The sequence below is a fragment of the Molothrus aeneus genome, chromosome 7 (genome assembly GCF_037042795.1).
Source record: "Molothrus aeneus isolate 106 chromosome 7, BPBGC_Maene_1.0, whole genome shotgun sequence".
Taxonomy (NCBI): Eukaryota; Metazoa; Chordata; class Aves; order Passeriformes; family Icteridae; genus Molothrus; species Molothrus aeneus.
Genome location: NC_089652.1, coordinates 20,924,608 through 21,068,786, shown reverse-complemented (window position 1 = coordinate 21,068,786; position 144,179 = coordinate 20,924,608). Strand labels below are relative to the sequence as shown.

Below are 144,179 nucleotides of genomic sequence, written 5' to 3'. Positions count from 1 at the left end.
CCTTCTGTAGGGAACAGTATGGCAATGCCCAGAGCACCTGCAGACAGAGAAAGAGGACATTTCCTGCTGAAGATGGTGATTCAGTCACCTTTGCTACTTCATGTAATTCTAGTTAAACACTCCTTATTCTCAGTGCTTTCAGCACGACTGTCAACCAGTCACTAATACAACCCGCACATTCTGTGTTACTTGTCCCTGGATTTTCAGTCCAGGAAAGGAAATCAGATTTCAAATGAAGTTTAAAGTATGATGTGGAAAAAATAGAGTCCCCAGCATGAGCCTTATGGTGCATAACAACAGACCCCTTAATTCCTCACAGCTCTTAACCTTTTGATACCCTACTTTGAACTTCTGTAAAACTAGGATGCTGACCTGCTTCGTGGGTGGGTGATTATAACACTGAATTAATATTTGTAAACTACTGTGATACATTTGAATGAAAAATTTAGAACTGTAAAGAATTATGATTATGATGAACCTCCAATTCTTTTTTAAGTTGTCCATCTGTCATTATAAACCAACTTGAAGTAGGCTATTATTCAAAAAGCTTAAATATAGTTGAATACTAGTTATCAAGACAGACCACTGTTTTAGTTTAGCAAGTAGTGAAATGGAAAGAAAGCCTCACTTGTATTTTAAGGACCTTTTCTATTTATATGGCTTTTATACCATGATAAATGGTACAGCTGTTCTGTAAGATACCCCCGTATTGTTATAGAGAAGAACTTCAGATTTAACCTGACCTACTCAGAATGGATATCTACACTACAGTATGTCATGAGACCTTTGTGATACTTCTTTGATAATTTTTCGCAGACCTCCATTAGAAACATGGAAAAGCTACTTCAAGAGTGCACACTTACAGCTTACTGTTTACCTATACACTCATAAGATCAAAACCCCTGGTCTTACTGTTTTTGTTAACAAGGAGCACTAAAAGTCTTCCCACATACTGAGTTTTGGTTTCCATTTTACAATCTGAGATGACAGACGGCACAAAAATGATGAGAAAACTGTGGGGAGGCTTCCAGAAGATTGATTCTCTCATCAGCTGATTCTTTTCTAGTTAGTCTTTTATTGACTACAAAGGTATAGCCAATACAGAAAAGGAAAACCAGACTGCCCTGTTTAATCCTGAGGGCATTGGCAAAAGGTGATCACTTTTTGAGAAAACAGAGGCCTACAAGGAAATCAGCACGCTGTATGAGCCGTTAAGCTGATTTAAACACACAGGGGATGCCTGGGGTTGAGCTCAAGATCTCTGAGGTGTGAGATGAGAGTGAAGCCATTGCACAGACTAATATTACTGAGCTTTAGTAGCAGGTGGCATAGTTGATCAGTCAGGAACCTGTCATTTGGAGAATAGACCAATAGATCTGAGAGGTATGAAAAGTCCTCCCTTCCTCCCCCCTCTTCCTTACCACGAATAAAAATATCACGATTATGAAGTTTAAAAATTACCATCTAAAACTGACGACAATTTATGAAGTTATAAGCGATAGGAAAAAAACAAAATATAGTTACAGAGTACACACCAGCAAAACATATAAAACAATTTTTAATGCAATTGTACCCGTGATTGCAATAACACTATCTGCAATTCTGACACATAGGAGTCCATTAAAAACCATGATCAGATGGCAAAAAGGAAATACACAATGCTCCAGCACAGCAATATTTACTTTGCATTAAAATCTGTACTTTATCATGAGAAACATGTTCTGCAGCTTATACACTGTGTGCATGCTTATAGCAACTATAGGGAACTTGTAATGGTTTCTGCTATGTGCTTCTCCAGCAAACAGCCACCATTGAACCGCTAAAATTGAAAGCAAAAATTTCACTGCGCTTTCTGCCTATATCACATTTTTCAAAACTCAATTTTCCTGCCCTTTTCCCCATTTTATCTTAACTGTCCTCCAAAATTTCAGATAAAAACCTATTACTGCTATTTGGCAAGCAATAAGGTACCTAGGCAAGGTAGGCAAAAAAAAATTTGTTCCCATTCCATAGACACAAAATTCAGGTGTCTTTTGCACAAACAAACCTGTAGACACACTTCTGATAAACAAACGACACATTCATGGATTAGTTTGTTTTAAAATTTCAGCATAAAAGCCTGTACAATGGTGTATCTTAACAAGTGGCTAATGTTAATAACCAAAATAATTGCAAATACTTTCTAGCTCATATTTCAAAGACCAGCATTTATGTATACTGGGAGATCTTGTATAATTTGTGACTACCTTCACATTTAAAAGCACAAGGTAACAAATCAAATGGACAATAAATGCATGAAATTTAAGGTTAAATATTTTGAATACATATTTCTTTTTCTGGGGACATATAATTTCAAGTCTCTGAAATAGAACAAATGTGGATAATGTACACATCTCTGGTATACCAAGTAGAAATGCACAATAATTGCAGACTCATTTTTAACTTACTAAGTTCGCATGAGTGAAATAAAATTGCATGCAAGACAGATTATGCCACGAAAGTTGTCCTCTAGACAGGATTTAAGAGAGTACATAAAGGAATATCTCCTAAAACTGTCAATTTTTTTTTTTAAAGTGGACGATGTTGTGGAATATTGTAATTCTACCTGATAGAGGTGTCCATACAGCAGCTACCACTAACCCACTGCTGACATGACATGGCTGCAAGACCAAAAATTTTGTAAATGGTGAGATTTTTTTGTCCCTACTCTTGAATGTCAAGTTAGCCAATTCTACAATCAAACATGACAGCAAACTCATTTACTGTACCTTTAGTTAGCTTAATAAATTAAGCACTGCTTTTACAACTAAAAATACACACATTTTATTCTGAACTAAATTTTGATTGCTTGCATAAAGTGTATTATCTCAAAGTCTTCAAAAAGTCTACAGAAAGAATCAACCTTCAATCTTGTAAGTAAAGTGCCAAGCACACTTCCAGGCTGGGAGAACACATTTATTTCAAATTACTATTAGCACAAAAATAAATAACATTATCCTTGAGTCTACTAAACCTTTGACTTGATAAGAAATACCTTCATTCTTATGAAACTAGAATAAAACTTCGGAATTGAGAATGTAAGAACTACCAGAGAGAATACCCATGGTTTTGAGTCCATCTCGAAAGCTGTTGCCTTTTTAGGTCCTAGATTCAGCAGTAAAACATTTTTTAGAAGCTGCTTATGGAACCACTAATTTCTGAAAGGATGTTAGTGTGGAGCCCTTACTAGATACAGTTTTGCACATATTGTACCAGTGCATCATACTACTAAATGCTTCAGATAAACCGAAAACCAGAACACATGGCACACAAGATGTCATTGCCAGCTTGCTAAAAGAAGGATTCATATGAAACTACATGCCATCAATATGTTGCTTCCCAAAAATAGTAGTTTGTGGATACGTAGTTAAGACCATGACTGAAGATTTTTCTTTTCGTACATTTAAATCTGAATCAAGCAAACAGCAAAAATTTTGTTGACAAAGGGATGGGAGTGGCTGACTTGGTTTTTTTCATCTCACTTCTTCAAAATTAACTCAAATGACCATATGTTTGGACTCTCTATTACACTATGACTCGCTTGGTGCCAATGTAGCTTTTTAGATGCAGACAGAGAAACATTTTCTGAAAACAACATTAGAAACAGACTCTTCAAAAGGGATATAAAACTTAATTTTTTTCTAGCTATTATCTTCCTTACAAGACACAATCTTTTTTTTATGCCATCCAGGCTAAACCATGCCTGAAACCTTCCAAAAGAATGAAGGTTTCATGAAATCTGCAAAGTTGAGAGATAAACTGAAGCATATCAGAGGCATAACCAAAATACCTTGGCAAATTCCTGCACTATTTCACACAAAATAATTTCATTTTGAGAGTGGAAAACTGTGATATGACAGCCAATGCAACCCTCATTGCTATTCTCCTTAACTTTCCCCCAGCTGAAAGTTTTCTTCAAACTGATTTCTGTAGTTGGTACTAAGTTAGCATGTTTACAATGAGCCTCATATTGTGATCAGCAACCTAGGTGAACTTTGCAAAGAAAAAGGACACTATTATTCTTAAGACTGTAGTGTGTAAGTGCTACTTCATGGAGGAACAGGTTACTGATCCAGTCTGGTACACCGTGTGCTATGCACACATCTTCCTCTATGGTGCATGTCATTTGCATTTGTTACAGACAGTTACTGGAGAACTTGGGGTTTTGTCTCAGATCTTCACCACTAGATTCCCTTTCAGTCACTGACATGCAGCTCAGGATAGCACACCTCTTATTGACACTGTGGAATAAACAGTACATAAAGCACATAGATGACTAAAATTCACATTTCTGAAGTGGAACATAGTCCTTCAGTATCAGACCAGGAGTAAGCTATCCTCTTCCTTTGAGGTTTTCCTTAACCTCAATTTTCTTCTAACTCCTTCCACACAAAGAATTTACAGAAACTCTGTGTTTGGAGATTCTGCCATTAGAGATCACAGATTACTTGAGCATATACATATATATAATGGCAAATCTATATCTGTACATACTCTGGTTATTAAAGTGAAGTTGGAGGGTTACTTGCATTTCCACTGCTGCATTTTGGGCTTCGTACTCACCCATTCTCTGGCGCATAATGCCCTTTTTAGAAGATTAAGAAAAACCCTTCCTGATCATTGCTCATTTCTCAGAACAGAGGTGTTAGAACAAAATTCTCCACCCTCTAGCCTTGATCTTAGTGTATGTTTTATCCTACCCCTTCATGGCAATGACACCAACATTAAAAGAGAACAAAAAAAGGAGCAGTAGCAGCAAAAATGTTGAAGAACCTAATGATATAAAGATTGTTAAAAGTGACAAAACAGACCACCTTTCCTTCCCCCCAGGAAATAAGACAATTATTTCAGCAGACTCAAGATGTTAACTTCATTTTATAACATTGAAGGTGATGTCAAAATACACATCTTCAACAGTGATAGCAATATAGACACACGCACACATATATAGACAAACTACTTATATTTTTGTAAAGCAAGATTTACCCCTAACTCAGTAAAATCCATGTTAACTTTGCTCCTCCTCCCAACACAAACGTTTAAAAACAGATGAATGCCACATCTTTTTCTTGCCTTTATAAAAGAACAATACATCAATTTTGAGGGCTAAAATAACTTGTAATATTTTTTTAATGCTTTTTTAATTCCGTGTTTGACTGGTCACTGATGACCCCTCCTTGCCACAGCTCAAGTTGCTGAGGCTGTGAAAGCACACAGGAGTAACCAACCAATGACATTATAGAACAATGAGAAGGTCAAAGTTGCATTGCATATTGCTGTCCTTCTTCCAGCAATGCACACCTCATCCAAACAGGAAAAATTAACCCTTTACTCATATTTCTTATTACTCAAGTACAACAGCACTGAATGTCCTGCTAAGCCAGAGCAAGAAAAGTAGGGTAAAATTCTTGGGGAAAAGCAGTTATAATTAGCGTATTGCTTGCCCCCTCATTCTGCCTTTTGTGTCAAAAAAAAAAAAGTTGCTAGTGAGGAGGACATGGAAGTGTCTTTTGTTATCTAAAGAAACGAACTATAGTTTTCATCTCACTAGGGGTTTCCACAGTAAATGGAGCTTTTCTTTCTTTCAGTCTTATTTTAACAGTTCTCAGACTGACAAGCTGTTATAAGCATCAAGTTATCTTCTGTTGGAACTGCACTAAGGAAAAGGTCCTATCTTTATCCCTCAAGACAAAAAGAATTAATTTTAACATAAAAGCAAAAAGAGACGCAAGTGTGGAAAAACATCAAATAGTGATTTTCAATATAGGCATAGCAAGAGCTTCTAAAAATGCAATGCTTAAAATACTTTCATATTCAGACATGAGAATGCACATAGAGATATACATAAATAAATTGTATATCATATATGCATGTGTTTGTGTATATTTCATAGGTTCAAATAAAGTGATTGCTGTGCTTTTCTACTTAAATTCCAGGCATCTGATATTAGTTTCTTAAGTTAATGAGCCTTCACCTTATCTTGCTGCCCATATTGTATATGTTTTGCAAGCTGCCAGCTGTGCATCGGAGCTGCCTCAAAAATTTCATGTTTGCTTATAAGCAAAAAAAAATTGAACAAGAACTTCTTAAGATCCCTGAAATTTACAAAGTAATGAAAGAAATGCCCCTTTATTTGTTCATACTTATTCTAGTCTCATTTTACTTTTTTTTAAATAAAAGAAAAATTCTCAGAATTACCTATGCTTTTACTGGAAGGGGAAAAATAAATTTTAGTCTCACAGATTCACAGGTCTGATGGAAAGATTTCCTCCTCCATGATATAAGCAACAGTGATTCAAGCCATGCGGATGCTGGCTGGCTGGTAGGGCACTAGAGCTGAGGAAGTAATTCCATCTGAGAGCTCCCCAGCTGAATGAAGAAGCCAACCAAGGACAGTGGGACCCAGAAAAAGAGAAATGGAGAAACAGAAACACACCAGAGAAATGTCTTTTGTCAATTCTCCTTAGACTTAGGCTCTTTCATATTTTTCTGAGTACTAAGACCAGCATCATTTTCTTTTTTTTTCCCCCAGATACAGCAGTGTTGAGAAGAACAACTATTTGCATAGATTTAAAATGACAGCACTCTTCCTACTGGTAACAGGATATACAAATTCAGACGGTTCCCCACAAAGCTAAATGGAAACTTTTAGTTCAATTCACATTTGAGTCAACAGGAGCTCTTAATTTCCTCCAGATTTCTGTTTGAGACAGGAAATCCAGTAATTATTGCTACTTCTCAAAATTTTACTTGCCTGGTAATATATTTCATTTTTGATAGAACGAGAAAATATCACAAGTATTCCCTCATTATAAATTCTTATGGCACAGAATGACAGAGTGGGTTTTATGCACAATCTATATTTTTTTAGCAATAATTTCATGTGAATTGCTTAGTCAAACATGGATAGGTTAAACAGAGAATTGAAAGAAATCAGCAAGCACTTGAGAAAGATATTAACAGTATGCTCAAATGCTCTAAGACTGAACAATAAACTTGTGAGTCTTCTTTCCAAATTTAAAAAAAGGCAAAAAAACCACCACAAACAAACCACATAGAGCAATGTCCTCTCTCCCCCACACACAAAAAGTTCTACAAGTCAAAAAAAAAAATCAAACAGAGCAAACCAAACACCTTAACAAAAACAGAGCTTGTTTATTATTTATAACAAATAAAATCACTCCTATATGTCACTCACCCATTGGGAAAAATGCTACCACTGTTCCAGCTGCAGAAAAGGCCATATGCAAGGTATTTTGCTTTAGTTGTATGGGATGGGGGAATCACCAGAAATAAAGGCAGAAGGATAATTAGGTAAAGAAAAAATGCACTTGCCCTTTGTGCCCTCACTTTATTTCCTACTCAGATATCTGTCATTGATTTCCAGCAAGAAGGAAACTGAGAACTCTGGTCCTTTGTTTTCATTGCTCCAGAGATACTAGGGAGCAGAAGACCCACCAGACTTTAGTTTGGATTCGGCCATAAGTGCAGAATTTAGTTTCTCATGGCTTTAGCTGTGATATGCTGAATGAGAAAGAGATAATGGGATACATTTGCTTTTGCATTAAGCCCTCCTTGGTGACTGCAATTACAGGAGTAAACCTGACTGTCCCTTATATATTGCATCTCTTCAAGAAAAGCACAAAATATTTTTAATTATGCTGGTGCCTACTGGACAAACTACTCTGAATGAGACTGTGCCTGCTGAAGGATGAGACAGATGAGAAAGAGGCAGAAGCCTGTGTAGGTTGGTCCAGTGCCAAAGCTGGATGACATGGCTAAAACAATACGACAAAACCAAGATTAACGTCACAGTAATTTTAGCAATATTAGAGAGCCTTCAAGCAGAGGTGCAGCAATGCCAAGTGGAGGTGATCGCATTTTAATTTCTTTCTTTAATCAAATATATCCAAATTCATCTTCCCTAAATAGCAAAACATATCAACAGCCAAATAGAAGATCATGCACAAAAGACAAAAGATCACATTCCTCCAAGTCTGAGAGGTTTATGCATACTCGTGCCACATTCTTCAATCTTCAAAGGAGGTCATTCATATAAATTCAGTAAAGACAGTAATGTGTGAATCTGATGCTACCCTGACCCCTCTTCCACCTTCGAAAGCGACTCTAAAAGCTTAAACAGTAAAATTCAAGCAAAAAGGCACCTCCACTGCTGCCAAAGAGATAGATAGCCTATGCCTGAACTCAATTTACAAAACAGAGACATCACTGTATGTTAGCCACTTTAATAGATTCAAGTTTATTTTCAGAATATACATCTACCCCTTCAACAAACTGCAAAGCACAAACAGAATAAAAATGCTGACAGAGACAGCAACCTATAAGTAAAACAGGCAATGGAAAGAAAAAAATTAAAAAGTAAAAATTATTATTTTCATAGCAAATGAGGAGTTTTACCTTCAGAACTTGCCACAGCAGGAACAAAAATAATGCTTGTAAATCTACTAATCCAGAAGGAAAAAAAAAATATATTATATATATTGCACCTGTTCATGCTCAATATACTGCAGAAACCTGTCAGGAGCTCTGATACAGTCACCCTCATGTCTAATTCCATTATATCAGATGAAACACGACAAGCATTCATACAAGACCAACCCTACCCAAGAAATATCAAGAAAAACCTACAGCAGTGTAGGTGTCTGTAGGTCTGAAGCATTGCAAGAACACTAACAAGCTGCAAGCTACCAATGAATGTGGAAATGGCAGTGAACAGGATTGCTCTCAGTTTATGAGTGTTTTTCATAGAGGTGCTCCCAGTGACTGAAAGTTAGAACATTGGCTTATCCAGCAGTGCTTGTGCTACACAGCAAGAGGCAGGGGGCCATGAAGGCTGAGGAAACTAAAACACACCAAAAGAATAGTGACAAACGTTCGTCATATGTAGTCACCTTTCCAGCAGATGAGCAAGAGTTGGGAAATAGTTCTAAGCCATAGACATTGCTAGAAGGGAGCAGAACAAATGCAAGGAAAACCTTTCTGGCTGGTTACCAACACTGTGGAAAAAGTAGCAACAAATTGTTCTTGATACTAAACAATCCACTCATCCTACAAGCTATTTCAAAAGTCTCAGGCTGTTGGTTTTCTGCCTGGAATTAGGTTTTCTTCCTTTACCTTGAAATTAATTGTAAATTAAAATGCAAGGTAGAGAATATTTTCAAAGAAAATCTTTTTGATGCTTCTTTGTACTGTAAAAGAATCTGTTCAACATATTCTAATCTGTTTAATTTTGAAGGTAGTCCCTTAATATTCTTAGAGATCATTTCACAAAGACAAAAAAAGAATAACAAATATAGAATTAAGAAAGATCATTTTTATTCTCCCTACTGACAGAAATAAGCAAAAGGATAGAATGGTGAGTCACATTTCCTTCCATTCACTCAATAAATCAAGTGCAGAGATGAAAACACACAAAAAATATTAAGACTAAACTTGAAAGAGTATTGATTAAAATATCTCCAGAAAACAGAGAGGAAGCAAGTGCTTTATATTATAATAAATGGATGCTACTACCAAACCTGGCTAGAAATATTTTATCAGTGTTGTATATAAATAATAATAGAACAAGATAGAATAAAAATGCGATATTAAAAGAACAAAAATATCTACATATGACTTCATGTTTTAATTCCTGTTATACTCTGTTTGCTAACGAAACTTAAAAAAGAATTAACTGAGTTTATATTTTCTCGAAGTCAGTTACCAGTTTGGTATTGGTACATCATTACTTTAACTTGACTTCACACAAAAAAAAAAAAAAATTTAAAAGTACAATATCCCCAAGCAGCCTGCATATTCTTTGAGAAAGATTTAACCCCTACACTAAAGTCTAGTAAAAGCTTTCTCTCCCATTTTGGACCACTAAGTCAGGCATATATATAGAAGAAATTAAATGTAGACTTGCTGCACAAATATAAATTTCTCCTATATAAATTATGTTTATCTAGCACTTAACAAAAGATCATATCTTTTTAATTCTTCTTACTTTCCCAAATTAGAATAAATTTCTTAGAAATAACTAGGAGGAGGCAAAAATATATACCAGTCAGAGAAAATTCCAGTCTAATGTGCTGAAATTCTAGAAATCAAATTCAACTAAATCAGAATGAGTTCTAAGGCATAGGAGGTGAAACAGTTTATTCCACTGAATTCAGGATGACAGGAAAAAATCATGAGAGTAGACAAGACGAGTAGAATAATTTTTCTGTTGGAACACAGCACAAAAGGACTCTTCAAAGAACTTTTTTAACATCATAAGTTTCTTCTTGGAAGTACTGTTTTTGCTTGGAAATGTATCCTTTTTTCTAGATTATTCGAGCTTCTCTAAATCACGCCTTGAGTGTACTAATATACTGGGGGGTGAGGTGGGAAGAAAAAATTTTGATGTTTTTCATCAGCAACAAAACAAGGAAAGCCACTAGATCTCCTGCATGTAGTGAGCCATTTCCTGCTTCTTTCATTTGCCAAGCAGTTTTCCAGACTTACGAGCATCCAACTCCTTGAAACCAAATACCTCAACTAGGCAGGATACATTTTCTGTGGCATTCAATTGGGAATGTGTATTCAGAGAAGAATAAAACCATCACTATCTTACAAGGTTCCCTCACAGTCCTACAGGCAGGTGTGGTTTGTTTAGATCAAGTCCTTTGTTGTACAGCATCATAGAAGTTTAGAAGGTGGAAAAAAGCAGTCCCTTTTGTTCTCAGATTCTACTGAGGTGCAGAGTTTTTAGGGAAAATTTAAGAATCTCCAAAATTATATTTCACTACTTCTCTAAGAACATACACTACACAATTTAGCTGCCTCGTGTAAAATGCTGTTTGGGATAATAGTTATCTAAATTACTGCAAATTAGGTACATTTTAACCCCAAGGTTGTGATGTACAAAGGCAACAGCATCACACTGCATTCAAGATTCTAAAAAGCCTGAAGAAAAAAGTCTAACAACTAATAGAATGCTTTTTTTCAATTTTAACTAACAGGAAAGCCAGCTACATGCAGCTCAGATGCAGTACTTGCAATGGAATTCTGTAAAAGCGGAAAAATTATTCATCTCTCAAAAAATGGAAAAGCTCATTTCCATCTCTATTACTCATCATGCAGTTAATATAGTACTCCCTCAAGGATTAGCAACATGTATGGATACCAAAATCAGGTATTTACAGAAATGCTAAATTTTTAAAATAGAGACTTAGCAGACATAAACAACAACAAATATTTTCCGCAAGCCAACAATGCAAAAGCTTCATTTGGTTTGACTGAATTTCATCCCAATACCTGCAGACAGGTGCATTCATACCCAGGTATTCTATAAACAGGGAATTACTAATTTCTAGGGTTACATAATTCAAAATGTATTTCATATGTTGTGTTACAAATATAATTGTGTGTTTTGTTGCACATTATTTAAAATAATTCTCTTGGATTTCACTAACATTTCAATACTCTTTCACTGATTATTCAAAGGGGAAATTACTGCTTACAGGAGTTGCTTAATACTTCCAAAAAGGAAGGGAGAAAAAAGGGAAGATTTTTATTTTCCATGAAAATTTCTCATTTTTCTCATATCCTAATATTTCTAGTAATGGATCACGTCAGCAGTCCAGTATTCTGCTGTAAGAGAGAGAGCAAGCATCATTTTCTGCTCTTGACAAGCTCCCCCCTAAATGTGCCTCTTAGATGTAATGCCCTATGTCACTGCCTAGCTCTGTGCAGCTTCTGTTTCCATGGCTGCTTTTAAAGGTTTTAAAGGCTCCTTTTCACCTGGAAATGTAAATTTGGAAACTCTACCAGGAGGATTGCCTAGTAAGTATTTTTAATCAAAAACTAAATTTTAGGGGATATATTTATAGCGAGCTTGCCTTAATACAACTCACAAAATTGCAAACACATCAGTTTTGCACACATAAAACCTAAATTTGTGCAAATAAACAGGGCAGTTTGCAAATGTTAATTTGACCAATCATCTGGTTTGTACAAATTCAGATCTGCCATGTGTGCAGTGCCTAAGTGGGCAAATTTCCAGCCAGAAGTACAGAAATATCAGTAGTTCTGTAGTCAGACTGTTGAGTAAAAGCAAAAACATTTCAAAACCACTCTAATATTAAAGAACAAAAAATATTTCACCCAAAAAAATTACATAAGGTTCAACTGGACTTACCAGTTCAACAGTAGCCAATTGTGAATCCATATCTTCCAGAACGTTCAGAAATTAGGATCTCAAGCAGGATTTGAACCAAACACATTCAAGAGTAAAAATAAATAATTCTGCACAATACTGCCTATCATGTTGGCTGAACAACACCTTTGAGCTCTAACACATTTAATGGATAATTGGTTTGTAGTACAAAGCATAACGAAATTTTACAGACTATGCTACGAAACCAGCCCTGAAATTCTTAAGCCTATGGAATACCAAAGTTGGAGAAAACCTGAATTGGTTTCTGGCTGAGCTGAAATAAAGATGACTTATGATCCACAAATGGCATTTTGTGACTGGCTTTCTAGATAGCTTTTAGAGGACTGGTAAAACACGTGAGGCCCTGTATGGCTTATGACAAAGTTACATCTTAAGAATACCAAGTTTAAGCAACCACAAAAATTATACCGGTGTAAACAGAGTCCAGAGGCAGGCTCCTCACATGCTGGCTTCCACAGTGCTTTTAAGGACCTGCTCTCCAACCTGAGCTCCTCTGAACACCTAAATCAAACTGACAGGGCTAGATCACTACTATGACACTTGTCTTTTAGTAGTCATATGTGCATCACACACATACCCAGCACTCACAGGCTAATGCATGAAGAGACACACAAAAAAATAATATAAAAGGAAAAAAAAAGGTTAACAAAATATGAAAACCAACAACATTGCACAATAGCAAGGTCCAGTCTTATGTAAGACTTCTTTAAGTCTCTAAAGAATCTTTGAACTCACACCAGTCTTCTGACCCTAATGGCCACAATGATGCTGCTTGAGTAGCAGCAGCAGTTTGAGTTAGACATGAGTGATGCAGCATCTATCAGAGGCATTGGTTCCTGCAGCTTAGAAAGCTGATGGAACTTTTCTTGCAGTCACTGCACATCAACTGTTCAAATTCCCTCAAAGGATGTGCTCCTAAGTCTCATGGCATTTGGCCAAAATCAGCAGGGTTCTAAATCAGTAGCAATAAGAGAGAATAAACTTTTCTCCAACATGGGCACTGATGTCAAAAAACAGCCAGTCCTCTAGGATAAAACAGATAATTTCAGTGGCATATGTCTCACCTAATTCTGATCTTTCAAGCATTGGCTAAAGTTATGGGGCAATATCTGTGGAAATCTAACCTTTCAAGGACACATGCATAGGGAAACAGATGGCTTGCAACAGACTGTTTAATCCCAAATCAAATAACAGAATCAGCATTTCAGAATGACTGCTTATACAGACACTTCTGCTAGAGAGTGTGGCCTACAGACAGGCAGCTTATGCAACAAGATGCCCAGAGAAGCTTATGTGTATATTAATAAAACATAGAAATTCAATATTTTTAAAAAAATATTTTTCATAAATGTGCTATGGTTATAAACAAAACACCTGATCCCTTCTAGGACAAATACCTTCATTTTATACAACTTTTATTAGTATAAATAATACTTAAAAATATGTAAGCTATAAGCATTTTACTGCTACATACCTCTTCCATAAAAAGCCATTAGGCCTCAAAACTAGTCTTTTTTATCATGTTTGGAAGCCAATAAAAAAAATCAGTTGATAGAAAGTGATCAAAGAACAAAGTGAAAAAATGGGTTTGCTCAACATTTAAGAGAATTTCATGTCACAACATGGCACACTAGGAAGTGTGAGCATAAGAATAGCTCAAGCAGCAATATACTCGAGAAAAACAACAGCTTCATTATCACGTGAAACTCCATCTCTTACATTACTGAATGTAGTCTGAGAATCACACCAGAGAATTAGCTGCTTGCTCACATGAATATCACGAGGAGAAAAGTGTTCTTTTAACATCCATATGTTTGATATTAATATTGAAATGTTTAGAAATATTTTCTTTATTTGACTACTAAAATGACGAAATTGTCAAAGACCCCTGGGTCACCTGCTTGCTGCATAACAGCTCACCAGAAGCCAACTCACCCTGGGAGATGTAAGCACCTCACCAGCTGCAGGGTCTGTACCTGCCTTTACTCAATACACCTTCAGCTCTAAATATTCACCATGATGAGAAGCATCTCATGTGTTAAATATTACCATTTAATATGTGCATTACCACAACTCATATCTTCAACATGACACCAGCCTGTTGCCTAGCAGAAATTTCAGGAAGCTCAGAATCATTATAAAAGCTGGCAAATAGAACCTCCAACTGTCTTATGCTGCTGTTTAATTTCAACTTGCTTGTTGTTGAGCACAATAAAGGAATGGATCTTATCCCCCAAAACCTTATGCCTTCAATTTAAGGTGCAGGAAACTGCTTTATCTAGAGATCAAATCCATAACTTACTGTGTTAGAATTCAATCAAGGCACAAAGAGGGGTGCGTGATAAATGCTTGGCATGACCTCTTTAGTCAGCTGAAAGACATAATCTAAATATCTTTAAAATAGCTTAGTGCATAAGGAATCCACTGTCTGGCAGCCACCAAGTGACAGAATTCCCATCCTTCTTAAGAAGCACTGAACCAGTTTGTCCAGTTGCAGTGATTCCATAATGCCAACAAAATATTTAGCATATCATGTATAAAACAAATATCCATTCTTAATTTTTGGAGATTGTATGATTAGTGGCAAGGAGAAGGTCTAATTCTTGAATTGTGGAAACATTTTATCGATCTAAACCTCCCCTTTTAAGGGTCACATTTTCTTCTCCCAGTTCCTTCCTGAAAACTATTGCATGGTCTTACTGAGTCATCTCAAAAGCAGGAACACATCTGCAGAGAACAAGTCATATATAAATAATGTAGATCAATAGTTTTCAACATGTGGTCTGCAGACTCTTTGGGTTCACACAACCTTGCTGTGAAAAGGAAGCCTACTGCAGTAAGTTAACTTTTGCTGCACAGAGATACATGCCTCTGCTGAAAAGTACTTGGGGATCAACAAATCAAAAAGGTTATAAGGCAATGGTGTAAGTAATCCGTTAGCAGTTTTAATGCTTTGTAGATTTTAAATGCCATTTCCGTTTACTATTTAAACAATATGTAGTGATTTAGGGCCTGGCTAATTTCTACAACAGAGATATTGAAAAATCAGAGTGAGATTGTACCGAACTCCCAATGGAGGAAATATCAATTGATTTATCTAAATAATGTTTTGATGAAGAAAACCCTAAAATTTTGTACCAGTCTGAGTTTTGCGCAGCCCTTCGCATAGCTTAGCTCTCTTGGTATGTTGGCTTCTCATTCTTGTTTACTGACAAAAAAAAGAAGCAGAGCAAAAAAAAAATAGTTTACCATAGCTACAAGTACAATATTATCTTTGAACAAATCAGTAGAATTAATCTCTAACAAAAAGCATACAGAATCAATGAGGGTGTTAAATATAGACAACACTGAAAAATAAGCAGGCTATATTTATTTGAAGAGCTTATGAGTCCCCCCCCCACATCCCCGCTTCTGCCTACAACTATTGAAAAGATGTCCTTATCTCAAGTACTTTTCATATATCAGAGAAGTGGTAAATTTCACAAAGCCTGCACTAATGTTTTGCATTTCCATTCCAAGTGAAATGCACTTCAGTAAGTAAACATGAGTATTCAGATAAAACTGTTGCTGGAGACAATGAAAAAAAAATAAAACAACCAAAAAAAACATGCCATTTCAAAATAGATTGATAAGTAAATCATTCTAAAAGCATTGGATAATGCTGTGGAACATTGAAGAGCCAAGGCATGCAATGCTGAGAACAGGGTTAGTCCCATTTTAGTGCTGATTTGGGTTTTGCTTTTGTGGGTTGCCTGCCCTACCACATCCTCATGGTGCTTGACAAACGTAAAACAGGATATTTGTATTTTAATATTTTGTGATTCTATAGATAATTAGGTGAATCAGTGGAGAATAACCACATCCCTCTTGCAGTCTGAGAGCACACTAAACAGCTTGCACATATTCCTTTTCAAATGTTTCACACAGCTGAGGGATGGGGGTGGTGGGGGGTGACTTGCTTAAAAAATGTTTTGCCTTATTTTGCAAGCCCTGAAATTCATAGTGTGTTGGATTTGAGCACCTCAGGATTTCTATTCTCAGAACTTATTAGAAATTCATAAACAAAGTAACTTCTTTTACTGGAGTACAGCACAGGGGGTCACCAAGAACCACAGCCTCTGTATTCTAGTCACTAATTTAAAAATATGCCTTGACTTCGCAAATGATGTATGCACATGCCTAACTTCACATGCTGCCAGAGAGTCTCACTAGATTCAGCAGGGCCATCTACAGCAAGTTAAAAGCTAGCAAGATTTTAAGGCTTGGTGGTGTAAAGACCTTCATATTCTCTAACATGATGCAAATGAAAAAAGCAAAACAAAACAAAAACACCACACAATTACTGTTAATTCATTCATTAGAGTATTAATTTGACTCCTAACCTGTATTTACCCTTTCTCCACCAGGACTTATCTGCTGTCAAAAAACTTAGACAATGAGTATTTTAAAATGAAATTATTTTAAAATCTCTGCATAATCTTTACATAGAGTGGGGAATAAGCTTCTGATGGCTGTGTCTTACCAGAGACCAAGAACAGTCATTCAGTTATTGCACCCTGATTTCTTGTACAAGCACTGTACATACTGGATTTCACTTCTGATCCATCCCTCTGAATGGGACTCTTATTACTGACCTTTTCACTGTAAAGCTCCTGATGAATTATATGCGGTCAGTAGGCAGGAAAGAACAGCCTTTAGAGTAAGATTAATTTTAAACATATTTGAAAAAAAAAAAAGTGTACCAAAGGAGATGACAAATGCAGTTTTCTGAGCACCAGCCTGTGCTGTTCTCTCATGTAGTCATGTCCTGTGTGCTGCCTCAGCTACTGCTTCTGAGACCCCACCATATTCAGCCCATGGCAAAACAAGGCATTGCAGTTGTCTGTATTAGTACCTCAGCAAGGTCCTTGACTGTAAAATTACTGGTTAATCAAAGATGATAAAAACAAGATGTAATGTGTGTCCTAGGGTAGAGAGAAGTCAGGCAGAACATTATCTTAAAATCCAGTGGTCAGAAACCCTGAATCAAGGCAGAGGACAGTTTTTCAGAAATTTTGAATTTTTTTCATCTTTTCTCTCAAGTTTTTTTATTTCTTCTGTCTTCCTGATTCCATGTTCGAGCCTGTTTTTCATCCTTACACTTATTTCTTCCAGACAATCTATATTTTAAGAGACTATTGTAAGTATAATCACTCGTATGTCTACCAAGAAAAGCTTCTCAATACACCAGCCAGTCATCTACACTGTGGTCTGTCAGTCAGATTCAGATTCTCAAAAATCACTTAAATCAGATTTTTCCATTTCTTTTCACTCTTTCATCAAACGATACTTGAATGGGCTCTGCAGATCATATGCATTAAGTTGAGCTATATGCAAGAAATTAGAAAAAGACAGGTAATTTTTCTAATGTCACTCTTTCTGCTAAAGTAGGAGTTCACTTAAGAAAAGTCCAGCAATCTACAACTGCTGAGAATGTCCTTATTCTATAAAAAAACTTGCAAATATTTGCAAATAACAACAAAATGCTAACACTACTCTTGTTTCACCAAATCAGTGAGACTCTCAGCAATGTATGTTGATTATAAATGCTTCCAAATAACTTGTCCCCTTGTTTCTTAGGTCTGAGAAGCCAGGGGAAATGACTTAAAGAACACATAAAACAAAAGCTATGGACTGAGAAAATTAATACTCACGAGGAAATCTCATGAGGATTTCTCATCCACAACATACTTGTGTAATATTTAATTTTTTTAAAAAAATACACTTTCCATAAAAGTTCTTTTCAAATCTTAACTTACATATAGCTGAGCTTCAGTTCTATGAAAAGTTGGTTAACAAAATTCTCTATGGCCATACTTCTTCTGCCTGCAGCATAGTTTCTATAATTCAGCCTATTCCAGATTTTTTCAACAAATTTACTTTCAGCATTGACAAATCCAACTGTATACTATTCTCAACTGCCTGAAATTATCAGTATCATTGACTTCCAGCTTTCTCAGAAAACATCTTCCTCAGCTCCTGACATAGTAACATTTTCTTGGTTTTAAAACAGTAATTAAAATTTATTAAAGGAATTTTTGGGTCTCTCTATCCTTTTAAATAGCAATGTGTTTTGGGGGACAGAAATATAATAGGAATAACACAAGAATGCTTGGCATTCAGGTTGCTTATTTTTCTTAAATTGTTTATTTAATGTTTCTCCCTCACCCCCTGGGTATTGTTCTTGCCAAGACATATCCATTTCTATTCATTCTATTTTCCATTGGAACTTTTACAAAGCTAACACATACAGTATGCCCTAAGAGCCACTTCTAAGCTGCAGGCAGAATAAAACATATCCAAAAAGTAAATGTACCTTTGCAGAAAATTGTTGAGTAGATTTAACTTACAACAATAAACAATAAATAATAAAGTCTTTCAGAAAAAGCTAGAGAAGCACATGTGTCCTCTTCATTGATTTTATCACTTCATCACACACAACAAATCTGTGTCAACATGAGTGGCAAGTCTCTGAGGTAAAAGATGCACAAGTCAAGGCCATAAAAGCAGACCACATGCTTAAGAATTTGTCTATTGTAACCATAATGAGGTGGCCTGCTGTCTCTAAGGAGACAATTCATGATACAGCATATACCCAGAGAGAAGTGAAAGACTATTTTATGAACCCAATACAGTCAGCTGTAAGTCAATGAAGATTCAGTTCCTTAAAGAGACAGAGGAAGAAAGAATTCATGTGAAAAGTAGTGTCTCAAAAGACCTGATCATATGCGGCTGTATACTGCCATGCACCAATACTATAACCTACTGGTTTTATATAACCTATAACCTACTATTGCCATACACCAAAACTATAACCTATCAGCACAGCTACTCATCTAAGTAAAGATTAATCACATGCTCCTTCAAGAAGAGGCCTTTGATGCAAAACATGATCTACCTTATATACATAAATAGCACTTTTCAGCACTCTATTAATCCTGACAGTACTTCAGAGAGGTTGCCAGTATTAAAACAGGATATCTGGGGCATTCTGAGGAAAAAAAAAAAGGCAAAGCAATTTTATTCATATTTATACTGTGCCTTACCCCACAATACAAAACTCACTGTAGAAAGCATAAAACATTAAACTGTAAAAGGAAGTTGCTGCCTAAAAACAAATGAAAATTAGGCTAACTGCTTGCTGTCTGAAGTTTTATTTACAGAATTCTGCTCAGAGAGGCATAAACTCTCCATTTTATTGCAATGATTGCTAATAATGAAGAAAAAAAAATATTTATGGAGAATCTCCAATAATCTGAAATTACATATTGTGTGTTTAATGGAGCAGGAGAGGGACAGAGAACTGAAACTAGTGTTCTAACAAACCTTGAACTTTGGACACAAGAAAACAAGAAAGGAAGATGAGTTGTTCATCAAAGAACTGCAAAATAAAGAATAGGTAAGTGTAAGGTGTTTGACTATTCAGTGGGAAGGGAGGGAATCCATAGAAAATAAGATTGTTTCTTGCTTTCGACCACAGACAAAAGGACTCTTTCTTAAAAGAAAGACTGAAAAGGGTTTTTTAAATCATTCTTTTTCTTACAAAATTATGCAGGAATAAAAGAGTTTTGTCCACACATTTGGAAATTTTGTTTCAAACCCTGTAAATAGAGTGCATGGGCATGAGACTCACTGAAGCTTTCACTAAATATCCAAAAACTTTAGTTAGCCTCCTATTTTGTTTTTTCTGCACATTGGTGGAGTGTTACACGAAACAACATTTCAGACTCTTTAGTAGTAATTCTTGTAAGCACATTTAGTCAAAAAGGTTATTTCCAAATGCTTTCTTTCACATATGCAGCTGAGAGAAGTAATGCCAATATCGACAGAGTTGTTGATTATGGATTTATAGCCTATAAATGTGAGGGCATATGGTGAGACTCTAAAATGAATATCAAATGTTCACAGAGCCTCACACAGATCATGAAGTGTAAAATAGGACACAAGTGACTTAGATACAGTCATTTAGCATCTGCTCCAGCTGCATTAATTCAGGTTGAACATTATACAGTAGCATGATACAGACACAGACAAGCAACTGCATACATAAGACAGCTTGATTATGTCCTAGCCAAAAATGAACTGTCATGCAGCAGAGCTGGGTTACCAGACAGGCATTCCCTCTCCATTATTAGGTGAAACAAAAATGGGTCTTTTAGTAACATCACTCCTGAATGTAATCTATAGTCCTCTCTTTCCTTCCTCAGAAGTAGGAGGAAAGTTATTTTCTAGGCATCACACCCAGCATAATGTATGCATCAAGAGTAACTCAACATACTTTCTCTTAAGAGATACGGTTGACCATAAAATGAAAATCAAAGCAGCTAAGAGAAGGCACCCTAAGCCCCTGGAATTTCATCCATTTCACCTAGACACTAAAACTGTGTCTTTGACAAGCACAATCACTTTCTGGGAAAAGGACACATTGACAGCAAATCCAATTTGAAGATCTAGAGCCTTCACATCAGAAACAATCATCACTCAAAATACACAAAGGAAGGAGAGGGAGAGGCTGCTTTCTGGTGTGGTTTCACCTTAAGGCTCCTTACAAAGAGACCAGAAGCAAAGGAAGAATTGATTTCATGATGCAAAGGTAACACTATCAGTACTAGTCTTGACAGAAAGTGGACAGCAATCATTAAAGTAATTTACATGAACTGTAAATTTACATGAACTGTAAATTACTGATGTCTGTCTTTCCATAGCTTACAAAACTGGATGGCACACAATAATGCTAAACAGAAGTGCTGGTTCTTGAGGTGACCATTTAGTATGCTGCATGTTTGTTCACACTAGTCTCTGTAGTCCAAGCAGATGGATGTCAGTCTGTCTCTCTCTTACACACACTCCACCACATTAGCAAGGCAGAAAAAAAGAATAATTTAATGCTAAAAGTTTACTCTTGCCACCTGTTTTTACCATTACCAATTAAAATTGATTGTTTTCATATTACCAGTAGTTAATAACTTTATTGCTTTGAATCTGCTCTCTCAAATAAACCGAATTAGGGGACTGAGTAATTCATCAAGTCAAAATGAATATAAATAAAAATGTAGAGAGGAATTTATGGAACTCCAAAATGCAGGACCAGTACTGCTAGGCTTGACTAAAGGATTTCTCTTTATCTTGCAATAACCAGCTTTTTGCTTTCCTTCTCCAGTCTCTTTATCACCTATTCTTTTGTTTCACTGTTTCCAATTTTCTCCTTTTTGGTTCTATTCTTTTAGGTTTTGAATAGTTGTACAGTTCCCACTCTTGTTTCTTCATCTAGCACAAGTTAAAATGGTTCCATTTTTCAGCAATAAATGAGCTGATACAAAGCCAGTCCAGAGTGTCGTCTAAATTTAAGGGATTAGTAACAGACAAGAGAAGACTGGTCAGAAGTCTAGCCCTGTGGATATATGGCAGCCCTGGGTGAACATCACAGTCCTCTTTAAAGCCCTAAGAACCACTGGTTATCTGAAACACAAGAACACACTTTCCTGCTGAAAAAAATGCTGTCTTCTTCACCAATTTTTGTCCACATGCTCTCCGTGTTTTCACTAAAATTGGCCAAGTTGCAGACACCAAATTATGTAGATTCCAGATACAAGGTTATTGTAATTCTTGGCTATAATCTAAACACAGAACTCAATCCTCAGCTATCTCCAGCCTTTAACAGAGGTTTTCAAAGAGCCATCAGAACAAGTAACTTAAATGCCAGTGTCAGGGACAAACACAAGTTTCAACTGAATATCAATGAAAATAGTAAATACTTTTCCAATAAGAATTGGCAATATCAGTAAATTTTCTAGTATCTTTCAGGCTGTTTGGAATATTTGATCTACAGAAGGCTATTAATGAAAAATTTTAAATTGCAGAAGTTTCATGACTCTTATTGTGAATTAAATTCATCCTCTTAAATAACTGAATTTGTCACTTGTTAAACTGAATTCAAACATTTCAAACTCATTACAGAGCAGAAAAGCCATCACATGACTTCAACGAACAAATCATGCAATACCAAAGAGCATAAGGCTCAAGTAACCAATTTACAACAAAACAGAAAAATTTGTTTACAGTCACTTTTTTCTACTCTCCTGTCTATCTGCAAATACTGAGCATATTTACTGCACGCTAGGGTATTAAATAGTATGATGTCAGTATAGAATGTTCCTATAAACTTATTCATCTTGTTTAACAGATTAACATTTAGCTATGAAAAGTAATTTTTCTCTACATACAGAAATTTCATTAAAAAAATAAGTAGAGTTTGAGTGCCATGGATTTTACATTACAAAATTATGATGTTGAAGTCTTCAATATTGTGTGCTTAGCACCGCATCTTCATTATATCCAATATTGTTAAAAGCAAGTTCTGCTCTCTAATTAAGTTTCATCCTTGACTGTCCCATTGCTTTTGCTCATGGCTACATCCCAATTTGATTATTATAAAGAATCTTCTATTGATTCTATGAAGTTGACAATTTGCCTAATGGAGGGCAAGAATAATTTGCAACTGTGACTTCCCTTCCTTTCCAAAGTGTGCCTCTACAGAATTTGCAGATGACGTATGAGCAGTGCACATTAGGTTCAGAATGAAAACATTTGTCAGCCAGATATCTAATGGCCCATTTCACTGTGAATAGATGATGTTTGAAATATGCCAATTTTCATGGGTATTTTAATTATAGCTTTGATGGGTATGGTTTTGTTTACCTCATATATTTACCTAACAGGTACAAAAGGCCTGAAATCTTCTCCACTCTCCTATCTACCTTGAAAAGCTTAAATTTGTGGAAGCTAATCAAATTTCCTTTCCAATGAGACTGAGAACTAACACGTTGTAACTACAATACCTAAAATTTGAAATATAAGGTAACTAAATATTGGATGACCAAAATCAAAGAACTGGATTAAATGCAGAAAAAAGAAACAAATTTCTTCCACCTGTTTAGAAAGGTAGACTCATTCATCACCTACCTGATGCAAATGTAAGCCAGCATCCATTTAGTTTTCAGCACTACTGAGTGCTACATTAAAAATCTACAACCTCTATTCTAGTTACTTTTTTTCCACACATTTTTATACATAAAGGGGATTTTAGATTAATTCAACACTACTGTAGAATTTCCTAGATTGGATATTATTTATTAATTTCTGAAAGCAGCATGCTGGAAAAAAAGTATTTTAAGAGAGATAAGAAGGGAATTCACATCCCTTGCCCAACTGAGCACAATTAAGCTGTATGTTGCTTAAGCAAATTTAAAATCTCAGCATTTGTTTCATAATCTATGAAGTATCTTTCAAAGATTCAACTATTTGTGTTTCTCTTTGCCTTATAAAAAATGTTTCAAAAATGGAAACACAGAGGCAGAGATTTCATGTTGTGTTAAATGCTGTCGAAGAGGTCTCTTTTTCTCTCCCTTTCTCTGTTGTTTCCAGACATCCTTCTCTCCATTCGCCTTTGTTTGCTAAAGTAGCTTACTGACTGTAATAAAGGGAGCCCAAGTGTCAGCTTGAGACTGCCATGAAAACTAACATTCACATAAACCATTTTTTCCACTTTTGTTAAGCTCCTTATCAAAAGAACTCTCCATCTCTCTCGCTCTCTTTTACTCTCTCTCGTCTTCTGTCCTTTTTAGGATATCTTTCTAATTTTATTGAGACTCCTCTGTTAAGGTACAGCACTATAGTTCAGTAACTATAGGAAAGTGAACCCAAAAGAGCCAGCTTGAGACTACCACAAACCATTTTCACTTCTTATGTTAACATTTCATCTCAAAGGACTCTTTTCTCTCTCTGTCAGTTGCAAGGCATCTCTTTGTCTCTATTGTGCTTACTGCGCTAAGGTGCCTCATTGACTGGAGTGAAGTGAACTCAAGCGTGCCAACTTAAGGCTGGCACACATTTTTTAATTTGGTTGAAGTTGACAGCCTAAAGGACTCAGTTTCGAAGCAGCAACGCTCCTCTCCTCCCCCACCTCATGCCCACTCCACTAAGGTAACTCCAAGATATATTTGCTTTATTAGTATTTTCTATATTATGTATGAAATCTGATAGAATTTAATCCATCATAATCCTGTAGATCATTAAAATATACTCCTTTTATTCATCACCATCTTGGACAGAACATGGGATACGGAAATACGAATACCAAATTGCCAAACACACACAGCACTATACCTGCTAAAAAGCTTAGGACAACTTAGAAGTAAAGTCTACTTGAAAAAGAAATACCTACAAAAATTAGAGACTGGGAAAAAATTTTAAAAAAAACATCCAAGCTCCCTACCTTCGCCGGTGAAGTTTCATGCCAACTGAAATAGTAAGTATAGATTCCTAAACTAAGTCCTGATCACTTTGGTTTGATCTTTTTATATCTCTCATTCCCTTGAGGATATATTTGGGTGAAAATCTCATTATTAAATTAAAAAACCCCAACAATTAAATGAATTATGGTAACCAAACTCATATCCCCGAGTGGAAGGATGCAAGCTGAAAGACATGAACCAAAACTGACTAAACTGGAAATTCCCAGGACAGAATTTAAGTCAGCTGCTGTCAGCACTTAGAACTAGCAAGCTTTAGGTACTTGAAAGTTTCACTGGAATAAAAAACCCAGAAGAAAGTATCCAGTGTGCAATATTTTCCACCTTGCTTTTTGCTTGTTTTCAGTGATGTTCTTCACTTACTTTCTATGTCTTTCACAATTCTTGACAATATTCAGTTAGCTCAATTTAACATTCTTAGCTCTCTTTTGCATTGCTTAAATTAAGTCATGTAGTTTTGAATTGGAAAACAAAAATGGACATTTTTGGTAACACTCAATATATCTTTCCATTTTTTCACAGCCAAAACCCCACACTTTGCAGCACAGAAAATCTGTATGTCTTAAATTCAAAATGTAGTAAAAAAAAAGCTTGTTTATTTTTACACAAATCAGAGGTTCATAATGAAGTTACCCAGAAAAATCTGTGCTACTTATTTTCAATTTTTCCTTTTTAAACACCTGTGGATCACACTAGAATTTCAGGAACATGCCTAACATTGACAAAATCCATTCCAAGTAACAAATGATCTTAAAAATATGCCCATTAATTGTGAACAGAAAAATTTGATTTCAGGGCACACAAAATTTAATATCACATCCTGTCCATTATCCCAAAAGGCATCATTGAGTACACAAGTCACTTTACTTCTAACACTGCCAGTAAAACCCTTAATCTTGGTTGCTACACTTGGGATCTTTCTAGCTCCTGAATATACTGCTGTGCAACAATGCCAGATTCACTGAACATCACCCCAAGACATCAGCATTCAAAAATGTAGGTCCTTCCATATCAAAAGGGCTTTATTTTCCTATAGTACATTTGGGATTTACTCTATTTCTCTTCTCATTTCTGAAACTATAATTCAGTCAAGTCCATACACTTCTAGTTTCACTTTGCCACAGCTGAGATGGAAAACATGCAATTTACCCTACAGAAAAAGAATTAGGAAAAAGGTGTAAGTTTATAGCACAGAAGCTAAAAATTAATAAGAGAAGGGAATAAATATGGATTGTAAACTTCAGAAAGCTTGATTTTCACACCATGTTCTAATTGAAAACACTCTTTTATACATCAGTGCTTATTAACAAAAAGAAGTACTACAAGCTCCTGAGTAGTCAAGGTCAGGGATGCACAAAAAAGCAAATAAAACCCAAGAATACCCACACCCAGTCATGACCAAATAGTGAATAAGAACAGGGCTGGTGATGATTTAGTAGAAAACCTAAACATGAACCAGGTACATAAAAACATGTATTTTAGCATAGAGTTTCAAGAATTTAGCTAATGTTGCAATGAACCACTTGCAAATAATAAATGAACTGTAAAAAACTCACATCACCTAATTGTAAACATATTAGGCATTTTATCTCAATATTTAGTGTATTTCAATAATTGGTTTAACTCTCTTACATGATTACCAAAATATCCAAAGTCACTAGTCTGCAGGAAATTCTTAAAAAGTAATTGATAGATTAGAGTCACAGTTTCTGTTAGGTCCATGAGCATTCTGCTGTTGCTCTTGGTAGAATTACATTTTCATTAGTGCTTTTGGAAGAGACAGGTGTTTTCTGATTTTGGAGTAAAGGAATGTTTACTTCACATTACACCAGCATAAAAGCCAAGTTTCACAAGCTGTGACCAGCTAAATTAACTATGGAAATTCCTTATGACAAAGCAAATCAGTCTCCTGGGTGACATGATAGGATGTGCCATAAGCTACATCTTGCACAGATCCATAGGACACAAGAAGCTTTCTGAGAACTTTCTGGGCCCCTTTTCCTCCTGAAAACAGTTACTATTCTATTATATGCCATCAGGAAACTAAAGAAAATGTTAAAATGCTCTAAGCCTGCAAACCTGTCTCTGGCAAACAGCAAAATAAATACAACTGGTCAATTTCAATCAGATTTCTTTGGCAATTTTTCAAAGATGGGAAGAAGCATGACACTAGCACTCTGCGAGGCCTCATGTGTCTCTGAATATTCTGTAAACAAAAGCACTTCAGTGCGTCCCCAATCAAAGTCACACCAGCTGTTGTTCTTCCTGCACTTACTCTCTGCAGTGGAAAAGAAGACAAAAATCATACTGCTTGGAGAAGAAAGGGAAAAAAACACAGGCAAAAAAACACACATCAGGAAAAGAAAGGGATATTAATGGCTATTTCAAGAAGAAAAATTTTCTTTTCAGAGGGCATTTTGATACCCTCATAAAAAAGGGCCATGATGATGATGATGCCATAAAAAATAAAACTGTATCGAGCTAGGACTTTCATTTCCTTTTGACTCATGCAATTTCACCAGATTTGTGTAAAGTTCACAGCACTTCAAGAAACAACAGAAAGACACATTAACTCTGCAGTAGTTTATAGAAAGTTTCTATGAGATAGAAAATGTATTCATGTTGAAAATATTGAGTCACTAAGCCCTCAGACTGCATTCCAAAAGTCTACCAGAACCATTTCAATCAAGAAGTGAGTATGTGACAGCCAGGCCATTTGGGCTAAAAAGCATTGTGCAGAATTATGTCGGGTGCATCTAGTGCCCTCTAAATGACCTCGTATTATGGCCATGGTATTAAGTCATGGAGAAACCTGGAAGTAAGATGAATAATTTTTCTTCCCTTAAAAAATAAAATTTAAAAAATAGGAAAGGGAAAACTCTCAAGTTCCCAGTAAGAATGCTAAATTACCCCCTCTCCCAACAGAATGCTTCACTTTCATTTCCAAGTAGCAGTAAGCCTATTGACCCCCACGGTGTTATCCTTTTCACTGCTCTTACAGTACTTTCTTTAATCTCTTGGATCAAAGATTGGTCAATAAAAATCATCTCTGCTTTTGTGGGGAGCAAACAAACTTCACTGAGTCCTATGATAATTTTAAATCTTCACTAAAATCCTTGAGAAACTAAACAAAACAAAGTAAAAAAACTTAACAAAACACCACACCACATATATGTTGATGTTGACTTTGCAACTGGAAGTGCTTCTGTTCTTTTTGTTCTATATTAAATATTTTGATGTATTTTTGAATATTATTTTATTAATTTAATAAAAGGTTATTTTTTTATTATTTTCATACATGTTGCATTAAGTAGCTTTAGGCCTTGAAAAAATAAACCTAAATTATTTTAACACACTATTATACACTATTTCATATTAATTGGTTTAAGTCCTAATTGTAGAAAAACCTCTGCATCCTCCACAAAGATTAAAAGATTGCACAGTGTTTCCACAACAGAAATATTTGGTGAGACAGTTTTTAACACATAGCTTCCAGAATACACGGCATCTGAAGGCTTTATGTTACACCTTTGGTATCAAATCTAACAAGAACCTGAGCCAGGGGGAAATTTAAAAAAAGTAAAAAGAAAATAAAAACATATGACCCGGTAGAATTTTTTTTTTGCTGTGGAAAAAAGAAAGCCAAATGCTAAACCCAAACATCCAGAGGTATTATCTCCATGCTACATTACCTTACAACTTAATTCATTTTTTAATTATTTTTCAACCTATGCCTCCTGTGTAAAGCATCCATATCCTGGCCCTATTATTCAGAGTGTTTCTAATGTCCATCACCTTCCCTGCCATCTAAACTGAAAGGAAGTGATTTCTGTTTAGCCAAAACTCCTTGAAGTCATTCATTATCACTGATCACTGCATCTTCATCTACTCTGGACTCCTTGATGAAAGCTGAGCATTCCCTCTTCCCCAGTCTCAAAAAAAAAAACAAAAAAACAAAAAAAAAACCCACACAGTGGATGGTCCTTTTGATCTGGCTGTGGCACTGGTACAACTTTGAATGTTTTCACCAGGTCCCCCAAGACAGTACTGGAAGGTCTTGACATTATTTACAGCATGCCTTGTAGACAATCTCTTGCTATCACAATTTTATTGTCACCTCCAACCTGCCCACTTTCTTCCCTTAGGAGTTGCTCAAACCCACATTGCTACCAAGAAGTCTCCCCATTTCACCAATTGTATTTGCCTAGCCCTCAGGACAGGTTGTCCGCAAAGTTGCTGAGACATTCATGGTCAAGCATTCCTCATAATCACCAGTAACTCTAGTAAAAACAACATATGTATGTGCCCAGAACATTTTAGTCATAATAACAGAGAATTTCCATCATTTTGGGCTACATCTTTTCAAAGTAGAGATCCCAAACTTGTATCTTGAGTTCAGGCAGGCTTAAACCAAGTCTTAACTCTGCTATAAATAACATCCTTTTTTAGTAACAATTTCTTACTTTATTTTATAACTTAATGCCATTTTTCAGGTCATGTTGAAAATGGATCAGAAGATTCAAAGGTGAAAGGGAATGTTTTCTTATTTTTTCTATATGGCACCTTGTATGCACTATGAAGTGATGTAAAATAACACATCAGGCTAAATACCACCCATAATTACTGATCTATAATTATTTTCTCACACATTTATTGCAAGGTCAGGAGTTATTCTCCTGGAGATTTTGAAATAAAAATAGGCCCTTGCTTCCAAATGCAGATCACTCAATTCCTGATGCCAAGGCTGAGAGAACAGTTAGTGTCCCCACACCCTAACACCACGTTAAAGATTATGGAGATATACTGGGCATATCAGGTACGGCTCCTCAAGTCCCAGGGAGAGCAAAAGATGCTTGGAAGACAGATAAAGCTGAGGTGAATCTAGAATAGCCTAAAACAAAAAGAGCAACCTTGCATTTACTGCATGAACAAATTCTCCATTATTTAATTAAAACTTTGAGCATACAAGCAACAGAGAGTCCAAACCCTGAACAATTCTGTCTGTCCCCACTGCCCCTGCCATGACCCCCCATCAGGGAAAACATTTTTTCATTTAGAATACATGAAAAAAGTAGGTTTTAAAAAACTTAGGCATGAACAGGATGTTACTGAAGAAACGACCTTTTTTTCCCTATGATGTAGAAAGGAAGCCTGCTGGACATTTCCACAGTGTCAGTGATATTAGTGCACAGAGAGACTAACAAAAGGCAGCCATGCTGTCTGCTGCAGCACTAAAAATGGAGAAAATACAGTAAGGTGAAGGGAAAAAAAGGCAAAACAAGCTAATTTCAACATGAATTTTAGCAGCAGATTTAGAAATAGAAGTTGATACTTTTATGACAGACTAAGCTGACATTGATTCTGTTACATTGTTATAGTAACCTCAGAAAAATATTTCTTTGTTTAAAGGGACTTCATCTTGATTCAAAAAATATAATGCATATGCATAGTTATGTATAGTTTTCCCTAATTCTCAGTACATCTGACACATACATCACATGCAGCATCTATTGATACATCTTTGCTGTTAGAGTGTTTTTAAGATTTCCCATATCTGATAATAGTAATTCATTTAAAATATCATGGTTTTATTGTTTTTTTAAATAAAAAACTCTCAGACTAAAAATGGATACTTCATATAGAAAATAGGCTGCTGTTCTCTAAAACTGACTCTAATGTTAGTTGAATATTAATAAAATCCACAAACCATTAGTACATTATAGCTGTCTTTGTTCTGAATTACATAGACCTTTTATGTTTACTCCTCAGTGAAAATGCATTAAAAAAATGAAATCCTCTCTAATTGTGCTCTCTGAAGATAGCTGGTAAAATCATTTCTAGCAGCAATAAATCAATTGTAGTATTAAAATGACCTGCCAGGTGCATCTTCTGCGTATCAGACTAATTAAGGGAATGTATTAATTGCAACTATTCATCAACACCACCAATGTTAGATAAACCTTACAATGAATCTTTTTACAATATTATCCAGCAATGAAACTGCAGTTTGACTAGATACAGGGGATTAAACAACAACAACAAAAAATCTTTTTCAAAAACCCCTATGCACAGTTTTTTTTATTATTTTGTTCCAAATTCTTTGCTAGTAAATCAAACACAAGAAATCATAAGCATATGTACATACATAGTTTGTACTTAGACATATTTCTGTCTCAGTAGAGAGTTTCACAAGGTCTCAGATACTAATGTGGGTTTTTACCTCTCCCCACAGATCTAATTCATAGACATTTTCTGTCTATGTATAGATTCATAGATATTTTCTGTATCTATGAGCCAAATGTGACCCAAAGTTGGATCATCAGGCCTTCACTGGAAATAACCATTTACTTCTGAAAATAAGCTTAATGGTATTTTTGTTGTTTTACCCCAGGATGTATTTATCACTTTATACATTATTATAAACGTAAATAGCAAAATTTCATTCTACTGGTTTGTCTGGGTTGCTGATTCCCCCAATCTTATTTCCTGTGTTTTTCAAGACTTGGAACTGTTTTTCAAAAGTCTGAAGGTTTTTTTATCATCACCTTCTGCAAACAAAAATTCTAGATTGCACAATAACTTCATATATTTCAGGCAAAGCATTGAAAGTTGCAGAATGAAGTAAAACTCCTACAATACCAATTTCTTTACCATGCTTTTTGTTATAGAAGATTAAGAAAGGCTACAATTACAGGCAGAGGGGGGAAAATCTACATGTATTAAGTCAATTAGCAAAATCCAAAATACATAAGGAAAAAATTTGGCCCACAATATCAAAGTTCACATTCTCCTCCCCAGTGTGCTGCAAATGCTCCTAAGAGACTGTTTCTTGTTGACTCAGTCAACAAGAACTTGCAGGTATTTCTAAGTGACCCTGCTGTCTAAGTACTAAAAATAATTAGATATAACTGTGGCTTTTCCATTACCAACCCTCATCACTATCACCATCATTCTGCCCCAGGGGAATCCGAGATTATAAGTAGCACCTGTACATTCATAGAAAGACATTCTTGTACCTGGATAAAATTTACATTCTTTTCTGGCTGTATATCCATCGGTGGGCAGTGAGATAAAGAAACTGGTCATAAACCAGCCCTCACACACTTACATTAGAACAATTAGGTCTTGGTTTCGTTCAAAAGAAGAGGGGCTGGGGAAAACTCCACAACTCTGGGTCTCCTGTTTGGGCTTTTTTCAAATTACTCTAAGTCATATTTCTGCAAAAAAACCACAGAGAATTATGCACCTTGTCTCAAAGGTCACAGCACTAGAAGGTAGTAAGTGAGACTCAGGCATCAGCATCACAGTGCAGGTGCACTGATAGCACCCCCCAGACGAGTTGAAGACAAGCTCCAAGCAGCAGGCACTGGGGCTCACGGCAGGCAGCCTGTCCAGCACCACAGCCACACACACCACGGTCAGGATGTTTCTCTTAACATGCATCTCTGCAAACATGCTGCAGTCCTGACCTCCAACACTGCTTATTGTGGGTTTGAATGTTTCTTGAACAGCTACTGCCAAGAATTGTCAAAATGAATGAAATTGAAAGGAAATAGTCCCACAGTGAAAAACACTTGATTCATTTTTATTTATGACTCACAATAAGAATATACACCTTCCTACTTTTAAAGACTGTCAAATATAGAAATCTTAAAATTATATAGATGTTTCACGATCAGCAATGAATTTTTAAAGCCAGTCACCTGTCTCCAGCTTGTGTCAATATGTCTGAAGAAATGCTCTCAATTGCCTTTGGTATTCAAAGAGTTAGAAATAGAAGTTCACAAGTAAGATATTGTTCCTGTCTCTCCCTTCACTACCCAGACTGCTTTCTGATCTTCCTTTTGTCCTCAATCCTTTCCTTATCCCTTTCACCTCTCTTTCTCACTCTCACTCCGTCCCCTTGATCCATCAGACACAGCCAAGCTATCTGACACCAATGCCTTAAAGTAATTTTGGACAGAGGCAAAATGCCCTAGAATCCTTAGTAATCCTCCTCAGATCCATGTACTGAGCCCCAGGTTGGCTCTTTTATAGCCACAAACAGTCTTTCAGCTAGGTAGCCTGGAAACTGAAAGCTGTTTTAGTAACAGAGGGAGGACAACAAGTCCTGAAAGAAAATTAGCCTTCTCAGGAAGAAGGACAGAAAAAAAATCCACTTTTCTTTTTTAGTGCTAACATTAATATAAGCTAGGATGAATGAACTGATCAATAAACAAAGGAACTAACTGTAGCAGATAAATGGGGAACAATCAGTTATGAAGGCAGGATCTATCCTTTCAAGGTAGGATCTATCTTTTCATTGTATACAGTCCATATCCTGGTACAAGACAGTGGTTTATAATAACCAGTGGTTTTGTGAATTATTGAAACAGCTACAGTGTTCTGTAGGTTTGTAGAAAAAAACTCTTTCGCCCTTTACCTTATCGTTCCCTACTGAGTCAAAGTATAGTTTTTGACATACCAGATAGTGGGATTTTGCTTTGTCCTTTTCCTGTACAGCTAAATCGAAAGCCATATGGAATTCAGAGAAGTAAATAAAAAATAAAACACAAAAATCAATAAACTACTGCCAAAACCCTGTGGATCATACTAAAGTCAGTGTTAAGTTGCCTTTCATGACTAAGCAAGAATACAGAAAAACTGAAAAGACTGCTTGTACCACAAGAACTGCTTTCCCCAGGCTTGGTGTGTACCAGCACTCACACTCCCCTGGTACAAAAGGGAGATTGTAGTGACAGAATGTGGGTCCTAAAGCTATCTCACCTTTGAGAAGAAAAAAATATTTAACAAAATTATTCTTCTCAGTGCAGGAACATAACAGATCCTACTCTTCACAGCCCAGTATAAGCCCCTGTCACCTCACGACTTTCTAGTCTTTTCATAGAATAAGAGAATCATTTATGTTGGAATATGCAGATACACTGCATGAGCCAACTCCTTCCAGCCAAAAAAAACCCCAAACACAACAAAAACACAAAAAAACCCTCCCAAAAAACAACGAGAACAAGAAAAAAACAGTTGAATACAGTTAGGGAAAGTAACACATAACAAAAAGCAATTAAGGATTATCTCTAAATTGTGAGTATTTTTACTGAAAGAAGGTGAAGATTTTTGGAAAAGATTATGAAAGAGGAAATAGAAGGAAAAAGACAGAAACTTGGGATCCAAAAGCTGCTTCTTTCTTTGAAGGCCCTTTGGACTCAGCAAGTAGCAGGACACAGCCAGATATCATGCACTCACTATTTTGAGTAGGGGTTTAATTCTTCTTCAGCTCTACTGTTGTTCTGGTAGTAAATCCCTAGGGACAATGGATGTCAGAAGACTTGTATTAGACTTGCGCTAGCATAATGAGGAGCAGAACTCAGCATCAAATTGTAGCAAATACAGTCAAGGCAAACTAACACACCCATCTGCCAACGATACTAGATTAGATTTTCGCAAGTTAAAAAACAAAAGCTCAAACACTCTCTGCTATTAAAGTTATCAGTCATTTCTAAATCTATTAATTGGTATTTCTCTGCAACAAAACAAAGAAAAGGTGCTGTATGAGACTTTTTAAGGAAAGAAAAGAAGACAAATCATCACTGAAGGAAGTGTAACGTGCCTGCTACTAAGAGCTACAAACACAGACTTGGCCAGCCCCTCTCCTTCCCCCAAAAAAGCAATTTACAACAGTGAGAGAACGTAAGTCAGGGGATCAAACACAAGAGAAGTTTAAAAGCAGGTTTTGGCTGCAGTACTGATGCAACCTAATGGGGGCAAGAACAACTTAATGCCACACAAATCCATTTTTCTGGTAGGGCCAGAAGGCTCTGAGAGAGCCTGACAGCTGATTCCACCTCTCTGGGAAGTCAGCAGGCAATGCTCTTTAGAAAAGCACAGCCCGGACTTAAGAAGCTTTATTCACTCTTACTTCCTCATGATGAATTACAGTATATGCCACAGCAAGAGGCAAAGACTTGCAGCATTACCATGTCCAGTGCTCCTAGTATTGGCTCTTAAAACAGACCAGGGATTTTTTACTAACAAGCTCCTGCTTCTAAACTCCATTTTTGCTTAAAAATGAAAAAAGAAGGAAAGATAAAAATACTGGGCAATATAAGCCCACGCTACCCCAAAAGCCATGAGACTAGACAAGTTCATGGTTTTGGAAATAAATGATTTTTGACATATTTACTCTGGCAATAACAGCTATTTGAAAATCTAACATGAGGGAGATAATTTTCTATTCATGTCTGTATGCCCCCTCATAATTAATGGAAAAAATCATGAACAACATGTGACTTTTGCTTTATTTTTCAAAAATGGGAATTGTCAAGAAGAAACTCAACCTTAACTTTTGTGGATGACTGACTACAAACAATATTTTCTTAGTCTGCTTTAACATCAGTCATTAGCTTCTTTCTCCAGTACTGTAGTGTGGAGGTAAACTTTTACTCACAACCACTCCAGATACAATACAATACTGCCCATACAAATGGCACATAAGTCCTTTATTTCCAAGGGTCAGTGCTTTGTGACAGGCCAAAAATTAGGTATCCCCATTTTAACTCTCAGCTACAGTCTGTTCAGTGAAGATGTACATATGAAGACAGCTACAATCTTTTGCATGCACCCATATATCCTATACACTGTTTTCTTAACAAGGCATTTGGCCTTATACACTTTATCTACAGCGACAGCAGATCCTCTAAAAGGCAATATCAAAATCCATATCCATAATCTGCAATTTTTCTGATAGTATTGGTACACCAGCTTCCAGCCATTAGCCTCTACCTAAGCTAGAAAAGAAAAAAGCATCCTTCTAAAAACCTATCGATTCTAAAACCATCTCCTCCTAACCACATTTGTTCCAAAAGATTATTGTTCTCTTTACTCTACTATTCTTCTATACAGCTATACCTTCAAAGGAGCAGATGCTTTCCTACAGGGTTTATATTCAGTTTTTACTTTTACTTATGGCAGTGCTTTATTCTTAATATAGTTGTAAAATACACCACATTTTGCCCTATTTTCACATTTTTATTCTGTAGTTGTTCATTCTCTGAGAAGTGTCATCCTTCATGGCAATTTTTGAAACAAATGCATGAAGTCTTACAAACTATTGATTCATTAAAAAATGCAACCGCTAGATCTCACAAATACAAATATAAGACAACTGTTAATCCAGGAAAAAAAAATCTGTTCTTAATAATGAACCATTATTTAATGTTATTACATGCTATTAGATGAAATTTTCTCTTAAAACCAGTTCATTTAAGCATATTTAAAATTACTGGACCCATTTAGCAAAACAGCTGTCTTCCACTGCACATGTAGCTAAGAAAAGCTATTGTTCAGTACTTCAGTGGCCTTGCCCAGTGGATAAGACAAGCTGATTTTTGCTGAATCAGGGTCTTAGCTCTAAATTATACCAATTTTTCTTTTTGGACTTCTGATTTCCTCTTTAAAAAAATAGGAGGGGGTGGTTGTGGCGTTAAGGCAATTTGTTTACCTGTTCAGAAACACCAGAATATTAGACCCTCTGTCATTTAATTTTAAAAAAATCTGCCTTTATCAGAAATTTTCAGTAGAGTTGCTCTTGTTAAGAGTCATTAGTCTTACAAATAAAATGGAAATGTATAATTTACATGATGAAGAATAATAAGCCAACTAATACATTAGCAGCATACTTACTTTCATATGCTAGAAAATATTTACAGCATCATCCTGTATTGTTAATTTTCACTGCTATGATAATAGAAAATTATCTGCAGAATGTCTCAGTACAAATCCATTCATATTGTTTGTCACTTTAGAGAAAAGTACATCAGGATAATCATGTCAGACAACTAAGAGTTTCTATAATGACAAATGCAATTTTGAAATATTCTGGGCCAGAGGTGCTAAGAGATTATGGCAATTTTGGACATTCTGCATTTTCTTATTAAATCCTAAAAGACTTTTGGTGCCTATGTTTCCCAATTCCTACAAAATTACTTTTTTAATATAAAGAAATTAATATTTTACTAAAGAAAATGTGTACAGTGATAATGGTATTAATCAATTTTACAAACTCAGCTCAACCCAGTACATTCTACTACTAAAGCAACATATTGCCAGTGGAGTAGATTATCATTTTCTCAGTACATTTAGTTGACCCAACACTGTCATTAACAATGTGGCTTCCACATTAATGTATCGCTCGACACACAGGCATCTCTGCAGTTGTAGGTACCCATACAGCCATACATTTCATTCAAACTATGCTTAAACATGACTAGGTTTGTATTCCAGCCTTTCATCCTTTTCTTCCTCATTTTTCTCAGTAGACCAAACAATCAAGGCTTGCATATTTCATCTGTTGCAGTGCCTCAATAATTATGATGGAGCTATAAAGGAAATTATACACTCTGCGGATGATTAAATCAGCCTAAACATTTTACTCTCATGATTCATTGTGGCATGAATGAAGACACCATATTCTCAGCCTTATATCTGTCCTGCTAATTTTCCTTAGCTTCATTATTTTTTTTGCCCGGTACTTTTGACCCTTCTTTTGCTCCCCCCTACCCTACCCCCTATCATCTGTCTCTCTCCTTTTTTCTTCTAATTAGGCCACTTCTGGGTTTTTCTCTTTTTTCCTGTCCTTCTTGCTCCAGGTATACTTCTGTCCCTGCTCTCACCTCTTTTCCACATTATCTCTTTCTAAGTACAATACCAATGCCACAGTTTTTTTCCTTTCTGATTTGTTAAACTCATTCTTTCCTCTGTCCCTGCCCAGGCTTCCTACCCCCTATGGGGAAAAGCCTGTGCTTTTCCTTTCTCCTCTATTATGAGGTATGGTCTCTCTTGTATTTCAAACTCTAAAGTTCACTGAGCTTTTGGGAAGAGAAAACTACAGCTGTAGTGAAACAACTTAGGTTAGTCCAGAACTACTGCTGTCAATTCAATTCAGTCAGAACCTTTATTCAGAAGTAATAATATAATTGCCCTAATTACTGGAAAATTAGAAACCAAATAAAATAAAAACACTATGACAAAAAACGACCCAAAACCTCCCCCAAATCAAAACAAAAACCAATCAAAAACCCCAAACCAAACACCACAAAATGACAATCTCCTGGGGAAATACACTTAGAGAAATCCTTTTGCCAGAAGGACTGACTGCTTATGCTAGGTGGTTGCTTTTTAGAGGATTATAGTACAGTACAACTCAACAGAAATTGCTAGACTTAAGAGATCTATACTGAAGCATCTCTGCTAACAACAAAACTGCACTAACATAATCCAAGTGAAGAGCTAGCTCTTCAAGTATATAGTTGTATGATATAACCCTCTTGTGTAACACACACCCTCTACATCTATTCAGTTCAGCTTTTCTGATACCTAATATTCCAAATCTAGGAGAATTTTATTATATTTTTTTGTTTGCAACACTCCATAAAGTGTAAAAAGACTAAATAAAGGCACAATCAATTGGCAGTCATTTGCCAAGACCTTTGATAAAAGCACAGCAAGGAAGAAATTCCAAAATTGTATATTCTGTCTCATACTTGGTCTATCTTGAAGTACATTGCATTAAGGTTCTTGTAACATTATCAGTACTTACACTGTCTTGTAAGACAAAATTACACACCGGTACATTGCACCTTACTAAACACCTTCTTTTCTCTGCAACTAAATCTAGGCACTTCTATAAATCTTTTCTGATTTGGGTACTACATTTTGTCTTGTAGCCTTCTCATTTATATTTTATAAAGCCATTCCTATTTCTATCCCCATATTAAGCATATTATCTTCTCTCTATACATCTTTTCTGCAGAACATCCATTGATACAAAACCCTCTATTTCCTTCTATCTTGCTAAAAAAAAAAGGACAAGCTTATTTCTCTGGCAAATTAAGTTATCATAAATCACTATTAGATTAATGAATTCTTTTAAATGCTGCCTTTAGGCAAAACAAAAAGAAAGCTAAGGAAAGAAGTTTAGAAATAGGCTTTTGCGAAATAATCTGTAAAGTCAAACAGAGTTTTGTTGGATTAATCACTCCACTATTTGGTATAATTTTCTTCTTTGGTTGACTAAAAATATGTTACTGGCTAATATTAGGTAGGCATTCATATATTCAAATGTAAGTGGCATGTTCTCCAAACTGTTAAACACCTTAAGATGTCATAACTATCACATGGAATCCTTTGAAGGCAGCTACCTTTTCACAAGGCATAAAATGCTAATTTGACTATTTAACTCTAGGCATCCCATGTTAGAAGTTTTGAAGTGTAGAAACTATGGTAAAGTTCACAAAGAAGACATATATGTGTATAAATACATTAATGACTACACAAAAACCATTGCAGTCAAAATAGGTTTACCACTCTTCAGTAGAAACATAGCTGAAAGCAATTCAGAAGAGAAACTGCAAAATGTGAGAAAGAATGAGGACTCCAACCTTTGCTAACAAATGGATTAGGTCAGCATGGCATGAATCAAGAAGCAATATCTAACACACATATTCTGGAAGCTTTTCATTAAAGAATGAGAATTAAATACACTGACTCTTTGACTGCTTCTGAATTGTAAGAACTAGATTAATTTTTACAATGACCTGTAAATTAGAAGAAGAATTTTAGATCTTGCATCACAGTGGTCAGGTTGATGTAATTCTACCGCCCATTTTAGAAAAACTCCTTTGGAAGCACAAACTCCACAAAAAAATTATATTCCATTCAGTGCCACTATATTTTTTAGAGTCACTTTAAGATAAATAGTGCTGTGATAAGAGGAAAAAAAGCATTAGCACTAGCATTTCAGTAAAACTATTTTATTCTGAGAAGTTCTGCAGAAATCACACTAGGCCAGTGATATTTAGTTGTAACATAAAAATTAAACACCATTTACTTGGTATAAAATTGGGATAGTATGTAAATTAAGTAAGTTTCAATTCATGTCTTCTTACTCACATCTGTTGGCAGTTTAAATAGTTTTAGTGTCATTAATTGTTATAAAAGTGCAAGATTTGCTGTATGCTTGCCACTTAGGACCAAAGGCACAAAAGTCTAATTGAACTAAGTAATTAGTAATTTGTCATTTCCTATTGTCAGCAATTACTTTCCATTAGAAATCCTCACTGAAAATTCTAATTTGAAGTGAGGTTTGCATTTTATTGCTGTCCATCCAAATTAGTTTAAAATTGACAGCTACATTTTCATTTAAAAATTTAAAGATATTAAATATGCTTGAAGACCCTGAGACATATTGTACCCCATGTGTAGTTGTGATAATCAGAATGAGACGCAAAATCCAAGACATTTCTTTCTTTTCTTCAATTACAAAGTATATGCCAGCTTTACATAGTAGGCCACATCAAACTCTTGCTCATGTGAATAGTGCCCTTAATTGGCAATTTAAATGGGTAACACAAACAGAGTATGACACACACAATTCCATAAGGATTCTTTGGATTTCTTTCTCACTTTTATACAAGGAACCAGAAAAATATATTGAAAGTGCACATAGGAGCAATGGAGGTAAGTATTTTCATGCTTTGTCCTGGAGGCTTTTCCCTGTAGTTTTACCGCAAAATAATGTTTCATTTGTTATTTTGCAGACTTGTTAAAGCAATCAGCAGCGTTCAGTTAAGAATGCTCATCATGCAGCACAAGGCTGTGCTTGGGAGGGCAGGAGTTCTGCAGGTTCCTTGGAAATGCACAGGGCTGATCAGCCATGAGGAGGTGGAGATTTATAATTAAGTTGTGTCAAATGGATATGCACCATCATTTCAGGGCTTATAACTTGGAACTGCCTAGCTAGCAGCAACTTGGTGCCTGGTAAAATGCTTCTGCTGCCTAGTACAACCCAGTCCTGAAACTAGGGATGTGCCAGGAAGCAAACTGGTTCAACTTCCTTGGCAGGCAGTCAAAAGTAATAATAGCATAAATTCATCACCGTCCCGGAGATCTTTTGTAAGCAAGTTACAAACCTGAACACAAAGAGCATAGAGGTTTATTTTTTTTAATGTGAAAAATGCTCAGACCCTGAAATAAGATCATGCTTAGCTCCAGCTGACAAGCATTTCAACATGAAGCTAACAGTTTAGCAGAGGTTCATACTAAATGTGCTCAGAAGATACCAGCTGGGCACCCCTTGCTATCCACCTGCAAGCCTCTCAAAGTCACATACAGAACATAAGAATCTACAGTAATTTCTCACCATAAAACAGTGGAAGGAATTTGATGTTTAAGTAGCTGTATTAATTTACAGAACCGAAGACAACAGAATTGCACAATTTTTTGTCTAATAACAAACAGTTACTAAAGATATTATCAAGCTCATCTGCACCTCAACTGCAGTAGTATACTATGGTATGCTGCCATCTTTCTTTACTTAGTTTGGGATACAATAATTTCCCCTTAAATCTCACAATGGTGATGAATTTCCCTCAAATAGTGATTCTACATCCATATTTCCTGAAAGCATACATCTTTTACTGAAATTTCCCTGATAAGTGCTTAATACACATCACAGATAACCAGCACTCTAGATTAAGTGCACATTAATTACTGTTAACTTGGAACATAATTCCTACGAAGACACATACCCACATGCTTACACAGAGTTCATCAAAATTAATGCTGTGATAGACAAAAGTGAAGATTTGAAGATTTCTAATGATTTGTCACTAATAAATAACAGGCATTGTCCACAACACTTTCATAGCTGGAATAGACTGTATCAGGGAACCTCAAACAGACAGTATCTTAAGCCTCTTTTCTTAACTGATTGAATAGATTTATTGCCCTTTCCTGGAAGAAATTTTTTTAAAAGAAAAACCAAAACACCAAAAAAAAAAAAAAACCAAAAAACCACCACCCCCAAAAAAACCAAAACACACAAAAAAACCACACCCCACACAACCAAAAAAGCCACACCAGAAGGGGGAAATGTCATCTGGACCCTCATCACAAGTCCTCTGGACTGGCAGAAACCTTAGACAAACACCCCCCCCCCTCCCCTAAAATCAGTTCTGCTTCATACTATATTGGTAGGAGCTGATAATAATTAGGTGTTTGATATATATTTCAAAAAACCCTGATCTCAAATGCTAAGACTGTTTCCTAATTATGTGATTCCTACCATGGGGTGTTCAAAGCTAAGGTTTAGAGATATTTTCAGAATAATAAAGATAGTGGGCATATTGCAAACCATTATTCTGCCATTTCTGCAGCTGTTTAATTGCCAATAAGGCACTGGACAAAACAGAATTAAATTAAAAGTTCAATAAACACAGATCAATATTCTTGTAAATACCAAGTCTATAAAATGATCTCTTTAAATGTAGTTATACTACAGGTACCATGTAGATTATCTGCATTTGAATTTTATGTGCTGCTTAAAATCTAGTTAAATTTCTTCCCAGTAAAAACATTTTTGAATCTAGGAACGCTGTCAAAAAAGAAAAACATATTATAAACCTTTCTTTATTCTTAAACTGTTGCTGTGCTCTCATTTCACATTAGCTCACAATCAAGCTGAATAAAGAAGTCATCTTCTGTCTAACATGTAAATAAATCATCAGCTTCAGTTACTTTACCACTAGCTGTTTGTCATTCAGAAAAATAATGGTTAATCAATGACTAATCAATGAAGATGTGTAACGTATTAGTTTGCAGTCCTTCATCATCCTATTTTCCTCAATTGCCTGGGGGTTTGTGTTCAGTACTTACAGAATCGATTACAATTGTGAGTGATCATTCAGCTCATGTTGAGAGCTGTCAGCTGGGCTTTCTGCTAGGAGTTTTCACCCTCCTGTTTAATACAAGATGCTAATATTTAGCTGCATCTGACAAGCCAGATACTGTAGTAGAAAATTTTATAAGAAGTGCTTAAGTAACTAATTGCAACACTACATGTCACTTGATGAAACTAAACTTTTCCTGACTTCACAATAATCATAAGCATTACTGCCTTGCTGTGGAAAATTAAAGGAAAATAGCTGTCTGCTTGAGTCTGATCATGCCTGCAGGGAAGGCCTAAGAAAGGCAACTGACAATGATGCCTTTGTGCATAACTTCAGGGGAAACACCGCTAGTTCTTCAATTTTCATATAAACTGACATTCTTCCCCATATGACATTCATGTGTGCACTTAATTTCCTAGGAGAGACACTAGAAAAGTTGTACCCTCAGACTTTTGATACACAACAACATAAAGGAATAACAAAGGTTTCTATAACCAAAGTCATGTTTCACTGCTTGACAAGACTATTTGCTTTGAAGCAGATTTAAGCTTGTCACCAACATAAGGAGAAAAGATTGGGTGTTGTTCCCACACACACACACACCAAATATATTACTGTCAATGTATAGGTTTATTCACTTTAATTATTGTTTTCATACTTCTCTCAGAAAATGCATGTCAGTGGTAGTCAGAGAGTGCGATGGTGGAAACTAATAATTGTTAATGTATTTCATTAAATATTTAGAGCTGAGGGGTATCGATTAAAACGGCAGTACGTAGGCGCGCAGTCCCAGCAGTTTGAGCTCCAACAGCTCCCTCTTGCGACTGAAGGGCCAAAGCGCCCTCGCTTAAACTGAGCAACATTTGCGTGTCAGGCTAAGTTTATCGGCGCTCTTTCTATACACAATACCAAGAAAGAGAGAAAAAGACATAGCCTTAGCAGGAAATAGTGCTAATATATCTTTATACAAATTTAATCAAGCAAAGTAGAGTCATTTCTCCACTAATTTAAAGAATATAATTCACCTAAAAATTCTTTTAATAGTGTAGGGGTTTATTCAGATACCTCATTTTTATAGCTAATTTGATAAACAGAGAAGATAGCAATTGATTTCAGGAAACAAGCACGTTCCCACCAAAGTGACTAAAAGCTGTACTTGCACCTGTAGAACTGAAAATAATCAGTGCCTGGTTTTTACATAGTGCATAAAAGCAGTCCTAAATACATCCTCTAATTCAAAACAATCAGTGACCCACTAAAAATTGCTAAAAAGCAACATTTTTTACCTTTCTACAGAAAAGAACTTTCCCAGCATTAAATCTTATTTTGTTTCTATGTTTTTGTCCCTGATCTGTATTAAGAATAAAATTACCTTTTGCAAATGAGTAGATATTCCAGAACTTTTTTGGTTTACAAACAGATTGATAGAAAACATTGGTTTCTAGCATGATCAGAGAAATCACTGATGTATAGCCAATTAGTGCATCCAGCAAAAATAAACCAAATTTGCTAATAGTTACAAGACTAGTACAAAACCAATAAAAATATAAGACCTATAAATTATTAGAATGAATCTCCCTACAATCAGATAACAAGTAAATACTGTACACAAAACTTGCAAACACATAATACTCATTATATTTAGTAGACAGTCGGAAGAAATGGTGTTTTAATTTAAGGTCATTTGAGCAAGTTGCCCCAAAGGATCTGAATTAAATAAAATATTGTAACTTGGTTGTTTCTCCCCTAAAGCTTCCTATAAGTACACAGAAATATTTAGATATGGTCAATGCACCTTAGCAACATCTTGAACACTCAGCCCAGCTCCCACCCCTTCAGAATGACAACCTAAATAATTGCCCTGAGATCACAAAGTGAAGCAAACAGCACTTTAAACCATGGATGGTATTCTTAGTGCACACTCCCTTTTGTTTATCATTTCTTAAATTCCTGCAGAGATTCAAATAACACAAATAGGCAAACCAGGTCCATTCCCTCTTAGTTATTTGGTGTCTACAGAATAGCTCCATTCTCTTAAGCTGGTGAAGACTAGGAAAAAAAAAGTCCTTGTCTGCTTATATCAAATTCATACTCAGACTTACCTTGCTTGTTCACCTGACATTTTTTCCTTTGGTCTGGAAGCCCCCAGTTTGCTGCACTGTTATGAACAATAACAGCCTGGGTATGGTGGCTATGTGTGAATAAGTATTCTCACTGAAGACTTTGCAAGTCATGCTGATGTTTCATTAAAATGTATTTCTCACAAACTTTTCTTGAGCAAAATTGCTAATCTTTGTCTTTAAATTGAAACCTTTACACTAAAATATCTACACAATAATATTACATAAAAAATGCTAATTTTATCCAAAAAATTGATAAGCCTTATGAGCTATGATATGATTCCCGATGCACAGAACATTTTTCTTTTTTTTTTTCTTAAGATATAATCATCAAAACAATGACAAATGAAAGACTCAGAAAAGGTTATGACTTGACAAAGTAACATTTTTAAAACTTGGACACCAATCAAATTGATATAAGCATCAGTGATGCAACACTTTCTGACACTAAAGTCTTTACCACTGTCTAAAACATATAGAATAGCCCATTGTGATTGCTTAATGTCAACTTTTGTTCATAAACTCTTTCATAAAAGTGAAACAGGGAAAAATGGTTTAAAGCAGTTCAATTTGTCTATTTACCTTAATCTCTAACTATTCCCATATGTCTTAGATACATGATGTATGACATGCCATAAACCAATTTTTCAAAGATCTACAAGACAGAAAAAAAAAGTCAGGCTCCTAACATTTTAAGCACTGAACTTTCATAGACAGCTGGCAAAACAAAACACTTCTAGGCTTCAGAAAAAGCTGAAAGGTTTTATTTGCATCTCTTAAATAAGATACAGTTAAAATATTTCATCATACACACAACCTCAAGGGAGGAAGGTCTTCTTAAAAATCTGAATTAAACCAAAAAGCTGATGGATGATATTTTATAGGACAAGTAGACTTTTATTTAAGAGGCAAATGCTAGAGATGTGTGCTCCTTTTTGAAAACAGCCTGTGACACTGTACATTAAAAATCGCAAGTGGTGTAATCTCACTGTGGTCATATGCATAACTCAAGGCACTCAGTGCAATGACTTTTTCCAAGTATTTATTAGCAGTGCTCACTTTAATATGCATCAGTCTGAAGCACGGGGCCAGCAGCACACATTTAGCAAGATTTTCACTGGCAACTTAGAAAGCAAGAAACACATTGCAAAATAAAAGTGTCTCACTTACCTAGAACAGGCAGTAGACAGGAGGAAGATGATGTGTCAATTAGCAGAGTTTTGTTGCATCCAAGTTGCAGCATAGGATCCCTTTGGGCATAGACAGTAGGCAGGGTCCCAGGTGGGATTATTAAGAAAATTAACACTGCTACTCTAAAAAAAAAATTAAAATAAAAACAGAGGAAAAAAATTGCATTGATTGAAACACATTTAGTTTTATCTAGTAAAATTAATTTATAATCGTGTGTAAAACCTATAATCCTATAATCTTCAATTTATATTTTTAAAATTTCATGCACACTTTTTGTTTAAATTAGAAATATTTAAAAAGTGTCTATATAAAAAGGCAGAAAAGTTTCTCAAATCAAGACAGTTTCTCATATCAACAGGAGCTAAAGCTTTTCAGGAAGTCCAGAAACATTTTCTATAATCTCATATTGCTATGCATTTCAAAAACATTTGGTATCAGGAAGAGATACTTGACAATGAGGAAAAGCATGCATAAATTTTATAAGACTAGTTTCAGAAAATTCATTGTCATAAAATATATTAATGCTAAAAAAAGATCAAGAAGGCTGTATATAGAAATAGTGGAAAAAACAAACATGAATACCTCAAACTTCTAGCTATAGACAGTGAAAAACAGTTTTAATCCAGAATATAAATATGTACAAACATATTATAAATCCTCAGATTAAAATGGCTGGTTTTAAAGTTCAAATAAGATTGAGGAACAGACTGCAGATCATGTATACAATGTAGGGTCAATGCTGTATTGAATTTCTAGACCATTTTCAGACTACCTTCTGGCAATGGAAGCATTTTGACCACTGACACTTCCTATGGGTATATCTGACTATCCTGGTACAATGAGCCATTCCCCATTATTGAATCTACAACAAACTGCTGTAGGTTATTCATTGATTGAGTGTTTAAGTGTATTCTTTGGGAGCAAATGGAGAAGGAAATCTGTAAACAATCACACACACAAAATCAGTGGAATTCTTTGCTTGGACATGGTTTTCAGTTTCAGCACTTAATTATCTGCAGTATTTGATAAAAGCTCTGTCACTTTAAATAAAGATGCATAGGAATTTTGCACTTAAAAGTTATACCAAGCCACAATGAGGAGCTGCACATTTTATCTCAAAGATTAAGCCATCACTGGCCAATATGACTATATGGGGACATAAGGTTTAAGCACATCTGCCTACTTTACACTAACATCTTTATCTAGATCAATTACAATATGCACTATCACTGTTAACTAACCAATATAGATGCAGACTGCGGATCTATAATATTCCTAATGGAGGTTAGAACAGATATTAAGAGCTCCATTTTCATAAGCTCAAGCAATAATCATGTGTGCTTGTATGTCTGTGCATATCTTCAATCAAGCTGTATTTTGATATCACAGGAAAATGTTTCTTTTTCTCCTTTAACCTGTGCAAAACACTCTCACATATATTTAGCTCCAAGTTCATTTGTACAGTTTGTCTGCCACTATGTATTTATAGCTATTGCCCAAATGAGCTGTTCATACCGTACTAGGGATTTAAACAGAAAAAAAGACTTTTGAAGCTCATTTAATCATAATTTCTAGCTTTGATTTAAGAAACAAAAAACAAAATAAAGGGATCATCCTGAATCTATGTAGGAGTTTATAGGTCTTCACCTTGAGAAAACTACACATGTCACTGCAATACAAAAGCATAGTAGAAGATTTAAATTTCTTACAATTAAATATTTAATATTAATTTTACCATGATTCTACAAAGAAGCTTTATTGTCATTCCCTCCCATTCTCATTGTAAAACAACCACTGCAATATTATTTTTTATTTCAAACTAGCCTCCAAACACCAGGAACACAGGAGTCTTAGCCATGTAAAGCCTTTCATACAGATAGCAAAAGTTTGACTGTCCTCCAAAAAGCTCAAACTTGAGTAGTTTGGAGCAAAACACATATGGTGAAAATAACATTCTGTTCTATGAAGAGAACATCACTATGATTGTTACACAAAATCATTAAAGGACAAAAACCTGCACTCTGCTCAGAAAAATATTGTAGTGCATGCTGAGCATAAGCTACGTTAAAAAAATCTGATCTGTCTGTATACCATTTAGCCATGCATATTCACAGACAAAAACATATATGTGCAAAACACAGCAGGACTTCATAAGTAATCAAGCATTTCAGCTGCTCATGTATTGCAAGTCACAGCATCAGAGCATTCAGAGTCAGAAAGGACCCACAAGGATCATTGCCCATGCAGTGATCAAACCTGCAACCTTGGCATTATCAACACCATGGTGCAACCTAGTGAGACACCCTCAGCACATCAATCATCTCCTCTTCCTACTGGAACCCAGTCACACATAGCTGTAACTCTGATTGCAGGTAGGAGTGAGGTCTTCAGCAGGGTTCCCTTGGAGAGAACCTTAAATCCACAGTATATCCAGAAGGACTCCATTGACATTCAGAGAGTAAGACTGCGAGTTGCACCATGGAGAGCATCCACTCTGCAACTCAGACACTCGCAACAGGAGCTTTTGAGCAGACGCTCAAGTGTGTTATTAAGTTGTGGCGAGGTATCAATTTCCTCTTCTGTCTGACAAAGTTCAAATTCATACCTCTTACCTCCCCAGGGGGCAGCTCAGCCATCTGCCAGTAAGCCTAGCCTATCCTTTGCCTTCCATTTCAGTAAAGCATGCTCACATACTTGCTGGCTGCTGTGGGACAGGACAGATTTGTGTTCAGAAACCCAGCAGTACCAACCTTCAGATGTTTGCTTAATTCCATAGGTGTCCAAAACTCACCCAGGAATAAGATTCAGTTCCACCCCTTTTATTACAGGTATTTTTGTAGAAATTCTAGAATATTTTAACTGCTCTCCAGCTGTCACTTCAGAAGCATGTAGATTTCCATTAATGTATCTTCTGGTCAAATGCAGATGTGTCAAAAGCTCCAAGACTGAAACAACACCAAGTATCTACATTTTGACACAGTTTACACTTAAACTGGCAACAGCACATAATGTCAGGGCATCTCAAATATTAGAAGCAATCTGATCCCATTAACTTTCTTGAGATGTGATGATTAATACAGCCAGAGTAGCCACAGATATTATGGTTTCATTTTTTAGTCTGCAGTTCAGGTATTTCTTCACAACATTCATTGGACTGTAGAGACTTAGACACTTGTTCTGTTTCTAAATACACCCAAAAATATCTCATTCTTGAGGACCAAACAACCATATATTTATACAGCTCGCTGGGAAGCTGCTTTTATGGATGAGATTTCACATTCTTCATACGAAACAGTTAATGCATAAAACACAAGCAGTCCCTGGAACAAGGAGCAGAGCACAGATTTCCCATTCCTGGCAGAATACCCTATCAGGAATCCTGCTTATTCCCTTCATGCTAACACTTTTCTTCTGCAAAGAAGGAAGGAAACAGCAACCTAAGTACAGTATAACAGTGAGGCCACTCGCTGAAAAAGGAGACATGGGATCTGATATAGGTTCAAGTCTCTGGCAGTCAGACTGCTGCTTCTTCTGCTGAGCACCTCACACCGATGGAAAGGAATTCCTCTCAAGAAAAGAATATCATGTTTTGCTTTTTGTAAAAAAACAGCTCCCAGGATCGAACACCAAGAGAAAACTTAAGCCTATAAATATCACATAAAGGTATACGTTCAAGCTCTGAAAAATTAATGCAGTGCTTCAATAATGCTTGCAATCAGGATTTCTTACTGACTGATTTAGATAGTCACCTTATAGGTGCCTTTAAAGAAAAGAAATCAGATCTGATGGTTCATGCTATCAGTAAATCTCTATCATTCAGATGTCAAAGAGTTCTTATGTCACAAATGAGACCCCTAAATGTCAGGTATTTCCACATCCAGTGTCATAACAGCTGTACTGTGCCTTTTAGGGGTGTATATAACTGCAGGTCCAAACACAGGAAGACTTGGAAGCACTTTAAACCTCACCTCAAATCCCTTGTGACTAACTTCATATTAATTCTGTTATGTCACATATCTTCCTTTGGGAGCCTTTGGAAATGAGGACTCATGTCCTCATAGAAATTTTTGTAATACTTCAAAGGAAGGCAATCACAAAAACAATTATAACAAGAAAAGTAAAAGATGTGAGCTGTCTTTTGTTTTTATGGGGGTTTTTTAATCAATAAAATTCTATAGCACTGCTACCTAATGCTTTCTTTATAAGCTCATCTTATAAGGTTGGATAAATCTAACAACAGTATTTTTTTATAAAGTCACTCTAGAGTTTTGGGTTTTTTGTATTTTAGCTGGTAGGTGAACAACATTTCTTTCTCTTCATATTAAACACATACAACAAAGCAAATTATCTTCATAAAGAATTTTTCCTTAGGGATCAGTTGTCTGCATATCCTATCCCCAAATGATATTAACATGAAAACTAGGATATTCAGCATCTTTCTTCACAAAAACCTATAATGTTCTATTTCCTATCCTGAGAAAGACATCAAGACAGCATGCAATCACCTTGTTGCTGTTCTGGTTTAAATGCAGTTAAGACTTGTGCTGTAAACTTCCAGAAGCGGAGTTTAGACATTTGACATTTCATTCCCCAAGTCGAGACATTGATTTTCTTCAAGAAAGTGGCTCTGCTGCTATATTAATTTTAAAGTTGCTTTGTTTTAAAAAGAAGGATCATAGGGATCGCCTTATACGAGATTACATCAAAAGGGCTACGTGAAAGGTGTCTGAGCATATTTGGATAAGCAAAGTTAAAACTGGCAGGGATGCAGCTCTTGCCATTACAGCTGTGATGGAAAGAGCTCACAATCAGGAATGGAAAGACTTGGTATTGCACACCCTACATGAGCTCTGCACCCTGATGCTTATGTATTACAAAACAGTTTCAAAATACATGGTTGCTTTCTTTTCCATAAGTACATAATGTGTACTTTCTATAGGAGAACAAGTGTAGCAGCTTACACCTGCATTTCCAGGCAAATATTCCAGGCAATATTCCACCTGTATATTCCAGGCAAAGAAATCTGCTAGAACATCCAAAATGTACATGTAAAATACAGAATGCCATCCTAAAAAACAGAAAAACAAGTGCAGCAACTTTTATGCTTTCATTCTCCCAAATGCCTATATACCTGCTCCCACCTGTTTTGTGGTGTTTAAGGGAGCCCTCACTGACAGCTGAAAAAAAATTTGTTCCATGGCTGTCACATACATAAGTCCATAAGCTTACCAGCGCACAGAAAAACTGGTATCTTCAGGGAATGCCACTATCAAAAATATGTTATTATGACCAGGCTTTATCAAATGTGTTAGTAGGCAGTGTTTTAGGAGCTATGGGCTAAAGTTTGCTTTTCAGGAATAGTCTTAATCAAGAGGAAGAACAATTTTTCACTTTCATTTTTTGGGACAAGAAAATGCATGAAACAAAAAATTCTTTGCAGATTATTTAGGTCCAGCTGAACTCCATAGTGCCTGAAATTGTTAACTACCACCGTCTTAGCAAAGAAAGTTTTTCACCTGACTCAGAATTTTGTCCATTCTGTAACAAGAAGGGCTGAAGGAATTTTTTTTTTTCTCAACATCATGTTACTGCTTCTAAGAAGCAATTTAAGGCAGAATGGCAGAAACAGGCAGGACTTGGTAGAACCCTGATGAATCAGAGACTCCTTTAGGTGATCCAGATGATTATTAACATCTCTTCTAATCTAAGCCATTTTATGAATTAGGTTGGAAAAAACATTTAAGAACATAGAGTTAACTGTTAACCTAACACTGTCACATCCACCATTAAAAATGATGATATATATGTTGTTTGATTCTCTTTGAACAACTGTTGAAGTCTAGCATTTATGACATAAGACTTATGAATTAAGTAATACTAATTCATAATAATAATACTAATAATAATACTAACAATAATGTCAGTCTTATTACCAGGAAACTTAAAGAGAAAAAGCCCTCAGAAACAGCCTTTTGAATGGACCAAGTTCTGACCTGCCTCAACCCCAATAAGAACAATTTCCTTGTCAAAACAATATTTGAAGGGAAAAACTGACACTTAAAAGGAAATATTTCTATATTTTTGAAACATTTATTGTTTTCAATTACACTTTCTGGGCACAAGATAGTCTCTTAATTTAAGACTCTTTTCAACATTAAAAATTTGTTAGTCTTGCATGATGATACATTCAAAAGGCCCAAAAGAGAAGCAACATAAGTGTATATCTCTAAGCAGTAACAAAGGAGAACAGTAATATTAGAGGCTAGGTTATTACACCTGAATATAAGTAAGCAACTTCTGCAGACACTACATAGAGTATAAGCGAGGTGAGTTTGGGGTTTTATACCTCACAGCTCAGAAAATAACTGTTGATCTAGAGCAGCTGGAAAAAATTCGTTATTGACACATCAGTTTAGAAAAGGCTTAATACAGAAGGACAAGGAAAGGGTTGCATAACAGAGTGACCATTTATTGCAAATTTAATTACCTAATATGCATGTTTGAAAGTTGTCTGAAAATAATCACTGACGACTTATTGTAGTGACTGAAAAATTAACAGCTCCATTGCTAAGGATGCCAGAGGCTAGCAGAGGCAATGCTTGCTGCTGTCAGAACAAAGGAGGAAGCTGGTATTAACAGTGCCACATTTTGGCTAACTAGGGTAGTATTATTGCTAAGGTAACTGGTGCAGATGGTGCATAAATATTTCTGATAGAAGGCAATACCCATAAATAGTAGTTAGTATACCTTGAGGAAATTTCTCTTCTTCTTTCTAATAATCCTGCTACTTCCAAGTTAGAAAGAAAAAGACAAGTATGTCTAATGTAGTGAAAAATCTAGACGATAAATATAAAGCCACCTGCTTGCTGCTCACAAAATTGACCCTTTACTAACCTATGGGAAAATAGTAAAAATAAATGGACTTTGCCTGGAGTCACCTGAATGCATGAGGTGAGCACGGATGCTTGTGATTGATAAAAGATACAACACTTGGAAACCTTGGAGCAGAGAGACTAATCCATGAAATACAAATCAGAAAGTTTGAAAAAAGCATCCCAGACCAGGCTGCAAGTTTCTCCCAGGGAAAGGAGCTGTATACATTTTCTCCCATTATTTTTTTATGAGAAATAGCTCTAATAAAGATATTTATATTGTTGTCACAGTGGTACCTGCCACATAAGCACCACAAGTCACCAAATTTGCTTAATCAATACTGAAAGGATATGCAAGTCTTAGCAAGAGCTGTTTTAATTTCCCCCCAAAAATACTCGAGTGCTTCTGCAGTGATGTTAGCTAAAATTCACTTAAAATTAGACATAAACTTGAAATTATATACATACTACCAAGCAGCAGAAGTCAAATTTAATTATGCTTGACCCCTTGGTTCAAATATTGCTTCCAGTCATCAGATAACACAATTCAGAAATAAGTTTAGACTGTGATTATATTTACCCCACATATATAGTTGCAAATATTTCACTAGAACTATTTCATATAGAAGTGTAGCTGCTGTCATAATAATTAATTCTTATCTATTGATTTCATTGCCTTGGTAATCTCCAAATGTGAAGGCATAAGATGACATCTACAATCCTACAACAGAATGGTCTTGCTCTCCTTTCCACTGACTAGGATATGCAGTTATCCATACTAGGATTACAGAAATGAACAAGAGCTGCGTGACACAATATCTCCTTGCCTTATTCTATTTTCAGCTGTAGCATAAATGAGGCCATCTCCTCTCTAAGACAAAAACTAAACATGGAGAAGGGCCCATTCAGAGTTTTCCTTAACTCAGGAAATTAAATTAGGGTCCTTTATATCCCACCACCCTCCAGCAAAAGGGAGCCCGTAAGAGACAAACAGTAAATTTGCAAATCAGAAGTGCATTTGATTCCTTAGGAATCTGAGCTAGCCACTGTCACTCAGAAGAAAAGAAAATTGCTTATGAGTGGTCTACTTCACAGCAGGATTTTGGGTGTGGTTACTTACAACCTGCTTCCTGAGAGCTACTCATCCCCTCTGTGCTCAGGCAGTGTCAGAGCAGAAGCAAACATTGTCCTGAGTACTTACTGTTAAAATTAAACAGCTCCTTAACAAATGAGTGGACATGAAGTGCCCAACCCACTTCAAACTTACAGGAGAGTCACTTTGAAAGCTGTTTAAAACACACTGAATTTCTGATCAACAGACTGTTTTTTCTCTATACAGGCACAACTGCAAAGGGAGCATTTGTTTGAAATTGATCCCCCAGTGCAAGTTTTAATGTGCTGTTAAACTCAGCCATTTAAACCAGAACCAGTGAAATAAAACTCTGATGACTCTTAAAGATTTCAAGATTAATGCTGGAGGAAATTACCTTGCCTAGTCATGCCTACTTTTATTAGTACCCTGCAGTTGTGTTTCATTTTGGATGTGGCAAAAGTATGATTTGAAAGTCAAGAAGGCAACTCCTTGCATTTTGTATTTAATTATTGAACACAGAACAATGCTAAAGCTGCATTTCCAAAGTTTGTGGTGGTGTGATTTGCAAGTTTTACTTAACAAAACTGCAATCTGGCAGTAAAACGTTATGTCTTACCACAATCAGACTGAAAAATATCATGAGTCTTCTATATTATGTATGTGTAGTAATCATTATACCAGCATTGTAGCATATGACAATTTTCTTATTCTTTTTGGTTTTAGATAACAGTCAATTTTAATACAGTGAAACACATTTTCAGTAGTCTCCACTGATTATACACATGGCGTACAAACTTTTGTATTACTCCCAGTGTATGACATTCAATTTTTATTGTAGTATGGGGTTTTAAAGAGAAAGCTAGTTTCAGCTTATAGTGAAGTTGGTTTTATTTATAAGGCTACAGCATACAGGGAATTCATTAGCAAAACGGGAAAACAAACTAGACCAGCTGGGTTAGAGAAGTTCTAAAACATTTATCAAGTTCTTCAGATGAGCTGTACTCCCTTGGCACATCCCAGCACACGAACTTCTGCCCAACTCTGCTCATGAGCACTACACAGCTACATTCTTGTGCAAGTGCTTAACCATAGCTACACAGCTCAAAAGATATTCAATATACAAATTTAACTTTAAATTAATATAACCTGCTGTTTACTTAGGCCTGCCTTATTCTAATGCAAAGATGTGCTGAATTAAGTCATTTAATCGCCTTCCATATATTCCCATCCTTTGCCTACCAACAAATGTAAGCCTCCAGGAAATGTTTTATCCAAATACATGTGTACTAAACAGCAACAGGCTGGTAGAAGGCAGTGCAACGTGTGAGCAAATGAACATTGAGCAATTTTTATTTTAACATTATTGAATAGAAGAATCACACAAGAATGGCATTTGCTTCTCCATTATTCTATTTTGATGGTAGTTCACATGAAAAAGGACCAAAGGAAACAGACTGAGTAGCATTATATATTTCCTGAACATTTTTTCTTCCTTTTATGGCAATAAAGAAGAAAAAAATTTACAGAAGATAGTAGCAAACATTTTTTTAAAGTATTTTGAACTCTTCTTAAACATGAGACAAACAGCAAAAATCCGCAAAGATATGCAATGTTTTCATCATGAAACAATAAATGCTGATATTCAAAATTGAACTATGAATTACACAGAACTCCTTTCAGCTATTTGTGCCTGTGCACATGTTTGGCACAAGGTGGACAGCTCTATAGAGAGAAGTAAAAGGTTTCTGCCTGAGTCTCTGCCTAACTCTCTCTGGTCCATGCTGAATGTTATTATAGTACTCATCACCACCAAGCAGTAATTTTGGAAAGAATATAAAGCACAGATTTTGCATTTGTAAACAGCAAAGATACTTTCAGAAAGATAAAGCGTAGCTACTGAAGCCATCTGGCCAGGGCATTGGCCTTAACTTTTTTCCTCTTGCAAAGAGCTCCATGAAGACTTTGGTGACCACAGATGGTCAAAGACCTTGAATTCACAACTTGTCTCAAAGACCTGAAGATTGTTATGCAAGTATACATGAAAAAAAAGAAAATCTCACACTGACAAAGGGGTAATTCTTATAGTTTAATTTAAATATTCAGGGAGACAGAAGAAAATCTCACAATCTGATCCCTGGACTCAAACTCAATAGGCACTTTTCATTGAGTCACTAAAAGAAATAACAATTTTAGATGTTTTAAATTTATGCTACAGAAATTCTACATGTCTTCACTGCAGATTAGACCTTTGAATAAAAAAAAAAAAAAAAAAACCAGCAGTAACTTAGTATATCCAGGATTTTGGGGTGGGAGAAGAAACAAGGATGTAGAGAAAAATACAGAACATGATGCAACAATAGTATGCACACTTGAGCATATACTATGAAGGCCAAAGAGGAAGGCAGTGGATGGTAATGATAAAAATTTATTTTTATATTCAAAGCCCTTCCCTTGGAAAAACAGCAGAGAAAAGCTGTGGGATTTTTTAGTTGCTTTATTCCTTAAATCGCATTCACTGAGTACAATACACTGTTGCAATGTCCAGTCAACCTCTAAATGATAAACCACTGCACCCTGCTGAGCAACAGGCACCTGCCCCAGGACCTGGAAAGGGGATTCTTGTTCTAGCCAAGAAAAAGGACTGAAATCCATTGTGTCCAAATATACCTATACAACTGTGTGCACTGACAGTGGCGCTTCTGTACTCATGATATTCCACAGCTTTAAGTAGAAGATATGACCCTTCTTGGAAATTTCACTTGAATCAACTGCTTAGACTTGAATTTTTAACAAAGATGAGAAGCCAGAATCCAGTCAAAACACCTGAAGAAGGACTTCTGTTCTTCAAAACTTATAAATTGAGAGCTATCAAATCTTGATTTGATTAATTTGGAAGGGGAGGAGAATCTAATCCCTCTAATGGTTTCTAAAACAATGCCACTAAAAAGAATCTACCCAAGCTCCCAAGACCCTACAAGACCCTGTAGACCTACTCCACAAAAGCCCCAGGCCTTCAAACACATCAAAAATGTGGGCAAAGAGGCTCTCAGACACTGCCTTGCTTTCAGAACACCTTAAGAAAACTAAGGGCACTTTGCAGATATTCCTTTCTCACAGACCCTTGGGACTTTCCTAACTTTTCCAGAAGACACATGGCTTCTCCAAAAAGTACGATGTACATACACAACATTTAAGGGGTGCCCAGTGCATCTATATCCTCAATTGTCATCTACCAGACTTCCTTAAAATTTCAGGAAGATGTTACAACTTAGACTAGGAGAAGATCACACATCAAGAAATTCACTCACTTGTAAAGTAAAACCCATTACTGGAATGAAATATCCCACAAGTCATCCTTTACCTAATGGAAGCCAGCAATCACAGAGCAGTCAAGACAGAAGATGCCCATTTATTGCTGTAACTACACCTGAAATTATTTGATAAAATTATTTATACCCCAACAAAGCTATCCACAGGTTCGGCTAATTCCTAACCACCACTGTGAACAAAGAACTGATAAAAGAAATAGAAATATTGCTAATTACTGCTGAGTATTTTTTCCACAAAAGAACCATTCCATGTGTAACTTCTCAGCCCTGAACTGAGAAAGAGCTGAAGAAAGAAGTAAGAGACAAGACCAGAACTAGCATTCATTTCTCTATGGTGACAAGAGCATTTTGGGAATATTGCAGTTTATTCACTAACCCTCTACCCCCAAACATTGCCTTCATGTTTCACAAATGCTAATTATCAGTCTCTCTCTGTGGCATGAAGGTTAGTGACCTTGTCACTCCTCTCCTTGTTAATACTTCCCCTTCCCTCCACAGGTCCAATCACCTTTTCTTTCAAATTGCCTAACTGATGAACATAATCAAGTTAAGCTCAGAGCAATTGTTCTCCACCTATATTTAATTTTGAAGGGGTTTTGCTTCTATTTCAGACACTGAGACTGGCTTTGTGTTCAAAAGCTTGTTTGTCCCTCCCCTAGGAGCCTGATAAGAAATAAGCTGCTACAGATGCAGTCTTATTGAAAAGTTTGAGATGGGGAATCAAATTTGTTAAAACTAACTAAAAAGCTGAACATCACACCATTATTACATTACTTAGCATTCAGATATGTGGAAATTTTACCTCAAGATTAAATTTATATTTGTAACCTGAAGTTCTGGAAGAAGACATAGGAGAACACCACAGTTTTCTGTAATTATTTTTTCTATAGCAACAAAAACACAAGTTAAGAGCAAGGTGAATCTCAGAGAATGATAATAGCCCTAAGACTGATGCAGAGTTCTATGTTAAAACAATCCCCTCCTCCCCAATCACTAAACCAGACTTATCACAGCTGCAGCAGCAGGATTTATGACAAGCAAAACACATTTTTTTCCAAGTTTTGGTGGCACACAAGTATGGGTTAAAAAAACCAAACACACACACAAGAAAAAGGAAAAAGAAAAACCAACCAAAACAAACAAACAGAAAATAACCAGCAAAGAAAAACAAAACCACCAAAAAACCCCAAACCAAACAAAACTTAAACCTTCTTCCACCTTACTTCCAAAAAGACAGTCTGCTAACTGGTAACTAAGGTAACTAAGCTCCTTTGAAAAGACTGATGAATTTTCTGCAGATGTGATCACATTCTGATTTAAGCCAGGCCATCGAGATACAGACCCCTCCCTGCTGAGTACAGGGAACCAACACCAACTGATATTAAGAGCCTCTCAACTGCACATATTGCTCCAGTGTTGGCCATCAGACACTTCGAGACAGGATAATTCAGTGATAAGGCTCAAAGAATCGAGTGGAACATTTTAAGTCTTAATACACACTACTGTCTTCTGAAAAGGTGTATGCACTCTGGAACATCAGTGTTTATCTACTATATCAGGAGACTAAGTTTGAAGTTGCATTATTGTTTTTCCCTCAAACTGTTTCAGGTCCCTTCCCCATACCAAGTAAATGAATGTATAAATTTATCATGCTTTACCATGCATACTAAAGCATAATATGTTTTTAAATCTTGTCCAATATCAATAAATTATGTCAAACCACATCTGTAGCTTGTAATTTTAAAAACTCCAGAAATAATTATTTTTGCCCAGATTAGACAAGCCACACCTATTGCTTCCCTCCCCAGTACTTTGGGGTTATTTTATTTCTGCTGGAAGCAACAACTGATTTATGTTTGCTAACTTGCTTGTCACTGGATAGGCATCCTCACAGAAGGAAACCAAGTGGTCTGGATGCAGTAGTATCATACTTATATTTGAAACATATTTGAAGCTGCCAGTGGTACTTAACCTTATGGTTTTAGGTAGCAGTTTTACCAGCAGTAAAAGAGAAACCACCAAACTCTGTTCAGCACCTGCAATGCCAATGAGATCTGAACACAGGTTTCCTGAGGAGAGAGTGTACCAAGTCCACCATGCCACCTAGCCCTCAGTGTATTAAGATGTTAATTAGTCACTTTACTTATTATTCAGTCAAAATATGCTGGATTGAAACAAATTAGATTTTTAGCACATATTTCAGACATCGGCTCAAGTCTTGCAAGGATTTTCTTTTATTATTTATAAGATCATGTGCTGTCTTCCTGCTGAAAATGAGATGGTCTGCATGAGGAAAAAGGTAAAAGAAAAGCAGAGAAATGAAAATCAGATATTCCCTAATGATATTTAAAAATAGAAATTTTGCTACTGTTACATACAGCATGTTCCATCTTTTGAGATTTAATGGCTCTCTTGTGGTTTAATGGAGAATTACTTTCAGTAATTGATTATTAAAATTTAAAATTGCTAACCATCTTCATTATTAGATGAGCGAACATGTTATCCTTGTAATTAAAAAAGCTTGAGATTCACTTTCATCCTGTTGACAGAATGAGCAGATAGGCTCAGCACTCCAGTGCAATGGTTTCAGGGTTCTTGTTTGACAAAAATAGCCAGCAAGCTATTTGATGGTGAAAATAGAGAACATTCACAGACTGAAAAAAAAATAACGAACAGAGAAAATAATAAAAAAACCTTACAAACTAATTAAAGTTCTTCATCCAAACTATCATAGGCAGAATACAGAGAGCATTTTCCAAAGAATTTCTGTTGAGTTTAGTGAAAAAAAAAGTGTATTGTTTGTGTTACAAATACATATGATTTTTTTTTTTCCTACTAGGGCTATTTTCACCTTTTGGAACTCAGTGCTGGATTTATTACCTGCAGTAATACAGAAACATGTCTGAGATAAGTGGGAAGACTACCATGTTCCCCCCTTAAGAAAGCCTTACAGCTGAATGAAGGAAAAGTCTTCCCAAATTACAAAAAGGGAGAACCAATGTTAAGATAACACCTCAAGTATAATCCAAAGGGCTGAGGGTTTGCACAAGAAAAGTAATCCTTTGGCCTTTCTGTTGAGACTAATAACACTTTAGGTCCTGATTTTAATGCCATGGGCAGCTAATTTTCATACCACAGGCAGTACATAAGCAAAACAAAACAAACCCTGCTTTGCTGCTATACTCTACCCCCCACCAAAAAAAAACCTCTATTTTTTAGATGGTTTTAAAGTTAGAAAGCATATTATCTTTTTGGAAGTGTCTGCATTATGCTGTCAGTTCCCACACTTTGCAAAATGATACAAGGCCACCAAAAGTTCAAGACTGCAACACAGCAACAGAGCTTTAAACAACTGAAAATAATATTTTCATCCCATATGTTTAATAGTAGTCTCCTTGCCAGAGATATCACTTGCAAAAAGCTATTGCTATATTTTCTTATTTCTCCAGCAAGATGAGAAATTTACCACTTACACTTCTTATACTAAGACACACAAAGAAATTTCCAAAATATAGAGCAAAGGTGTTGGAGAACAATTATTTTCCTACTGTAATTTGAGCAGATGTTTTTACCACCACACAAGGTGATCGTTATGACTAATGGTAAATCAGTGCGAAATGTCTGAACTGTCAGGAGCACATTCCACAAGCCCCAGAGTATTTACAAACTGTTCTCCTGGCTATTCCAGCTCAGTTTCCCTTCAGTTCTCACTTAAGACTGGCTCTTTTCCTCTCGTCTCCAAGTGCAGGAATGTTGTTTACTGTATGCATATGTTGGCATAGGTTGCACCATCTCAGCACAAGGGCAGGGCAGATTCAGAACAACAGTAACACCTTAGGTCACAACTTCAACAATATTTCCAAGACGTGCCATGGGGGAGAAATTCCACATTGTCAGGAGAGTATGCTCCACTACATGATGTACAACGTAGTATAAGTGTTCCCCCATATAGTTACAGCAAGTCTATTAGCTGTAAAATATACACTGCATATTTTTAAATTAGTATGCTTATTTTTCTGTGTATATGTTCACTTCTGTATGCTGAATGGCTTGCAAACAAGCACTTTGCATTAGTACATAAAGTTATATTACACCACATCCTGTCTAATGCTACAAAAACCATTCAAGAGGGACATTAAACCTTAGTTAGAATCACAGAGTAGGACCAAATAAACTGAACTTTCTAACTTCAGTGCATCCACAGCTCTCTATTAGCTAAACTATATATTACTAAAACACAAAATACAGAGCTGCTTTTACCTAGTAATAGATAGCTTATCCATAGGGCAGGAGAAGCGTGCATGTTAAGCATCCATTTTTCTATATACATTATCATCATGAGAAAGAATTCAAATTCCCTTCTTATTGAAGGAAAAAATTAGGATGGATTTCCTGTCTAACAGGACGCAAGATGTGTATAGCTGTTCAAAAAAGCCTCTGGATTGTTTTTAAACATAGACAAGCTGGAGTTTACAGTGGGAGGTTATGATATCACATGGCCCATTACATGTATAGCTCTAAAAGTTGCCTTCACTTTATAAAGATAAAAGATTCTCTTCATCCTCCAAACTGCAAAAAGTACTTTCACTATAAATGACAGAATCACAGAAAAAAACTAGAATAGATTGCAAAGAAGGAATGAGGTCACTATTTCAAATGTTTCTGTGTGAACCGTTTTGCATTTTTATGCATCCCTCCTTTGAACACTTGACATCTTGAGAGTCACTGGCAGATAACAGAATTCCAAAGTTAAATTATTTCTGAGTGAGCACTGTCAGGTTAGGACCAGGGAATTATAAAATGAGCTGTCAATAGGATTAATTACAGGGATAGAACCAGAAGAACTGTACTTTAAATTATAAAAATCAAGTTTTCCCTCAGATTTCAAAAAATATGTGAAAGTTCTTTGCATAGGTCTGTGATACTTCACGATGTTAGCAACCCCAGACTGCATTTTACTTCACCATACCTGAATTTCATACCTGATATTCAATACCTTAGCAGTGCAAAGACAAGGACCAGATTTCATCTTATTTGGTCACAGGCAAATTCATGTCAGACATCTCTTCTAATGCTAAAGACCTAGATGGGGTTGGGAACATGAAACAAAAACACAGAATAGCTCAGTTTTTAGCTTTATCATGTGAGGCACAGAACACACAGAATACTGGCAGATATCAGCAAGGTCTTAAGTGATATAAGTACTTTGGCACATGCTATCTGTTCACCTTTGATTTAGCTGAGATTAAATTTAAATGAAGGATGTGAAAAGTTGGATTTGTTGATTCATTTGAGGAGGCTACTATGATTAGCAGGAAGTATTTAGTAAATATCCAATGGATTATATCTCCTCTAATCACATACTATTCCTTTATCTAGGGTTGGAGAGATCGTACTGAATGGACTACATTTGGTAATTGCCACATCATCCACAAGTACTTAGTAGGGTAGGATTGGAGGAAAACAGGAAAGGGACAGGTGGGCACAAACCTCTGAAGCTTTACACAAATAGTAACCCCAGTGTGGTTTGCAGAACCTAAAAACTGAGTCAAAGAAGAGGTGGGAAGAAAAGGCAATTTATATTTGCCAGAATCTGCCTTTTCCTTTATGGATGATTCCTAGTTAACAAGCTCTACCATAAGCAGTGTCAGAAAAAAGCATCCCCCCACATGTCTAAATGTAAATATTATAACTCAGGTTTGTTTTAGAGATAGGGGAGGGGAAGTAGGATAGAGAGAATGAAAACTCCAAAAGGGAATAGTTACAGCTTGGCCAAAAAGCTTCAAGACCCAAGTACCACAATACACAGCCACACAAAGTTAGTGCAAATACCTATACAATCACATGACTATATACAACACATGTGAAAATCCAAACCCTGGGTATGCTTGTGCTTTGCTTTTCTTGTGTAACTCATCACAATCTCCTGTAGGAAAATACTAAATCCCTTGAACTTCACGACAGGATCTATTTCCATAAAACACTTATTAAAATTACAGATCACTCTAATTCAGTATGCCATTAACTAATGTTGTTGTGGCTGGATTACAAAACCCAATGTCACCTCTACATGTGATGCACAGGGTATCAGTTGGATGTTTGGCTCTGTGCCTGGCTACAGCATGGGAGACCCAAACCTTCAAAGCTGGCCTTGTGTCCTTCTTTCCTCCTGAGAGAGTTTCTCCTTGTCCTTACATGGCTTTGCTATGCTCATGATAGGAACAGAATACCTAAAACATCATGCAAAGACAAATTTTTACCAGCAGAGACAGAATAGAAAGGAACTAAGTAGGCAACATAGAAGTTCATTAAATTCACATTTTCTTTCTCTTATATTTTGTCAAGTACATGCTTTGCTTATGCATGAAGGAAATCCCTTTCACTCTCCTTTTTGTTAACAGCATTTAATGGAGCCACAGCAAAATGGAGCCACAACAGCTCCATTTTGGTTCCAACACACAGCACCCTGTCCCAGCTGATTTCTGTTCTACTAATATTCTAAATGACTGGCTTATAGCAAGCAACTTTTTGCATTTTATAGTTTTACATACAATGAAGCAAAGAGAACTAATTGCTTTTATTTTCAGGTGAATCAGCTAAAATTACGTGTAATTTGACATGGATGTTTCTTTAACCAAGACAAGGAGGAAAAAAAGTAGATGCTTATACTTGCTTAGAAGCAGTATCAGAAGTCTGCTACTACTGACAACAAAAAGCTGTGTTTATCTTGTAAAGAAACATTTTTTAAAAATGCAGAAGCATTTACAATCGAAAATTTTACATTAAATTTCACAGGAAAAAAATATATGAAAGCAGGGAAATTACTTTCAACTCCAATTACAATCTCAATGAAGGGCGAGAATATCCAAGAAAAATTGAGCTTTTGGTGTGGTGGGGTTATCTTTTTTGTTTCTTTGAATGTGGATGAAATGTTGTGCAAGTGACCTTTGCACTATCATTATATGCCGTTAAACATAACCATCAATTTTTCATTCATATCTATATTCATTCAGGCAATGAAAAATTTTTTCATATCATTAATGCTTGATTTTTAAAAGGATGCATAAGTGCTTAAGTACTGCATCTAGAACAGGTGATTAAAGGCGTTGGTACATTTTTTCAAGAGCTGAACTACCATAGTGTACCAAATTCACACATCACAACACAAGTACCAATTTGAATATTGCTCCAAAATGATAAAGGGGAATATTGGAGTACTATGAAGACTTTCTTTTAGGCACTGTCAGTGACACAGACAATATAATCTTACACTAGTGACACCATTCAAATAAAGCTGAAAAATAGCATTCCAGTTAAATTCATCATTTCATTAAAAAACAACACCAGCTGGTAGCTATAGCAAGCCACAACAGCATTTTTCTCCCTATCATGATATAGTCTATATGTGTTCTGGATCTAGAGGCCTACACTACAACTAGTGCAAGTACAGTAAAACAGAGTATCACCAACTGAAAATAGGACTTCAGCAAAAGAGGCTTAGTTTGTTTTTATAATAAACTTTTAAATTATTGAAAATTTACACTATTATCTTTATGCAGGAGGTTTTTAATAGGCTTTTTCTTTCAGTTGTTGTAACCATGATAATTCATAACTATAATATAGCTATCCATTTAAAAAATCTTCATTAACATAAATAGTATCAACTTCAGACAGTTTTGATCTTTCTGCTGGGAATACAACCTTCAAATGACAGATAACTCTCTCAGCTAACTACATTTTCATACCCCAGCAAACTAAATAACTGGCTTACTGAAACATTCAGCAAACAGGATTTATGAAACTCCCCCAGTCAAATTCTTACATGGCTTCAAATATGTATCTGCTCAATTTGCAGAATCTGCTTTAGCTTGTAAAACTCCTGCAAATCCCTATTACTGTGCCAGAGGGACTTAGATATGAATTTACTTCCATAAACCATAAGCTGAGAAAAATCCATATCTGACACCTCCAAGAAATAAACCCAGTCTGGCACCTTGGGGTTTTATTTAGCTAGACCAGCCTAGAACCCACAGTACCAACTGCCCAAAAAAGGACACAGTCTCATATTAGCAAAGGAAATTGTTTGAGTTATTGTGTTTTATCCAGAGCCAAAACAGTGCAGAAAAACATTTCTTCCTGGCAGCCACTGAATTAAATGCTGCTTCCAAAATTGATTAGGTGCAGAATGGCAACTTTAACAGTTGTTTTGGCTTTTGGTGTGAGGTGGAGGAACAACAGACTACAAGACAATTTAGCATTGTAAATATGCACCTTATTGCACACACACTAAAACCTGCCAGCTTAAGTGAGATGTTTTTCCCCTTTTCAAGGAATTTTAAGAGAGACATCATTTTGATTAAAACCCAGGGGAAAGTTGAAGTCATGAGAGCAGAGAACAGCTCCTACTCAGAACAGTGAAAAACAAAGATCCTGTTGTTCATAACTGCTCTGATCCCAGGTCATGTTAGCTTTTTGTGGCATTAAGCAACAGCTGCTTTACTGTCTTTCTGCAGACCAGGGGGTGAAAAACACAGCAGTATAGATCATTACTTTTCTGATAACACTAAAAAACCTAGGGTAGAGTTGAGCTGCTAATAAAGTCTGCACAAGACATTCTCTCACACCCTACATAATCTTCTGGTATGTGTTCAAGGCACAGTTACTACTTTTTAATCATATATTACCTATTAGCAATTCTTAGTCAAAAGATTCCTACTCACTTTTCTGTATAGGAGGTAGTTAACACCCAGTCTTTTACCTCCTCCATCAATTCCTGCAGAAAAATCTCACCCTCCAATCCCCTCCAGTCCCAAATGTCCCTCTCTGCTCAAGGACCATCTCCACCTATCTTCTCTTGTCTGGTTGCCCAGCATATTCGACTCTCTCTTGAGAGCTGGATGCAGTCTTTTACAGCTGCCTCCTTCAGGCTTGTGGATGCACTCCTTAGCCATCTGGGAAGGTTTCTAGGCCTCTCTTTTCGGTGGAAGGAAAGCTGTTCTGTAACACCTGCTTAACTATTACTAAAGCTTGTGATCCTTTTAGATCTTCACATCACTTTTTCATCAGTAAACCAAGTACAGATCCATAACCTTCCTCCAGTCTCTCCCACACTGGAATTTCAACAGTGATAATTGCCGCATTTTGTTTCAATAGGATTTTTACTGCTATTAAATTTAAACCAAGTATGAGTTGCAAATTACTTCTAGCCTAGGGCAGACACATCTTACTCCAGGGCTTAATACTTTATTTGACCCTAGTTTGACTTCATATCAGGATCTACAAGACTAATCAGATGGGTAGCTTCAAAGAAGCACCAGGCATTAGCTTTTTAGGCCCTTTCTTTAGAAATTTTTCCTAAGAACAAGCACAACATGAACACTAGTCAGTTTAAGAACAACAAAGACTGTTTCCACAAACTCTTCCTTTTCTCCCAGATAGGAACATGATTCAAGGACCTGCAAGGCCTCTACAGCAGTGACCTTATCTAAGAAAAGTTGCACATAAGGCAGTAACACAGGTATTACGAGGCAGAATATCAGTGTGCACAAGGCACTTAATATGTACAATGCTCTATTTATCCTCTTCAGGAATTCTAACCTCCTACAAACTGAGTCAAGAACAAACACAAACTGCATTTATAATAAATTTGCCTATAAGCAGCAATATAATCCTATTCTGCATTTACAGGAAACTCAATAATGGATGTGGACACAGCCCTTAAAAGACCTGAAAGCTTGGGATCTTCGCATTCAGTTTATTTCTTAGCATCTGGAAGGGCTATAAGAAATCTTTCCTCTACGCATTTTTTACCCTTTTACTAAAATTCATACACTTAGTATCTTATGTACCCTGATAGATGAGGCTCTTTTTTCACCTCTGTTTGCATGCCATCCCTAAAACTCACGACATTATTAACCTCTGTTTTTCAGCATCTAATATATGTCACTAGAAAAACAGTTTTAATAAATGCATCCTGGAACATTCCGTTTGGAGCTAAGGTACCATGTGTGAAAAGGAAAAATAATGATAAGTGATAAATGGGATAAAGATTTTAGGGAAATTTTATTGTATTTAATTAATCTACCATTTTTACTAAGTTGCTTTCAAGTGAAATGGCTTTTTACCAACTCCTTTTGAAAAGGTTAGAAGGGTATTCCCTGAGCTACAATCATTAGCATATAGATGTCTCTAAGTGTTAATTTCTGTTTTCACTGAATGAATGTAATTTAAAATGAGGCCCTTTCAAATCAGTTAACTTTGGCCATTTGAGGAAGATAAGAAAAACGGACTCAAGCATGAACCCCAGCAAAACGCGCTTCTTAAGGATAAATATATGTGACTATTTAAGAGTCTCCATTGCCACATGCTGCAAATGATAGATTTCAGGAAAATTACGAGAAAAGGTGGATGACAGGATTAAAGTCCTTCCACTAGGTGATAGAGTCCATTAATAGGGTTAACAATAACAAAAAAGAAGGGTTATTTTTAGAGTTCATTTTTAAAAAGAGAGTTGAATTCCAGCCTAGAAATTATAGTGGTGGCAATTAGTTTTATACCTACAGCATTGAATTTCTCCTCTTTCAGTTTTATGCAACAAAGGAAGAAATTCAGGAGCTGATCCGTCTCCTAAATTAATGAGTAATACACCAACTCCTCTTCATCGGGATAAGGCTCAGGACTCTGAGTTTTTCATTTAAAAATAACCCAGTACATATTCAGTATGATGTACTATGAACCTCTGACACAGCTGTCCATCCAGGCCTGCCACATGCCCCAAGAAGACAGGGTTTCTGTTCAGCACATTTCTAGCATATATGCACCAGAGAACATGGTTAATAAAGATACGTTTAGCTACAAATATTCTGTACCTTATTCCCCAACACAAAATCATGCCTTCACCAGAACAGAACTTTTCTGAAATTACATTTTTCTCCAGAGATAACTTCTTGCTTCAATGTTTTTAATTCATGGGAGAAAAAGAAAGATGCAAGCAATCAATGTCAGTCTTGGAGAACAGGAACAAACATGAAATTTGGGAAAGTGATTTATACTAACCTACACAGAAATGCCACCTGTTCAGGCAAAGTTATAAGGTTTCTGTTTATATTTAATTTGCACATACTGAAATGATCACTGCCATATTTTGGTTGAAGTCCTCAGAAAACATGTTTGCTCTGAACATACCAGGATCTGGAGAAGTCAGACCCAAGCCACACCATTTCCTTGGCAGCAGCAGATCCCTCAGGTGTGGCAGGCACCAGGAAAGAAACCAGAACAACCATTCTCTCTTTTTACCCATACAAGATATGATTATATTAGGGAAGGAAACAATGCCTTGTTCAAAAATCAAAAAAGAGGAGTAAGAGGAGAGACTAATGCCTTGTCAGCCCTCTTTTCAGAAAGGGAGTGTAGCAACAGCCACAAGATTGAGTCTGATAGATAAAATTGAAAGTCAGACCACACATACATCAAAAACACAACCTAAAAAATTCTACTTCTACGTTCTTGTTCATCAAGAGATTAATAGAAATCTTCTAAGCTATTTCTCTTTGCCACTTCTACAAACTGATTCATTAAATCAACTGAAAATTCCTGTTGTAGGCTATACCTGATGGATTGGTCAAGAGAGAAGTCAATTTCTTTCCTTACATATAATTTTTCTCTTGTTCCCTACTTCATAATGAAAAACCAATTAATTGTAGCCAAATATCATTTAGGTGGCGAAGTCATAGAATATCCTGAGTTAGTAGAGACCAACAGTGATCATCAAGTTTGACTTTGAGTTCTGCACATCCCCAAAATGATACCGTACACCTGAGAACATGGTCCAAGCTCTCAACCTGTCAGGCTTAGTGCTGTGACCACTTCCCTGACGAGCCTCTTCCAGTGTTCAACGACCCTCTGTGTAGAGAACTTTGTGCTAATATCCAACCTAAACCTCCCCTGACACAACTTCCAACCATTCCCCTGGGTCCTAGTGTTGGTTACCAGGGAGAGATCAGCTCCTGCTCTGGCACTGGCCCTCATGAGGAAGCTAAAGACTGCAATGGATCTCCCCTGTCCAAGCTGAAAAACCAAGTGACTTCAACTGCTTCTCATACAACTCCCCCTTGACACCATTTACCATCCTCATAGCCCTCTTTTGAGCGCCCTTTAATAACTTTATATTATTCTTATATTGTGGCACCCAGCACTGCACAAAAAATTCAAGGTGAGGCTGCACCAGAGTGGAGCAGGACCATCCCCTCCCTTGCCCAGCTGGAAACGCAGTGCTTGATGCACCCCAGGACAAGGTGGCTTTTGCTGCCAACCAGGCTTTGGCTACCAAGGCCCTGCCAACTCATATTCCACTTGCCATTGACCAGGATCCCCAGGTCCCATTCCATGGGGATGCTGTCCAACCCCTTTTCCCCAGTCTGCAATGTACACACAGGGCTGCCCCATCCCAGGTCCAGCACTACACTACAGAAACCAGCACTCACCCTTGTTCTAAACTTCACCCTTGTTCTAAACTTAAGGCTGGTGGTCACCCATCTCTCCAATTTTTCAAGATTTCCTGGCAGGGCCTCTTTGCCCTCAAGGGAGTCAACAGCTCCTCTTAATTTAGTGTCATCAGCAAACTTAATATACCTTTGAGTCCTGCATCCAAGTCAACATTGAACAAGAGAGGAAATAATGCATAAAAAACAGTCCTGACAATTACACAGGCATGACAGACTACTGATTTGAGTTCAAATTAAGTTCTTTTCCTGAGAAAGGTAAGATCAGTGCAAACTTTCCCCTCCAGATGCTCTAGATAATGTGAGAGGATCAGTTCTCTTGCCTCAGACTTCCCTCTTCTCTACCAACAGCCAAAAGACAGGCCAGCTGATGTCAGCTATAATATGGATACAAGATTATTTGGACTTGGATTAAGACCAGCAACATGGTATATGAAATAAACTGAACAGATGGTAAGAACATTCAGCTTTGATATTCTTTTTTATCCTGGTCACTTTTCTGCATCAGATTTGCTTGAAATATGCTGATTATGCAAACCCTGAAAATAAGCCTTATACTCTTCAGATAAACATACATACATTATGCAATGTAATATTGCAACAGCAAATACATAAACAGGCCAACCCCTAGCTAGTATTACTATAAATTGTTGCTAATAAGTCCAGCTTGTTTGATCAAGTCGTGCAGTGGATGTGCAGGTACTCCAGCCTCTGGTGTTCGAAGTGAATTGGCTAGAACAGGAGGGATTTCCCATACACAGAATTCTTCACAAGATTTCCTAAATTTACACCATTTAAAAGCATTACCTACACTGCATATTGGCTTCTACAACCCTGTTCTATGAATAAGCAGAATTTACCTGTAAAAGTCCAAGTGAAAGTTATGAAATCACCTTCAAAAGTTACAAGTGTATCTGTGCTATCCATTGGACAGTGTTTTAAACAAATTCTAAATAAACACTTTTATCTTAGTTTCTGACCTGAAAGATATTCAGAAAAAGCATGATATACTTTTTTACTCTCATTTATATCCCTGAAATTCTATTTTGCTTTGTAAGTTTTACTACATACAGTTCCCATAGAGTTTCAAAAAGTTCCATAATGAAATTTCTCCACATCATCCCTTCCACAACAAAAATTACTAAAATACACCTATGATTTCAGCAGACCTATAAATAAAGAAATGCCATCATATCTGTACTTTGGCAAGGCTCTTCATATACGTAGAAGCCCTGTAGCCTGTTCTTAGTGTGTCTGAAATGTGCACAGTCTTTAGAAATGCAGATAATCAAAAAAAAAGAGCCACTAGGGAAACAAAGTGATAACATTAGCTAATGCCACACAGTAATGTTTATTTAACAAATCTGTGTTGCATGCCTGACATTTCCCCTGGCATCAATTTATTTTGTTTTGCTTTTCTCTGATAGTAGCACAAATGCATTTAAAATGTAAACTTATTTTACACCTACCAAAGTGTATACACAATATAATAAAAACATATACATCTTTTTTAATATCTTATGGGAATACATACTGGAGATGTGCAGAAAGCCCAGCCGCCTAAGTAAACGATCTAGATTATGGAAAATGTTCATTTTTAGCTTTCCCAATAGCTACTAAAACTGCAATTGTCAGTGCACTGTACATCACTGCATTATGTTATTTATAAAGTGCCACAATGTGACAAAATTATGCTATCCATCAGGATCCAATCTTAACTGAAAGTGGCAGGGGAAGTGGTGTGGATGGAAAGATATCTTCACAGACCATTCAAACTGGCAGTTTGGAATAGTTACAAATGGCAATTTTCAGAAGTTTAATTTACTGGTCATTTGTAAAAGCATACACAAATGACTCAATGAACAAAATTAGAAAAAAAAATTTCTCTGTAATCAAGCCATCTCTTTCTCCACTTTCCTTCCAGACAAAGTTCATGCTGCTTCATTCATCCACTCACTTCATTAGAGTCCTAGATTTGTCAGCTTTTCTTTTCAGGATCAGTACCTTTCTTGATTTAGAAAGCCAGCCCAGCCACTTGTCTCAAAAAAAATACTATTTATTTTCCCTTTTCCTTGATATCCAACAGTCTTTGCTGCCTCACTGGACTTTTTCTGAACACTGACAACCCAAATTTTACGTCTTCTCTTCTAAAATACTCATTATATCAGACAATACCAAGGATGACACAGGACAACACACCAGGCAAGATGACATCCTCTCTCATGTATACCAATAATCTATTTCTACAGTAACTATTTTTTTGTTTTAAATGGGAAATAAAGTGTCTTTGCATTCAAAGTATTGGGGAAGAATAACCCCGAGGCATGCATATGCAATGATTAGGCAGCAGTTAGATGCTACCACAACAAAAACATCAGTTCAATTCTCAGCGGTCACAAAAAATAAACAGTATTAAAAACTGAAAAAGAAAAAAAAAACAAGGGAAAACAACAAAAAAGTAAAAATATTACATTGTTTTAGTCCGAATACTCACAAACGTTTTCTTTTAAATGTAGCTCTGACTACCTCATTAAAGAGCCAAGAGGAATACAGAAAGTATTCAAAAGGGAGACAGTTCAACTCTTCAACTGCTCTCTTTTCCAGCAGAATTTCACCCATATCTATAAAGCAACAATTGCTGAAGTAAAGCACATCACCTGCTCTACTTGTTGCGTATCAACAAATCAAGAAGCACATTTAAAAAGACACAAAGAACTTTTTCCACATAATAAGAACTGCAACTCTTTGCCTGAGAGGGAGTGGAATTCAAGAGTCTAAATGGGACCAAATAGCTGCCAATAGTTTATAGTCCAGTAATAACTAATTAAGAATAGTCAAGGTGTAGCCTGCTGAAAGAAGGTATCTAATGACAGACTGGTTACAAAAGGAGACCCAGCCTTTTGGAAAAGAGGTGAGGAGAAACCTTTACTCTCAAAGTAGCTGTTCCTAAAAGCAACAGGTATTCCTTTTCAATTTGTTTAATCTCATCTGTTCAGTGCTCCATTATGCTTTCTCCATCTCTCCTGCAGAACCAGTCAGCTTGCATTTCTACCTGTGACAATCATCAACTGTGTCCCAGATGCAGGAGTTTGGGGCAGAAGGTTTCACAGGAGAGAGGATACATCAAAATAATTCTTTGACCAAAAGGAAATAATAGTCTAACTCATCTGCATGGGCCCTTACCTCCAGTTACAAGCCAAAGTATTGAAAAATTAAAGTAAGCTAACCGGAAAACTAGGTTTAACAAGGAACTGTACACACCTAGGTAGTTTAGACTAATTAACACTAAATGTTTGCAGCTTTTTTAAACCACCCTTAAGAAAATGGGCCTATCTATAGAACCTATTTTATCCCATAGAAGTCTTACTGTTATTATTTCCACAGCAGAATCTGGAAGAATATGTTAGGGTATGCTGCCATATGGTCCTATTTGCTCAGTTCCCCAGCTCCATCTATTTTCTTCTCTCTTACCAGGGCAGCTTGTGTTGCAAAAAAAAAAAAAAAAAAAAAACACCCAAATCAAAACTAAACAATAAAAAACTCCAAAAACAAAACAAAACCCCCACATACAACAGAAAACCCAAAGAAGAAAAACAAACAAACCCCAACAACAAAAAAACCAAAACTACAAACCATTACATGAAAAGATATTAGTCTAGGTATAATGCATCACCTAAAGATCTGTTGGCCTATATAAAAATATCACTGTTTACTTATTTGACTGATAACTCCTGTACACGGCAGGAGAACCAAAAAAATGAATGCTTGTACAAGGACATACCATGTTTTGCATTATAAATAATGAGAGTCTGCACATAATTGTCACAGCTAAACGCCATAAAAGTACTCGCAGCACACATTTGGTACACTGCTATGCTCTGTTAGTATGGTCACAGTACATAGCTTGTACTTGAGAATATGTCCTGCTGGGTCCTAAGAGTCTAACACCTGAACATGTTCATGGAATTATTTTTGAGTTTGCTGTCTTAAAAATAATTTAATGCTCAGTGGAAAACAAACAACTGTAAGCGCACTTCCCTCTCTGACTTCAGTGAACCACACCAGCATGATTTGTTTCCATCCATCATAGGACCAGCAGTAAATGAATTGGCAGATATCTCAATTTTTAAGTGGAAGACACCTCAGTGGCTACAATTTTTAAATGGCGGGCACCTACTTCTTTGGTGCCCTTTTTCAGTTTCCTGTACTCCTGCTCACTATTACCTTTGCAGAAAACTCTAGTCTTTTTTGGTTAGCAGAGAAAAATTGAAAATCTTCCACAGAAAATTGTAATCACTATATTTATTCCACATTCATCAACTTGACATGAGGAGCCTTTATTGTTCTTCCTTCTAAAGATGTTTTTCCAGCACAAACACCAGACAACACAGAAATGCAGAAATGTTTAGGTCAGACTAATGTGTTACTAGCTGTAGGCTACAGTGTTTTATTTCCCTTCTTCAGTGCCAGTGCTGTTTATCCTCATACAGCATCACTCTAGACCTTTCTCTGCCACTACTGTTTTTCCTAACCTGTTAGTTGCCCTTGCCTAGATCTGTCATTGCCTCTCTCCCAAGCTCTAAAACTTGGATAGGAAATCTTGAATGTTACTACCTGAAGTCCACAGTGTAATCATTATATGATTTTGGACATGTCAGCTGAGGGCAATGTGTAAAAGCCACTACTCTTTGAAGCCTCACTTTTTCTTGGGTGTCTACTACATAAAGAATCTCCTATGCATAACACGACAGAAGAAGCTAAGTTGGAAGGGACCCATCAAGATCATCAAGCCCTCAAGATCATCAAGCCCAACTCTTTGCCCTGCACAGAACACTCCCCAAGAGTCACCCTGTACCTGAGAGCATTGTCCAAAGCCTTCTTGAACTCTGTCAGGTTTGGTACTGTGACCACTTCCATGGGGAGCCCATCCCAGTGCCCGACCACCCCCTGGGTGAAGAACCTTTTCCTGATATCCAGCCTAAATCTCCCCTGATGCAGGTTCATGCCATTCCCTCAGGTCCCGTCACTGGTCGCAAGAGCGATCACCACTTGTCCCTCCAGCTTCCCTCATGAGGACATTGAAAACTGCAATGAGGTCTCCCCTTCTCCAGGTTTACCTCAGCTGCTCCTTATAAGGCTTCCCCTCCAGATCCTTCACACATTTTCATGGTCCTCCTTTGGAAATTGTAATTTGGATGCATCAAGTTTAGGTTTTGACTTTTTATTACTCAACACCAGAAAAAAAAAACAAAACAAACCCAAGAAAACCTCAAAAAAAAACCAGCAAACACAACCCACTCAGACTGAGGGTTGTTTCCCTGCCCTGCTCATATCAAAGGTACCAGAATATGTTACAAATAATAAAATTGAGGCAGCAGATTAATTCAATACATAGGAAAGTAGTAATATGCTGGGATTCACTGAGAACTGCTGCTGACACGACTGAAATAATCAATTTACTCATTCCTCTTCCACTACCCACAAATAACATATAGTATAATGAGAGATGAAAATCTGTTTGAGACTAATTAGAGATAAGGAAGTGCTTTGCACAGATTCTCCTTTACCAGATGGTTTCCACTAATATTCAGTAATAAAAGCCTGTTTGAGGTGCTTGCATTCAGTTAGATTGGAGGAGACAAGAAACAGCACAACTATGTCTGCAATTAATTTCATTAGAAAGAATCTGTGTTAGTACTGTCCAGGAACTCTGTAGGTTTTATCATTTCATTTACTCCATGCAGATTTATTTTCTGCAGTGCACATACCTAACAGACTTCCTGTAGCAAAACTGTGGTTTTTTGGCTGTGAAGATAAAGTCTCAACTGGAGTCCTGTTAATATACAAACACACACATATTAATGTGAATCCTTGAGGATAGTACTACCTCTGTCTTTCGTTTGTCATCAATGTCAACATACTATCCACGTATCAAAAGTTTTGAACGACTACACTATGACAGGTAAGTTAATGTATCAAAATCTCTCTCATAAACACTGTTTCTGTTGGCACTGTATACTAAATCATCTCAAGTGTCATCAAATTATTTTGGCACCCCTCCTCTGTCTCTCCTGTTCCTTATTACATCACTGCCCAAAAGGAAATTCAGGAAACTATATTTTCTATGAAAAATATTTTAATTCAAGTAGTGGGGAAAATAACACAGCCCTGGCCATTTGTCAGAAGACCTAAGGTAACATACATTTAAGCCTGAATAGCAAATCCTTCCCAAACAAAGTATTATCATGTAGAACCTAGAAGCTATTTGCTAAGTATGACAAAATTCAAGTAATTAGATTGTACACAAACATTTTAGATATTAAAAGTAACCACAAAAATACCTACCTACTCAAAAAAAAAAGGACCCACATCCCCTCAAAAAAATAAACACAAACAAACAAAAACATACTTTGTGTTTCTTAATGCCAAAGAACCATTTCAACCCATGGTCTTGTCCCTTGCTCAGATCCTCTCCATCACCTGATGACTTTTTGCCATCTTCCTGTGCTCTTTCTGGTGGGATTTCTCATTACTGATCTTCACTTAAAGTTATTCTATCTTCTAAATACCATCTTGGTTCCACCCACACAGAGCAGACAAGTGATTCGTTCCTCCTCCTTCCTCCCACACCAGTGAGAAAACAAACCTGAGGTCAGGACTGATTGTTTACTTTGCCTCAGAATCTGCATCCACAGACAGAATACTCATCTCCCTTTGTACCAATTAGACTTCCACAAACTACATTGATATGAAGTCTCTAGTTTAATGAAATCATCTTAAATACGGGGGTACCTTAAATGTCCTCTGGCAGAAAGGCACCAAAAGAAGAGACTGTCTGAGATGATCTTGTGCTGCCTGTGAAGACTATTACATGTCCAGATAGAGCAGGAATAGAACAAACCTATCGCTAGAGCCAAACAATTTAAACTCACATCATGATTCCCGGGGAACAGAAATTCTTTGCAAGAATACTGTACAGAGGTACAGTTTATGGACAGGTCATTTCGTTTGTTTAAAAAAGAAAATACTGGAATTATTGAGTTTATTCAATATTTTGAGCCTGTAGGCAAATTATGCATTTCTAAAAATAATCAACTGCATTATAAAGTGTGTGACATCATGAATGATTCTATAATGCACTTTTTAAACTGTCCCAGTTATATATGTGAAAAGAAACTATAAAAATCAGAATGAATGAACAATTCTTAAATTAGTACAAGGGCAGAGCAACAGCTTTTTTTCAAAAATGGCTTTTATGCTGAACATGTTTGCAGTTTTCAAATTTATGGGTGTAGCTGTCAACATGTATATTCACTTTTAGAATATCATCCTGGCTTAATGAGGTCTCCTGGAATGATTTATTTTAATAAAAATTTAACATGCTTACATATGTGGTTTCCACCTTTCTACTTTTTTTTTAAATATCTAAGCTACTCTTCAACAGAGATACCACAGCAAAGTTTAAAAGTAAACTTCACAGCACATTCAAATACTTCAACACTTCAACGTCAGTTTCCAATAAAACTAAGTAACAATTGTCAAAACTAGCTTCTAACAAGCATAGATCCATATCTTCAGCCAGAAATCTAAGCCAGAATAGAGTCACAAGACAGCTGCATTTTAATTAAAATTACATAGCATCACACCAAATGATGCCAAATGAGTAAACAGAGGACTTCTTACTAGGCTCTTCCTCTTTGCTCAGGCCTCACAATTGCAACCCATGGGATGTGTACACCTCACTTCTGTCTCACCATCTTTCCACCTGTCTCCAGTTTATACTGCTTTTGTTAGGCAGAGCATAAAATGTTTAGATTCAGATAATCCACACAACCCCCTCAGAACAAAACCTCCCCAACCACATCAGGCTGCCAAGTGATGATTGAGAATTATCCAGTAAAAACACCAGTGCTTCACTAATTCAGAATTGCTCCATGAGACTCCACAAGTTGCTGACAGAGTGGATTTCAGATTCATACCCATCCCTTCAAGAATGTGTCAATTATGGGTCAAACAGATTAAGACTCTTCTCCCACCTCAAGCAGCTGAAGTAGTTGTTCTTCTCTAATGTATTCCATTGCATCTTCTCATTCACTTTTCTCCTTTTCAGGTTCAAACTGCTACAGATCACTTGGCTAAACAGCCATAGTTCTGTGGCTTTTACTTGGAGATTGTTTCCTCTAGATCCATCATCACTGTTCTCTTCTTTGGGAGATCCCTATTTAGTTTTTCTTCTCTTGTTCTCTCCACAACCACTCTTATATACTATAAAGGCAAACCATTCCACTATAAAGATGGTCAGTTACCTGAAAATTGATTTTTTTTTTTTTGTTTGGTCTGTATAACCTAACATAGCATAGCAGAATTTCTCCACTATGACACTTATTTGTGAAGCGTCTGTATTAGATCAAATACACATTTCTCCTACTGTTACAACTTTGAAAACATCCTGAAGAGTATATATGCATTAATCCATTAAATACCATGCTTTCAGCATTAGATTCAGCAACTACAGAACCAATGCTGCTTCCAGATTACATCCAAAATTTGTTCAGAGAACAAAAAACCTCTTTTCTAATGAAAAATATCTAGGAAGATAAATGACAAAAAATACTTGAGAAATTAATTTCTGCAGCTAACAAAAATATAAATAGAAAGACATATGCACAAGAAAATATAAGTTGAAAGCTGAGAAGAACATCAATAGTTAACGCTCTTGCAACTCCTTGGATAAATGTAATGGCAAAAGCAAATTCATTCTTCCCTGTGTTTCTAAATCCATGCTGAGTGATATGGCCTGATTTCAAGTGGAAGTAGAAGCAGAAGTGGAGCACATGTTCCTGCAGACAAATAAGAATTTCACTTCACCGCAGAACAATCTAGAATTTGTTTCTTGCAAACTCCCATTACCTTTACCAAGGGGTAATACAATTGAGCTGTACCTCTTTTCCATGGGAAAATCCTTTTAAGCCCCACCTGTACTGCTGGTACTCTGAATCAGCTCATTAGTTTTATTTCTAGCAAAGCAACAGAAACATTTAGATCATTCCTTTACAGTGATGAGGAATGAAGAACTTTTTCCTTAAAAGTGTCACACATCTTACACTTTCACAAGGCCAAGGCCACTTCAAATATAGATTCCTACTGCAAATCCTTTCCTTATGGGATGCTCAGGGCCAGCAAGAGGGAGGTTTGGTTGGGGTTTTTCAGTGTTTCTTTTTCTTATGCACACATAATGCAGGATAATAAGCATAAAGAGCAATACCAAAGTACAAGAGAAAAACATTCGTAACTTTTAGTTCAACTTCATATACTGCTCTTCATTTACTTCAAAAATAGAGATGGATATGGTTCAGTCACAGTGAACCCAGTGACCACAGTCCATCATTAAATATAATATCAGCTACAATTTCCACTTCAGCACCAATTGAAATATCACCTTATTACACTTTGTAAATTTCCACAAGCCCTCCAAGTTATTTTTGACATCTTTTGACTCTGATCCTGCCAACACTTACACACATTATCTTAAGCATACAGAAATCTGTAGCAATAGGCACAGCACACAAAGATGTACATGCATCATTTTAAAAATGAGGACTTCTAATTGTTTAGTACTGAAGCAAACCCTTCCAGACATGATGTGTATAGGTTAGGAAAAATCACTCCAATAGCATATCTATTGTTGTTCCAAGTGTTAGCGTCTCTTAAAATTCTCTCAGTACCCTTCCATGCTCCCACACATATCACCTCCTTTACATTCTCCTTAAATGCCTAAAAATAACTAGCTATGCATATGGTCTGAGCACCACAGCCCTATACCATATAGCTGGAGAAAAAAATATTTTAGTTTGCATAGCTGACCTCACATCCATCATCAGAAGACATTTTTCCATGCGTTATTTCCCAGAACTTGAACATTTAGTATATGCTGCAGATTTGGCAGTTGCAAAGTTCCGCACTATTTAGCGGAACAAGTTTTTTGTTAAAAAATTACCACATCAAACTAAAAATTAGCAACAAAATAAAACAAACCCACAAACTGTGAATGCTTCATGTGGTTTTTTCTCCCAAATTGTAAAGGGATTTAAAATTATATATTTCATTTCCTTCATTTTAAGGACTTTTTCATTTTAGAAAGCTTTCACTGACACTAAAAACCAGTCTAAACTCATGACCTCACACAGCATTCTATGCCATATTCAGGAATGGGGAACTAAGCACTCATTCTTTGTTCAGCTTCAGCCACAAGGAGAAAAGCAGGAAGCACCTCGGTCAATGTGCTCTCAACAATTTTCTATCAACATTCTTCCTCTAGCAAATACTTTTTCATCTGCTCCTTCCCTGTCCCCAAGCAGGTGACTGGTAGACTAGAAGGGGAAGCTGAAGTATCTTTGTCAAAAGTGGTGTTTTGAGTTAGCTCAGAGCAAGGACATCCATGTACAATGCATCTCTGGGAACACTGCAGAAATGCTTCCCAAAGACCACTTTCTGCTAAAGTCCCCAGATCACAGTCTTAATGTCACACCATCAAAGAGGCACACCTTCTATTTTACCCAAAGAACAACATTTTTTACTCAGAATTATCCTCCCCAGTGAGCTCCTAGCTATGCAAGCTCAGTGGGGACAGCAATGCAAACACTATTGTTGGGTCTCACTCCAGTAAAGGCTTTGCTACAGTTGTGCTGCCTTCTGCAGCCAGGCCTAGAAACACAAACAGCACTTCATGGAACTCAGGCCTAAATACTGCTACACAGAGCTCAGCACTTGAGAATAAAGGCACCCTACTTCAGAAAAAGGAGAGAAAAACAAAAAGGAGCAACACAACAAATGCATGACAACCTCCAGTCATTATTTTCTTCTCCCACCCCAAAGCCACAGTCTTTAAAAAAATAAAAATAAACAACTTTACCCACTTTTCATAGCATCCTCAACCCAGCACACACTTCATACTCAAGCGCTGCTCACACATATTTTTAAGGGCAACTTATTAACTCTGACAATTTCCAGCAGGTGGGGCTCATCAGCCTCACTGAGGGGCAGCTGCTGGGGTTGCAGGAGGTTGGGCAGCTTCCGCCCCTTGTCCAGGCCCTCCAGGAGAAGCTGGGGTAGGCCCTCACCTTCCTTCAAGCCTCATCTGCAGCACCTTACTTCTGTGGTGTGCCTGGGCCATCAGCTCTGGCCTTTGGTGTCACTGTGCTAAGCTGAGATGGAAGGAGAGGGAGAGAACAGAGAACTGGGTGCTGAGTTGTGCTCCTCACCCAGCGCCGCCAGCCCTGCTGGGATGGCAGCTCACAGCTCGCCCCAAAGCCTCCCTCACAGCCCTGGCATGCTTCAGCTTCCAGTGTGTGGCCAGGTGTCATTACCTCCTGAGCCCTCTCACAGAGGTGCTACAAACCAGCTCACACCTTGCTCACTGCACATACTAGCAGATGCCATAAGCTGTGTCATGTCAGCACCCTTGGCTGGCATCAGCTCCCCACAGCCACAGCTACTGCCTTGAGGGCTCGCTTCTCTCAGGAACATGGAAGGCAAGAAGCCTGGCCCCAGGACTGACTTCTGCTCCAGCTACTCCCTTAAGGGGCAGTAAAGCCATTTATTTTCTTTCCCGCTTGGAAAGGAGGACAGGCCCACCTCCTGAGCCAGCCCAGCAGGCTGCTCCCCCTGCCAGCGGGCTCCAGGGAGCCCCTGCTGCCCACCCCAGCCAGGCCTGGCACGGGCACAGCCGCAGGGCCCTGCGCACCTCCCACCCCTCAGAACACGGCGCGAGGGCAACCATCCCTCAGGAGCTTTGCCTGGCGCTGGCCACGCTGCCCAGTGGCACCATGGGCATTAATGCCCCTGTACCTTCCTTCCCGAGGAAGCCCTGGGGCTCCTCACATGCCTAAATCCAGCATGTGCTTAAATGTTGTAATTGTAAAGTTTTGGGGAATCATCTGTATTATCAGTGTTCCTCATATCAAGTTCTATTTTGAAAATATGACTCACTAGTTGATAAGAGTTTTCCCAAATTGCTTAAAAGATTAATAAAATAATCAACTTAGCAGACGGGAAGAAAAACTACAAACTATTCCTGTTAGGAAATCACTTTATTGCCTATACATGTGAATGAGCTGTTTTAATGCTCAGGTTCACTGCCTCCTCTGCATTTAATCTCTTCCCTTTTATGTCCTACTCTGAATTTTTTTAAAAGACTTTCAGGCTTTTATAAAATTAATTATACAAATCATTAGTATTAAAAAGGTAATATAATGGTTTCAAGAACAAGCTTCACAGACTATCTGCATATTTAATCATCTCTGCTAATAAATTTTTAATCACTCATTGAGTTCAGGTTCTTGTCTTGAAGCTTAACTTGATAACAAACCTAGCAACTGGTAGAACTAATTGGTACAGAGTAAGTGAATAATTTATAAGAGGAAAAAGCACTGGGTGTTCTGGAGGTGTGCAGAGACCACAAGTCACAGATATTTCTGGGAGGAAGCATGAAAACAGTGGCTGATTGCAGGAATTTCGTGATACACTGCTGACATCCAGAGGCCAACAGTCAATACTGTTCACATATGTGAGCCAGGCTGTAAAGCATGCTGTAAAGTCAGATTCATTAAGTTTTAAATATTCATGCATTTCATTAAAGTTAACATTAATTGCACTACCATACACATTGATTATGCATAGACCATAAGTGTTTAACCTCTGAAAGCTTGCAAGTATATTCAAGTAATGGGGTATGTCCTATCTTTGATGATTTCGGCTACAAAGTTGAAATTAGAAATGGAATGCATTACAGTGTGAGTATTAGAATAGTACTCTGAAATTCCAGAATGGTCATAAAAATAATTGTTTTTCTAATCAAACAGAAATGCTGATGTAAGCTGTAAATTTCTTTGTCTTTTTCTAAACTAATTAAATAAAGGTAACAAAAATTACGTGTGAGATTTCTTACAGACAAATTCTAGATTGATCTGCAAGCCACAGCTAATAAATAGGTTTCAACAGTTAAAATTAATTGATGAATGAGTGGCTTCTGTTTAGATGGAGATGAGTAGCTTTTAAACAAAAAAAGGTTATTCACTTGAAATAAGCTGATTTTAACTTAAAATGAGATACTGCAAACCCACTATGGAATAATTCTACCCCCAGGGAAGCACAAAATGCTACAATTCTTAAACCAGGCTGTAACAGACAACATTTGACAGAAATTCAATTATCCTTCCAAGATCCCACTTGTAGTTAGTTACATACCTAATCCTCTTTTATTTAATGGGTTAAAGCTCTCCTTCAAAACATTTAGTTGGATGACTCGAAGACTCACTATATTGCAAAAAATTCATCAAGTGACTTAATAAGATTGTTAAGTAAAATCACTCAGAAGTTTAAAAATGTCACTTAATGCTGCCCCTGCAACCTTAATTCTGTCCGTGTATGTATATTCCTTATGAAACAGCAGTGAATTAACTTTTAATCTCCTTTGAGCCAAGAAGATTTTTAGATTGGAAACTAAGGCACAAAGGGCATGCCAACAAATACAATGCTGAGCTTTAGCACAATCTCTGCACTAGCTCACATCTCGCAGAGCATACCCCTGCAGGGCTAATTACCCCAGATAGCAACCGGGGCTTGCGCACTTACACTGCTTTTGGTTCCTCTACATGGCAAGCTCAGTTCTCTCCTCCTGGCAGTGCACTACACATAAACACTCAGAGAAGCATAAAATTTTAAATCTGAAGAAAACATGAAGAGTTTTTCAAATACTATGCTTTATACCTAGGTGTTTTGGCATCAAGTAAAGGTAAAAACGTATCATTTATATATTAAAAAACCTTCTGCAAATAACACCAGTTTCTACTGTTCTGTTGTTTGTTGATTTTTTGGGGTTTTGTTTTTCCTTAAAAAGCAGTCCATAAATATTCTGTGAGGTAGATATAAAACTGTCCACATTTTGTAGAGAAGCAAATGTTGGAGACAGATAGACTGGCTTGCCCAAAATAGTACTGATTTCTTCCTGAGCTGTTAACAGCTCCTGATTAGCCAATTCTCTTTGTGGAGGTGGGCACCAAAGTGTAGTATTCCTAATTAGAAGTGACAATTAACACACTGAAATTCTGTCTAAATAGCATTGCCTACACCCCCAAAGAACTTTATGGTCAGACATATCCTGGCTGATCTCATAGAAATTCCTTGCTGTTTTGTTCTGACTGGTGGCAAGCAAGGATCTTGAAAGTCATATATCAACCACTTGTACCATATAGGAAGAAGTCTGGGATATCAGAATATTTGAGTTTTGACAGGTGGTGTTTGGGTTTTTGCTTTTACACATTAAGACTACCTCCTTCATGCTTGTTTCTTGAGTAATATTTAAACAAGGAGGTAGCCTGTGAAGTCATTTAAACAGCAAACTAGATTTTATTAGTTTTACTGGTTTGGTTTTTTCTGGCATAGTCACAAACAACAACAGAATCCACAAAAGGTACACACATCATATAAAAGTGCATATAAAATTGATTATGTATTCCCAGCAACATTTCAGTTTAGATTTTAATTAAGAGAGCTGTCAAAATGCAGGAGGAAACGCTTTGCAGTATAAGAAAGTTTTGAATACTTGACAGCTCAAATGTTCAAATCCCATGCTCATTAAGCAAAACTTGATTTTACTTGGGCTTTTTATTATTATTATTTTGGTTCTTTTTGTTTTTTGGCTTTTTTCAATTTCACTTGTGAAACAAAAACTGAAAAAGCAGGCAAAGCTTCTTGATGGTTGATGTCTCTCCACCATGTGATATAATACCTACATTCTTTTCTTTTCTGATAGGTCCAAATGTGACAGGTACTCCAGTCACTGAGCAGGTGGCTTCTCTGCCAAGCATGAATACATAAATACAAATAAAAATTACGAAGCTTTCACATGTCCAAGTAGAAATGGACTACAATAGACAATAGACATTTGTCAAGAGGTGATTTAAAAAAGGGATGCAGAGAATGTTTCTCCTTATTCTACATCAACATCTGGAATAAAACTACCTGAGAAGTAACCACATTATTAAACCAAACCTGAAGAGGTTTTAATTAAAATTATTTTTTAAGTACAATTTGAAATTATGTTTGAGGTTTAAGAGTTAAATTTATTAGACTGTAAAGATTTTTACAAAGCTTTCCTAATGTAATGAGCTTAGGCACCACATATGTTGCATCTTTGGTACACATTAGGAAGAGTTGCTTTTTTAATGAGCTTTAAAAACTGCATTTGCATACCAGAGGAAAAGGTCAGTGATGTGTGGATCAAGTCGGTAAATTAAGTATCACAGTATTATGTTATTATGCTTGCCTTCCAGAGACACACAATAACAAAACCACAGGCTACAGTTACCACACTGTTCTCAAGCCTCCATGTCCATGACCTTGGCAGCTGACACATCCCAGCTCTGCTGTGCCTCAGGGCCCAGCGGCTCCATCTCTAGCCCAGGCCTCCTTTACCTTCTCCCCACCTCCTCCCGCAGCAGAGCAGCTGCTGTGGCTGGCAGCCATGGACCTCAAGCAAGCACAGGAAGGGGGAGCTGGATTCAGTGTGATGGCCCATCTTCAAAAACTGATTTCACTCCGGCCTTTACCCTTTGTAAAGATACCCAGGACAATGTCCTGAATCCTTTCAACAAGATCAAATCTCTTGGATACCAAGCATTAGGATGGGGATGCCTCTTTCCCAAGTCCCACTGCACTCGAGTTTTTGTTCAAGGATACAACTGTCTTTCAAAACACAAATACCAAAATTAATTCTAATGCTGTGGTGCAAAATTTGATTCGGCGGACTGGCACAGTACTTTTTAGCCAGAATGTTAGATACTTGATAATCTGTAAAGATTGCTTAACTGGTAGCTAAACTGACAATTTTATTTTATAATAAATAATAAAATAATCTAGGAACTGACTACAAATAGACTTTCATGAGGTTTTCAGCAAAGTCCACCGGATTTACCTTTATTTGTAAGTATTGTAAATTATTGATAATTTACAACTATTATAGCATTACTTTTATTTTTAGGGCAATTGAAATTGATTCCTCCCTCAACTGTGCAAATATCCACACTACTTAACAGGTCTTTCTGCCTCTCTTTGTGTCAGAGATTATAGGTATACACTAAACCACATTATGCACTACACAATAATTATGCATGTTCATACATTTCACAGCCAAGTAAGTGACAGTCCAGCCCTGTATGAAGATGTAGATTTAGTCATTAGATTAGAAAAAAAAATCGTTTAAAATATCCCACAAGAATAGCAGGACTCAATACAACTGAGCAGTTATAAGTGATTTTAATGATTTTTCACTTTTTGGATATGATAATCCTTAAAGTAGCATTCAAAAATATAGTGCAAAATATTTATTCATTTTATTTACAAATAAAATGTGCAGTTCAGCTTCTGATCCTTGCCACAGTAAATGTTATTCTTTTATGTGATGAAGAGAAATTATGAGAAACATTTATAGAGAAAAAAGTTAATTTTAAACCTTAGAACAAAGATCTTCCTTCAGTTATATTTTTGTAGGAGTTACACAATATTTTTCAAAACTGTTTTCGGATGAAAAGAAAACCCAGCAAGTCCCAGACAACACTAAAGAATTACATAGGAAAAAATGGTTTTTCAAAACCATAAAGTTAATTTTGCTGTGACAATCACAAAGCAAAGTTCTTATCTACATAGAATATAAATTAATCTTTTTTTTGCAGCTTAAACATAGAATCTTTACAATGCAATGGATTTTCCCCCCTCTTTTGCTATACAAATTGCCTTTGGGAGAAAAAGTATACTAGCATCTTCCTTTCCCTCTGATGAAACAACAAATGCTTTGGTTAAAGAGCAATCCGTGCACAATAGTGTTTTAACTTGCAAGGCAGGACTCCTTTATTAAGTTGATAGAATTCCACTAGCTGGATGAGATCAGTAAATCTGGTATGACCATCATCGAGGGTATAGAATAGCTTCCCATCATCTTCCAACTGTAAAAATGGAAAAACAAGATTCAATAAAATCTTCTTTTGCTATGGTATTTTTTTCTGACTTGAATACTTGTTTGAGAAGTGTTCTCAACTTACCAACATATTCGTAATCTTACAACTACGGTGAGCAGAAAAAATACAGTGGTCATTTACACATCTTAAAGAAAAGATTTTAAGATTTTTTTTTTAAAAAGACCAATAGGAAAATAATGTATTATTTGACTTCAAGTACACACCTAAAAAGAACAGTTAAATAAGTATAGGAATACTCTTTCTGCATTGACAATACTACTTCATGCCTTTGCTTTGAAATTACAGCTGGGGTTAATACCAACCCTGAGTTCTTACAGAGGAACATGAAGAAACCAAGTTTGAAGTTACTAATAAATTTCAACCTTTGCTCCATTCATTTCCATTGTTTTCTTTCACTTTTGTAAGGTGTGATGAGGCTACACACTAGTGCAGTGGTGTGCTGGGTACTATTAGCTACACAAGACACTACCCATCACACAAGTGACATGCTTGCTCCAGCACTTCTTTGTTGTAGGGGGAAGAATTGCTGCAGCTCCAAACATGTATTAGCACAGATATAGAAGAGAAAGAAGAAACTTCAACAGATACCTTGAAAGATTCCTTTTGATGCTTAAAAATTTACAATCACTATTTCCCTCTTCTAAGTTACTAAATGTTAGCTCTTGCACAATTTGTACTGCACTGCTGACTACATAATTTCTTGATTTAGTTCCTCTACTGCTGATATGTGTAATATCAAGGGGATTAGTGAAATAGTGACTAATTGGTATTCATGTAAATAAAGGGTGAAAAAATCGATTCAAACTATTTTTAAAAAGAAAAGGGAAAAGAGATACAAGATTGAAAGAGTATTGAACAGAGGATCCTGAAGTAGGGCTAGCACGGAGTAGCAGATGGTGTGCTAGGGAAAGATGCAGCTACCCTTCTTGAATACAGGGGAAAGGAGAAGATATAATTAGCTGTCTTACCTGTAATTAAGAAGTTTTATCTGAAGCAGCTGTTGAACTGCTTATGACTCCTGGATTTTTCTACCCCTTTCTACTATGACTGGAAGTAGTTTGTTATTTCTTTATTCTCAGACTTTGGTCAAACCAGGTCAAACTCTGCTAGTTAAGGAATTACCAATGTGAGAATGTGTGAACTCCTGTGCTCCAGCCAAAAACCTGAAAATGGATTATCATTCATTGGACTTTCTTTATGCATGCAATTTTCCTGCCAACACACTGCAGGCAAGAAGAGTTAACAATTCAAATGCCTGTTATGAGCCTAACAAGTTAATTCCTTGAAATGAATACCAGACAGATTGCTAATTTTAAAGCTATCAATATTTTGCAAAGCAAAAACCCATATCGAAGTTCTGTTGCTCAAGAACCTCGCATTTTCTGCAAGCTAAGAAGCCTGTTATGAGAAAACATTTATTAGAAAAAGACAGTCCCAGAACTGTATATCAACTCTTCATCCTTCATATGAATGAAATTTCAGGATAGAATCCATTTAAATGAACTTGCATCAGCTCAGAGTGTAAAGGCTGAAAAATACCTTTAAAGTAACAAGCTCTCCAATTTTCACAGTACAGGATCCCAAACGTATCCCAAAGTTTTCCTTCTGAACTTTTTACAATCAATTCCCAACTACCCACCTGCAATACCTGTTACACAGGTTGCCAATGTTAACACAAGGCCCCTGTTTATATGGGTGAGGCAAGCTAGCAAGCTGCATACCCTATCTAAAAAGGGGACATTTTTAAGTGCAGCATAACCTGAAGCAACCTAAAATACAAGAGAAAAATAAGTCATCTAGGGATTGGATTGTTTTTACCTTGTAAAGAGGCTTTGTAAATTACATTTATTTGTTTACATTTAGTAAGAAAGTTTGCCTTCAGAATGGCTGGAAACAGGTAAGTGTTTAGAACAGTAGAATTTGAAATTCAAAGAGGTAACCTTGATCTTCAACTAATAAGCTATGACTTTACTACAGTAATATAAAATGCCTTGTTTCTTAGGAAAAGATCACTTCATTTAGATCAGCAGCAACTGGAACCAAAACCCTTCCTCCCTTAAAGAACAATTTTCTGAAATCTTTAAATAGCACCATTCCAGCAAAACCAGAGCACATTTAAGTCAGGGTATTGCGAATGCAATGAGGGTACTGAATGCAACCAGAAACTGACAGAAAGGAACATGCCAATATTTGGGGGACAACAGCTTCCATGCTGACACATTCTGTCTGGATTAAGCTGCTCTCATCATGATTTATTTTTTCTGGCTACTATCATAGGAGAAATTGCTTTAGTTAAAAAACAATTCAAAAACATTTCCTTCAAGTAAGTCAAGTTTTGCAATGAAGTGATACAGGTCTTCTTGATGAACAGCATGGGAAATGTGACCCAAGTCTGTAGACAACTACATCAAAACTAAGAATTCCTGATTCATCCAAAGATTCCACAACAGGAGAGCAAGGTTTTAGCACATTCTCATGAAGAGAAGAGAATCGTCCATCTCCGAGGAAACTGAAGATAACTGCAGCGTCCTGCTACACCTGCACTTAGAGAAGAGAGGGTCTGTTTCCTGATAGGGAAAGGAAAAGTGGTCTCTTCATTTTGAGAGTTAAAGGACATCCCAATGAACTAGAATCATATACTTTTTGTATGGTGTTTAGAAGGTTTTCTAAACCACACAACAATTACACCAAAGTAAATACAAGTGACTACAGTCAATGAATGCACAGAGATCTTACACCTGGGATTCTTATCAAGGACTATATGTTGATGATCCCATGGGATCCAGTCCAATTATCACTTTTGGATAAAGGAATCCTCCATATTCTGTACCTAAACACAACAAAATCCTGGACAATTCTTATAGGTAAACTGATCAACTTATTTCCTCCTCTCAAATAATGCTTCAATTTTATTCTACATAAACTTTTTTTAGTAGAGAATATTAGCTACAAGCCCTAGGTAAGGCATACAGAAATTTGGTGAATGATCAGAGAGAATCAACAGATAAAGAAAAAAAAATAGTGCCAGTAATTTCTACTGAGAAACAGCAGAATCTGCTAGAAACTTCAGCAGGAAGATACATGGAAGCTAGAGTATTATCTGGTCTGGAAGAAAGGTTCTTGTAAAGAGAGATAAAAAAGCTCTGGGTCTGCTCAGTTATGTCAAGCATCTGTGGCCAAAACACAAAATGCTCAAGTATTTCTCAATTCAAGAGATGCAGCATGTAAAGAAATCCACATAAACCACCTTGTGAGAGAGTGGAAGCAATGAGGATGGCTAACCATTCTCTCAGGATAACTGGACAGTATGTTCAATGAAAACTAACAGAAATATGATTTCAGCTTCATAACTTACAGCTTACCTATAAAGCAGCTGGACTAAATAATGATTTTTTTTTTGTTCCTCTGAATATACCACAGTAACAAGAGAGGTCAACAAAATATGTCTGACTACAAATATTGAAAATAACCTTAACAGAAGACTCAGTGAGATATGGACACATGATGGAGGCAGTCCAAAACAGATGACTTAGAAATTGTGTACATACTGAAAAGTAAAAAGAAACATGAACTCTCTTAACACATGATTTTCATGCCATCAGGGTTCCTTCTATTCCAGTTGAAACAGATTTGTTTAGTTTTTCAAGAAACTTTTTAGGATTTCATAATATTAGTCAAGCTTTAGAACAAATCAAACAGCAAAGCTCAAAAACATTCAACTCTACTAAAGAATACAAATTATATTAAGTGATACAGGTATGATGTTTACATCTTCCATGAAACAACAAAAGAAGAAAAAATCCATCCATATTCTACCACAGTTCTTCAATTTTTTGGTTTTAAAACTCCATATATAAAGTGAAAAAACTTACTTACTGGTACAATTTGAAAATGTTTTATTTTTAATCCATGACTCAGTGACAATACAAATGTTTTGGGGTTACTTTGGCTATCGCGTACCAGGAATACCCTAAAAGAGATTAAAAAGTTTCAAAGTAAGAACATTTGAAATCCTTTTATAAACATCCAGTTAAAACTGTTCTAAATTCATTACAGCAAGTATTAGTGAAAAGCATAAATAATATCAATTATATAAGTTAGGCTTTTAATCAGTATTTCTCTGCAAATGTGTCACTGGGAATACTTTCTCTTAAGTTCTTCTTCACCTTGTCTATTATGTGAAAAACATGCATTCTCAGAATAAATGACACTGTAGGCGTTAGTTTTTACACTGCATAGAATTACAATACATTTCTTCAGACAGAAAAGCACCCTCAAAGTTTGTGCTTTGAACAAAATTTTTCCTTGGACTCTGACTAGAGAAAATTTGAATTTTCTAAATCACAAGCATTTTAAGTAAAATTCAAAAAGTAGTTCAACAGGAATTTTACAGAAAAGGTAATGCAAGGCACACCAGAATGTTCTTCACATCTGGCCAATCTTCATAAATGCACTCTCATTTCTGCACAGCAGTAAAATTCCCAACAACAAGCTACACTCTGCTTGCTTTATGGAATGATTATTCAAATCATGACACTCTGAATGGCCAACAGTGCCACTGCAACTAAAATTCACTGATAACTTATTCCAACCAGAACATGGACAAGCACAACTTTGCCATAGCCCTGGTAGAATGATTTGGTAAAGACAAGGGATGATTACCAGCCTGAGACAGTTTTCACTGAATCACCTGGCTTGGAATATTGGCAGAGAACAGCCTGGAGGACAGGGAGGAACCTGGTAGATAGCTTTGGAGTGGAGAGAGTCTGAACTGCTTGTACTGAGCAGGTCTGGAACAGATACAGCTGACTAATACACCAAAGAAGGGAAATGGAGGGACAGCCACTGGCAAGCATGCTCCTCTTTCAGGAGAGAAAAGAAATGGGCAAAATGGACTTGCAGGTTTCAATCAAGTGAGCATTAGTGACCACCTAATCCTAACTGTTTGCCCCACCACACACCAGAAATGAGAGTCCGGCTACTACATGAAAAGAAAGAATTTCAAGGGGAAAAAAACCAGCCAAAGGACTGCAGTGGATTTTCACTGACTTCCAGCATGGATCCAAAGTATTAATTTCATTCTCAAAGTTTTTAAGAGTTCTATTTTTACATAGTAAGAAAATTCCTGGAATTAAGAAACTTGGAGTCCATGCTCATTACCGTTTCTGTCAAAATGCCTGTGCTCCGTTACCGATGCAGCTCCTCCCGAGGGCTGCTGCCAGCCCAGCGCTCGGCCCGGCCCGGCCCGGCCCGGCTCGGCTCGGCAGGGGCAGCGGGAGAGGCGGCAGCGCGGGCTCCGCTCAGACCGGCTCGCTCCCACCACCTAGCGGGCTCTCACCCTCCCGGGACACGAACGGCACTGCTCACAGCGCTCACAGATCCTCTGCACTAACTTCCGTACTTTATATGTTTGTCATCAATGACGGGCACTTCATTTTTTTCAGAAAAATGACACTATAGGAATGTGCAACTTTGTAGATATCCAACATGGGGTCTCTATTCCCAGTTACTAGGATCCACATTTAATGATACACAATGTAATCACTTTTATTGGTTCTCATTCATCAGTTTTTTTAAAGTACATTTTCTTACTTCTTTCCTAGTTTTATCACAAATATAAGGAACATTTCTTCTCCTTCAGATAAAAAGATCTTCATTATTTTCTAAAATAATCACAATTACCTACTTTACCTATTTTAGTTGTCAAAGAACCTTTAAAATTTTTGTTATGACAAAAGGACTGTAGTTCACAGAATCTCAGAAATAGTAAAAACAAAAAAGAAATAGTAAAAAATAGAAAATAGAAAATAGAAAATAGAAAACAGAAAAAGGACTGTAGTTCACAGAATCTCAGAAATAGTAAAAAAAAAATAGAAATAGTAAAAAATAGAAATAGTAAAAAAAAAAGCTCTGCAAAGAGCTTTTTAGACATGCTGGATGACTCCAGTCAACTTCTCCCTGATGAACTTCTCTGAAAGACGAGCTGGACTTTTTCATGGGCCTTTTGGTAATGCTCTTATCCCTTTCATCAACCATTTATCACTGAAAAGTCTTCAAATATACTTTAGGGGGTAAAATACAAAATCTACAATATTACCATGTGAACTTTTTTAAGAAAGTTCATTTAACACCAGATCCAAAAACTTTCTTCCTTCATAACATGCCTTAAGATTGTTGTTGTCTCTAATTCTGTTATTGGGCTATCCAAATTCTAGAACTACTGTAGCTAGTTTATGTAACTGCCTCCTGGTCTTCTAAAAGCCATCATGAAAAACATATTTGTTGGTACATACAGTATTACAGAGGCCCTATTCCCTTGTCATATATACATGAGAACTACTTGCTCAGGATCACCTTAAAAGGGTCAATATGGATTATTTTCTCAGCCCTTACTCCCAGAAACTAAAGTCTTATTTTTCCTATTAAAAATGGCTGCATTTCTGGTGATAATTCATGCTTTCAGCTCATCAAAATGATGTCACATGATGTCATGTGTTCATTACTTCATTGTAACTACTGAATATGTATCTGACAGCATATGAGCACTCCTACTACCACTGTTCTAAATAATTCTAGATAGTCCACACAAAAGTTTCATCCTCCTCAAAATCCCACTGCACAGCTATGAATGGCTCCAAGAATATAACATAAACAACAATGTACTAAACCAATGCTAGCAAGGTATTCACTTTCTCATTTCAGTTTGTGTGTAAGAAATACACTGAAAGATGCATCAGGCCTAGACTGACATCCTGTTCAGAAATATATGTTGGATTCATCTCCATGTCCTGTCTCACTCTTCCAACAAGTGCAAAAATAAATGCAGAGCACAGAACAAGACCCCAGAAATTTAAAAAAATACAAAAGTGGAAGTCCAATTAATCATCCCTGTGCTGAGTTTGTCTCTCCTTCCCTTCACTTTTTTTTTTTTTCCTGGAGCCCTTTTTATAGATGTAGAAAACAATATTACAACATACTTAATCTAAAACTGAAGGAATTTAACCAGCAATCTGATGATCCAGGTACCTAACTGGAAACAGACTCAAGGAAACGGAATTTTTATGGAATTACTCATTGAATGAAGGAGGCCCAAGTTTACACTTAATACAGGACTAAGGATAAAATTGCAGGAATGAAAAGCAGGAGGAGTTGAACATAAAATGCCTACTTGCTTTGTCATTTTTTTAAATTAATATTTAAACAAAATATAAGAAAAATTACAGTCTTATTCTAACATTTATTGTTTACTATTAAAGGATGACACAATTCTTAGTCAATTAATGAGAAAAAAGCATACTTTTTTTCAATGTCTGTCCCAGCACAGTTCATCTTAGAATTGATATTTTCAGGCTTTCTTTCACTCTTTCATCACTAACAGAGATACAAAAGAGTGGTGCCAAGGCTGACAGCTCCAGAGAATCCTGTGCAAAGACACAGCTCTAGTGCTTGGCTCTGAACGGACACAAGTAATCAGTCAGTGACAGAATCTAAGTCCTAGATCACCACTTCATGGTTTCCAAATGATATAAAATAGGAACCAACTGATCCCCAGATAGCCTTATATAAAAGAACTGTTATTGCTATTAGGCAAGTGCAAACTCCTTGCCCCACCTCCCCCCAGAAAGAGGCACATGAAAACAGGAGTTGTTGGCTAGAAACATGTCCCAAAGAAGTTTTGTAAAGAATTAACTTACCCATCTACAAGTCCATGCTGCAAAATAAGTCTCTGAGCCTCTTCTCTAGAGATTTTATGATGAAACCATGACTGAGATCTGTGTATAGCTGTAGAAAAAAAAGATCAGTGAAAAAACATTCTCCCTTTATTGAAAGAACCAGTTATTGCATTTTTCTGGCAAGGAATTAACTCACACATACCCATATTAGACATGGCAATAGGACTACCATGTGAGTTGAGTCGGAGACACCCTCTCCTCTGTATGAGAGAGAAGCAAAAATGTGACTTCAAAGCTCTTTTGTTAAAAACACAAACAAACAAAAAAAAACCCCACCAAACCAGAAAATACTATTCTGATAAATCAAAGGTATTTATACCCGCCATGCTAATCCTTCTTCAACTGCAACTGAAAGGGCTTCTGTTGGATTTTCTATAATTCTGCTTCTGTGTCCTGAGAAATCCATTGCTACTAAAGAATTTTCTGAAATGCTTCTCTGCAACAAAGAAAAATAAATTTAGTTTGCTCACTTTTTACAAGATCCATCATTTAAAAGCAAGCTTCTGAAAAAACATTATGTTTTGTAAGTGATATTTCAAGTATTGGCAGTGTTTCTCATCAGAGCCAAACTCATTTTACCCTAGGGAGCATTTATAATTCCAGTATGCTGCTGCAAAGCTCAATTTTACAGTCTGGCTGGACAGACCATCTTTTTGCATTACTGCAATGGATGACAAATATATCACTTTACCATAAACTGTATTTATATTTTTAACTATAACTAGCCCTTTCCATGTCAAAACACGTCAGGAAACTGTTATTAAGATGTCCAAGTAACAGGGGAAAAAAAGGTAAAATACAAAATTATTATGCATAATGATCCAATTAAAAAAATTAAAAATATTTAATTAGAAATATGTCAGATTTATATATTTGCTACATGAATTTTCATTCAGTTTACCATATTTAAGCATTGAAAGCAGCAATTTCTATGGAGTATAACTTCTATTTTAATACATCACTTCTAACTGTAATCACAGACTCAATAACTGCAGCATCTGTTACAAAAAATGCTTGTGTTTTTTTCTCTCAGTGAAGATCAATTTTGTAACAACTGAATAAGAACATTGAGGTTTGACAAAACAGTCCTAAAAATCACCAAAATGTTTCTCAGAAACCAAGGTTTACACAATCAGGTTTTATAAGAATTGTGATGGCTCAAATGTTGGCAGGCACTGGAATATCTAATAAATAAAAGAGCAATCTATAGGTTAAAGCAACATCTGGACAGAAGAGGCCAGATTTCTGTAGGGTTAGCAAAGCTTCCCAGTCCAAAACCAGAACAGCTCTGGTTTTTTGGGGGTTTTGGTGGGTTTTTTTGGGTTTGTTTGTTTTTTGGGTTTTTTTTTGGTTTTTTGGTTTTTTTTGCTTGGTTGCAATCATGAATATAACTAAAAATTGAAGACAGCAATTCTGCAGTTCACTGTACACTGTAGACTAAGGTCTATCTGCATAACTGTAACCTGTAAAGAACTTTGCAAAAGTAAAAAATTAAGGGAAAATTAAGAGAAAATGTTTGCCTCTAGCAGGGTGGAGGGAACTCTCTGTAGCTGACATGGTTGAGAAATGAAGGAATGTGAAACATGGAAGTGGCTCCACATACTTAGGAAGTACGTTCATCAGCGTGTGCGCTTAATCCGTGATTATTCAATTTGCTGTTTTATTCACGAATTATACACGAGTAGAAAAACAATGCCATTGTTAGCAGTGGGTATAGATTCTGCCTGTTAGAAGCTATGGGAACTAAAATGCACACAACAGTGAAAGAGGAGACAATCAGTAGTGACTCCCTGACCCATCACAAGAGCAGCAGCTGGCTATTGCAGTAGCTTCACAGAACACAAACTAAGGCACAGGCAGCATATTAAGCACATGCTTAATAAGCCATGCTTATTAGCAAGATCACTGAAAACTATGTTTGTGAATACCTGTGATAGCAAACGCATTTTTTAGGCATTTTATCAGCAAGAACTATAATAAAAGCTAAAAAGAAATCACTATAAAATCATTGTCACAGATCTCAGCAATAAGTAATTTTTATCCAATTTAGCCAAAAACAAAACACAAAAGGGATATAAATCATCCATGAAAAAGTCTGAAATCAAATGACTCATAAAGAGCTGGGATAATGTAAGATATAAAGAAATGGACAACCTCATCCAATCCCAACTATCCTACTGTGAAGAAAGACACGATACCTTGTATAGGCTGCTTTTCTCCAAAACAAGAGAAATCTGCCAAATTATGGTTTTCCCCCAAAGTCTAGTCAGTATTACACCAGCTCAAATTCATCTCAAGTACTTAACATTTTATATTTTTTTAAAAAAATTAAAAGAGGAAGTATACCAAAAAGGATTTGTTACAGTCTTCTTTTTCATCAGCATGTGTAACCTTAAACACTTTGCTTCTCTTTTAATGCATTTATGGTCCTGCTGCTTTCTTTTCAAAATCTTCTTCCCATTCAACAGCAATAAGCCAATGAATTCCAAAAATACTGAAGATTTTACAAAACCTTTTAACTCATTTGTTCTAAGAAAGGAAGTTAATTAATTAGCTCTCTAGTCAATCCTGTCAGCCCTAAATATTTCGGCAAGCGTTGGCACATGCAAGGTTTTGAAGGAGCAGGTCAGTAGTGTAACTGACACAAGTTACTTGAAAAGAGCACAATGGCAGAAACATGTATTTATTCATGGAGCTACTGTGGGACATACCATAGGTGTTATAGTCAAAGGGCTGCAGCCACTTCTACCTTGATATGGTTGCATGTAATTCTGATACAGCTGCATCCCATACTAAAACCAGAAAATAACATGGTTAGCATTTTAAATTATAAACCTAAGCCAAGTAAGGTTTTTTCCAGACGAAAAAGATAGCACACGCCTTTTTTTACCATTAAAAACCAGAGAGAAAAGCTGTTAGGCTAAGGAAATGTACATCATCACTGTTGCTGCTGCCTTTGTAAATGTACACTTTGCATTAAATACTACTCATTTAATACACCAACTGGCCTGTTCATATTTTGTCACAGTCACATTTTAAAAACATTAAAGTTCCCTTGTTGTGTATTCTTGTCGCTTTGTTCCACTTTACTCAGCAATCTCACATGAATTCAACATGGTTACACAGAAACATATGCTTAATGTTAAATATTTTCAGGACTGAGGCATCATTCCACCCCTTAAAATGATTTCAAGATTTGAACTCTCTTCTTGTAGGGATGAAAAAAAAAAAGATTTCAAAGTACAAAATTGATACTGCTATTGCATGGGAACCTAAAATGATGTTACTTCTCTACTCACAGCATCAAAATATCACATAGCACACTTAAGCAAGAAGTTAACTCTACACAGAAAAATTACCTTGAGTAACCTAATTGCTGTCATCCAACAGGTCCTACTTTGTTCATCATCTGCACAGAGCTGTTTCAGGTCTCTGGTTCCTCCTGATTTGTTAGGCTAGAAGGCCACAGCACATTTTTTTAGCATTAAAGCATATCTTGAAGATAATACCTGTTGAAATAAAAGCCACTAATTCTCCTATTTTATAATAGACAGCTGAATGTTGCTTTCAAAGCCTTAAAGAAACTTAAGCTTACCTAAAAACTGTGGCTTGCTTTAATATGTATCAGAATAATAAGCTTGTACCTTAAAGCAGAATCCATAGTTTGTTGGTGCTCCAGAAATCTTTTTGCCTGTTAAAGATATGTACATATCACTATTGCTGAATTCACAGAAAAACTGCAGATGCCTTGGCTCCTAAAAAGAAAAGTAATGTAATACCGTTAGACTACTTTTAGCCAGCCTCTCCAGATAAGAAACTTGGAAGAATACAGTAGTTATCCTGTTCCAAAACACAGTCTTACAAACTGCAGTTTCAAACATGATATCATGAAGTCTAAAAAGAGGCAACTCAATATTCATTTCATAATGCAGAGGAAAAAGAAATCAAATCAGTTAAAGAGTTTATTCTTCCAGAGGGGGAAAAAACCCCAGACTATAAGTTATGTAATTTCTGAGAAAACTTCCACTAGATTCAAGCAATAATAAAATTAGAGTAGGAGGCAAGTTTTGAGAGCAGTATGCATTTCAAACATCAAAACAAAATAATCTTTCATAAACTGAAAAACAACATACTGTTATAATTATTGCCCAGTACCATTTCTAACCATTATCTCTCTCCACTAAGTTAATTATGTCAAGGAAGGAAACAAAAGAAATTTGCCAAAGGACACCACCCAGCTCAATGAAAACTTTGGCAGATAATTACAGAAAATCCAAAACGTGAATAAACATTGGTTTCAGTAGTTTATATAAAAGGTTTCTCAACTCCAATGCTTAATACGATAAGGCTTAAAGTACCACCACCAAAAATTTGAGCTAGTAGAATGAAAAACTGTCCAGTGACAAATTTTGAGAATTCCCAAATTTATCTGTAGAAATTATTATTTTATATAATTAATTACTATCTATATCCACTTTTCAGAACATCTACTTATACTTCAGAAATTTAACTAGTATTTGACAATTTGTTTTAACAGGGTACGTTGTTATGAGAAATACCAATCAGAATGAAGCAAACTTATCAGGTAAAAAGAAACCAGAGTTTCTAAGACAACACCTTCCCAGTTTTGTATCTTCATATCTCTCTAGATTTTATCTATAATAACTAGATTTAGTTTTTCTTTTTTTATCACTCTAAGTTTAATTATTTGGTTATAAATTTTGGTTGTTATTATTACAAAAAATGATAAATACATACATATTTGCTCTGACTTCACAGTTCTTGCTCTCTGTCTTTTTTTCTCCCCCTTACCTTAGATGTACCTTTAGTGGAAAAATAAAGGCCAGATCTTCTCAAAAGAAAGTATAGTTTTTTCCATGATTTTTTCCCCTGCTCCTTTGCATGCAAATAACCATGAATCTCAGGATACGTGCTGGAGCTAAGGAACATCTGAAAGAAAGTATCAGACATGCATTTTTCTTTTTCTCGGAAATCAGCTTTGTGTTTCATTAACATACTCAGGGCTAAGGGGAATAACTCCTAAATACACTATCACACCACAGTAATTCAGTTATGATCACATCTAATCTCATCAACAGCACTTCTCATTTAAGGCATGTAAGAATGTTACATAACTCCAAGGTATGCTAAGCAAGTTACATATTTATATGGAACCATATGGTTTGAAATGAGAGCATTACTTCTGCAGTATGTGAACTTCTGCAACTAAACTAGTTGCAGAAGTACTGATCCCATGCCTCAGACCCTATTTATATAAAACTGCTAATCAGTGCTAACAACAAAAGAAAAAAATTACGTCGCTCCCTTCATCCACCGCGTTACAAACCAGAGAAATTAACTGACCTGAGTTAAAATTAATTCAGCAAACCACAAACTCTGAATTACAAAACCATGCAGGTCAGGTAGATATTAGCATTTTCAGAAGTAGGGAAGAAAGGGCTCTGCACCTGAAAGATGCTTCAGGAGGAGCTTTAGTTGAACCAAAACCAGAGAGACTGGGCCAGTCCCCAAGACAGCTCTTGCCTCTACTCAGAATATTCAATGACTTCTCTTCAGCCATTTCATCAGACATTATCAGAGTGCAACACAGCTCTTATCTTGCTGAGGCTTTGACAGGTCTACTCAGTCTTGCTGCAAAAGTACCCACTAAAAGTGAGCAACCATATTAACTTTACCCTAATTCCATGTAATGCATTCATTTTTATCACTCTTCTTCCAATAACACTACTCAGAACTGACTCTAAACATATTAACCCAGAATTCTTCTATTTCTGTATATGCCACAGAATCTGTTATTTTTGAGCTCTTCTAGAAACCTTGCCCCAGGACTGGTCTGTGGTATCATAAATTCTGTCAAGGCTTGCATAGAGGTATAGCACAAAGGATTTTCTGGTCGATATCTGCAGTTTTCATTGCTGAATTTTTCTCCTACACACTTCTATTTCCAGAAAATCTTATTTGAGGAGTGAAACAACAGATTACAAGGCAAGAGATGCACTGGCCAGTACTGGACTCCAGCAGAATGAAACAGTGAATGCTATTTTGGAAGCACACCGAGTTCTCTGGCCACTAAATAATACAGTCCAACCAAGATATACAAGGTTTCTTTGACTTTTATTGTTTTTCTGCCTCGCAGTGAGATGCATGAGTACCAGCTGCAGACCAACCTGAGCTGGTGTGAATGCAATAACACGAGCAGGGCTCCGCCGGCCAGGGCAGTGCCCCAGCCCACCACCAGGACTGCATTATGAGTAGCTTCACTGCTATTCACCTGAACAGCTCAATTACAGTAAGCCTAGGTACATCTAGCTACACGTGCTGCTGGCACACAGCTGTGTGCAAATGCAGTTAAAGCTATTTTAGCCACACTGAAGCAGATGGGTAGGTCTTGGTAAATGTTCTGGCTGTTCATCTTCCCTTTTGCCATGTACTAACAGGTTCACTGGTGGGAAATATGCAGGCTCAACTGAAAAAGTATAAAATCCATAAACAAAGTCAAATTAAAGCCTTAAGAAAATCTAAACAAGCCAATGTATGTAAAAACAAAAGAGCATCTTTTTAGGCTTTAATGTCTCTGCTGAAACTAAAAGGAGTGGTTGGCTTCCTGCCTGCACAAGTGTCTTCCCCAGGATTTCTGCCATAAGAGCTTCAAACCAGAAATGTTGTCATGAAAAACACTTCTCTTACTCAGCAGACCAAAGTGGAGGAGCAATACAATGCTAAGCTTCGACAGTCACTGTTGTACCCATGCTATCAATTAAACAAGGCATCTGCAGTAATGCTAGGAAAAAGGCAATCTTAAATCCATCTTTTCCTTTCTAAGGAAAGACAGCTGAGGACTATGTGAGAAAATAGAACATGAACAAGCTGTAGTCAAAACCATTAACTGTCAGAAGGATGAGCAGTAAAAATATTTCAGAGTGAGAACTGAATGTCTGTAATAAATGCCAAAAATGAATTATAGTAGGAAAGAAAATTTCCTTGTTTTTAGTTTCATCTTGCTTTTTGTTGGGGTTTTTTTGTTGCCCCTTGTTTTGTTGTTTTTTTTTTAATAGAGATACATACAAGTTTTTTATAGGAAGGAATGGATCCCTGTTTATGCAGATAAAAATAAGAAAAATCCTTAGTACTGGAAGAAGAGGGGGGAGCTAAATGATAGTACACTGCAGACAGGGACTACTGGTCACACAATATGTAGAAATAAACTTGCACCCTCTTCCCCACACAGTGAAATATATACCCTGATAAGCAGAGTGGTGTCAAATGCCACTGTGTCCTTCAGCTGCTGATATAGACAGCACTGAGGAGTTGAAACATATGCAGTGTTTCAGGGAGTTAAAGAAGCCATCATTATACTAGACTTTGTGAATCATGTTGAATTTGATGACAGATTTCTTCAAAGATGTGATGACAGCTAGCCATGATCCAGACCAATAGTACTGGGATCGAGCTGGATTTTCACCCTGAATCTGCTGAAGAATTTTGGGAGCACCAAGTAATTCTAGTGAAGAATTGATTCTGAATCTCAATATTGTCCCCTATAGACTTCAGTCTACCTCAAAGGTTTAGACTGGGAGGCCAACAAAACCTAGAGTGGAAGACAGAGTAAGGCAATGGGGGAGACTAAAACAACATCCAGGAGACTGGCAAGAGACTGAAATGCAGTGCAGGTCTGCTTCAGCCTGAAACCTGGAATGGCAGTCATGTGAGAAACTGGTTAGGGAAAGCGGAACTTGCTATGGCAGAGAGATTAAAGAAATTAAAGCCTGGCTCTTAATAATGATCGTAAAATTGTCATACCTTGTTCATTTTTGACATATATTAAAACATCCAATTTGCAAAAATAGCCTAAAGTAAGCTCCAAATGACCCAGACTGCCTGCCACTACACATGCACATACAGCAGTGTGTCTCAGAGCTGCCATACCCTGATCAATACAGCGACACACCTCCTCTGTAGGCTAATCCATGGCAGCAATTAAACCTCTCTTTGGTACACACAGACACTCAGTATGTCCCAGACCTAGTACTTTTACTTAGCACATGCTACATGGATAGGAGACTCATGAACTTCTCTTTTGTTTTTGTGGCTCTGTTCTACAAAGATGTTCTGATTCAAAATCATCAGCCAAAATACTTACTCTTCCACTTTCAATGAGAGTTAAGAAAAACAGACCTTGAAAACATTTTACTTGCTTACCGCTCAATCCACAAAAGGATGTCAAAGTATCAGAAGTGATTTTTTAATCACTTGTAAGCATTGAATTGTCAAACTAATGTCTCTTTTGATACTTAACCAAGCACATCACAAATAATAATGCAGCCCATTAACTTGTCTTAATGAAAGTTTCCAAGGAGATAGTGACACACTGTAAACAATTTACCCAACAGTTTCTGCTGAAATGTGCACAATGGCTGCACAATCCACCAAGGTATTCTCTACTTTGTGCCTATTAAGTTTTATTTGATGAAATACAATTAAGCATAAAATGCAACACAAAATAGCAACAGAGGAGAGTTTGCAACATGTTTATCAAGCTACCAAAATGACAAGTAATAGATATATATTTAGAATGATTCTTAAGTTTACCTAGCAGCTCTGAACATTTTCTAGATCTCACAATATGGGCTTAAAGAAGTTCTGCACAAGAATATATGGCAAACAGTTCTCTTATAAGTCTTCATTATATTTTGAACTACTAAATTACATTTGTGAGGAAACATAAATTTCTATTAACATAGGGGACAAAATTTTCTAAATTAAACGTTTATGCTAGAAGTGCAAAAACTGTATTATGTAGGTGGCAAAAGGGAAACAATTTTCATTAGATTAGCAGCACTTCTGAAATCACAAAAATTTTATGTAGGTTTGTAAAAATTACTTACAGAATCTAGTGTATGTCAAATCTAATTCACAAAACTTTTTACTATATTTGGGATAATCTCAACATCTTGATTAAAATCCACTCTTATAAGGATATAATTATTTAATATGAAAGAGTGCTCTGAGAATTCATTATTTAAAATGGTTTTCATTTACTGCTGGATGCTAAGGTAGACCTTATCATATAGATTTTTTTAAAACTGTAATTTCTGTGTTTATTTTGCTTCTGCCCTAAATATCCTATGTTATGTTGCCTTTCCAATCATTCCTTATCCCCAAAACTCATGCATGGGGCTGCTGTCTTAAGACCAGTGGAAGTTCTTCTTCTATTATTTAATTTTTCTAATGACAAGCAAACAAGAGTGATGTGTATGTTTCCACCTTTATTACTCATTTTTCCCCCCTTTGAAAGTAAGACAATGATCCCTGATATGGTCATTTTGTATTATCATTTCATTATTCCCACTGTAAATTAGAATCTTGTGTCTGCTTAAAAGATGACTAACACTGAGTGACCTACCATAATTTTTTTTTGAAGGCTACAGTAGCCTTCAAGCTAACAAATCATCCTAGTCAGTCTAAATTTTCTACTCGTTAAGTTTAACCATTTAACTCTTTTTTATATCCATTTGTGTCACATCACCAGTATTTTGGTATTCTACCATAGCCTGCTGCTAAGTTTTTCCAGCACTCCTCCAACCATTTAAGGAAAAAGTGTCTTTCACCTGAAATACCCAGTAAAGGTATTGAATGTTTTCACTGTATTTCCTTTGTTTTGGGGCTCCTTGATTCTTAAAGGACATCCAAGTTTCCAAGTGTGGGCATATAATAGCTGCCAGGAAGGGACACATTCTTTCTTATCTCTTGAGGAAAAAAGTTACTAACCATGTCTTGACTTATTCAAAACCTAGCAACAGATCCAACAGCAATAAGGAACTATGCTCACACAGCACAGATAATGGGAAATTATGAGCTGTGCTGGTTCATCTTCATTCAAGGATTACATACCTGTAATATCCCAGAGTGGCTTAGAGCTGCATTGGTCTCACTTGGAAAAGATATCATATGATCTGGAAAAAAGCTCTGTAACAACAAGAACTTGTATCAAAGTTCTGTAGAAATAAATACAAAACTTTCTCTCTTGTATGTGCATTTTAAGTTCTCAGTGCAGTGCAAGACACTGAAGATTCCCTGATCCAATAATTTAAGCTTACCTTAATATCATCCCAAAATTTGGCACATGCTATATATTATTTGCTGAAAAACACAGAATTTTGAGAAAACATCAATAGTCTCTGGAACAGGGTTTCAGACACCAGTGCAAATCACATTGCAATATTTGGCCCTTAGTGTTGTTTTTCTAGCAGTAATTTCTATTGCTTTTGACATATAAGACTTGCCTGGGGAGTCAATATGCTACAAAGTAAGGAGGCTATACACCAACATGCTGAAAAGTGTATTGTTCTCTACTGTTTTCATTACACTAGAAACCCAGTAAAATATTTTGGAATATCTTCCACTAACACAGAAAGAGTTCTCTCTCTTTTTTTTTTTAATCTTCTATTTTATGTATTATACAAATTAACAAAAAAAATCTGACTACATCAACATGATGGGGTTAAAAGCCCACAACTAAAATGCCAGTTTCATTATCAAGGAAAACTCAAGGGATAACTTATGGGACAGACCTGCAGCTGGGGTGTTCAATACAGTCATGCAGATATGAACCAGACAAGGGTTTGACCATCACAAATAATGTTTTCTCAAGGCCTGGACAAATTTGAAGTTAATATTCCCTTGGCCACCCAATGTTCAGCAATTTCCATTTTTAATGAAATTGAACTTCTGGTAGGGTTAATTCATATTAACTCATTGTGATAAAGCATTCTTGCTGCAGCTGGGACCAGAACACCCAGAAGAACTCCGCTTAGCTATAGCTGCTGAAGCTGCTGTAGCTGCAGGTCTGCCACGCTCCACAGCCAGCTCCACTCACTGGTTAAACAATACATAAACTTAATTTTTGGAGGCAACAGACAGAAAGTGATGCATAGAAAGTCTCCCCTGAATATGAGGAAGAACTTCTTTATTATGTGGGTGATCACGTACTGGAACAGATTGCCAAGAAAGGTTGTAGAATCTCACTCAATGGAGATTTTCAAAAACCCTCTGGATGCAATCCTGTGTCATGGGCTCTGGAATGACTCTGCTTGAGCAGGCAGGTTGACCCATTCGGTGATTCTGTGAAAGCCTCTTTACTAATTGCAGAGCATCTCAAGATGAAAAATTTTTCACTGGTATAGTGATATCTCCATATCTGGGACAAACCTATCATGATTTGTCCAGAGACACACAATTCAATCAAACAAAAATTCCCAAAACTCTTATATTTCTTGTTATCTTTATATTTACCTTTTTATCTTTTTCATACATAGATAATCCAAATTCCTTTTCACTTTTTATCTTTTAAGCCCTCACACAGTTCTGCTCTTTCTCCTTTTTACATCTGAAACAAGCTGGTTTTATAAGAGACAGCATTAGGAGTTGTCCAAATACACCATGGAGCAACCAGATGGTAAGTTCCTTCCGCTGAGCCAGGACTGCTTCCATGCCCTTTGCCATCAGCCAAGGTCTGAATCAGCAGCATTAACCTTTGGCAACATCCCTGAGTTACAGGATAAATGCTCTCTTTCCATTCCTTACGTATGCTAACTTTGGCTTCACTTTCACTTACCCCTAGTAGGTTATGGCTGCTCATGGCCTTTTGTGTCAGTTGTCATTTAGCTACAGCTGGGAGAAGCTGCAATTTGGCAGTGCTGGGCCAGAACATTCAATTTTCACTTCAACAATAAAATAATCTTTGCTACAGGTGCCTCTGCTCACACTGCTTCATTTTATATTATGTTGTCACTTGATGAAAAGTTCAGTGAGTTGCAAAAATTTAATTTTGTTTTATGTCCGTGTGCAAATTTCAATACAATTAAACCCAATCACTGTCCCCATCACTCTCAAACATAAAAAATGAACATGGCTGTTTTACAGTTGTAAGAAAGGGACCAGCCAATGATCACATGCACTACAATACATTGCTGTATTTCACGTATTTATTCCTTTTGACTCCTGCTACACTAAAAAATTTAAACTCTGACTATCTGTGTGCACCAAAAAAGACTTTTTTAGAAACAGTAACTGCAGTAACTTCACAGATAAAATATTAGGACTCACCAATGGATTTTTAAAAAACTCATACTTTGCATAATTTTTTCTAAAATACAGTTTGGTTTCCTCTTCCATTACCCAATTTGACTGGACTTCCATCACTAATTCATGGTCTTCTATAGCTCTTCCTATAAGAAAACAAAACAAAAAAAATTAAACAAAATGCAAAATCAAATATCAAGCTCATGACTAGCCAAAGCCAAAGAACTTTCATGATCTACAGATAAAGTGAAGTTGAACTTCCATTCAATTTAACTCACTCTTCATTGAATTTAACTAATGTTTGAGTCCAAAAAGAGATTAAGGATGCTATATGAAAATCCCATTTTGTAACCAGATTAAATGAAGAAATAAAACCATTAAAAATTCAGAAAACAAAAAATACCCAAAAATAGTGAAGTAAGCATTTTGAAATCTTGTACAGGTTGTTCTCTTCCAAAACACATTCTTCAGAAGCAAGGGCAAAGAACTGAAGGTCTGAGTTAAAACCAGCATTTTTTTCCTTCAGTTTTATAGAGAGAAAGTGCTCCTCTGAGATGACATTTAAAACTCTTAAACTCTTGGCATTGTGACATTTAAGAAAACACCATTTCCTCAAGACTTACCTCTTGGTAGAAAAATATGACATTGTGCATCACCCCAAAAGATGGGTAAAGGTGCTGATATTTCTTTATTTTTAAAGTGCCACAGCAAAAAATATTTTATAACTGAGCAAACTTACTTTTTTGAAGGAACTGAAACACTGAGTGCCCTCCAAAAACACAGCCCTGTAATCAAATCCTTAAATGCTCACATGAAAAAGCTGCCTTTCTGTTTAGGCAAATCCTGTTTGTCTTCCAACTAGACTGGAGAGTTTCTACCTCCCTTTCTATCATCTCTTTATTACTGCTATCTCTAACATGAGGAGCACCTGCTACAGTCCACAACAGCCTCCTTAATTATGGAAGTATTTAATGCACATGAAAGATTTAATATTGGAGTACATGATAGAACACATTTCAAAAAGCCTCTTCTCCAGCCACCCAGTGGGGAAAAAATTTAAACTAAATAAAAAATAGAAAGACATTGCTCAGCACTATGTCACAGGTAGTGCTTTATGAACCTTCCTAGCCTTCACAGACTACCTGAAAGAATGCAGAGTGAAATCAAAATGAGACTGAAAGATACTGATGTGCCTGGCCAAGGCACTGCCCTCTACTCAAAGAGGAGCCCTAGAAAATGTGTGTTCAGCTGCAGAAGCAAACAGAAAACTGTTTACAGCCAGCAGAAAAACTTCTCAGTATACAAGGAAAAATTTTCTGGATGAAGATAGTACTTCCTTTACAAAGGAGAGCAGTTATGGAAAACTGTTCTGTTTTCAGAGCCTGCCCTGCTCAGGGGAACTGCAGTGGAACTATGGGACTCAGCACCAAGGTACTTGGTGGTAGGGATGACATGGCATCATCCAAATTTAGGCACACTTCAGCTGCTTTCAATGATCTTAGACATTGTGAAAACCATTCAAGTTAAAAGAACACATACCAGAAAGACACAGTTCTGAAATATATTGATTTATAGAGCTGCAGGAATTGCTGAACTTCAGATATTCAAAATAGAACCCCCAATACTGCAAAACTTGGGAGGTAGGGAAGAAAGCTGAGCTTCCTGGCTGCCAAGGCAGCAGCAGTGAGGGCACAACCATCCTCGGTGTTCAACAATAGAGCTCTGCACCCAAGGGCACATATGTTTGTGAAAAGTGAAATATAGAGACCGTGGGTTTATGCTTTGCTCTAGGTGGGAGTTTTGTTGGGATTTTTTCCTTTTTAAACTTTCTCAGCAGATACCTCCACACAGCAATGAAGGCACAATCCAGCAATGTAATTAATGTCTGTCTTGATTAAAAGTAGAACATTGTGCTCAGCTCACTAAGATTCATGCAATTATATCTAATTCAGGAGTATTCAGACAGCTGTTAGATTTTAAAGAAAATGTTCACTAATTGATGGATGAATTATTAATCCACATAATCCTGAAATTTACACAGACACACACATTTGCCCACAGCACTTCTCCTTTCAATACCAATTCCCCTAACTTATGAGATGAAAAGACTTTCCAAATTTACATGGGTAAAACATACAGCAGTAAGAAACAGAAAACAATCCCAAACTAACTCATCATTTGAAAAGTATTTGTTCAAACTACTCTTCCAGTGCTTAAGAATATACTTAAAGCAAGTCAAGATGAATACGTTAACTCTTTCTAACAAAACCGAATCTAATACAGCATCATTAAAATAACTCCATTATTGTTCAGTACTCTAAAAATACAGAGGGGATATCTCAAATTGTTCCTTTCCTTGGCCAGTAATGTTGAATTGCCAACCTCATCATCTAGGAAACTATTTTACTTTTAAAATTAAGCATTCACCTTTTTCTAGAACTACACTGAAAGCAGCTGAGTAATTATAAGACTGCATGGTGAATGAAGGTCTTCAGCAATTTCAAGAATATCATAATATTAGGAAAATCAATTTCACTAATTATTTGATATTGAAATCTTCCAAGAAATTCTCCAGATTGAAGAAAACACACTACTTGTCAAAAAGTGTACTGTGCAAATACAGAAAGCTGGAGAAACAGTGCCACTATTGTTCTGGCATGGTTCTCAAAGGCATCTTCTTCAATAGTTACGACACTACTTGAACACCAGCTACACTACAGGAAACAGAAAACACTTCTGCTGTTTATATAGCACTGTTTTCTAAAGCCATTTTGCTACCTCTTCTTCTATAGCAGTCATTTTCAACCTCGACCCAGATTTAACTCTGGCCTTCCTCTGAGTTGGAAGCATCTCACAGCTGATACATTCAGTGCAAAAGGTTACAAATATCTTTGAAATTTTACAAAGCAAGAAAAGAAATTTGAAAAATGTTTGTGTCTGCCTTCATAGGATAAAGGAGTATAAAAGGGCAGAAAATAGTTTTAGCTTTTGTAGTTCATCCTTAAACAACAGCTGATAAAGATAATTGAGTCAGAGATGCACAGTCAAGTTTATTTTCAATAAATGCACAAGGCTGGATTCCCTAGATACATCCAGAGAAAGAAAGGGACTCTAAGAATAGTTTTCAGCCATATTTAAATATCTGGGGGGGAAGGAGAGAGTGGTCAGGGAGAATGTGGGGGTGTTTGATTTTTGTTCCTGCTGTGTACATTTTTTTAAATCAACAGCACTGGGGTTACCAGGTACCAGCACAGTCTCTTTTGAGAATTAAGAACTCCATGGAGTTTTCTATATATTTTAGAATGCAGGAAGGCATCCAGAACATCCTCTTTTTCAAGCCACACTTTGCACTAGCAGATGGAACTGCCCTTGAAGTTGCAGAAGTACTACCTTTTTTAGCTCTAGTACAGTGCCAAAGTTCAAGAATAATATGGAAATTTTGAGTGATGTGAAATTATAACCATATTTCTTTGGCATTTGTCCTCTAGTAGATTTTTTTCTAACATAATTTCCTATCAAAAGCATACACAACACAGTACTGAAACACCGTGCTGTAAAAGCAAGTAAGATTGTCTAACTTGAGATTCAGTTTTATTACTTTCCAGCAGTGGGCTTCTAAACTCCTCTCTTGCTAAGGAAAGTCTTTCCTGTATTCTGCATTTTTTACATCTCTGCAAACATCCCCTTTCTCCCTAAAATTAATTTGCCTTATGTTTTTTATACTGCAAAAGTACACATATACACTTCAAAAAGGAACAGAGATCAGATGTTCTATTTTGAAACCACAGATTACACATTTTGAACTGTATAATAGAAAAAGAGAAGTTTTACTACACTAGAGGAACACTGAAAAAGTGAAAGAATTTCAGAACATCTTGCTACCAGCAACTTAAAATACTACACATAGCATTGCCTCAATGCAGCTCACTGGTCCTAAGTGGAAGTTTGGAGGATTGGTTTTGTTTTCCTTTTAAAGTAGCGCTGTCCCAGAGTTCACCATAAATCTAGCCAAAGTGAATGCAGTGAAGGAAAATACTGACAGCCCACGCTGATATTATTTCTGAAAACCAAATCCTATAGTAAAGATAAAATAGCACTGTGTAACCTCTTTCAGTCCCTGATGTCAGATATTTCACTCAGGTGTGTTAGGAACAAACAGGATTTTATTTCTGACAAAAATAACCCAAGTCTTTCTAGAGATAAGCAGGAAATACCAGCCATAAGAGAGAAAGAGCTGCCAGATAAAAACAAGGAAGAATTTTCAGTGAGAACTTTAACTGTTACTGTCTTCCAAATTATTCTTACAGAGGCAGATCAAGCAGTGTGAAGCAAATGTACCATGAAAAAAAATCTAGTTTATACCTATGCTTTCAAAAATAATCAGAAGCAACAACCCCAAAAATAAAAAATTCAGAAGAAACTTCCCATCATTTTGCTTCCAAGCCTTTCTATTAGAATTGTACTTCCATGTGAAAATGAAAACCAGACACCTTATTTACCATTATATATTATTAATCTTACCTAAACCTGTGTGGGTAAGTTGTTCAAAGAGAGTCCAGCTGTGGTCATCAACATAGTGGTTCTTCAATATCAAGAGCTGACACACATCCCTGGCTGTTATATCACTTGGTACTTCCAAAGCTCTGCTAGTATCATCTTCACTATACACTTTGATTACCTGCAATAAATAAAAACTCTAAAATATCCGTAAGTTTAATCTTTGCTTCAGTTACTCCATGTATGTTGCTCTCTCAGCTTCATGACTGAGACAAGAACCCACACATACAGAGTGCAACATGAAAGGCAGCCACTCCTCTTTAGTGCAATGGCATCATTGAGAACAAAACAGCCAAGCAAAGAATATTCCACTACTAAATTTGGCCCCAGGATATCCCTTGCCACAGGACACTGGCCAGATTGGTACATTAGCTTAAAAAAATCATTAATGGAGAGATAAATAAATGCAGTGAAACTGTACATTCTTAATAAGCTGAAAAAGAAACCACACAGCATAAACAGTGAAACTCAAGAATTCTCCGACTGCAGAACTGTAGAAAGATTTGATAAAGGAGTTAGTTCAGAGAATGGCAATCAGACTCAAGATGCTCGCAGTTCTGTAGAGAGTAAAACAGGAGATGTTACAGAGTGGCTTCAAATTTTGACAAACAAGAACTGGAATTCTTGCACACACATCCTCAGTTTAAAGGGTGCCCAAGATGCTTTTAACTGACAAAATACTCCTCTCAGTTTATTGCATTTATCCATATTCATGAGAAAGCAAGACAAAACTCTCCTGAATTTTATGCACAAAACCTAAATACCATTGTAAATCCCTCATTAAACAGCAAGATACAAGTTCTCACTTTAAAGACAAACAAGCCTGTTACTGTCAGTCATTCCTAACAGCTGCCTTACCGAATACACGCTCATTTCAAGCATCTAATGAACAAGCAGGAATGTACTGTGCCCTAACTTGTCAAGGCAGCTCCCTCTCTGGTTTGTGCTGAAGTTGGTAGGAAAGTGAGCAGGAAACTCCAACTGTATCTCCTACCACCTGCATCTTCCCACCAACAGTGGTTGGTTAATATTGCACCTAATCAATGTTGACAGGTCAAGAGTCCCATACAATATTCAGCCACCCTTGCCACAACACCAATCTTCAGGATATGGCAAACATTAAATTCATGCTCCTAAAGTGCTGAAAAACCTCTCCCTACATATGAATCAACCACCTCAAAGCTGAGACTCTCAAGGGAAATAGAAGTCTTCAGAGAAAGAAGATCCAATGTTTCCACAGGCCTAAGCCCAGTATTTCCATTTAATCCAAAAGGCAAAAAGACCACATTGCTACTGAATTTAATACTGCCAAAGCAGCCATGGGGGATGGCTGTGGTTGGTTTTGTAAGACATCTATGCTTTGGCAGTGTTCCCACTGCTAAGCAGGAGAGACCAGCAGCAATGCAGCCCGCTTGCAGCAGAGCCTGGCTCCACACACACAAAGTCCTACTCCAGTCACACAGAAATGATGTTTGGCCATTCAGGATAAACCAACATGAATTATTTAAATTCCTGCAATATTTACAATGATTCAAAGATGAAATCAAAAGATGTGTCTGGCAGGGTGCACTGTGAATGGGATGGAGGGCTGTAGGGGTGACTAGAGGAAACAGCATCCCATCACCTTAAAATAGGTCCTACTGTGGGCAGCACTGAAGGTCACAGACAGCTTCATTAGTCTGTCCAGCAAGTCTATGTCAGGCTGAACCTAAAGGATTTTACAGGCTGAAATGCCAGAAAGGAGAGAGACAGTGGAGAAGATGAAAGCAAAGGTAAGAATTGAAGTAACTTTCCAAGTATTGACAATTGTTTTAAGTCCCTTCCAGCTGAAATATTCTATTCTGTTTCCCAATATTCTTGCAATAAAGCCAGGGTGGGAATCCATGTGAGCATGCTGGCTAGGGACTCTATGGCACAGAGCAGCAACTGCAGTTTTCCCCAGGCACTCATCAAGTTCAGTGATATGCTTATTTTACAGCAAGAGCACGTACAGCCCATGCTGAGGCTCTTGACGGATATTTTAACAGAAATTCTTTTTAAAAGGGTTAAGAGTCGCAGTGCAGATGACTTCACTCTTATTGCTAGAGAAACAGAAAAAGAGTTTTTAAAATGCTGGAGACAGCAACACAAGTCATGATAATGAGCTGCCTGTGGCCATTCAGCTCAGGGAGTGGGAAGCCTTGGAAGTGGCCTTGGACTATTGGAGCTCAGCTAAAGCAAAACAAAACAACACAACAAAAAAAACAATGAGAAAAAACCCAGTTTATATTCTCTGTGAGTATTCTCAGTCAGTTTTCTCAGTATAGGGAAATAAATCCTGCTCAAGTCTAGGAGAAGAGATCACCCCAGCTCACAGCTACGATGGGGTACCTTACAAAACACAAATGCTGTGACCTTTTTCTCTTCCTTGCAAGGGATTCAGATGCAGCAGGAGACAAGAGTCACCTAATAGATACTCATCAACTTCTGTCACACATTTTGCTTAACAAATTGGTGTAAATCTCATCACTTAGAGTGATCTTTGAGCGGTTTTTTTAATTAGAAGTTGCTCAGTATGCACTTGGTGTTGTGTTTGAAGCAAAGTCTCCTGTAAGATTGCTAGGAATGTACTTATTCCAAGAGGAGTGGATCAGATGAAAAAGGATAAATTCAAAATCCCATTTTTCCTTGGAAATATGTTGCAATACTTCTCTTCCTAGAAGTAGAAAATGCTTTGAGAATTAAAGGGTGGCAGAGTTATGCTAAAGATGCAGCTATGCTGACTTCCTACAGAAATGAGCAAGCTTGAGTGATACCTCTACTTTTATTAGTGGCTCTCACCATGTATTTGACTGGCCAGTCATCTCCACTTTTTTCCATTTTTTTTCCCCTGAAAAATCTGTCTGAGAAGTAGCACACAAGAAAAGAGCTGCTAATTGAGACCAAAGTCTCATTACAGTTTTCATACCCTACATTCTCAAACTTTGCTCCAAAGCAAGCTGTTTCACTTCCCTTGACTATACCTATTACTAGGCAGAAAAACTTGTCTCAGCAGCACTGAAATCTTCTTTCCGGTCTAGTTTATAAATACAAGGAGATTTTAGTTCTTCCCAAGGCTAGAAAAAGAAACACCTCAATAGCTTATATTTAAGTCACTGGAAGTAAGAAATAAGCAGCTCCAAGATTTTCCTATAAGAGGAAAACTCCAAGCTCAGCATGACAAGCATTAATCATTTTCACTGCCTATGGGAGCAGGCAAGGAGGTACAGCATTCCTACATGTTCTCTTTCAGATTTTCAATATATTAAAAATCAGCCAAGACCCCAGAATTATGTGCAGTGTATCTTTATCCCTCCAAAAATTATTATTATAAGAAATGTTGCTTCAAAATGAAATATATTATTTTTCATATTTCACTAATCAAATTAACTCAGAATGTAAAATAAATGGTGAAAAATACAATCAAATATTTAACAAAGGAAAATAGAAAGAAGACCCTTGTTTTTACACGAAAAAGTAACCAGAAGAAGCAAAAAATCAGCAATTTTATAAAAGAATAAGTAAAAGAGCACATAAGGTAAGCAATGTGGGAGGAGGGAGGAGCAAGAGAAGCAAAGCTGGACTCTACTCCCCCGAGTCTTCTTCCCCACTCAACCGTCATCTCCACTACAATAATTAAATTAAGTGTTCATAGACTTTTAAGAGAGGGTGTCCAAGTCTGATTCTTCTGAATCTTCATGCCATCTGTTTCGGAAGTTCCAATCTGCAGAAACAGCACAAACATATGCCCTGCACTGAGGAATTTAAAATTTCAAACCAAAGTCCTAATGTGTGAAAAAAGCCAGGTAGAAACCCACAGAAAAAGAACCAATACCACACAGATTCCATATTTAGGTGCCTACACCAATATGACCTGACATTTATATGATTCTTAATGCTTCTGTTTAGCCATTGACACAGTGGGTAATGAGCACCTTTAAAAAAAAAAAAAGGGGCCACGTTTATTTATAAAGATAAAAGCCCCTAAATTTAGCTTATGATTTCTAAAATTATTCCCCCCTTTCCCCCAAATAAAACACTGCACATTTTTGTAATTACATTATCATTTCTGTTACATTTTTGTTAAATGCAGAATTATTGTATGCAAAATCAGGCTTTGAAAATTCTTACACTCCCAGGGTGTCACACTTCTCCTGAAATGCTGGCCTGATACTCTGCTAACCCCTCTCTATAGTTTAACAATCAGGCTTTTTGCCTGCAGCATTTGTTCTCCAACTCCCAACCCTTCTGCCTGCTAGACAAAATTTTTTGCTTATTGATATTGGCAAAGGGTAGAGGAATTTGGAGTGTATTTTAACTACAATGGAAGCGCTTGGAAACTTCTAGCATTTTGAACTGGTTTATGACTTCTAGCAACAGTCTGTCTTGGTTTAGTATGAGTCAGCAAAATTCTGCATTCATAAAAATATTTAAGAAGTTAAGTCACAACTGTTGTTAGAAACAAATAGCATGTTAGTAAAGTTTACTGTGTTCTTTATCAGCTGTGAATGCAAGATAAAATGTCAGCTTCCAATATTTCCTCCAAAGGGAAGATTTCCAGGTCAAAAGGATTCAAGCAGTTTCCAGAAATTTACATCTGTCATTAAAACAAGGTGCATACAATGCCTAATTGTACACATCTCGACTTCTCATTTGGAACACAGTATAGCTTCAAGAGGCAGAAGGAACACAGCTCCTATTTTCTGTCTTGCAATGAAAACAAAGTGCAAAGAAGGAAGAGCAAAGTCTAGGAAAATTGGTCTACCTCTCCTTCCACAACCTAGAAGGACCTCATACTTTTTCCATAATTTAACCGTTTTTAAAAATGACATTTCAAAGAGCAAAACTAAGGTTAATTTCCAGCCTTTATTCCAATGTAAGATGACGGACAAGGTCAGTTTCTCTAGCAATTAAAAAAATTTCTTGCCTCAAAACATAAAAAATTTTTTTAGACCTAAATATTCTTCTAGAAAGTATTTAAAAACTTGTTAAATTTCATGTTAAAAGTATGCCTATTTTATCAGTTAAAACAATTTCTATTTATGTTCTGTAATGTTCTTCTGTGGCAATGTGTTTACTATGGCACTATGGCAACTGTCTGTATGATGCAGACCACAGAGCCACTCCCCTACTTTAGACTCCTGGTAAAAACTCCACGCCCTGCCTAATCCCACCACCCATGACCATCCCAGGAATTAGAAAATTACACCAAAAATAGAAACTGAATAGCAATGCAAAGAAGTAACAAAAAATACTTTCTATTACGTACAGGCAAAAAGGTCCAATTCTTACTTTCAAAAGACATACTTGCCACCTGACTTTGGGCAAGTCAGCATTAGTGCCTCAGTTTTGCTTTAAACAACATGAGGCAGGGGAAGTGAAATCTGTTTCTGTACAGCAAGGTAACAGACTGAACTCATTAAGATTGGTAGAGAACTTATACCTCCTCACTTGACTGCTGCTTTAGATGTCTAAGTATGTTGTATTATAAAAAGGGAGGTTAAATTATGCAGATCTCCAAATCGTAATAGGCTATGCGTAAAAATATACCGGCGAAGTTCTTTCAAACAAAGGTTATGACAATCACATCATAATACTGGAAAAAATGGCAGAATGAGGACAATATGACTTGCAATCATGGCAAAGACAACGTCAGTAAAACTGAAGAGAAACAGAGTTTGAAAGACACAACAGGGAAGCTAAAATACAAATATCATTACTTAATCCTGAATTTGATGTATTCAATTTAACAATATTGGTCAACAGAAACAAAATGTAGTTAAAGATAGTAATAAAATAGTTACAGAAGATTTCATTTCCCTGCATACAAAAAGGCAAAGTCTAGAAAAAGCCACGTTCACGTGTTGGAAAATTAACTCATAATACAACTACTTTTAGAGCAGAAAATGAGAGTCTTGTAAACTATATGATAATTAAATGACACTTGGCCCAAAAAATTACAATAATTGAAGAATTAAATAGCAACAGCAACACTGTGAAGTTCAACATCCTGTAAGTAGGAATGGCAGTAATAAATAGATTAAAAGTGAAAGATCTATCACCATCAACAGCCATTACCACACAGGACCAAATCAGGAGTGAGAAATACAAAGAGATCTACAGAAGTAAAACCCACAATAAACTCCTTAAAAAGAATACACATTATTTATAAGGAAAGGTAGGGGTAGATCAAACAATTTGTTTAAATTGGGAGTCCCAAGTTAATCTACCTTACCAAATTTTTTTTCAAACTTTGGAGATTCCAGACAAAGACAGTGAAAGATACTTCAAATACAACTATTAAGATGTGTGTAAATAACTAGAAAGTTGTGCGGAAATTTAAATATTATCAGCAAAAATTTCAAATAATACCCTTCCATGGAACATCAGAAATGAAAGAAAATTAGCAGACTCACCAAATGATTAAGCTGTTGAAGGAGCACTTATACAAGATAAACACACCACAGAGAAGCTAAATCATTTATCTGCATTAATTATTCACAATAGGTATGGAACAGGTTCCCAGATCTAGTCTTTATAGGCGAAATAAAATTGTCTGTTTAAAATGGAAATAAACTGGAAATAAAAAGGCAAATAGTTAACAGGAGGTTATACAGTCTAGCATTTGAATTGCAAACCTCAGCTTATCCTAGCACCAGTGCAAAGGGAGGCTTAGGCTCCATCTATCACTTCATCTGCTTGCACTGAGTATAAAGTTCTGCTCAGACCTGAAAAAGTGGAAAAGCCCAAGGGCTACTGCAGCAGATTAACTTTGGGTATCGCGTTGCAAATTTGTGAGTCACCAGTGCCTACCACCAGGCAGCTAAGAAAGAATCATTACCTAAATCTGTCTCTGCCTGGAAGGAAACCTACTCTTACATTTATGAAAACTTTTTTCCATTTTGTTCATTGCAATTCCTGAAGTGATTTAGAGTAACCATCATAATTCTGAAAAATCTCAGTGGGGTAATGCAGTTTACACTGACTGGTATCAATAACTTTTCCCAGGTCCTTCAAAAAAAAGAGCTGAAAATTAAACAATTATGAAGAAATAGACTACAGAATAAAGGTAAACTTGGAATACACAGTTCATTTTTAGAATAGCCATCTATAGTCAAGTAATTTCAGGCTCTTACTCATATTAACCCTCTAAATCAGAATGGAAGAACCATGTTTTACTAGCCACAATAAAAATAAATCTTAGTTATTTTTCATTAAAATATTATTAATGCCAACTTTATACATTAACACCTGACACAAGGCTATTTGCAAAACTTCTTGGTGCAGGGAAAGGTAAATGGCTCCCTATTCCTGTCCTCTTAAGACTACCACTTAAAGACAGCTAATCCAGCAAAGGTTCCCTCTCATCTCCAGTGCACAGTATGCATGGATTTTCAATTAACCTAAACACAATACATGGATGATCAGGAAGGCAAGAGAGTTTTACACCTTCTGAGCCACTAAAAATAAATTAATTAATGGTTAAATTTCCATGAAACTTGGGTAAAATTCTATATACAAGGGAAAGTAATTTGAAAACTCAGCTGAGACCATAACATAATCCAACCACTGCGTAAATGTACACAGGTTATTCTCCCTTAAGCCAAGCATCACCACTTGGTCTTGGAATCACAATGCTCCTTCATAGAGTTCAGCTCATACAGTCCTCCTAACAGAGCTCAGTTGTTTTGGCTAAATGTACATGCTTTATGACCCATTATTTTCATTCAGATCTTCCTTATTATTTCTCATGAAATCCACAGAAGATTGCTAAAAAAAACAGCAAGGTACAAAAATCCCCTTGGTAATAGCTAAGAGTTTTTAACCCTCAAAACAAGCCCTTTCTGATAAAGGTTCAAAAATCTTTTTTTTTGACTGAAAGAGATTAATATTCAGACCAAACTTGATTATTCAGGTTAATAAAAGTGTATGTTCACATGAACTTTTCTTCATGAAAAGTTAATTTAGTGGAGCTGATCAGCGTATTAGCCTTATTAGTAAACTTATGGTATTACTATCTTCAGTCCTTTGTTTCCACACTGCCTGTAAACTCCTAGCTTTAAATAGATTCTATATATTTAATAGTAATATGCAGGTTTACATTTTACTACATACAAAAGCAATAAATAGAATGCACTTAGCATAGACAGATGGAAAACATACAGTTAGACTAACTGGATTTAAAAAGAGGGATGGAACAATCATACTGGTGAATTCAAAGAATCTGACTTAAGAAGGCACTTTAGTATTTCATTTTTAAAAAAAAGTTTGTCAAACAGAAAATGAACAGAAAATGAGTCATGTCTGAAGACAGAGGAAGAAAGAAATTTAAATACTAAGCCACTAAAATATACTTCTGTTTTTTGTATTCTGCGTACAACGAAGATGAGGGCAAAATGTTATCAGCCTCATGTTTGTATAGCTTGTCCCTATTTATGTCAAGGCACTAACATTATTTAAATGAGGCTTTCTGTATTTAATAGTGTAGTTTGTCCAACATATCCTTCGCTTGTCAGAGATAAATAGAATGCTGTGTTCCAGCACAAGAGAAAGCAAATCTGTTACTGCCGCGTTCTGGCTGCAGTCTATGTTTCTGAAGAGATACCAGCTATAAAAAGAAGTACCTATTGTTTCTACCAGGTTTTTCACACCATGTTGCTGGTTTCTCAGTAGAGCAGATCTCTTGCAAAGCTGAGAAAGACCAAGTCTCTGAATAACACTGTTAAGAGACCAATTAGCTTCCTATTTCCTTTGCAGCAGTCCTGAAATAGATCTTTTAAATAAGAAAAAAAAAAAGGAGAACAGATTTTTTTCTTAAAACTCTCCTTCACTTTGGCCATTTTAAACAGAAGCTTTGGCTTGAACTGTAACACAGCTTAAAACAGAAGAATGCCTTTATCATCAACTATATCAGCTGTGTATTCCCCTGAATATATAGAATATATAGAGGAGAAAATCATGTAGACTCCAAGACAAAGCAAAGTTTAGATTTTTAGCTAAAGATACAGTTTGAAAATTTTCTCTGTATTTCTGAAGTGGTACAAGGAATGTCCAGACCAAATATGACAAAGGCCATGTAGAGTAACCTACGGTAATAAATGGTTGCTTTACGATGCTGAAATACTTTGCCACTTGGTATATGACAAAAAAACTTGCTTTGCTGGGTCAGTACTGTCATCAGTCCAGTACTGTCATCTCTGGGTATCTGTTTCTAGCCATCAGTGGAATGTAAGGGCAAAGTTTAACTGTTGTAGGATAGGTATTCTGACAGAAAATTTTATTTCTCAGCACTTCTGAACGTTTTGTTTATTCACATAGCATTGTTCCCTCTGGCCAAAGCATAAAATCCAAATAAAGAGTAAATCCTGCAGTAAATGTAGTAAGTCTACTCAAACCATGTAAAACCTTCAACTATACACTATTGTGTTATTACAGATTTGTCAGCAGGCTTTGTTGGCAAATCCAAACCCATAAAGGAACAGAAAAAAAGACAAAGGGCATCTGGGCATGGAAACCAGCTCCTGTGACTGTTGGCAAAAGTGTAATAGTCACCACGTGCAGCAGACTAAAAGAAGGGAACCAAATGAAAAGGAAGATAAATAAGTAGGTGATGTAGTTAAAAGGGGGTGATAATTTCAGAAATTTAGTCTATTTTGATTATGTTTACCTCTAATCATTTGTTCTAAAATGAAAATGAGATACATAGACTGAGCAGTCTTCAGTCCCACAGGAAAACAGAAGCCAGCAGCACATTTCCCATCTCTACGCTTGTTGTGATACCCTACATCAGAGGTCTGCTAGGTTGTCTGGCTGCTGCTTCGCTTGCCCACACACAAACCATGTTCATATTACCATAAATATATGCATTTTATTTCTGTATGATCATCCTACAAGTCTTGTCAAACAGATACCCAAAAAGATGGTGACAGACACCAATCCAACAAGTTACAATCAACAGGACCAAAGGAAAAATAACAACATTGAGGACTTGCATATGCAGCTGATGGGTATGATGAGCTATTGAAGCCTGGCTTTTGGGCCAATACAAGAAAAGCTGAGGGCTCCAATTGCTATTCGGTCTAGATATCATTTAATTGCTAACCTCTTGGAGAACAGGATTGACTAGCTCAGTAAAGCAGTCCAACTGGCCTTAAAAAAAAGCACAACACTATGTTAGGGCAAAGGTTGTCAGTAGAAATTATACAATAGGCAACAAGAGTGATGAAAAGACTGTGAAGAAATCATGCACTAAAGAATAGTGGGAGGAAAAAAAGAGGATTCCAGTAGAAAATAAAGGAAAAGCATTAAGGGTGTAAACTGAACACCTCTTCCCGGGTCTCAGTCCTTTATATGAATTTTAGTGGTGCCAAACAAAAAAGGTATCTGCAAAAACACCAATTGCAGGAAGCAGCAACTGCAGGGATGTGCAAAGCATGGGAAAGAAAGGAAAAAAAGATGTCTCTCCAAATTATCATTTTTGATGCCCAAGCATGAGTTTTGGTGAAGATATTGGTCAGCAGTCCAAGACAGCCATTTGGATCTGCCAGAAAAAGGAGATGAAATATGAGAACTATGATGAAATATGCAATACATGCCAAGAGCCTAACAACTCTGGGTGAAGAACGTGGATGTGTATTCTTGGAAAGGGCAACTTCAAGTTTGACTCGCTTTGCTTTGTACCGTTCCCAAGGCACCCATTATAAACTGTACTGCAGCAGAGTAAATCTGTTCTTATATAACTACTTTAAACTGTGAAAAACTGGTTGCCTTGAAATAATGTAAACATAAATAAAGGGTTGAAAGCAACTGAATATGGACAACTGCAAAACAGAAATTTTAGAAAGTCACTACTAATGGAGGAGACTTAGACAGACTGGAACTGGGCTAAACTTTCCAGTGTTACCACAGAATTGGATCAGTTGAGGCATTTTGATCTGTGGTGGGTTGACATTGTCTAGACACCTGGTGCTCGCCAAAGCCACTCTATCACTTCCCTCTTCACCTGGACAGAGGAGAGAAAATATAGCAAAAAGCTTGTGGGTCAAGGTAAGGATAGAGAGACATCGTTCACTAATTACCATCACAGGCTAAACAGACTCAACTAGGAGAGACCAGTTTTATTATCAATCAAACCACAAATAAAACTTAATCTTCTAACACATTTCCCTACCCCTCCGGTCTCCCCAAGTTCAATTTCACACCCAATTTTCTCTACCCCCTCCCTGACAGTGGTGCAGCAGGACAAGGAACACAGGTTGCAGTCAGTACATCACAGATTGTCTCTGCTGCTCCTGCCTCCTCAGGGGGAGGACTCCTCACACTCTGCACCTGCTCCAGCATAGGCTCTTCCCACAGATCCTGCCACAGCCTGTGCATTGTGGGCTTTCCACAGTCTCAGCCTGCCTCGGGCACTCACCTGCTGTGGCTTGGGTCCTCCAAGGGTCTGCAGGTGGGTCTGCACACCCCCATGGTCCCACACGGGGACAGATGTCTGACCATGTCAGCACCACCAGCTGTGGGGGAATCTCTGCTCCAGCGCCTGCAGCACCTCCTCCCTCTCCTCCACTGACCATGGTGTCTGCAGGGCTGTTCCTCTCACGTGTTCTCTCTCTTTCTTCTGTTCCAGCTCCACAACAACCTTTTTGCATTCTTAAATAAGTTATCCCAGAGGCACTACCACTGTTAATGATGGGGTCAGCCTAGGAGCCAGCTAGCATTGCCTCTATTGGACATAAAGGAAACTTTCTAGAAGCTTCCACAGAAGCCACCCATGTACAGCTCCCCTCCCCCTGTTACCAAAACCTTGCCATGCAAATCAAATACATGATTAAACAGTCATAACTTCTTTAGATCCTTAAGGCAGCTGATGTTTTATTGGGCTGGTCTTGCCTCTGTTCCTGACCAACAGGCAGAAAAACAAGGAGTGAGGCAGAATGGGGCATGGGCAGTGCCTATAGCAACTGCATGAAAATGAGGAAGAAAGCAAATCTAAATATGAATAATTCCTTGGTTCAATGTGATGAGTTTTCTTTGCATTCAGTGATGTAACTTCAGTTTATCAAAAGTAAAGAAAATTTCTAATTTTTCAGACACTTGCTTATGCATGTGGAAAGTAACATGTAACAGACATAAAAGTAAGGGAAATTTGATCTTTTGCATAAGATTCACATCAACACCTTGTGTGCCATTTGTTGAGTTTCTCCCTTCACATACAGCAATGCAGCATAATCGGTATGGGGTTTACTTGAGCAAAAATAGCTATTCAGCAGTAGCTCTTGATACACTTCAAGGCCAGATAACACAGTCTGAAGGTCAAGTTCTGACTTCTTGAAGCCTAATTTATTCAAGAGGAGACTAAAGTACTAGAGCTAGAAAATGGCCAAGCACTTTCTTCAATTGATAAAAAAACTGGGTTTTTTCCAAAGGATTTCTGCCCACAGAAGAGGATTATGATCAGAGTAGGGCACTAAACACTGCCAATTTCCTTGGTTACTGTATGAAGAATGTTAGATGTTCAAAGAAAGCAAGAAGAAACTGAAAAAAACATATCAAAGATCTGTTCAAGAACTGAAGACAGAGAGGAGACAAAGTGCAACGTTAATTGTACCACTAAACCCTGTCAAACTACACAAAGGACAAGTAATGGCCAAGTGCATTAAACCACTGAGATTTTAAAGGACTTTTAAAAAGCTCAGTGCACTTAATACTCACCCTCTCATAGGCACATACACATATACATCTCTATCTACCCTTCATGGCAATTATGCAGCATAATGCTGTACATTTTAAATTTCAAGATCACTGATGGTTTTGTGTACAAAACACTCTAAAAAATCTGATTGCTTTTAGAGACTGGAATCCCAAAAGATAGAAAAAAACTCTGTTTCCCTGCCTGCACCTGAACCATAAGGACTGCTAAATTTAGTTCCATTTTGATTTCATTTATACATGTGGGATTATTTTTGCACACAATAAAAACAGAAGGAAGTTTTACTGGTTTCATGCTAGTCAAAGCAGGAACTATGACTGGTCAACCAATATATGATGACTTTACCAGAATCCATCTTTAAGTGCATGCTTGAATATAAGGAGTACATATTCAGTGCAAAAATTGGTCTAAAATTCTTTTCAAGAATAGTTTCAGATCTAGATTTATTTGGCCTACATCATAAAAAGGGGATGAGGGCAATACCCTCCCTGGAGGAGGCTCTGTTTTTCTGGTTCAAAACCTTTATTTAATTTGTAACAAACTGCAGATAAAGAAGTAGCCTATTGTGATGTTTTATCCTAGTAATTTATGTCTAAGACATAATTCTGTACTGAATTTCCAGTCACACCCATTCTAATGATTTACCTGTGATTACCCCCATTATCTTCTCTCAGACCCCTCAATAATTCATTAAAGGAAATATACCATTTAAATAAAGACTTTAAATTAAAAAATTTCACCTCAACCACCACATTTTTTCTGACCACTGCTCCTTAAGCCTTTAAAAGCCTTTAAAGCCCACTCAAGTCCATCTCCTACTCCCTCCATCTCCAAGAAACCTCTCAGCTGTCTTCAGAATTTTGCAGGATGCTATCCTTACATTACTGTATTATAGAAACGTTTTATTACTGTATTATAGAATCAAGGAATCCTAGAAAGGCTTGGGCTGGAAAAGACTTTAAAGATCATCTAATTCCAGTCCTCCTGCCATGGAGACCTTCCACTAGACCAGATTGCTCAAAGCTCCAATCCAACCTGGTCTTGGATTATATTATTTATTATTGTATTTCTTTTATTTCTCTTACTGTATGAAAGACAAAAAGGGCACTGGCATTGTTTTTGTATTTTTAAATTACTATTTTTCAAACTGTCCTTATGAAGAGATGTTTCATACATGAATGCTTGGTTTGTATCCAGTAATTGTATAAAAGGTATCCTTTTAATGACACCATTATCATGTCACTTAAAGTGCCTTATGTAAAATTCCTGGATTAGCACACTGGCCTTTCATCTCAGGGGTCCAAACGCAAAACTGAAAAATTACTTTCATGCTCTTAGCCTTGCAGACAGACATTACTAATTCTCAGTACAATTTGGCTTAAGTGACCATTTTTCCTTGGGGGAGGGATAAGCATTGATTAAAGCAGCATGTGATTTTGGGCCAGAAAAATAGATGGAATAAAGATGCAAGAATATATTGAAATTTTCATGCCCAGTCCTAGATCTGAGCAATCTAAAATCACATCTTTCTTTTGTCATATTTCTTTCAATTAAAAGACACTATACAACCTCTATAAGAATTGCTGGAAATTATTAATCTGCAATACATATTGACTGTGTACACAATGCTTTTGAACATCATCTGACCTAGTGTGTTATGAAGTTCACAGCTGTTGTGGAAAAAAACTGCAAGTCTCTGTTTATACACCTTGCATACAACATCAAGTGCCTAAGTCTTCTCCTTACCATGTAACAAATCTAATAGAATTGTGTTTATATTGAAGAAATCTTTGGTCTTTGACTGTAAAACAATGTCTTGAATGCATTATAACCTTTCAAATCTAATTTTTTAAGTACTTTTAGAAGAGTATGGAGTTATTCATACAAAAGATAAAATCATTTACTCTGACTTGGATTAAGTTTATGTCTAGTCAGTACAAACTATAAATCTGGTTGTGATAGCACTCAATATACATAATTCCCCATGTTCATTAAGCATGTGATTTTCCCATCTGTGTTACAAGACCCCTTGAAACCTAAACAAGACTCAGTAGCTTTAGTTAAAAATATATTACTTAAGAACAAAACACATCAACTGTGATAAGTACTTCACATCAGACTTCAAAACAGAAAGTATAAAATAAGTTTGGACAAAGTATATTAGACATTTTGAATGAAAATGAGAAAACCTAAGTGCTCAAGAAGTTGGCAGAACAGATTAAGCACATTGACAATGCAAAATTTTACCTTTTGTGAGATGTGAAAATAAAGATTTGCAATTTTTGTAGTACTGTGATTAAACTAGACTTCTTACACAATTACCTATTCCATGGATTTAAGAAATAATTCTTTGTAATGACTGACTCACTAAAAGAGTATTTCATGAGCTAATACTTAAGTTTCTCTTGACTATGCAGTGTTAATGTAAAAATCCTACTTTTCCAGGTCCTTCAAGTGCAACAAAAAGTAGAAATTACACCACTTTAAGGCAAAGGTTCTAATGTCCATGAGAAACACAAACAAATTTACACATGAACATATGTCAGCCACCCCTCACCAGCATGGCTCTTTCCTGCCCACCTTCCCTTCATGCAGTATTCTAGTTCTAGAAATTAAGGCATCGCTATAGAAATAACAAAGCCCCTTCTGTAGACAGAAAAGATACTTTCAGAAGGAATTCTACATGCCTAGATACAACTATCACAAGCTTTAACAAGCCTATTAAATTTGGCACACAGTGAGACCTCAGTGAGGACACATGCCTTCAAGAATTTTTCGAAACAGTGTGCAACCCAATATCTACCTACCTAAGGCAACACCCTATGCTGCTTCCTCCTACTGCTTCCATTAATTTTATTTTGGGCTTACAAAGTGCATAGATAAAGAGTAGTAAAGCCAATAACTGTTGGCAGCTAATTTGATAACAGCATGGAAAAAAATGAGAGAGAATGTGCAGAAAATTATCTTACTGTGAATTTGTCAAAAAACTTGTATTTTGTCAGAGAATTATTAACTTTCAACATAAAAAAAAATAAATCCTCTGAAATATACACTACAGTTAAAACTGAGTTTCCCAGCCTTCTGAATGCTAGATTGAGTGAAGTTACACCTCTCCCCTCCCACACAGCACCAAGTACTGCTGTGTGCATACCACAGGAGTCTAACACAACTACACACTGAAAGAACAAAGACCTTCCTCTCCTTACATACAATTAACAAAACCCAGACAAAAATAAAATAACTATGACAACTCAAGATCTGAGCTCTAAAGGGGTGTTAGGGGGAGGAAGACAGGACTGGAAGGTAACCACAAGATTGAGAGAATGAGAGCTGAGAAGTTAAACCACAATTTTTAAAGGAGTATTTTTGAGAAGTGTAACAGAGATATTGCAAATTGTTAGATAAAACCATGTTGACACTGTGAACATCTTGCACATACCTAAATGTTAGAGTTTTCATACCAGAAAAATAGTATATTATCATGCTAGTGAGACAGTAGCATAATCTAATCTGCACCAATCAATCCCAATTATGCTCACAGGCTGCCCCTCCAACTCAAACAATGAAATAATATAGATGAATACCATTTATAACACAAATCAATAGAAGTTATGTGTTTATATACTTCTTTAGAGCCACCAGACTAATGCCATAAATATATGCTGCATTCCACATAAACTGCTCATGAGAACCATTTAATACTGTAGCAATATTTCAGCGAACTTTCATTTTTCACAATGCTGGTACATTAAAAAGCCACTGACTAACAGAAGAGTCTATTAACAATGAGTTAAGCACATTATGCAGCAATGAGGTTTTGAAAAATATCTCCACATTTACAAAATAAATCGAACTAATTAATAACTTACAACTTGTTTGAAATAACTTCTCATAAGTTAACATATCTGGCTCAGCAGAGAGTCATATTTCTGTACTTCATTTCCGTGTGTATTTTTAACTTCACAGATACCCCCAACGCATTGAGTTACACTAGGCAACCCTAGTGCACACAGATGTAATCATTTTGCACTGCTTACACTTTTTATTGAGATAACAAATAAAGGCAAGCAGCAGTGGCTATGGAAAAACACTGTCCAGTGTCACCCTGGTTCCCAAAATACATGATGGGCCATCCACTATAAAGGCATTAGCCAGAACAGGTCAGCAAAAGCACATTGTGTTTAAGGCTGATGCAAAACCTGTGGAAGCAGACTCCGGTAATCCTTTGTTAAGAACAGTATCGCAGCCTTCAAAAGAGGCATATTTTAAAGCAATCATGACATTTTAAAAGCTACATTAATCTCTAAGAAAAATAATTTCCTCCACAAAGTACAAAATTATAGTTACAGAGAAAAGAGCACCAGTAAAAAAATTCAATTGTGGACACATATATATTTATAAGCAAACATATTTCACATAATGAAATCAAAAATTTCTACATTTATCAGAAAAGAAACATTATTATTACACTAGAGAAATTTAAGAAAAGGTGAAAAAATAAATACAGCCATGTTTAAACATTGTTATCAACCCATACTAATGTCAGAATTAAAAGACTGATTTAAATGCCATACCCTTTTCTGCAGAGTTATTGGCATAACTGCAGGCAATGTTACTCTTCTGGAAGACAAATTCATGTCTGCTTTTCACAGAACTTGCCAACCTTCATCCAGGTGATAACACGAAGCAGAACAAAGTAGTTAGCAATATTTCTTGAAACCTAATTCCTCATAACTAAATATTGGGGAGTCAGCACAAAGACTCAGGCTCTAGTAAATGTCATTCCATTTATGTGAATTCAGTCCTACTCAAAGCCAATGACAGAACACACTGGGGTAGGACAAAATAGAAATCAACCAACCAAAGAGCTTGAAAACTTGTGTTCTGTCCTTGGAAATGCCCACACTATCTCTGGCAATAAAAATAAGCAGAACAACATGCATTTCTATCACTCAGAGCTTTGTCTTTACTGTCAAAACAAAACCAAATCATTAAAGACTGCATTCTAACACCTCACACTGAGTGGTTACAGTCTTGGGGCTTTTTCTCTGGCTTTTTCCAGGGAAAAAAAATATTCTTCAGTGCTTCTGATCTTTGAATTCCAGACAAGTAACTGAGCACAAGAATAGATTTAATGAATCCATGGAGTTTAATGATATGAATCTTAACTACCTTTATTCAAAGCAGCAGCAAAACATCCCTTTTACTTTAAGTAATGCAATTACTACCTTTCCAATGCAACCAAGGCCTGAAATAATGATACATAAAATGTTACATGGAGTGACATTTAAGACTGTTTTACGAACCCAAGTTTTTGATCACCCCCATTCACATAATTATTTTATGTATCAAATATCTGCATAAAAAAATCTGTTTTCATTAACATGATATGACAAAGGAAATCTGGATTTTTTTCTTTCCTCCTTTGTCAAAAAGGCAACATTTTGTATTGCTTAAATGATAAAGCAAGCTATAATTCTTTTTAAAGGTCTCATAATGCACTTAATAACAGAATTTTTTTTCTGCTTTTATGCAGCATGACTAAGCAAAATTCTTGTAGTAAACCAAATTATTAAATAGATGTTAGAACTGTGATATTGGGTATTTCTTTTATAACTCTTGACCAAGCAGTTCCTATTAGAAACATTGCTTTTTCATAGCTGAAGATTGCAGACATTTCAAAAAAATTATTAGTATTAAGCACTCATAGCTTCTTGAAGAATAACATGTCAGATATGCAGGCTGCTGTATTTCATAGGCAGTCACTGCAAGCATATTTTGATTATACACCTGATGTATAGGTCCTAAAAGTATTCAGGACTGACTTGGTAAATATTACAATAATCCATACTAAATTTCACAAGAACATATTTATAGGGGTTTATTTTTCCCCCAGCGGAAATGAGCACACTCTGTATTAATCCCAAAGTATCTAGAAAAGAATCTCATCTCCAAGACATAAGAAACTGTACAAGGACAAGTTAAAAATAAACAATTTTATTTCATGGGATTTTCTGATTTGAGAGTTTTCCAGGTGGGAAATACATAACAAGTCTCTGGCACCCTGAGATACTTCATAATCTATGAATTCAAAGCATCTCTTTTCACGCAAAATCACCCTTCTCAAATCCTAAAATCAGTAGTACCTAAATAAGTTCTGTTGATGAACAAGAGGAGCAAACACCATAAATACAAAAAATACAACTCCCTCCAAAAACTAAAACCTGCATTGCACTGGCATTTTACCCCCAGCTCTCAATTAGTAATAAAATACTGCCAAGGAATAGGAAGTAAAGATAAATATTTTCCTAAAATTTCAAAACCTGTTGTCCTTGACTGAGACACACAGGAAGGAAAAAAACTGGTAAGAAACTTATGCCAAGTCACAAAGATAATTTCTTTAGAGACAGACATTTGATCCTCGCTGTTAGCTTTAAAACAAGAGCTTCTAATAAAACCATATACCAATTAAAATACAGCAATGTTATTAAACAATTCATTGCCTTGCCTCATAATAAAGGTTCACTTTTAACTTTGATTCCTTTTACATTCAGTTTATAGCAGCAAGAGATCCATAGCAACTCATCTTTTAGGTTTAAGGTATTTATTTCATTTTATTTTTGTCCAACTCCAGTCCAAAATCTTTATGATTGTTTTGATAAAATAAAAAAGTACTTCTGAGATCAAGTTTAAAGTGTTACTTACGTAACATTTAGAATTAACATCCTTTTCTACTAGAGATAGCTATGATAAATGTCAAGTGTTTGCAATTAGGTTTTTACCTTTCAGGCACACAGTTTTTATTTCCTGTGGGAGCATGTTTTCAAAATTCTATAATATAGCTCCAAAATTTTGCTGTAAGAGCCAGGAAAAAACTTGTGGTACCAGAGCCTGATCCCACAGGCGTTTTACTCAAGGAATATTAGACATGCACATGATTGCAGCACCAGGACAAAAACTCTCTCTACTCTTTTTCCCTCGGATCTTATGAAAAAATGTTTGGGTAATAGCAGCTGTAGAACTTGCAGCATTGCATTAGTGACTTCACTGGGAAAGAAACAAAAATAGCCCAAGCCATTTTTCCTTACCCTTGGGTACTGAAGGTCCTTGGCTCTTGAAAGCATGTGCAGCTTTTTGCTCTATGAATAAAATTGACCCATTTGTCTGCAAGGTGAAGCAAAGGCTCATTTTCCTCAGTGCAATTATCTGTATTGTATCTTTTCCAATCAGATGAACAGACCAGACCCGTTCAGAAAGTAACCAAAAAATTAAGTGTTGCATTTGACTTGGTAATAAAAATCCAATATTCAAATAATGATTAGGTTTAAAAAAAATATTACAGTAATTTATGTATACTAGTGAAAGTAAACATGGATGCATCCAAGAGTACTAAAGATAACATTAATTAAAATATTTTATTTTTTTAAATTTCACAAACACACATTTAAGAAAATAAATGGAATAAAACACAACTTCTAAGTGCAAGCCTTGTAGAATCACTTCACTACGTGAAAGTCAAGAGGAGTTCTATTGATAAATGTGAGATACAGAAAGGCTTTGAAAGCCAGATATGCCTTCAGATAAACATATGACCACTTCATTTTTTTTCCTACAGATAAAAGATTTTCCTTGTCCATGGCAGGTCTGCAAGGAATTTTGCCGGTGCTGGTAGACAGGAAGGAAATAAGATCCAGCTCACTTGCTGAAATGACTATGTTTATGCAGCTTTTCACTCCTATTTTTGTCACTAAGCTACCAGATACAGTTGTGAAAACATTGTGCAGATACTTTTTAGACACTTCAAAATATAAACCACTTCTACTTCTTGCCACTTAAGAAAGCGTGACTAAATGGAGTGGGCAAGAATTGAAATGCCCTTAGTAAATTAGTAACTCCAATAAGGGCTTTAGAAGAACATATGGAATAGAGATCTCCTGCTAGAAGAGGAAGGTCAGTGATGTCCTTAAGGCACTGAATACGGAGTCACAAGAGCTGATCTATTCCTAGCTCGGCCAGATATAATGCAGGAATGTGAGCATTTATACGTAACAAGAACAAATCACACTCAGCTTTTGCTTCTGTAGATAAAAAAGAAAAATCCAGATAATATAAATCCAGTAAGGTTTATAAAAAATTTTAATGCTATTTTTGGTACTTGTCTTGAGCTAAGGCAGTAGTTTATTACACAAGACCAAGGTAAATCAGGTAAGTTATTCATGGTGCTATTTGCCCTTCCTTGTGAGAGCTCCTGTCTGCCTGGCACAGTCACTTTGTCTCTTTAGCAGAAGAGCCCTTTAATATGTGACCATAGAAACACACACAGCATGTTTTTTGCACAGGTACATTTACATACACTTGACAAATAACTACTTACTTTAAAACCACCCCACAAAAGAGAGGTTTCAAAGTGATTGAGGTGTTTTTTTTCTACTCATATAGTCTCTTACACAAAGAAAACTAATAGGTCATAGTCTTCACACAGAGCATACAGTACATGCTCCTGGAGGCTCAATAAGGACTGGTGCAGATGCAGTTGCACTAACACAGACTATTACCTGTAAAGCAACACAGACATTACAATGTACCTAGGAAATCCACTAAGTATGAGCCACAAGGAACATAATGAAGATTTTCATCCTTGCCAATCTTCCTCACAAACCGGGGGGATCTTGAAGCATTGTTACACATGCTCCTTGCAAAGCTTTTCAGATGCCTATTTTTGTGATCAATACGTTCAAGCCTGATAGAAAAGCACACTGATGAAGTTCTGTCAGCTGAGTTATTTTAGAAAACCCTCTTGCATGGGCTTATTTAAGAAAACCCTATTGCATGGGCTTCCCTCTCACTACATAGCAGTGAATTCTAGCAATTATGAGAATAAACTCTTGCGAACTTCCAGCCTGTTTCTCAACAGCTGATACCATTTCTGTGCCATTATCAAGAGCTTGCAGCTGTTCATAAACACCAAGTCTTAATGCAATCAGTAACAGGAGTTATCATAAGATAACTAATAAAAAAGGCTATTTATAGCCCAAGAATGCAGTAATTGAAAAATCCCATTCTGATCACAGGACAATCTCGTGTATATTGATTTCCTGTGGATATAATAGCAAGTGAAGAAGTTAAAAGACAGAGCTACCAGTATGCAGTATAAGCATATCAGAAACAGGCAGGAACACCTCATCAGTATCCTAATTAGAAGTACAGGCACACAACTAAGATAACCGATATATGTTTCTCTCTTGGGACTTCAGTATTAAATATCATGTACACTATTGGGCTAAAATATGAGCTGATTAGCTGCAAATGAATGTTCTGTGACTTGAAACAAGAGAAAAGTAACTTCACATTGTTACTAGAGCAGAGGTCTAATTTCTTCTCCCTCTTAATTTCTCCTCCCACAACTGCCCTTCTTGAAAGATTTTTGTTGGCCTGATTAGCTTTTTCTTTTTAAATATTCCCATTTGAGGTGACTCCCATCAGGACTATAACATGAGAGGCATGCTTAAATACTCTGGCTTGAAATTCTCCCTTTCTGTTCATTCCCAAATCAAAAGCAGTCATAAAAATGTGAATGCCTTTAGAAGTTGCAGCTTTAAATATGCTGAAGACAAACACGGAGAACATGGGCATTGGTCAGCTGTTATCTCTAACTTATCATTGCCAAGTGACATACAAGTGACATCTTCTTTGTAGGAATAAGCAACTGCTAGAAAAGTTTGGAAACTCTGAGCCCTGAAATCCCCAGCTGGAAGCTATATCAGTTACTGCCTCTGCACACACACAAAAAGAGATCACCATGAACTGTCCATAAGAGGATGCCCTTCCACTGCCTGGCCATTGGTGTTCCTGCTATACAAGCAGCAACAGACAGCTATTATCCTAAAGACTCTCATCTGAGTGATCTGCAGATGTTAAGACACAGATATAAGTTGTCCTCTACTACAGAGTGTGGTAGGAAGGGTGAGAGATCTCAGGGTTATTGACAGTTTCTATACATTTCTTATGCAAGGGAAACTGAAAGCAGAGAGTGAAGCAGAGAGTGAAGCATAATATCAGCAGGCACCTGAAAAAACTGAGGAGTTATTTTCCTGTCCTGACAGTGACATCTCTAATTGATCCAGTTTTCATTACAACTCTAGCTTGATCTGTTAATTACACTTATCACAGAGTAAATATTACCACTGCAAAGAGTTAAAAAGAGCATGAAGCAAAAATCATGGGGGAACAACCATACTGTATTAGTGGCTCTGGAATTATCATGTGAAAGAACAAGTAAGTCTTCACTTATCTACTGTAAATAGACACAACGAAATATGAGTGTACAAAGAGTATTAAATTATTTTATCAATCACAAATATTCAATACTATTCTACATGGATGATCAAGTTAATTCCACCTAGTGAAAACTGACCGGGTTTAACAGTGGTGTTTTTATGGAGGCATGGGGCTTTTTTAATATAAAAGCTAAATTATACTTATCGTGCCAACATTTATGCACAGAAGTAGGATGGGAATATGCCTCTCCTTGTTTCTATAGTTCTCAAGCTCTTATTTGAAAAGATAATAACTCTCAGAACATCAGAAATGCAGTAATTCAAGGATATGCTAAAACTGCACCAAAACCCCTAGGAAAAACTGATCTGAATTTGAGGGCCATTCTTCAGTTAATACCCCAACACTAGATTAACAAAATTTTATGCTGATAAAATCATGAAAATTCAATCATCTAACACACTTTTTAGTACAGTAAGATGTATGATAAAGTACCTTGTATTTTATCCTTCTGTTGCACACCTTTTCATTCAAAAGGGGTTGTAAACCTTTATTAAGAATCATCTAAGTTGCCAACTTTACTAAAACTGTATAATTTAAGTAATTTAATTATTAATCATTGACTACCCTAGTCTCATTCAATGCAACTATAAACTGTTTATGATATAAAAATAGCAGTAGCTGATATAACACAGGTGTTTAAAATACTGGGCAATGACACAACAAAAGTAGACCAGAAAACAACAACAGAAGTTTTATAAGACCAGAAGAGAACATTGAGGAAAAACAAAATGGAGGAAAAAACCCTACAAAATACTAAAAGCTTCATCTAATTTCATGACTATTACTAAATACTATTCTGATTAATCTAGACTGTGTGTCCCAGGAAGTCAGAGGGGAATGTGTATCTGTTCTGATCAAACACAGTTCAGACAATGGTCCATAAAAGGAACATGCCAATAGTGTTCTGCTGTCACAATACTGACCTTTGCATGCCTCCTTAACACAGCCTCACTTACTGATAATGCCATCACTGAGAAGAAACCTCAAAAAAGATCTGTCAATAAAATATTTCTTTAATCATGGATCTGTCTATGGCAGGTATGGAGTGGCTACAAAATGACCTGAACTTTCCAGCTCTCCAGTCTAACCCTAAATAAAAGTACCTGTCCCTGGGAGCAATTATAAATAAAAACTGTGTTAGTATCCATCACATCTCATTTCCTTCTGAAAATTATGAGGATTCAAGCTCCATTCACAAGAGTTTAATCTTTTAATGTCAAATTCAATAAAACTGAATTATCAAAAGTGACTCAGCAGCATAAGAGAGTTCCCTGCAGTTTCACCTGGCTTTAACTGACAAGTCTCTTGCATATTCAAAGAAGTTGATAATGTTTGTATCATCATCTGCTCTAGACACAGAGACATGACAGGGCCAAAATACCAGGTAGTCAACACAGAATTCAAGAGATAAATATTAATGGTTCACTTCTTGGAAAAATCAAGGTTTCCAAATTTACAGAGGTTTTTCTAGACAAGTTATTAGCTCTACTACAACATCACAGAGGTTTCTTGTTCAAAATAGAACTTCCCAAATGGCAGTTTCCTGTATTGAGAAAATGGGCTTAAAAAAAAAGATAAGCAGCTTCAGGTTTGACTTTTAGGCTGATGAATCCAAAACAATCAAAATCCAAAGGATTGTTAAAACCATTTCAATCTGACAAACACTGGCAATATGTCTACCAAAATCTTTGACAGTACTGATGATTTTTTTTTATTTTATAGAACTAAGAACTGTAAAACTTAAAGCCTAACACCTTCCTGATGTTACAAATTAAGCAAAAAGCTTGCAGAGGCAGTATCTTAGTAACCACAAAAGTTACTTGTTTTCTTGCCTATTAGAATGGGGGGAAAAATGCTATTTTTGTGAAGTTAGAATGTTTACAGTCTTAATGTTTACAGTCTTTGTTTGAGTTGTTTTTGGACAGTAACAAAGTGAAAGGAAACACTGACGTGAAGTTTCACAGAAAGCAACTAATTTCAATGTAAAGAAGATAAAGTAAAATACAAAAAGAAACAAACAGGTGATTATTCTGAAGTTTCCCCAGGCTGATAAATCACACCCTTGTGATAGGGCACCTCCAGTATAAGCCAGGCAATACTCCTGATTGCTAAAAAAGAAACTGTCCAACCTTGCCTCCTGATTTTTACCTTTGTAGACAAGTGACTGTCACAGTGTTAAGAACACTGCTCAAAGTACAAAGGTACCTGCATTAAAATAGCAAGTTTTAATAGGGCTCTAAATAATTCCAATCTACTGCAATAAATCTTTCCTTGGTGGACAGGTACAACCATATCAATGAAGAACAGAGCACAGGAACTGGAGCAGACCACCAAAAGAAACATCACCAAAAGGAATCCAACTGAATCCTTTTTGCAATCCTTATATTAGAGACTTCATTGAGCTCTTTAATTCAGTTCTGCACAAACTGTTTTTACTGTTAATCTATAAACTGGTTGGAAGGAGTTTTTCCTTTCCCTTCTGACTTTAAAATCCTAAGTCTTTTTTTGTGTAATTTAAGGGAAAGCCATGGGGAAAACTGATATATGTTTAGAGGCTGTAAAGAAGAAAAGATTTGAGAACTTATAAAGGAGGACATGTGCAATTGTCTCCAGCTTGGAAGGAAATCTGGTAAGAAACACACAGACTGGAATTATAGAGTAAATTCAAGTAATGCCTCTTTTGGTTGGAAAAGATGTCGCAACCCTTGGAAATTGATGGGAAATTTATGAATCACTGCATTTCAAAAAAAAAAAAAAACCTTTTTGTTTTTGCACTGTTTGAAAGTCAATAGTAAATAGATATTTCAGACAAAAAAATCTGTCATGAAAACATTTAAGTACCAAAGACTTAGCCCTGTATGTCTGCTAGTAGAATTATATGCAGTTTTGGAAAATGAGGCTCCAAAGCAGATACATTAGAAGACCCTGAATTATACCTGTAAAAAAAAATAATAAATGGTGCTCCAATTACAACAGTCAATGCTCAATAGTATTCATAAACTTAGAACAGTACAAATTTTTAAAAACTCTGCCCTTAAACATAAAGTTCCTGTTGGCTCTTCTTTGTCAGAGCTTTACATTAAAACCTTTATGAATACAAAAAGTAAAGTCAATTCCACTACAATCACATGTATTTGAGGTCTCCATACAACTGATTTCCTGGAAAGAACATTGTGGGAGTACATTTGGATTCTACATGATAAAAATATCTACTTGTTTAGAACATCAAGAAAGACAAAAGAGGCAAGGTAAAATTTCCGATTTTCTTCACCTTGAGATTTACTTGAGTTTTATTTTTGCACTTCTAATTTAATTTAAAGAAACAAGGCACTAATTACCTTGAACTACTTTTGTCATGAAAGACTTTTTGGCTTATCCTTGAGCAGGGCAAGAGCTGACACTGCAGTGAAAATATTCAGGTTTTGTTTTCAGAAAGCAAAAAACTAAGCTTCCATAAAGCTACAGTAATGTCTTCTTAGTTCATTTTACCAAAGACAACAAGAACAGAATAAGTTTCCTTACAATTCATACTTTTCCCTACTAATATTTATTTTAATCATAATTAAAGCCAGAAGTGCAATGTTTTATATTTGCAGTTCCTTGTAATTTCTTAGAGAACACAAGCTTTGAGGCACAATTAGATTTTCCATGCAAGTTCATGGATTCCACCCAGAAGCAGCAGATGCTTGATTCCTCAGAGGAAGGCAACATTTCCCACCATCCACCAAACTGACCACACTGTGTTGACATGAGGGGGAAAATGGTATTTTCTTGGCCTATTCAGATAAAAATCTACTACCTGAAACATGAACTTCAGTTTATCTGAACACATTTCATAGAATCAGAGAATGACCCGGTTTGGAAGATACCTTTACAGTCACCCAGTCCAACCATCAACCCAAGCACCACCACTGTAACCCCTAAACCATCACCCAGCACCAGATGCAGATACCTCTGAAACAGGGATGGTGACTCCATGACCCCACTGGGCAACCTACTCTGATGCCTGCCCACCCTAGCAGCATTTTTCAATTATCTAATCTGAATTTGCCCTGCCTCAGCTTAAGAACACTTCCATGTGTTCTCTCACTGCAGGCACTGTAGAAGAAGCCAGCCCCCACCTCACCCCAATCTCTTTTCAGGGAGCTGTAGAGAGCAATGAGGACCCTCCTGAGACTCCTTGGGACTAACCAAAGCCAGCTCCCTCAGCCACTCCTCACAAGACACATTCTCCAGTCCTTTCATGGGCCTTGTTGCCCTTCACTGGACACTCTCCAGTATCTCCATGTCCTTCTTCCAAGTGAGGAGCCCAGAAATGAACACAACACTCAAGGTATGGCCTCACCAGTCCCTGGCCCTGCAGGAATCACTATTCCTGATACAGGCCAGGATGCCCTTGACCTTCCTGGCCATCTGGGCACACACTGGCTCGTGGTCAGCTGCTGCCAACCAGCACCCCAAGGGCCTTTTCTGCTGGGCCAACTTTCCAGCCACTCTGTCCCCAGCCTGTAGCACTGCATGGGGCTGTTGTATCCTGAGTGCAGGACCAGCAGCTGGTCATGTTGAACCTCGTGTCCCTGGTCTGGCCCATCCATCCAGCCTGTCCAGGTCCCTCCACAGGGCCTTCCTGCCCTCCAGCAGATCAAAATCTGACCCAACTTCCATGGTCTTTGAATTTGCTAATGGTAGGCTCAATGCCCTCATTCAGACCATCAGTAAGGATGTCACACAAGACCAGGCCCAACGCTGATCCCTGGGGGACACCTCTAGTGACCGGACACCCGCTGGATGCAGCAGCACAATTCATTATCACTCTCTGGGCCTGGCCATGCAGACAGCTCCCAACCCAGGGAAGAGTGCACTTGTCCAAGCTGTGGGCTGCCAGCTTTTCTGCATTTTTTTGGTGAAAGGGTTGTCAAGCACTGGAACAGGCTGTCCAGGGAGGCAGTAGAGTCACCATCTCTGGCAGGGCTCAAGACACTAATGGATGTGGCCCTTGGTGCTATGGTTAATCCAACATGGTGGTGTTTAGTCAAAGGTTGGACCCAACAATCTTGGAAGTCTTTTCCAAACTTAATGATTCTGTGATTCAAAGATATAACACAAAACTCTTCCAAACTGCAAGGGGAGAAAAGAGATGGACAGCCATGTTGGTGAGGCAGACCAAATAATGTTCAGAGACATGGACATACCACTTCCCAAGCACAGAGGCAAATCACTATTCTGCTACATGGCTTTTACCAATTTGCTTTTATAAACTTATTTTCAGTGAGTCAACCCTACAAACATGCTGTTCAAGCAGCATGTTCAACGTTTTGAGAAGCTTACAATAAAAGATCATTAGAAGACAGTAAGAATTTCAGCTTAGAAAAACAAGAATTCAAAATAATGTTAATAATCTATTTAGAAGTAGAAAGATTTTAGATGTCACAGGTGCTATGAATAAAAGAGAAGATATTCATGACAACTTCTTTCTTCTACAGAAGCAGAAAATCTTTTTTGGAGAGAAAAACAAGACAGAAGAGGCATCTTTTCTTTTTTTTCTTTTAGAAACACCCTTTTTGATAATAGCAATCTACAAGACATAAGTAGAAATTCACTCTGCAATTTTCCTGCCCAATGCTTGAAATTAAACGCAGAGAAGAAAAAGAAACTAAATCAAAAGCAAGCAATCTAAAAGAAGAATCACTGAAAACATATGTAGATCATCAGAGGAGAAAGAATTCTGGCAGCTGTCAACGCTATGCACAAAAAAAAAATTCTTAAGACTAGCTGGTTTCTCTTAAGAGTTATGAACTATCAAAATGTAACAGTAATATTCATGAAATTTTTGTATACAGATACATATTTGCACACAGAGCTGCTACAAAGTTGACAAAATAAGGACAGGGGGTGGAAACACAACATTTCCAAGCACAGTTCCACAGCCACCTGTGGGAAGTCAAAGTCACAGCCAGTTCACTTCTCTTTGCACACCTGCTTAGCATTCCTCTCTTTTAAAACCTGAGTAATTTTTTAACCTATTAGAAGACTTCAACCGGAATTTCAAGGATAAAAGTTTAATTTGACCATTGTCATTTCGCCCTAACTTTAATAATTTTAGATGAAGAATGCAACAACAGTCATGCTGAGTCGGAAGAATGGTCTGCTTGGCCTAGTATAATTTCTCCTTATAATTTCTCCTGTTTATGGCAGTGGCCATAAACAGACACCTAGGGGACACAAATCATACTCTTGTTAAAATGCCTCCACAAAAGTAACAGGAATATTTCTCTCCATTTTTCTGGTAGCTGAAAAACAGGTCAGGCCCTCCAACAGACACCAGCATTATGTTAGCTCACTTCTGTCAGGAAACCAGTTGTTCTTGTCCCTGCTTTTACCAGAAGCACTACATTATTAAATAAAAATCCAGGAGAAATTGAAGGACTGCAAGCAGAAATCATCACAAGAAGTACATATGAACCTTTAGGAAGAAGCAAAAGTAAAGTCACTGAAGATATGAACCTCAGCTTCTGGAAGACTGGAGCTGATTTAACCAATTAAGCCGGTCAGTAATGTTAAATATGACTGGCCACAGAAGCAGTTGACCTTTGTGTGTTAAATCATGCTTCCCGATTTCAAGTCCAAAGACTACCACAATGACTGCAATTTAGGCCTGCAACTAATTTAAACTATCTTTTTAAAAATGTGACTTTGAGTCCTTTTGTTTTTAAAGATAATATTACCAATTCAATGTTTTTCCTGCCTCTGCAGAGACAGTCAATGCTTCCACCTTGCCCAAGAAGATGAAACCAGAACAGTTTTATCCCACTGTGGTCAGATGCACCACATTCAGATGGACACTGGCCAGAATGCATCAGATTAGTATTGATATTGTAGGATAAGTACTAAAAGCAATACAAGTAGTCCAGAAAAACACCATAACTTACAGAGACACACCATGGTGGACATGCGAAATACGGCAAGATCGAATCAGGGCAGTTTCCCAACGCATACAGGTTTTTCAGAAGTGAGGAGAAGGTTCCTCCTTAGGGTACTAGTCACAATTTGGCTAACAAAGTTCTCTGACAGGTACACAGAAACAGCTGTGGCAAGATAGCTTCAGAAAAGTTAATACAACTACAAGAAACTTCAACTTCCAAGCATATTTTTCATGCAAATCTAAAAACGGAATAACCGTTAAGGTTAAGTTCTTACACCTCCAATATCACCCTTAAAACTGTTAAAACAGGAATCATGCAGACCACCAAAACACCGAGTGTGAAGGAGGGAGTACTCTTAATCCCACAGATGTTCCTTGTCAGAACTCTTTCCAGTCTCAAGAAGAGCAGAGAGAATGAGACAGGTAAGCTTCCAAAGAGTGAAACTGATCTTCAACACCAGTAATCTCCAATAACTGGAAACTCTGTTTGAACAGTACTGCCAGGTCTTTCTGCCCACTCAGATCTTCCCCTGGTTTACAGTTTAAGGTCGTTATGGAAATATAGTAACATCAGCCACACACAGATAAACACACATGCATATAACATATAGCCAGGTACACAGCATCTGCTCCTTCCCCATCCATTTAGGTTTTTCCCATTATCCTGACAAAATCAGAACTTTAGAAAAGCTGTTCAGTGACTGTTAAAACCCTCTGTTCTGTAACACTGATGACAGTAATTGGAGGTGGGGAGGAAGGGAAAAAAGAAATTAACTTCTCATTTAAGGACATAAAATACTGCCTGCCTGCCCCTGGTTCCACTTAAATTGAAAAATCTGCAGAGCCACACATACACTCTATGAAAGAACAGTCATGTCTTAAGTCACAGATTCCAAAACCTCGTTTTCTACAATCATTGATGACCTACAGAAAAAATTTCACCAAATTACAGAAATATGAACACCTCTATTTCAATAAAATAATTTAATAGGTAACTGAGCTTTTCCTCAAGATTTCATTTAACCAATTTAGGAACTGTCAAACAATAATTTATAAATCTTACCTGCTTTTTTCTTGAAGTTGCCTTGGGCAACAGATTGGCTGACAAAACTGATGCAAACGGCGAGCAACACAGCTCAGGAAAAGGATTTGGAATCGATGGGCTCTCCAAAACACTGTCACCTTTCTTTTTTCTCCTATTTCAACAGAATACATAATATCAAGCAATAATTGTAACAGCTGCTGTTAAAATTGCAATATCCAACCACAATATATTAACTACTGAGGCACTAATACACGATGCTTCCTGGTTGCAGCAATTAGCTTTCTTTTTTGGAGTTATTTTATTTAATCAGTAGGCTGAATATATTAACATACAGTGCCTAACACTACTTGAAAGCAATCCAAGTATTCAGCTCTGAATATAAAGTTGTTTGAACATGCGTAAGTCTTTGCAGAGTAAGAGCAGAGATATATTTATATTGGCTTCTAAGGGCATTAGTAAATATTTTGTTGTCCCTGTGTTTATGCCATTCCCTATGTACACATATTACAACAGTAGATGCATGTAACTTCTCAGCAAAACTTTCCAAGTATACCACAACAGTATTTTAAACAAATGGAAACTTTTTTTTTTTAACTAGAATCGAATCAAAGTGACTGGCAAGAGAAAATAGTGCAAAGCAATCCATTCAATTCTGTTTTCAGTTAGTTTTGTATTGGCATCTCTGCAGCTCCATCATAAAATGAATGTCTCAGTTGTTGCTGTCTGCTGAAACAGACAGGTTTGTGTCAGAAGTATCACCAGCCAGCATTTGCAGGAGTAGGGAAGGTAATCACCACTGTACTTGCCTAAGAGCTCAGTTATGCACGGGTTTAAAGTATCACATTAATAATGTGGTTGTTTAGACTGCTGTGTATATTACAGTGCATGGTTTTCTCACATAAAATATTGAAGAGCACTTTGTCTACTTGATTTCATCTGAAAACCTGCACTCAAAGCACTTGCCAACATTTGCATCTGCCAACATATTACAAGAGTTTTCTACATGTGTGAGTTAATGCCCCCAAGCTTCATATTTTACTTTATTACCTTCTTTATTATCATTCCAGATTTCATATTTTAATTAGCACAAAGTGGGGAAAACCATCAGAATAAGGTTGCAATACAGAATGAAGATACTTCACTTAGGGAAAATCCTCATCAAACTGGTGAGGATTCATTTGAAGTGATATTTTGCTTTAGGAGGAGAAAAAAAATCCTGTATTGCAGTATTTTAAGATTTTGTAAACTTCAGTCTACCGAAACTCATCAGATGCTTCATGAAAAACACAGCTCATATCTTCCTTTACTAAGAATAGAGACCAATGCCTTTAAGAAGAGCCTGAGAGGTAGCAAACGGGGTGCACACCGCTGACAGCGGCACTGCTCCCGGTGAAGCGGTTTTATCTCACCAACACTCTGAGAAAGACACTGCAGGGATAAAGTAGCTGCTGGCTCAGCCTGACAAGGCAGGCTCGGCACTGCCGGCTCCTTTCACCTCAGGCTGACAAACCTCAAAAATAAAAAGGGAGGTGGGGGGTGGGACACGCACGCATCCGCAGCGGCGGAAAGTGTCTGCAGGGCCGGGAAACAACTTTTGAGCTCCGGGGAAGCGCGGGCCGGTCCAGAGCCAGGCCGCCCCCATCCTGCGCTTCGCCCCCTCCCCAGGCCGCCGCACCCCGGCCCCGCCAGCCCCGCGTCCCGCCCGCAGGGCGCCGCCCGCCCCCCGACGGCAGCGGCGGCCCTCGAGGGAGCGGCAGGGCGGCGGCGCCCGCCGGGCTCCGGCCTTACCTGTCGGGGGGCGAGGGCGGCGGGTCCCGCCCGGGGGGCCGGGGGAGCGGGCGGGGGGAGCCGCGGGGGCCGCCGCCAGCGGGCTCCGCCGCCCGCCCTGCGCCGGGCGCACCGGGCAGCGGGGCGGCCATCGGCGGCGGCGACGTCCTGGCGGGGCGGCACGGCGGCGAGCGGCCCCGGCGCTGCCGGGCGGAGGCTGCTCTCGCTCCCGCTGCGGAGGAGGGGGAGGCGACGGGGAGCGGGGGGAAGCGCCGCCCGGGCGGCACCGAGCGCCTTCCCCGGCACACGTGCGAGGGCGGCGGCGGCGGCGGGGGCGGGCGGCCGCCGGCTCCGCGCTGCGACGGGGAGGCAAGCGCGGGGCGGGCGGGGGCCGAGCGGCGCCCTTCGGCTGCTCCGCCAGGCCGGGCGGCGGAGCGGGGCGGGCCCGGCAGGTGCCCGGGCCCGGGACCCGAGGCCGCGGCGTGACCCGGCGGGGCCGGGGGCGGTGGGGCCCCGCC

General features: G+C 36.9%; 1 protein-coding gene across 2 annotated transcripts; it reads right to left on the bottom strand.

Annotated features, from left to right (window-relative positions):
- Positions 1-85,732: 85,732 nt before the first annotated feature.
- Positions 85,733-143,828, bottom strand: GRB14 (growth factor receptor bound protein 14). Of its 2 annotated transcripts, XM_066553335.1 has the most exons (14): positions 143,683-143,828; positions 141,913-142,045; positions 110,827-110,983; positions 106,330-106,451; positions 104,116-104,190; positions 99,016-99,153; positions 97,848-97,958; positions 97,563-97,658; positions 96,915-96,995; positions 94,523-94,639; positions 94,346-94,403; positions 94,165-94,252; positions 90,347-90,440; positions 85,733-86,437 (listed from the first exon to the last, which is right to left on the bottom strand). In XM_066553335.1, exons 1-14 carry the CDS (start codon positions 143,811-143,813, stop codon positions 86,291-86,293), a joined length of 1,548 nt encoding a protein of 515 aa, XP_066409432.1. In that variant the 5' UTR covers positions 143,814-143,828; the 3' UTR covers positions 85,733-86,290. The 2 variants fall into 2 exon arrangements, with proteins under 2 accessions (XP_066409432.1, XP_066409431.1); XM_066553334.1 differs by lacking the exons at positions 141,913-142,045; positions 143,683-143,828 and adding an exon at positions 128,164-128,252.
- Between the last annotated feature and the right edge of the window lie 351 nt (positions 143,829-144,179).

Excerpts from the sequence above, each read along its gene's own strand:
- GRB14 (XM_066553335.1), bottom strand. The coding sequence starts at position 143,813 with ATGGCCGCCCCGCTGCCCGGTGCGCCCGGCGCAGGGCGGGCGGCGGAG. Across the intron at positions 142,046-143,682 it reads CCGCCCTCGCCCCCCGACAG|GAGAAAAAAGAAAGGTGACA; the intron begins GTAAGGCCGGAG and ends CTGTTGAAATAG. Across the intron at positions 96,996-97,562 it reads CAGCAATTAGGTTACTCAAG|TATGGGATGCAGCTGTATCA; the intron begins GTAATTTTTCTG and ends TTCTGGTTTTAG.